The sequence below is a fragment of the Ostrea edulis genome, chromosome 8 (assembly GCF_947568905.1).
Source record: "Ostrea edulis chromosome 8, xbOstEdul1.1, whole genome shotgun sequence".
In the NCBI taxonomy this organism is placed as follows: Eukaryota; Metazoa; Mollusca; class Bivalvia; order Ostreida; family Ostreidae; genus Ostrea; species Ostrea edulis.
Genome location: NC_079171.1, coordinates 13,264,254 through 13,408,432, shown reverse-complemented (window position 1 = coordinate 13,408,432; position 144,179 = coordinate 13,264,254). Strand labels below are relative to the sequence as shown.

The following is a 144,179-nucleotide window of genomic DNA, read 5'->3' as shown; positions in this document are numbered from 1 at the left end:
AATTTGACTATAAATATCATTATGAAGTAGGTAAAGCACTTAGCAAACTGTTGTCTTATGACTTGACTACTTCCGTGCTTGTCTGAATATTGTTTACGTTTCCAAGGTGAGAAAAGGGGGATAACTCCAATGAAAATATTTTGAGGTGCCCCACAGGATATCAACATTACTATAAATGTACTAATCTTTAACAGTTTGGAACAATATTTACTACATGTATTTTCACTCACAGTAATTTACTATGGCATCTAGGAATATTCTTTATAGTATATGAATATATTTTAGGCGGGGGCCCACCACCAAAACCTCTCAGCGCAGTTGCCACAACAGTGTGTGGTGTGGTAGGAGAGGATAATGCTTGCCTCAGTGGGATTGATGGTGGGATTGACTCCTCTCTCTTGCAGATATTAAACATTGGAGAAGGGAGTCAACCAGTGTGAGTAAATACAAGAAAATTTGTCTACATATTCACTTATATTGTATTGTATGTAGTTATCTGTCATAATTCATCATCATCATTAATTATTATATGTACATGAATGCAGTGATTCATGCACTGTAAGGATAGATGAAATTACTTGAAATCTGTCATGATAGAATTGTTCTTTGTATCTTTGTAATTCCATTTATATGAATGGATTATTATTATTATCTTTTTATTAACATCTAAATAATTATAATAAAAAACAATTATTAAAATAATCATTAAATTCATCATATAATCAACCTCAGTCATGTTGTGTATATTCAAATGTTAGAATTTGGGGTAAATTAGCTTCAATTTTTTCAATGACAGAATTGTCTTTTCTGTATTAATTCGATTTGTATAGAATATGAACATCAACATAAAAAAGAATAACATTCATTGTAATAAACATTCAATGCAATCATATAATTTAATAATTCAAAAGAGCTGCAGAAGATATAGAAAGGAGAATACTAAGTAAGCATTTAATTAATCTCTTTTCATCACAGGGGAATCAATGTCTTTGAGGGACCTCCTGGTATGGATCCCCTCATTCTCAACTCTAGCCCTCTAGTCGCCGCATCTGTACAAGAGCCTTCACTACCATTAACATCCATGACTACAAGTTTGCAGGCCTCTGAAAATAGAAGCAGTCAGTCTGATTTGAAAAGGAGAATCGAGGAGCTAATTTGCAGGAAGTTGGAACTGGAAGTCCAGTATATGGAATTAAAGATAAAAAAACTAAAGCAAGAGGAATGAATTTTATTAGCTCACCTGAGCCGAAGGCTCAAGTGAGCTTTTCTGATCAAAATTTGTCCGTTGTATGTCGTCGTCGTAAACTTTTCACATTTTTCATCTTCCTCTCAAGAACCACTGGGCCAATTTCAACCAAACTTGCCACAAAGCATTCTTAGGTGAAGGGCTTTCAGGTTTGTTCAAATGAAGGGCCATGTCCCTTTCCAAGGGGAGACAATCACAAAAATGCAAAAATAGAGTGGGGTCATTTAAAAATCTTCTCAAGAACCATTGGGTCAGAAAAGCTGAAATTTTCATGAAAGCTTCCTGACATAGTGCAGATTTAAGTTTGTTCAAATCATGGCCCCCAGGGATTGGATGGGGCCACAATAAGGGATCAAAGTTTTACATACTAATATGTAGGATAAATCTTTAAAAATCTTCTCAAGAACCACTGAACTAGAAAAGCTGAGATTTACATGAAAGCTTCCTGACATAATGCAATGTGGCCCCTGGGCCTCTTGTTTATATTTAAAAGCATTTTAATTGATGTACTATATGTACATGTTCTTATCTCATCTGAGTGAAAGGTTCAAGTGACCTTTTAAATCTGATCAAACTCTGTCCATTGTCTGTTGGCACACAGTTGGGCCACATGAATAGATCATTTTTTTTATACATGGGAAATATTTTGTAAATCTTTTCAAGAACAACAAGGCCATGGTTAGTAATATTAACAAGCAAGCAATCTATTGTAGTGCAGAATCATATAACAGCTGTAGGACCATCAAGGAACCTGGGTTTAAGGGTGGGCTAGAATCTATGATAAAATTTTACATAGAACATGGATATATTATAAACAAAGAATATTTTTTTTAAATCCTCTCCAGCAAGATCATTAAATTCAGTTGTCACCCTCTGGGGCTATAGGTATAAACTCTAATTTACCATACCATTTGTAATACCATTGATTATTAACTACATGTTTTCTTTCTTTCACATTAAATAGACATGTAAATATGATGCCGTAACTGATAAAACATTTAGATTTCATACTATTATTGTATATGATATCTGAAAGACATAGAAATTCAGTATACTTTACCAGACATTGTTGTGTTTGTCATAATAGATATTAATAATTAATAAGTTAAGTTTTTTATGTTTCATATTTCAACATTAATAAGTAGATACTCAATAGATGAAATTAATGATATGTGTGTTAAAATTTTCACTTTCCATATAAAGTAGTTGTTGGCTTTTAACTTTTCACATTTTCATTTTCCTTACTAGAATGACTAGGCCAATTTCAACCAAAATTGGCACAATACATCCTTGGGCATTTTCCCCCTCAAGAACCCCATAGCTAAATTGCATGGTCAAAATGTAATACATTTGTAAGACAGTGTGGTGTTTTCCTAAGTAGATATATTATTTCATTACTATATGAAACATATTATTATTTAAAAAAGCTGTAATTTAAGTAGCTCATAAAGATTATCACATGCCTTTATTTTTAACCTGCTTTAATTTATGTATAATTTGATAATTTGTACATATCTCTAAGTTATTCATAGATTATAGAATCATTATGGTCATTAATCTCATCTATGTACATGTATATAATGTATTTGCTGAATATTCAGATGGTATGCATTTTGTATGATAGTGGATGACTAAGAGTAATGAAAATTTACATCAGTTTGAATGTACATTTAAAATATGAATTATCATGATAAATTAAAATTTAGTAGTTTAAAAATTTATGTGTGGATTTTGGAGTGTTCGATTAGTATTCAACTACAATGTATTTTCATTTTTTTTTTTTTTTATAATTTCCTTCTGTGGATAAGTGGTCAATATATGGTAATATATGATTATTTGTATATAGATTAATATTTATTAAAGGTTCTGTGTCACACATAGGTATGCTTTGCATTGCATTGATTTGATATTTGTTATTATTTTATGTTTTTTGCATTCTGTTAAGTTTTTGAATATTCATATGAAGTTTATTCAGTCTATGATTTTTAAAGTAATAGTCGAGTAAGATAAATCTATTTATCAATTATATACCATATAATAAATCAGTAGCCAAATTTGAAGTTCATTTATAATCTATCATTTCTAAGCACTGTTAAAGTAAAGATGTTGATTGTAAATTGTGCTTGGCAAATGAGTTTTTGTTGTTGATTTTTTATCTTTTATATATGTATGTATGTATGTATGTATGTATGTGTGTGTGTATGTTTGTTTGTAAATGTTATATATATGTTCAGAGCTGGAAAAAATATAAATTAACTCATGTGTTAAACATTGATTGGTGTTGTTGTTTAATGTATACCACCACAACCCACACAAGCATCATTACATCATTATTTAGATTCAAATTGGTTAAAATGGTATACCCCAAGGTCATAATGAGGTTTAAAAATTTATAGGGAAGTACATGTATATCTCATCATTTTCATTATTTTGTACTTTAATGATCCACTCTTCAACTTCTAGTTACATACATGCAGTCAATACATACACAACTCCCAATGCAACTCAAAAGTGAGTCTCTGCAAACTGTTGTCGGTATCTCAGACCATCATTGCCATTGTTGTTAAATATGTGTGGTACATGTACATTAACTTGTTGATCTTCACCATCATCTTCATGATCTTGTGGGCATGGAATGCATCGATCTTTGCAAATGTTATGCAAAATGGCACAGGACAAAATAACCTGACATGCCTTCTCAGGTGACAAGCGGATTTCACCATGTAGTACATGAAATCGCCTCTTCAGTTGTCCGATACCCCTTTCCACCACAGATCTTGTTTTCTTGTGAGCTCTATAAATCAGTATGGTAAAATCTGATTGGTTTGCTTATTTAAAAAAATTGGTTGTTGTACACATAATAAATCACATGAATACAACAATCAAGTTATATATGTTAATATTGATATCATTATGTGTAGAGAGAGAAGGGGGGGGGGGGCATGTTTTAAGTATGACCAATTGTTATTTGAGAAGCATAATATCTTGGATGCGAATTACAAAAAAAAAACATTCAGAAGACTTCTATAGTAAATCCCCATTGTAGGCATTAATTGTTAATATTAAATTAAACAAAAAAAAAAAAAAAAAAAAAAAAACACTGCCGGGAATGACAAAACTTTCATAAAAGCATGTTTCATATGAATTATTGTAGTAAAAAAAATCTTCCACCCGCCCCAATAGTCAATGCTCATCTATTTTCAAATTGTTAAAAAAGAAGAAGAAAAGAAAAGAAAATTCCCCACATCTCGTTATGCTATATATTTATATGTTTATATCGAAATAATTTCTAAGTTTGAATTTTATGTTTAAAAAAATATTGGTTATCAATATATATTCTGGTACTGTGTTACCTGAGTATGTGATAGTCAGGTGCATGTGACATGTACCACCCTCCCCCTTTTATTTACAAAATAATTAATAATGTACCCTTTATTTACATGTCAGTGAAATAAAACAATCAAAGTAGATATATATTTTATTATTTTATAGATTACATGCAAGAAAAGGAATTTAAATTCTAAGAATTGCAATAATCAAAAAGAGCCAATTAAGCTGAAATTGCACAGTCTAAAGAATTGACAGCTGTTTACATCACATTTATGTGACATTATATTCTGAATTTGACGTTACCTAACTAATATTATCCATATCCATGATGCAGTGTCTGCATTTGATTTCAATTCATGAAAGTGCCAGTATATATATTTTATAATTTATATGTTGAAACACTTTTACATACTTATTTTGTCAATCCCACAAGTCCCCCCCCCCCCCCCCCCCCACATTTTTTAAACAATACATGCAAGAAAGAGGAGAAAATTTACAATAAATGTAAATTGGAATAATAATACTAATACTACTAATAGTAATAAAACCAAATATTGAAGTGGTTTTTATTTAGTTTCATGTTTACACCCCTCCATTTGGAAACTGTTGGATCCACCCGATTGTTTCTCAAATAGGGGGCGCTAAGTTTCGAACTAATTTTACACCAATCAGAATTTGTTTATACCAAGAGGGAAATATGGATGTGAGAAAAGCAAAGACTCGTTTATCATGTTTATTTAGAATATTTAAAGGTGTGCATGTGTCTTGTGTATGAAAGAAGATTTTAAATCTTTACCTGTTGTAATTCAACTGCGATGGTTGGTTTGGTCTCAGAAAAGGAGTCAATAACCAACGTTTGGAGGGATATCCGCTGTCGCCAAGCAAATGTGTGTGAATGGGGATGTGATTATTTTCGAACAGGACTCTCAAACCACTTTCGTTAAGGATTCGGGAATCGTGAGTGGAGCCTGGCCATTTAGCAACAACATCAATGATTCTATACTTTGCATCAAAAACAACTTGTGTGTTAATACTGTGGTAGTTATGTCTATTGACGTATTCATTTTCATATTCGTGTGGTGCAATTATTTGAATGTGGGTACCATCGATGGCGCCTACTATCCCTGGGAAGCCCGCGATTGCGTGAAAAGACTCTTGGTTTCTTCTAATCTCTGCTGCGCTAGATGGAAATTGTACAAACCGACTGATCATAAGAGGGGAGGTAAGGCTTGCCAGTGTTACGGTAATGGCCCGTGAGACAGTTGGCTGAGAAACACCCATGTCATCGCCGTTGCACAGCTGCATTTTGCCCGTAGCTAGAAACCTCAAAGTAAGAAGAACTTTCTGAAGAGAGGATAATGCCATATTACGTCGAGAGCCACTAGATATTTGATCACGAATAAGTGATTCCACAAAAAGGATTCCACCTGAATCAAGCCGAAAACGTTCGATAAGTTCACGATCACTGTACTGCTGTAAACAGTCTTTTCTCTCTCTAAAATTCCTTCTGTGAACTATGTTGGCAGCCATTTTATTTGTGAACTTAAGAAATTCTGAAAACTTAAGTCTGCTACAGACTACACTTACTTTTAAGAATTGTTTAAGAATTTTCTAAGAATTAAGTTGTTTTATGAATAAAACTTAAGATAAATACTCATTCTTAGCGTTACTTAAGTTTTATTTATTGATTTAAGAAATTTCTTATACTTAAGCATAACTTAAACATCTTTATGAATCTCGGCCCAGGTCTCCAGAGAGATGTTCATTCTTATATTGCCGGTTGTGAAGTGTGCACCAAGAGAAAAGCACCAAGACAATCCAACAAAGCGCCGATGCATTTAGTCTTCACGGGGTATTCAATGGAAAGACTGGCAACTGATCTGTTAGAAGAACTACCTATGACATCCAATGGGAATAGATATATCCTTGTGGTGGCAGACTACTTCACGAAGTGGACCGAAAGCTTTGCATTGCCAAACATGGAAGCAGAAACAGTTGCGACAAAGATTGTTGAAGAAGTTGTTTCAAGGTTTGGAGTACCAGCTGTGATACATTCTGACCAGGGTCCACAGTACGAAAGCAAACTTTTCAAAGAAATGTGCAGAGTGTTGGACATACAAAAAACCCACACCACTCCATACCACCCTCAGTCAGATGGAATGGTTGAGCGGTTTAACAGAACGTTAACAACAATGCTTAGTGGTTTTGTTAATGAACATCACACTGACTGGGATGTCCATCTTCCTTTCATAATGATGGCATATCGAAGTTCGGTGCACGAAAAAACAGGAATGACACCGAATATGATGATGTTTGGGCGAGAGGTATCGACACCATTGGATTTGATGTATGAGATGCCTTCGTCAATTAAAGAGGTGCCCAACAATAAATGGGCCTGGTATTTACAAGAACGCCTAGAAAATGCTCATGAATTTGTAAGAACAAGAATGAATCGGGCAATGGTCCGACAAAAACATTACCACGATCGGAAATTGAAATGGCATCATTTTGAAGTGGGTGAAGAGGTTTATGTTTACTTCCCAAAAAGAAAGCCAGGCACATCACCCAAGTTTACAAGTTACTGGCGGGGTCCCTTCAAAGTTGCCAAAAGAATGTCTGACTTGACATATATTGTCAATTGTGGTCCGAGAGGGTCGGATCAGGCTATCCATGTTGATAGAATGCGCAAAAAGCACGCTCAAGTTTTGTCAGGGGAAAACGATGAGCTGTTGACAACATTTGAAACTCCTGAGGACTCTGGTCCTACAATTGGTGATGTTGATTCATATATTAATGATGAACTGCCAGTAACTCATCGCCCTAGTAGAGATCGTAGACCTCCTAGTTGGTTGCATGATTATGAGACGGATTTGTGATTTACTTTGTGGTATACATTTAGAAATTGTAATATGAACCTTATCCTGATTTTATTGTGTTTTTTTTTTCATATAGCGATGGCCAAAACTAAGACAACAGCAAGGAAGGAATATCGGCGGTGTCCAATGTGTTCGGAACCTGCAAAAACAGAGGAACAATTCAAGAAGCACATTCTGGTGTGTGCCATGCGAATGTTTGAGTGCCCAATCTGTGGTTTTACCAGCACAAGGGAAATTAATCTTAAGAGACATGTCAAAAGATGCCATCCTGGTCTAAAGCCTGATGATGAACTCATTAAGCTGGGCACAAAAGACAAAAGTGAGGGTAAAGCAGGTGGTTCACTGCATGAAGAAAAGAAAGATGAGGAAAGCGGAAATGAAGATTGGATGGACCAGGACCCTGGTGATGTTATAGGTGAGGTGTCCTCTACAGACTCGTCAAGTAGTAGTTCAAGTGATGAGAATGAGGAACCTGATATTGATGAGAAAAAGGAGAAACAGAATCCAGAGAAGAAGGAGGACAATCTGTTAGAAGGAAGACTCTTCCGGAAGAAGACCCAACCGTCTTTACCATTTACAAGAAAGAGATTAAGTGTAGAGGAGATCCCTGTTCCAGAGAAGATTGCTCTTGTGGACAGATCCACCCAAGCTGATATGGGGCCAGCAATTCCATCTGTGGAATGCAGTAGAGTCAACGCTGGCACACAGACCTCCCCAAAGAAAAGGGTAGTTGTGACAACAACGGTCAGAAAGTGTAGAGAAGGTGATGCCGATGTAAAAGTCATCAGGAAGGAGAAGATCATTTTTAAATGACTTGTTGATATATTTTTTAAATTGTATTGTTATAAACACTGGTAGTGTACAGCACATATTTGTTGACAGTTGTAAACATTTTTTTTTTGATCATTTTTGTGGATTTTAAGCATAAATCACATTATATATCATTCAACACTTATCATTGGTTAATTACTTTGTTTTCATGCGGGACGCATGACATCGGAGGCGTGGGTAATGTAATATTCCGGAAATTTATCCATTGACCATCCAGGTTCTACATTGTAGTTTTCAATGTAAACATCCGCAATTTAGTCACATGACCTAACACTATAAATACAGCGCGAAACAGTTGTCGTCAGTCAGTTATTGTCGAAGCCCAGAGCGAGAAGACGTGGTGGACAAGATTAAGAGTAAGTTGCAAGCAATAAAGTGATTTACTGAGAAAGCCAGTGTGTTTAATTCCGTGCATTGTAACGGTGTCAGAGTGGAGGCATTGAGGCTGTCCTTTTAATAGGCTGACCTTAGTAGTAAGAGGCCTGCCACTGTCGAGGTCGACCAGATAAAGGCTAGCCACATAATTCGTCTGTCCTGTGTACTGGACTTGACTGACGACCAGGCTGTTGTTCACAGTGTCTGCCTGAATAAGGCTCTACAGTGTGTGCAGCGGTTGAAGGGATGTCACTTGTACTGTGTGTCCTGAATAAGGCTGCAGTACAAGCGTTAGTCCGAGGTCAGCCAGTCGTTCGCTGAGGGTGGTCATACCCATTGTTAAATTGTTTTGATATTATAAATCATTTGGTGAACCCCTGATCTTTGTATGTTGATTGACTTTACTTGATTTCATAGTAATTATTAACCTGGGTAGGGTTAGGCCATATTTGTATATATCTGCAGGCCCAATTTCTAATAACATTCCCAATCTTATTTTATCAATGAAAGTTGCTATTCTAATTACACCTGAACCCTTGAATTGACAAGGCACGGACTTTGATAGTCTTCTTGCGTATAAGGAAATACGTTACACAGGGAAATGTTCCCAGTCTGTAAAACCCGATCCACAGAATTGCCGTTTGACAAAGCAAATTCCCCTATCCTAAGCAAGACATTAAAAGCTAGTGAGAATGATTCTTTAGAAAGAAAGGTATCATACGTGCTAGAACATACAACCTGTAGTTTATTTATGATTAGTTTCAAAATGTCCAATGTGATAGATAAACGTGCATCCGATATTGAATTTGTGCGCTTCATACCCTGCAAACAATTTCTGCACTATGAAATGCTTAGTCGGATCCGCATTCCAGTAGAGTTTGCAATGAAAACTAATGACAGAGATGTATGCTTTAGCTGTGGATTGCTTGCAACCGTGTATGGATAAATATGCAATAAATGTATTGATGTGAGCATTCCGTGGTGGCCATGTGTTAGGTAGTCCCTGAATGCTACGGATATGGTTGAATGCCTGAATACCCACCATATATGCTTGGTTGGTGTTTGCTGACAAGGATGAGTGTAAAAGGCGGCTTATTTCACTTGACAAAGCAACCTGGAACGAAGCTGGATTAGCTGAGGGTTGTGGTCGGCTGTAGGTGTCAGGTCCCTGAACAAGTCCCACTGCTTGCGAGATTTATAATCAGCACTTTTATTGGTTTCCCCAAGGATATGCTGGGCTTTAAACTGAATATTGAAGTGCAAGGATTGAAGGATAAGTGGTCTAACAAACGGCATGACCCGATGTGACTTAGATGACTGTTTAGAATGTGTATTAAGGCCATATTGTCCACACGAAATAGTATCGTTTTGTTTTGCAACCTACTGCCCCATACTGATATTACTAACACAATGGGCAAAAGTTCTAAAAATGTGATGTCTTTCAAGATGGCAGTAACGGCCCAATTATGTGGCCATTGAAAGTAGGTCCACTGACCCTGAAAATAACACCCGAAACCTAAACTAGATCCACCTGCATTGTCCGTAAACAGTTGTAAAATGTTCTGGGTGGCCCACTCCCTCTCTGGGAAATACACTACACCGTTAACCCCCCCCCCCCCCCCCACCAAATCTTATCCATGTATTCATGTCTTCACGCATTGAGTGTTTGATTCTGATATGATGCGATGGCTTAGTGGGACCAATCGTGGCGTTGTAAAATCTACGGTTGAATGCCCTGCTACTGGGTATTGCTTTGCCCAAAAAATTTAACTTGCCCACCAGGCTCTGAAGGGTAGATAATTTTATTTTATTTTTCGAGACCCAGATTAATAATAACAAATTTATTTTGAAAAGCGTAAAATCCATATTACTCTAAACGCCATTTAGATAACATTAAAATAAGTAAAAAAAGTTGTAGGAGTGGGAGATTCATGAGTTCGTCAACCTTTTCTCGGGGTATTTTAATTTGCATTTTGATAGTATCAATCTCCAGACCGAGAAATATTAAACAGGTAGTGGGTTGAACAGATTTATCATAGTTCAAAGGTATTCCCATCTCGACACACATAGACTGAAATGTATGCATAAGGACATGGTAATTGCTTATATGCGCACTGCCTACAAAAATAAAATCATGCAAGTAATTATGAACCGTTTCAATCCCTGATTTTTCAATGACCAACCACTCTAAAATGATGAGAACATTTCAAAAAATTTTCATGAAATAGCGCAACCAAAAAGTAAATACTTATCAATATAAAAACTGCCATTCATATGCAAGCCCAAGTGTTCGAAATCAGCTGGTTGAACCCGAATTGACCTGAACGCACTTTTGATACCGACTTTTGCAATGAATGCCGCATTGCCCAGAAGACTAATGGTTTGGACTCCAGTATCGAACGAGGTATACTTAACAGATGTGTGACGCCAACCGCCATCTGCCTTGGGAACGACACCTACTGGCGAAACATGTAAACTATGCCATGGGGGTGTCAAAAGGACCAGCCATTCGCCCTTCAAGTACCTCTTTATGGATTTTTTCTTGCAACGCCCCTGTGTACTCAGTGGCTGATATAAGATTACCACAAAACATTGACAGTCGAGGACCCGAATACTGCAATCTAAGCCCCTGAATTAGACCATTTTTAATTAAATAGCTGCTGTAGTGTTTTCATATGTGTGGAGATAACTAACTACAATGCTCGTCTTTATTGGCGAATTTGCCAGGGTCCATATATCCAGACTGCCGTCTGGTTTGGCTTGGGATAAAGGATTGTGACTGGTTGCTATTGACCAGAAAGGGTTGATTGTTGCTTGGTCCACCTGGTTTGCCCGACTTGGCTTGGGTTTTAGCACAATCACTTGACGGATGGTTGTCGCCACACTTAAGGCAACGGTGTAAATATCTACACTGATTCTTCTGGCAGGACCCCTTGTAATTATAATCAAAGCACTTGAGGTACTGATTTGATGGTGGCTGATGGGATGGTGTGCTTGAAGGGGTCATGTAAATGAGCCAAAGCTCTGCACCAACCCTGCCCCAGTCCATAGACGGATTAGTTGCCATACGCAAGCGAAACTGCTCGTCATAATTAGGCCAACCCTGTGACTTTTCTGCCCCCAGTCTAACATTGTAGATGTACTTTAATAATTGCTGTGTTTTTTTTCTGGATGAGTAGCAATATATATGCTAGCAAAAAATCCAGTGTTCAATAGTAGTGATTTTGTTTGATTGCTTAGGATGTGCAATGATTTTGCCAAATTTGTTGACTGAGAGAATAGATGCTATGTGAGAATCACTGCTGTCACGTACAAGCACATTAGCTACATTAAAAAATTCACCATTGACTATTTTATGTTTAGTGTGATTATCAACATGGTATGCCAATGGGGCCTGGTTTGAATTGATCATTGTAGGTAACGGTTGTGGACCTTGATTAAATTCATTGTGCAAAATATCATTACCTGTACTCGGCGTTAATTCTGCCCCAGGCTGCACTGGTTGTGGGGGTTGAAAGTGATCGTTGAGCTGGAGTACTGGTATATGTGGCTGGACTACACATGGGTCAGCATCATTGCTCCTCCGTGTCCTACGACTAGACCCTGAGCATGCTGAGACTGGTCCGACGTCGTGAATCTGGATCCCCCTTTTTGATTTGGTTTTCGGCATATTTTAAAGTGATATGTATAGCTTTTTATTTATCCTTCTGTGTTTAGTAAACCAGAATGATAAGATAATTAGATAGGTTACACGAGGAATATGTTTTAGTTATAGCTGACAGAGCTTGTAACAACATTGTCTATGTTTATAAGGATCATTTGTAAACGAATTTAATTCCATGTTTGGTAATCCTATTTGTACTTAACCTACCCCTCTAATAGATGAAATATATGTCTTCAATTGAATCTTAAACTTCACAAACCCCTTTGATACACTGCTGGATCCAGTAAATGTTGTACCAAGTCCATTCTTTGCTTCTTACGAAAATGCTAAAAACTGTGAAGTATCCTTCAAATGTATAGTGTCACAGCAATAGGTTGCCAATACAACCTATCATTGGGTCAAATGTTGTCTGACGTGTTTCATACAGATTGTTAAACCGTTCTTGACACACTGATTTTGACTACGGATAACTCCATTTACTTGATCAAGATATAGGGCTCACGGCGGATGTGACCGGTCAATATGGGATGCTTACTCCTCCTAGGCACCTGATCCCACTTCTGGTGTGTCCAGGGGTCCGTTTTTGCCCAACTATCTATTTTGTATTGCTTATAGGAGTTATGAGATTGATCACTGTTCTTTAGTAGTGTAAATCAAATAGTGATTCTAAATCATTCTAAAGAACTGCTAGTGAATTTGAAATAACAAAGCTGTTATGAAATCAAAACGTATCATTTTTCAACACTTTATATGACAATCTCTAACGATAAGTGAAAGACTAAACCTTTTGACAAGTACCTATAGATATACATGTAGGTGGTGGTTTCCAGACTTTCGTTCATCATATATATAAGCACGTTTGCTTGTAACAGGCAGTTTAAATAATGGTCGTTATTATGCGGCTAGAACATCATTACAGGCTATAGAATCACATATATATAATTCGTTATCATTGAAACCTTAGGAATACCAACTGGGATCGTTCTATTCTACATACCCCTACCTATTCCATGACATTTCTGCCTTCGAATCTGCATGGATCTGGCATTGAGTAAGACATCCACTGTCGTCTTTTAGCAAACTCTAGAGTCAAGGTTGAAACGAATATATTGGACCAACCTATCAATATCGCTAGTGACGTTGTATCCAAATTCTCATAACTAATCCTACGACGATTCAACAACTCATTGTAACAATTGTTTCTTTGAAAAATGGAACAAGGAAACAATCATCGGCAGTGATAAAGTCATTCAAATCGAGGAAAAACTTTGTTAAACACCACCCATAATAAATCTTCAAAAATGGCGACTCATATAGGTATATTGATTGTTTAATAATTTTTCATAGACTGAAGGCAAATAGTTGAAAAATTTAGGCCTATGCTTGGCGCTTATGGCTTTTAAGCAGGGAGGGATCTTTATCGTACCAAACCTCCTTTGACCTTGGTCATTTTGAGTTGACCTTTGACCTTGACCCTGGTTTTTACGGTCTCGTCCGAAGGAGTGCCGCATTGATTTCCCTCCCGTGGGGATCCGGGTTAGAATAGGTCCTTAGTACCCCCTTGCTTGTCGTAAGAGGCTACCAAATGGGGCGGTCTTTCGGATGAGACCGCAAACACCGAGGTCCCTTGTCACAGTAGGTGTGGCACGATAAAGATCCCTCCCTGCTCAATGACCATAAGCGCCAAGCATAGGCCTAGATTTTTCAACTCTTCACTGGCAGTGATGACCTCTCCATTTGAGTGAAATATTGTCGAGTATCCCACAATATTCAATCAATCAATCTTAAGACAAGCAAGAGGTAGTAAGAACTTATTCTAATCCATATCCCGATGGGATTCATATAGATCTAAGAATAAAAATGTATTTCTATGTTTTTGTCGAAATTTCTCCTTATATATCTTCATACATAAGGCTGCAATCTTGACCTACAAGATGTAAAATTAGTAACTTTAAAACCAACAACTATCTTGCATTTAACTATAAAGATTCGTTGTTGTTACTAGGAATGTATAAAGTCTCTCCAGTTCCACTTGATGGGACACCAGTTCACACATCCGTAAAGTAATATGGAATACGCTATAATCACAACAGTGGTACATTTGTCTGTTGGTTTTTGCTTTTCATTTTTCATTAAAATGAATCTAGCAACCACTAACAATAGGTCTGCTAGCAGCTATTACAGAAAATCATCAAAGGACAGAGAGTACCCAGACGAATATTTAAAATCGCAAACAATCAATTTCTGAAATCGATTTATACGTAAATGACTAAATGTAATTGCTAATAATCTATTGAGCATTTTACTTGATCTGAATTGATTAATTCACAGATTTCAATTATGCATTTCAAAGGGTAACATAGATTGATAGTTTCTTAATCTTTGCGGGGTCCAGAAAACGACCCATGCAGTTTTGATCTTCAAGGGTACGACCTGGGTGTTCACTTTTCATATAATTGTTAGTCAGGGGTGGTCGAATGAAGCAAAACCAGTTAAAAGAATGGAAAACAATGCATACTATCACATATAACTCCTAAAAGTGGTCCGAAAGCCTATGGGGACACAATGGAAGTTATTGATTTTTGTAGAGTTGACGAAAGGAGTATAAAGTCAAATTAGGAAATCCCCTGGACTATATGAGTATGAGATTGTAGGTATATAAACCTGCGATACAGTTGTAGGCCCTAAGTTGCTTTAACAATCACATTTGATACTTTCTTTATCAATTACATTAGCAGTAATTAATTTCGATCGACTATTTTCTTATTCTGAGTAGTCTCAGTATTTTGATAATTTTCAACAGTGGATACTTTCTTTCGTGGACTTATTGCCTGCCCGTTCTTTAGCCTAGTTCAGTTTCTCGTGTCAATGACGAGAATATGTGTTTTGGAAGCATATTAAATGTTTTAATAAAACGGTAAGACTTGTTACATAGTGCAATTTTTTCATTGCATGGCGAGTGCCGAGATTGATGGAAATGAAATTTAGAGTCACTTGCGATTTTGCATGTATATGTTATATCCGATTTTCGGTTTGATAATAATATATTATTGATATCATAATTTTTTTAAAACTTGTTTTATGTAGAATTCATAGAACCTTTAAAATCACAACATAATAATGTGTTTGATATAATAAGCAAGACAATAAACTGTTGATATATCTACATAACTTGAGATCGCAACGACGAACCCCAATATTCCTATTTATGACATCATATGGGAAACATCTGGAAATGTTACCAAATATGATTTAATGGCTATTTTGTTTAAATAATTCATTCAATGATATTAATATAAAACATAATTACAGTTAGATGATGCGGAAAATGTTATCATTAATGCCTGTCCATCAGAACATTGGATAGCCTGCACTTAACATCCCCATCCCATTGGCCAAGGATCGATCACGCAAGTCATACGGGTTCAATCACCGGTGGCAAGCTAGCTCAGCTGGTAAAACACCAGACTAGAGATCAAGTGTTGAAATCCCTATTGTTGTCTGCCGCATTATCACAATTTCTGAAAGCTTCAGATTAGTGCGTGCTTTATCTATTCATGTTTTCCTGAAATAAAAAAAGCCGTATTTTCCACGAGTTCACGGCACAGCCTTCGTACATGTTTACAACTCACTTTTGCCATACTTCAGTATGGATTGATTGACTGATTGAATATTGTTTAACGTCCCTCTCGAGAACATTTCACTCAAATGGAGACGTCCCCATTGCCGGTGAAGGGCTGCAAAATTTAGCCCTATGCTCGGTGCTTACGGCCTTTGAACAAGGAGGGATCGTGCCACATCTGCTGTGACACGGGACCTCGGTTTTTGCGGTCCCATCCGAAGGACCGTCCCATTTAGTCACCTTTTACGACAAGCAAGGGGTACTGAGGACCTATTCTAATCGGGATCCCTATAGGATTTTCCATACTTTAGTATGGAAACTAGCAATAGTATAATATATTTCCTTAAATACTGCTGCAATCAAATGTATATAAACTCTTACAGACATGGAAGCAAGATTTGTTTGGCTTTCATAATTTGAAACAAAATACCAAGAAAGACACAATGAGCTGGTGTGTTTTTAAATGCTACAAAAATATTACTATAAAATCAGTATAGTGGTTAGTAACTGTTACATTAATTCAAAATTATAATATTTATACATATCTCTATCATTTTATAGCGGTTTTAACAAAACCTATGATGAACATATTGAAGAGTATGAAGGTCAAAGTTCATCAAGTGCAATATCTGTACTTTATCTACATTTCCATCACTTTTAAACAATATGATGTTCTGCCAGTATGTGCCATTAAACAATTGATATTGCAACAAGACAAATGTCTTTTATCGTTAATAAAATAGTTTCATGTTGTTGGATCGAATATATTTTGATTGCTAAGCAACAACATCATAGCAAATGTTATCAAAAGTACTTCCTGATTTTCCTCTCCGGGTACAATGTACATATATACGAATTTTCAAGTACGTACCTTAAACTACTAAATTTAAATGTACTTGCATCATAATTACATGTAACAAACATGTGTTTTTCATATTCAAACTCTTAAGACCTGTTGAGGTTGATTGTACGAGTCATTTAACATATTGATACAAAAATGTACATGCAATAAAATATTCAAGATAATGAAAATTTATTTTCAAAGATCTACAGAGTTCAAACACAGCTTAATCTTTTTCAACTACTAGGACACAATATTTATAGTCATGTACTCTTTTACTAGAATACTGAATGAAAAATGACGAAAGCACCGTGTATTATTTCGGATTTCAAACTTTCAAACATTTCGGTTGAGCATCACTGAAAAGACATTGTTAATCGAAATGCGCATCTGGTGCAATCAAAATTGGTACCGTATAAGTTTACATTACATGTAAGTATAAGCTACTGACAAACAAGTTGATGGTACAGGGATTTCAACAGTCTCGATTGAAGTCAGCATTTCGCAAATTCTATGGTCGTTATAACGATCTAGTTCGTCAATACGACCTCGCATTGGGTCAAATGCTGTCTGACGTGTTTCATACCGATTGTTAAGCCGTTCTTGGCACACTGATTTTGCCTGCGGATAACCCCGTTTACCTGATCAGGATATGGGGCTCACGGCGGGTGTGACCCGTCAACAGGGGATGCTTACTCCTCCTAGGCACCTGATCCCACCTCTGGTGTGTCCAGGGGCCGTGTTTGCCCAACTATCTATTTTGTATTGCTTGTAGGAGTTATGAGATTGATCCCTGTTCGTTATCTTCACCTTGCATTGAAACACTTATGCAAAGAAAATTTGTAATGCATGAAAAAAGAAAATAAGCACAATTTTGCTGTTTTCAATTCCATGCTATCAAATGATTGGAAGTCATATACTACGATAAACATTTCAGGCATTACACTAGAAATTTAAGCACTGTACCATGGTTGTGCTGTTTATGCATTATCATGAACTTTGAACTTTTCTCTATATATGTATGTGAACATATATATATATGTATTTAATTGTATTCACTTGTGATACATGTACCTTTGTTGTATGTAAACCCAAAACTGTCGTGGTGGTCTAGAGGTGGTGAGCTCGCCCAGCATACGGTTGGGGTTCGAATCCCAGCCGCGACAAACATATCCTAAGTCGTTAAAACAAGTAGTGACAGTTCCATTGCCAAAACGCTTGGCATCAGGTGTGAATGTCACGGAAATGACCTTAAAAATGGATGCCTCATGCCACAGTAGGTGTGGCGTGCTAATGAACCCTCACTGCTGTCCGAGAGCACGGAGCATGGGCCTAACTTTGAAGTCCTTCATCGGTATTGGTGACGTCTTCATATGAGCTGAGAAATTCTCGTGAAGGACGTTAAATAAGATGCAATCAAATAATCAAGAACCGAAAACTTCATTCCAAAACAAACAGGTTTGTCTTTTGTGAACTGAAAAATACTCTCATAGACAATTTGCCAGTAACACATTACATCTTCCCCTCTACGGATTTTTCTACATTATGAATGTTTGAGTATGTCACATCTACGGTGTTACATGTTTGTACAGTGTGTTTTCAGTTACCCTGTAGAGGACCCCTCTAGTCAAACACCCTTCAGAGAACCCCTCGATACCTGTATTTATTCACCTGAGTTTAGGATTTCACTCTCTTCAGACCGTGTTCCATGCAATACAGTAGCACGAGTTCCTGCAAATTCTCTTTTTGTCAAATTCCTAAGTTAAAGTTAGAAATTCGTACAGACACGACTTCTGAGGTCCCGGTGTAATGACTCATGGCACTTGGTGTTCAACGTAAACCGGACCAAATGTGAATATTGTTAGTAACGAATACCTGAGCCAGCAGTGGAGAATGACTATGTACAATATATCTGTAATCTAAAATGAAACGTTTGAAATCTTCTGTGTTTGATTGTCAAACCTGGAAGCCAACCCGGCCAACCTGTAACAGTATAAATAAGATGTTTGAAAACTGTGTATTGTCATCTGCACTATATCAGCAGAATTTCAAGTAAATGTAAAGTTTTCAGACCGGTGGTTCTTGTGAAAATTTTCAAATATTTCCCCAATATCATGTATGTAAAACTTTGAGCCCCTATTAAGGCCCATACTAACCTCGGGGACCATGATCTGACGAAAGTTGAAACTACTTCATTCCAGGAAGCTTTATGTTGAGGCGTTTTCAAGATATAATCAATCGAATTTATCAATAGTTTGCAAATTCCATATGGCCGTTACCGTGTACCATAACCCTTACCAAAGTACTTCATTGTTATTTCGGATTTCAAACCTTTCGGTTGAGCATCACTGAAGAGACATTATTTGTCGAAATGCGCATCTGGTGCATCAAAAGTGGTACCGTATAAGTTTTACATAAGCCCTTTAGCTCACAGTTGCTGCACATTTGCACAACTAGTTGCGGCGCATTCGCCGCAAGTATACTTTTCGTATGCAAATATTTTTTCTGGCACACACTTGTTTCACACTTCTGTCACACAGTGTGCGTCATATTTGTTTCAAGTATATTTGTCGTTTGCAAATTTTTCCTCTGACACACTGTTTGTGGCAAAATTGTGGCATACTCTTGCTGCATACTTCTGGCGACGATTTGGGATGACATTTCGTCCAAAATCGTCACCCGGTATCCCAAATCCTCGCCCTGGCTACTATTTGGGACAAGATTGCAGTATCGTTAGGGGCGATGATTTGGGATGTAGTATAGTACACCCCAAATCGACGCCCATCCTAAATCATCGCCCGTCAATATTTTATTGACGTTTTAGGGTAGATTATAAAGAAGTTATTTTATTGAACCCCCTCTTATATGGGGGCGGGGTACATAGGTTTCTCTGGGTCTATTTATCTGTCTATCCGCATTCAAATCTGTGTCGTTTGTCGATCTATTGGGCTCATATTTTGTATGTAGATTACAAATGACCCTCTGACATGCCTCCCTCAACACGAGAAGACTGGAATGAGAGCTTAAAGCGCCGCAACATCGGCACAATTTTGAGCAAATCTGCAATATTTCTTTTGTTTGTGAACTGATGTAGGTTACATGTGTTCTCAGCATGAGCTTTCCGTAGCATGAAATCTCTTGATCGCGAGCTCAAAGCGTCGCGAGCTGTAATTACAGCGAACTATTTTCCACTGTCACTCTCGTATTGGTAAACCGATCGAGCTGTAATTTTTTATGTAGGTTATATGGGACTCATCATATAGGTTTCATTGACTTGTTTGTTTCCTGATTGAGAGAGAGAGAGAGAGAGAGAGAGAGAGAGAGAGAGAGAGAGAGAGAGAGTTACATGTATGTGTCGCATAAAAAAACCCAAATCGTCGCCCATCCCAAATCTTCACCGGCGACGATTTGGGACGTCATGGTCGACGACTTGGGACGGGCGACGATTTGGGATGGGCGACGATGTAACACCGTCTATTCAAGAATTACAAGAAATGCTTAAAAAGGCTCAGTTCAACTACATGTAAAATGTTTCAAAAATGTCTGATCACTTTCAAAAAAAGTCATGCACATCTTCAATGTGTCCATCACGACTGTACAAAGTTTGAGGAATGTAAAGATAGAGGAGCACGGACAGTTCATCACACAAGAAAGGTACCGTCTATTCAAGAAATGATTACAAATTACTAAGTTCAGCTATATGTAACTTTTATAGAATATGTCTGATCATTTTCAAAACCACTCATACACATCTTCAATGTGTCCATGACAACTGTATAAAGTTTGAGGAGTGTTAAGTTGGGTATAAGAGGGGCTGATTACACAAAATATGTACCGTCTATACAAGAAATTCTTACAAAATGAAGTTCAGCTACATGTAAATGTTTCGAAAAATGTCTGATCTCTTTCAAAAAGGCACATGCACATCTTCAATGTATCCATAACAACTGTACAAAGTTGAGGAACTTACATGGACGTCCGTCCGCCAGTCATTCACCATTTTATAAGTTGTATGCACTTTGTGAAACGTGACCAAAAGTATAGAATATAATAATAAGACGTGAGAGTAAACTTAAAGAAACTACAAACGACTTCCGGTCCACAAATATTGCATTGTGCAATGCTAAAAAGTTCTCGGTGAAGTCCTACCCTGACCATGCGTGTATATTTTATCTGGAAACTGCTGCATAAAAAATTATGTTAAGGTTGCTCCATATTTATATTATTATCTGATAAAGTTTGAATTATTTCTTTATTTCAGTTTATTAGAGTTAAAACTAGTAGACTTTTTAAGATAAGAGGCATACATATCATAAAATCAACGTAAAAATTGCAATATTTCTTCCACAGTATTATCAAAATTTCACAAAAACTGGGTAAAACAATATAATAATTATCGTAATAATTTCATGCAAGTGTTTCGTTACTAAACTATTTAAAATTTTCTCTAAAGAAAAAAGAAAATCTACAGCATAATGGACTAGATAAAGGATTCACTGATTACAGAGTTATTTCCCTTGGATTCAACATTTAGAAACATATTTTTCATTATTTATATACGAGTTAGATTTCATATTCATATTCAACCATACCTTTTATAATACCCATTGGCATAAACTCCAACAAAATTTATGTTCCTATCATGCATAAAGGTAAATAAATCATGGATTTTGTAAAATCGTATGGCATCACAGGAGGGTAGAACTACGTTAAGATCCAAGAGAAGAATATCAACCCACTGTTGCACGTTTCTTGCCTATTTGTATGGTTGTGATTTGAAAAGATTTGTGAATTTTGACTGTTTTAGATCAATCATGTAATATGATTTTTTTTAAAAATCTTATTACATATGATGCTAATACTAGAATTAAGTAGAATTTTGTATACAATTAAGACAAAGGAGTTTACATTATCTAAAGTACATATGTACTTGCATTGGATAGTAGGTCTATCATTTGCATAACATGACAACAGGTTTCAACAACATTTGCAGACACTAATGACATATATTCAAAATTCAAACATGTAAACTATGTACTTTTCCTCAGAAAAATCCGGAGACAATCTACATATATTTTAAAGTCAGTACTGTGAAGGACTGCATATTCTGACAAAGTGATATGCTTTAGGTAGAGTGTTCTGTCTTTGCACAGTCTTTTTATTTCTAGAAAAAAAAATTGAGAAGACTACGTACTTCAGATTGAATTTTATGAATATTTTTAAAGACTGTGACATAGCATCACACTGTTATTTCTTGAAGGTGTCAGAAATACAACATTCGTGAATATTAGTAATTAAAATTAATGGAGGTTTGAAATAGATTTTCAAATTAAAAATATATATATACATTTATCAGGATTAAAATCTCTGTTGTGTAATAAATGCTTACACTGCATTGCAATCTCATCACCAATCATTAGATACCAATATTCAATATTTCATGATTGAGCACATTCTGCAAGATGATGCAATCTTTGAAATAAATTGTTTACAAGAAAAAAAAAGGAATAATTTTTCTTATGAATGAATTAAAATGAAATATTTTGGTCAAAACCACGCACTTTGAAGCTTACAAAGCCTAACAAGCTCACATGAGAAATTCACGAGTGTTTGTCTGACATCACTGTCTTTTTTGGATTGGTCTTTTTTTCTTTCTGTAGTGCCACACTCTCTTCGGATAATAACCACACTACATCGCCTTTAGACTCTGCCTCGGCAAGAGAGACCGAGGAGAGTGCGCAGAGGTCAGCGGGTACTGACCCAGTGACAACCGATAATGTGACCAGGGGTTAGGGGTCAAGTACAGATCAGACTTCTGCTTTAAACACGTTTATTGTTGGGTAAGCTAATGTATGTTTTCATGTATTCGTAATCCACCGAATGAATTATTTTTTTTATATTTACAGCGTTTTCAAAAATTTTGCATGTTTTGTTACATGCATATACATATATAACAAACTGATTTTTGCTTTGGTTTTGTGAGAATGAAATGTCGTACTTGCTGTTTTCTAATTGATTCACCCCAAAGCGTGGATCTGAGATGGGAATACTTACATGTCACATATGTATATATTGACTTGAAAGTTTTGAAATGCGTTCTCGATGAGATGAAAGTAGTCAACTTCCGACTATTTGTACAAAATTGTCCTTGAGTTCGGTTGTGGAAGTGAATTTGTCTATTTTAATTTCGGAAAGTTTAGCTGAATTCTGCAGAAATGGAACATAATACCTAAGTATTTATTTACGTACATTACACAAGATATTATATTCAGGACCCACATGTATCAAGGTGAGGTGAAATTTATCCCTCCATGTTTAAACTTGTTTGAGGTAATACTTTTAATGGGTCATGTGGAGCTGCAGAACTATAGCTCTCTGAGAAAAAATTGGGACAGACCCAATTCCACCCCACCCCCCTTTCCAAGAATTACAGTTAGAGTTCTGCAGCTACATGTAGGTCACATAATGAATATAGATGTAGTCGCATCATAATGAAAGTTAACTATTTAACCGATTTTTTACTCAACTAAAACCAGAAAAGAATATTATTGATAATTAATATTGTAATCAGGATTTAACCACACATATAACTTTGTATGCTGTAGTTTATTTAATACTATAAACAAACTTTTATTCATGTGCGAGAAATTTTTGTGAATATTTCTTGCTGCGAACTAGTCCTTTAATGTCTCTTGTTATTTTAAGATTCTCTCCACCGTGAAAATTAGTTGCCGTAAACCAGTTTATCATATATAGATCATGAACCAGTTTATCATATATAAATCGTGAAATGGAGCCGTCACGAATAAAAGTTGCTGTACAGTATTGAATTAAATGATATTGTCTGAGAAAAGATGTTAGTATGTGGAAGTTTGACTGCAATAATTTACTGTATTATAATTCTGCTCAGGGATAGATAAATATAATAAAAGTGTAATAGAAAAAAATAGTAAAAGCAATTATAGATAGATGAAACATCTAAGCCTATGGATGAGTTTCATTTTGTAATGCATCATTTGTTTTAAATGTTCGGCAATTAAATTTCAGGTCGGACACTGGTCAGTCCATAGAGGGGAATCACACGGTAGTGGCCACGGCCAGAGGCGTGTTTGACCATCAGGGAGGGGTGTTACAATCGCCCGAGACAGGTGATTTATAGTGTACTGTTGGTGTACGATAAGTAAGAAATTACTTCAAGAAAGTTGGTGTTCCTTTTGCATTGTCAGGTAACACTTCACTGTGAACAAGATAGGTGTTCATCTTGTGTTGATAATGTTCACTGTGAACAAGATGGGTGTTCATCTTGTGTTGATAATGTTCACTGTAAACAAGATAGGTGTTCATCTTGTGTTGATAATTTTCTCTGTGAACAAGATAGGAGTTCATCTTGTGTTCACCGTGAACAAATTAGGTGGCTTTTATGTGTTGACAGATTATATGTGTGATGTAACAAGTTATTACATTACAATGTAAGTGTTAGAGGTCTGAAATGAATTGTATAATTTTCTAAATTCAAAGATCTTAGTGCAAATTGATTTTGATTTTTGTCTGTTGAAGGTGATGTACATGTAGACCAAGATGTAAGTGTATATATATATATATACTAGTGTTAACAGGTTATTTTCATTCTGTTATATACTGTATACAGAGTTATTTTCACTCCCTGTTGTTTTCACTTTTCTACACTTGCAGACAGTTTTGCCCCATTTTGAATTCGCCCAGTCACAGTTGTGTTAAAAAAGAACAACGATTTCGCCCAGTCTTAAATTTGCTCACTGACAACAAGGGCAAAGGGGACAAAAATAAAATGGGGGGGGGGCAATATTTCCCTGTATACAGAAATAGTGTTTCAAAGTTATTTTCATTGTCTTCAGGTGTTAGTATAGTCATTCCAAAAGGTGCAATCCCAGACGGTGTAAAACAGGAAATTTACTTCAAAGTCTGCAAGGATAACAACATTCTCCCACCACTGGATAAAGATAAAGGTTTGTTTTTAGAATTCAGTGTTCTATAAGCTATATATTTCAAAAAGGAGAGAGAGAGAGAGGAGAGAGAGAGAGCAAAAGCAAAAATAGAGTGAAATGGCATGTGTTGAGAGAGAGCATGTATGGAGAGGGAGCATGTATGGAGAGAGAATGTGTGTAGAAAGAGAACATGTGTGGAAAGAGCATGTTTAAAGAGAACGCATGTGAGGAGAGAAAAAGCACGTGTGAAGAGAAAGAATGAATGTGTGGAGAGAGCCAACATGTGTGAAGAGAGATAGCATGTGTGGAGAGAGAGAAGCAGCATGTGTGGAGAAAGAAAAGCATGTGGAGAGAGAAACGTGTGGAGAGAGAACATGTGTAGAGAAAGAGAGAAAGGGTATGTGTGGAGAGAACATGTGTGGAGAAAGAGAGGGAGAATGTGTGAGGATAGAAAGCAAGTGTAATGGGGTGGATGTAGTAACCACTAGATTGTCCATCACTCTGGCAGAAGCAGGAGATATTAATTTGGGTTTGTTAGTCTGTTTATCTGAAACACCTTGGTTTCCTTGTGCAGGTCTGAACTACACTGTAGCAATAACACAAACTGTCTTTAAGGAATGATCCCTATTGTTTCTGAAAGTGTTAAGGTCAACAAATGCGTTGTGCGTTCATTTGTTGGTAAATCTTACTTAGAATTCTTACGAATTCTTACGACTTGCCTGAGAAGTATTGTAACTGGCAGTAATTGGTGTGGAATAGGCTGTGCTTTCACTACCATTAAAACCTGTCTGTTTAAGTTTATAAAATGTTTGCAATAGAAGAGGGTACCAAACATCTCACCAATATTTAACCAGCACAAATTATTACGATTTTGCTGTAACTTTTTCTTTCAATGTTAACTAAAATAGAGATTGAGAAAGTATTACATATTTTAGATTTGAATAATCTGATAAATATTGAATTGGCACTGATACAAGGAATTTCCTTGCAGGCGAGACCCTCCTCAGTCCTCTAGTCATGTGTGGTCCCCATGGCCTGAAGTTCCTCCTACCCGTGGAACTGCGACTTCCCCATTGTGCCTCCGTCAATCCAGACAGCTGGTCCTTCGCTCTCAAATCCAGCGACTCACCAACAGGTAATACAATAAATCCAGCAACTCACCAACAGGTAATACAATTAATCCAGTGACTCGCCAACAGGTAATACAATAAATCCGGCGACTTGCCAACAGATAATAACAATAAATCCAGCGACTCACCAACAGGTAATACAATAAATCCGGTGACTCGCCAACAGGTAATACAATAAATCCGGCGACTCACCAACAGGTAATACAATAAATCCAGTGACTCGCCAACAGGTAATACAATAAATCCAACGACTCGCCAACAGGTAATACAATAAATCTAGTGACTCGCCAACAGGTAATAAAATAAATCCATGGACTCGCCAACAGGTAATACAATTAATCCGGCGACTCACCAACAGGTAATACAATAAATCCAGCGACTCGCCAACAGGTAATACAATAAATCCCGTGACTCGCCAACGGGTAATACAATAAATCCATGGACTCGCCAACAGGTAATACATTAAATCCAGCGATTCGCGAACAGGTAATACATTAAGTCAGCGACTCGCCAACAAGTAATACAATTCATTAAATCCAGCGACTCGCCAACAGGTAATACCAATAAATCCAGCGACTCACCAACAGTTAATACCATTAATTTCTCTTTCATTTTCAAGACAACCTTGGACGATTTCTCCTTCATTTAGAGACTAAAATTTTCTTATTGCGATCGTAAAAGAAATATACAGATTTGCAACTTCCAGCTATTCTAATTCAGCTACTTTAAAAAATTTAAGGATAAAGTAAGTTGCAGAAATTCTTTGGCCTTTATTTCTGCAATGTCATGCTGTGAATTTTGGTTATGTATTCTATTTAATCAGAGCCTTTTGCAAAAAGCAGCTAGCACTAAATCAAGTACATCACTAATGTATTTTCATATAGCACATTAGGAAAGTGCTAAATTGAATCTACCCCAACTTGTTGAAAAATCAATTTCCACCAAATATCTTACATGATAAATATAATATACATATATAAAGTAATTGTAAAGGAAAGCAATATAAAACGGAATGACCCGGGGGGGGGGGGGGGGAACTTACAAGTAATTGTGTTCTGTCAAAGATATTTTTTGCAGTAAAGGTTAGACTTTGTAATCAAATTCAAGTAAAACAGCTATACATGTATCATTACTACTGATTGGTGGCTGTTACATCATGTTGACTGATGAATATGTAAATTTCTTGAAATTTGAAGATCCAAGTAAACTTTCAAACCATCATGCAAATGTAAGCGGTGCATAATTACTTTTTGATAACAAAATTTAATGAATGCTATAGGTGTTCCATGGACAATTTTCGATAGTCTTGCATTATTCATTTGTCTGTCCACTTTATGGCTATCATATCATTCAGTGTCTACAGAAGATTTCATTATGTAAATTACCGTCATATATTGTATTAATTCCCATGTTGATATAAGGAGAAAAATAATAAAAACACCATTTTTGTAGGTCATCCAACCCAGTGGCAGAACATGACCTTGGCAGGGATGGATGGGGTAGCCCAAGGTCGAGTGGGCAAAAATAGTGTATCTGTTCTAGTGGACCATTTCTGAGGGGGTGGTACATCAGCCAACAAACAGTCAGCCAGCAAACATAGTCAGCCATCGAAACATAGTCAGCCATGGAAACACAGCAAGGAGATTATATAGTGTCAATCAAGGCTGTTAAAATGCATAGTTAATGTGCATAAAGGAACATGAAGGGATTTATGTAAACACTGAACTCAGACTTGATAGGCATTGGAAGAATGGAATATGCCTGTTGTGTAGGATACATAGAGTTGTACAAGTGAGACGCTAAAATGTTGCTATGGAACCAAATATAGCAATGTGTGCTGTTTTCTGATCACTGGGAAATCAACACTATGTGACTGCCTGACCATTTAAACAATCGGAATGTTTTATATGAATGACAGATTGAAGACCACACAAAATTACAGTGAAAACTCTTCCAATTGAAATGCGAAGATGTTATGTATGGTTGTGAATATATTCAGGATGAGAATGTGTGGATTTTCTCATCATTTGGGAATTCTCATTGCCAGAGAACTCTTATCATTCTCATAATTTTGGAATTCTTGTTGCCTGGGAATTCTTATCACCTGGGAATTCTTGTTGCCTGGGAATTCTTGTTGCCTGGGAATTCCTATCGCCTGGGAATTCTTGTTGTCTGGGAATTCCTATCGCCTGGAAATTCCTATCGCCTGGGAATTCTTGTTGCGATATCATTAGAGATTCATTGGATTCGGCAAACTGATTTTTATGATAAATTGAAACTGTGGCGTCTGATATACATAAAAGGTTGTGCTTGTAAGATTTGACTCTTTGATTCAATGGAAAGGTTGGTGGTTAGACTTGTGATATTTTTATTTTACTTTCCTTTTGTGTACAAGTCATTACTCTATGTTTTATCATGTCTATGGTTGTTAAAGAAAACAATATACAGTTTATTTATAAACAGTTCAAACTAGTAACTGTGTGTTGATCAGATGTGTGATTTTTGTGTGTGGATTTTTTAAACAGGGCCTGAAACACTGCAGATTCTGTTTTTATACAGTGAGGGTACTATTAATTTGTGTCTGATTTCAGAATTATAATTTTGTTGGGTATTTAAATTGCAGTAATTTGTATGCCTTGATAGTCGAGAGGAATAACTGCTGTCTGACAATCTTGCCGTAGATTTTTCGAATCCTGCTGGAGCCTAGCTGTTTTTACGCTTCTAATATGATACAAAGTTTTAAGGACTTGAGTTTTTAAATGATTTTTCCCTTTTGGGTTTTATTGCCACACAATGGCGTGATGAACAACAGGTTGAATGTGGGTTTCCTGCCAAAAAATTATCAACAATCTTGAGTGTGTCAAGCCTCCTCAACTTACGAAAAAATCCGAATACAGGAAAAAATCCAAACTGTATTCGCATATTCTACTGATTAGATAGGTATGATTATTTTTCTTGTTATGTTTAAAGAATATTATTCATAAGAAGTTGATATTGATTTAATCTTGTGAATTTTTAATTATATATATATATATATATATATATATATATATATTATGCAATGAATATACTTACAACAAAGAATATATATAATATCAAACAAGTGCCCCTTCTAAGTCATTTGATTACATCATGCACAAAATGCCATATGTATTTGGGTGATTTTTTGAAACAGTTCAAATTAGTTTTGTATTATGCACATTGAATTTTGCAATATTATATTGATATACTTAGAGTTTTCAAAATCTATCAAAGGTTTTAACCACCGGTAATGCATTCAAATCATATTTCATTGTTAAGACAAGTAAAAAGATTGATATGAATATTTTGAAAACTACACTTTGCAATAATGCATCAATAGAGATTTTTAATTCCATATTATATAATAGAAGCAATGTTCAACTGAACCAAGATTTTAGTTTTCATTATGTGTTATGCAGATGGTAACCATGGTGACAAATCCTATATATAGGTGAAATTCCAATACTGTAGATTCCCTTATTTTACATGAGTACTTGTATCGCAAAATGACTCGTAGATGGTCTGGTGATCAACAGCTCTAGTAAGGTGTGTATTTTAGTAACAGAAAAAAAAAGCCAGTAATTTTATTTACCTAGTGATAATAAATTCCTCATGTATATTTAGGAATCACCCTACAGCATCTCGCATGCAAATGGTAAGCAAGTAGTGAATTTTCTAACATTTAACTTAATTTCGGAGAAAGTTCTATTAATTTGCTAGCCCATTGCTGCGATCTGTGGAAAAGAAGATATACATTGCCGTGTGTATAAATGTCCAGCAGTGCGATTTTTAAAAATTATGTATGTGTGTTTGTTATTTTTCAAGGTTCATGTCTTCATGCTGTTCAAACTACTGACCATGTGAAAAATGCAATACTGACACACCCACCTTTATCATTTACATAGGGGACGTGTTATTTACCTGTATATATATATATATATATAGGTAATGGGAGGAAAACAAATCAATGGTTGTGAACATTTTCACTTAGAGCTCTTTGATTCGTGTCTGATAAACATCATTTTTTTTTATTTTTCTAATGTTGTGTAAAGTCTGCGGTAAATCATCTACATCCCTTCAATGTTTAATGTAACACGTACTCTATATCAAGATGAGTCATGGGGAAAATACAACATTGAATTTAAAGCATTGGAATTTCACCTGTACTTCCAGTAAAATAATTTTGTGGGAAAAAAAATGTCACCATACCAAATGCTTCATGTGGAATTTCACTCAAAAAAAGCAATATAATTTTATCATTTTTAAAAATTTTATTTTGCGCATGTGTTTTATAAGCTGTGAAGGATGAACAATTTGGCATTTTTCATTTTCAAAACCAGTATAAAAAAATATAAAAAAAATAACATCATTCTGAAAAAATACTCAAAAATTAGAGACATTTGTACTATTGTGGGCTATTTTTAGTATCATTTCATTGACTAATGATTGATGGTTTCCAGTAGATTATTTTTGAAAGCAGAAAGTTTATAAAAATAATCTACTGTATCAGATTATATTTACAAAAAAATTGTTCACTGTCAATGTTATTTTCTAGAACATGAAAAGAAGTTTGTAATTTTTTTTTTTTTGGTGAAATATGTGCTTATATAAAGGTCAATATATATTTGCAAATATACAAGAAATATGAATTGTGTATTTTCAATTTTGCTTTGTTATGAGTTTTTAAAGGATGATATTTGTAGTGCCCATTGATTCTTCTTCATCATGAAAATGTCATAAAATACACACATATATTACATGTACATGTATGTACGTATTATTTTTGTTGCATTCATTTGTCATACGAGTTAAATATGCATAGTTTAGTCATTCAACAAATGCCACTTATCATTGATTCATTCATAACCGATACAGTGCATTTAAACTTCGTTAATATTCGTGCAAGTCCGTTGTATATCGTCAGTTCATGTATATTGCACTCTTTTGGTCTTCCATAGAAACCAAGATGCTTCATGAAGGAGAAAACAATAAAAAAATATTGGCATTCCATTTTCTTTATTTGTTGTGGTTTTGTACAGGACGTAATAGACCATGGGCTAGTAAAGGTAATGGTGGACCCCCCTTGGGATTTTTGCATACAAGTATTTTTTTTGAAAGTACATAATCCCTAGATTATTAATCAGGTTGTTCGACATTTCAACGTGGGGGCGTTTACGCGAGTTTTGGGGCAAAAGACATACTCTTCAGATCCGATATAGATGTCATTGACATATGCAAATAAGTATTTTGTGAACGTATGTAACCCTTTGTTTAAATATATAGAGTTGTTTGACATAAATATGTGAGGGCATTTACAAGTTTTTGGACTAAAACATGATTTTTTTTCTTTATAAATCGACGAAAAATAGAAAACCCCTTCAGATCCTATATAGATGACATGGACATTTGAAAACAATTATTTTCTGAAAGTCTGTAACCCTTTAACTATAAATCAGATTGTTAACAATGAGACCTTTTAGATTTTGGGGGTAAAAACCAAAAAATTGTAAAACTAACAGCCGAAAACTGGGAAAAACTTTTCACATCCGATTTAGATGTCATTGACATTTACAAACAAGTATTATGTCAACTTATGTAACCCTTTGATTGACAATATGCTTGACATAAATAATTGGGGATGTTTACGACTTCTGGGGCTAAAACATGATTTATTTTTTGGGGCTTAAAAATCGCCCGAAAAATGGAAAAGTTCTTCAGATCATATATAGATAATATGGACCTTTGAAAACAATTATTTTTTTAAAGTATGTAACCCTTTAATTGTGAATAAGATTGTTTAACATTAATGCAATGGGACCTTTTCAAGTTTTGGGGCAAACTCATGCAATTTGTAATTAAAGTATTGTTTAAAAATGGAAAAACTTCGAGAATCTTACAAACACAATATGGACATTTGCAAAAATGTATTTTGCATTTAAGAACTTGACCCCTTGTTTATATATCAAGTTGTTTGACATTAAGGCGAGGTATATGAGTTACTGAGTTATTTGTAAGAGATATTCTTGCATGCAGTATTAATCCAGAATTTGTAATCACATCACAAATAGTAGTTTCAAACTCTTGAGTCCGAGTAATTTCTACAACCGTATTATGACAGACAGACATAAGTCGTTAAAACAGGTAGTGACAGTTCCATCGCCAAACGCTCGGCATCAGGTGTGAATGTCACGAGTCCTCGGCGAAGACCAAACGGCTGTCTCGTGTCGCAGTAGGTGTGGCACACTAAAGAACCCTCACTGCTCAATGGCCGTAAGCGCCGAATAAAGGCCTAAATATGAGTGAAAAATTTTTCGAGAGGAACGTTAAGCAAGATATAATCAATCTACAGTGACCCAATATGTTAATAGTGTGCTTAATTCAGTAATGCATAGTCATTTTAAACGTGAGGTGCTTAGGTAATATCCATTTGCCATCCATAGCTGAGACACATATGTCCTGAGAGTACGATTTGGCAAACCTTTTTGTCATTGAAAATAAGATGGGCTGTCTGATACGACTTGAGAGAGACATGCAATGAGATATTATATACACATGTATTCAGAGATGATGGAGAGGTGGCTATGGTAAGTTATTGCATGGCAATTTTGTGGCAGTCAGAAATCTGCCTTTTGATTATCATAGCAGATTCTTTTACTAGAAAGAGCTAACGCAAATGCAGACACAACACATGCAGATAATATATAAGTTCACCTTTGGAGTTTTCCGAAATTTAACTTTGCTACCAAATTTTCTTTGTGTTTTTTTATTTAAGTTTCAAGTTTTGTAATCACTGTTATATGAATCGGGATAAATGACAAGTATCTCTTTCTCTGAGCATTGTCATACTCTCAACCACATAATTCTACACATATTTATCTCCATATATGCGGATAAAGTCAAATGCCTTTCCATGTTGCTTAAGAATTATATCAATTTTAGGTTCTGACTTGTTTAGATCATCGGACTTAGTGTACGTTTTTCTACTGGTTGGATAAAACATTCCCCCCTTTAGCAACCAAATCAATATACTGAACTTCACTTATAGTTGTCCCTTGGGTATCTGGGTTAGAAGGGATAGCATAAGCGTAGCTTAGGTTCGAATATTACCGAGGCAGGGGGTCTGGGGGGCGCAGTCCCCCAGAAGCTATCGACATTTTAACAACGTAAAAGGTGGGGTTTTTTGTTTTTTTTAACCGAGGCAGCTGCCTCGGTTGCCTCAATGGAAGCTACTCCACTGGATAGGTCCTCGGTACCTTTTGCTTGTCGTAAGAGGCGAATAATGGAGCAAGAAAACCATTGTCCCGTGGGAATCCAGGTTAGAATAGGTCCTCAATACCCCATTTGCTTATCGTGATAGGCGACTAAACGGGGCGGTCCTTTGGATGAGATCACAAAAACCGAGGTCTCGATCGTTTCACAGCAGGTTTGGCATGATAAAGATCCCTCCCTGCTCAATGACCGTAAGCGCCGAGCATAGGCCTAATTTTTGCAGCCCTTCATCGGCAATGGTGACGCTTCCATATGAGTGAAAAATTCTCGAGCAATATACAATCAACCAACTAATTTATTGTGTTATAGTCACTTTTATTCTATGCAGAGTTTTTTTAATGGCTTCTACTGTTTTTGTCACACACTTTACCAGTTTGTGGTTTTTCCCTTGTACTTGAGTTCCTTTGTTACAGAACAGACGTTTATGGGCGGGGAAAAGTGTTGATAGTGAACACAGATTGAGTGAGCGTCTCTTAGTCTTACAGTTCACTTGACTCGGCGCAACTTCGTCAATGCTCAAGTTTTACTTCTAGTAACTAATTAATATTTGTAAATTATTATAACACCAGCGATAGAAACCATGCAAGGCACCATTTAAAGCTAGTAAACAATCTATGCCTTTATTTTTCTTGGGACTCTGTCTTATGTGCCATCTTTATAAGTAAGCTGAAAATTGAAAAGGTGTTCAATATTACGTATGACAATATATTTATCTATTTTACAATTGTAGATTAATATAATTTATTAATCTAAATTATTCATAAATTAGTTTATTGTTTGCAATGTCATATTCTCAATAGTATTATTTATCAGGGTTTCCCCATTTTTGTATTGTATACTCAAAAGTAATCCATGTGCTTTCTTTTTATTGATTATATACAGTTATGGGCTTCCATACATTAGATATATCGTGGGAGACTTATATATCATATAAAGATAAGGTCTGCGGATTATAATATCTAGGAATGAACCGTTTTTCTTACTGTTTATTTAGTATTGAACATGGTAATAGGTACAGGTTATTTTGGGAATGTAGTATACACTGTATAATTTCGTAAGACATGAATTTGTAGACATTTTAAAATATGCATCACTTTCCATAATACACTGTCTTCTATTTTTTATACGTATTTCTCACAAATGCCCGCTCTGGGAAGTCCGTATCCCGTTGTTTGTGTTTACAATGTGTCGTTTTTAATGCGGTATGGAACACCGTAACAGCTATGTTGAATTTGCCAAAAATTTTATAAATTCAAATGGCCATATCTTGAAAACACTCCAACATAAATTTATCAAACAACCTTCATTTACCTTTATTTTATACGCACTTTCAAAAAATTATAATGTAGAAAAATCCCTAGAGGGGGGGGGGAGGTAATGTGTTACTGGCCCATGGTCAGGTTTCTGTGAACGCGATAAATTGCGTGTATTCAGACACGTGGGGACTCAATGCGTGTCCAATACGGTAGCCACGGGTTTACGATCCGTTCCTCTTTTCTACAGAGTTCATTAATTAAATATGGCATTCTCTAACATTTGGCCACGTATCTTATACACCCCAAATCGTCGCCCGTCCCAATCGTCGCCGGTTTGGGCATAACCTCACACCCCAAATTGTCGTCCCCCTTGCTGCAACTACATGTATTTGGAAACATTGTTTCCATACAAACTGGTCCCGTTTGTTGACTGCATCTTCTCTCCTCCTCCTTTTTCTTCTTTTCTAGTCCATCTATTACCGCAAAAGGTTCTCTGGACCTAATAAGCAAGGCATTCTAATCTTCTACTTCGACTTTTACTTGTTCTGTTGTATATTTAAAAAAAAGAAAGATTTATTATGATCACAGTATTTATTGTTGTTTTGATTGGTAGTTGTGTTGTTAATATTGAAAGAGTTATATTTGTTGTTGGTGGTGGTGATGTCATTGTTTTTTCGTCCAGTCCTCCAGAGAGAGAGAGAGAGAGAGATGTCGACATGCAATGAATCATTTTGCCTTTTGTTGTAGGGTCATTCTGCTGATCACGGGGTTGTTGGTGACATTTGTTAGTGACATCAGATTGTATTAGATATTACATGTAGCTCTCTTTCCAGAATTCTCATTTTTGGGGAGGCATGTCGGAGGGTCACTTGTAATCCACATACAAAAGAAGATGGGTGACTTTTTCGAGCCGAGAACTCGCAGAGGGACAAATATCAAAGTTGAAATTGAAACTCTCCAGAAAAAGAAAAAAAAATTGCATTCTAGTTAAAACAATCATTCCATAGTTTCCAAAAATCCTTTTTCGATATGCCCATTTCAAAGGAACATTGAAAAAATCCAATTTAAAATCACCTATACGCGAAAAACGCACAAAATAACAGTAAATTTGACTTTTCCAAGCAGATTTCCATATGGAGTGGGCCAAGTCTCCACTGTTAACTAAGTAAAATATGTTAGTACATGTTCAGATGTAATATGTTTTGTGAATAAAAGTATGGAGGCGAGACCCACTCTATGAAAAAAAAACTTGCTTCTTGTGTATAATTTTGTCGTATTATCAAGACAATTTCTATGTCCACTGCGGGTGACTTTAGATAGCTTTAAATTCGGAAAATATTCATGAGATGGATAGCCGAGGTGGTATAGCGGCAGTCTCACTGAGCTCTTGGACAAACCCAGATTGCATATCTGTGGTTCGAATGCCAATTTTTCCTACCTATTATTTTCTTATTAATGAATAGACTTCCCATAATTAGTTGTCTCTGACATTTTATCCTAAGTTTATGCAGTCTTAATGTTGATCACAAATAATAGATTCCAACATGCAGCTAGTGAATAAATGTAAACAAGTAAAGAGCCTCCTATGAAGTATGAATGATGTTTATGTAAACGACAACTTAAAGGAAAGTTAAAAGAACAATTTCAACAATGCTTAAGAAGTTAATTGAAGAGATCATCACAAAAGCCAAATATGACTTAGCTGCAATAATGTAGCCCTATCCATTTTTTTTTTAAATTCTGACGTTTTCGGGATAGGGCTACAATTCCATAGGATCTCCGTAATGGTGCAAAATAATTTTATGAATAACCGATAATAAACTCTGTGTATTAGTCCCAAATGTTGTTTACACCAAAAGGAGTACCAACTTTGTGTTCGCGCATGTCTAATAAAGGTGTTTTTCATTAAATATAATGTACAGCATGCAAAATTCTTCGTCTGCTCCGCCATGCTTGTTATCGCGAGATCTCGTAGGTGGATCTAATGAAAAACCTAAACATTGACAATCAGCGCGAAAATGTAGTTACTCGAGCCACTTCGACAAAGAATTGTTGCAGAAAGAATTTACACTCTGCTGTTCGGTTTTTAACTTGATATTAAATTCAAACCTTTTCAATACCGACGAAATAGCTTTCGCCTCCATACTTGTCCATCGATGTAAATACTACCTTATATGGCATATGCAAATGACTTGACAATCGGAAGTTTATACTTCAGTACATCAAACATGGCGCACAAATATGAATGGAGAAATTGGAATTTATCGAAATTGTTGAAAACCGTAAAATAGAGCCTCACAAATCTTAAGTTGCAGGTTGTAAATTTATATATTGACTAAGAAACATAGAATATCATTTTATTTACGTAAAGATAGTCAGGAAATGTTTAGAATGAGCGCAAATGTTGCGGGAGTGAATCACTCCCGCATTTGCACCATTACGGAGATCCCAAGGAGTTGTAGCCCTCTCCCTAAAAAAAAAAAAAAAAAAAAAAAAAAAAATCAGAGAGGGCTACATTATTACAGCTAGTGCAGACTGTCTAAGAGGCAAGTGAACTACAGTTCAGCACAAAAACAAAAGTATGTGTCTGTCCCATTTGTATTTACTGGGAAATCTAACAGCAAATGTGCGTTCTGTAACTGTAAGAGGCGAGAACTGATGCCTTTGTCATATTCGGTATATTAGTACCAGTAGGTTGTAAATGCTGTTCAAAACGCCATTCCACATTTGATTTACAACACAGAACATATATGAGGTTTCTCATTCACATCAGTTAATATGTCAATGGAAATGCGGAGAACATACTGTGGATGTTGCGAGCATATATCATTATGTAATGTCATTTGATACCTTAAGTATTTCAGGTATCAGTGTTATCATGTGTGGTAAAAACCGCTTAATGTCTGATATACGTGATGCTGCCTGTGAAACAAAATCTGATGATGATTTTGATTAAATATCATTCTTTGACGTATAATCTATATATTTGTTTTCTATATATTTTGAACAGCGTTTTAGTACGGTACTGTATCTATTGTAACTACGGGTACCATCAAAGCGGATTTTAAACTCCCGATTCGCGACCGGTGCCCAATCATGAATGGGCTTATTGTTCGCCAGCAGTGGCGTAGCTTCCATTGAGGCAACCGAGGCAGCTGCCTCGGTAAAAAAACCCACCTTTTACGTTGTTAAAATGTCGATAGCCCCAGTCCCCCTGCCTCGGTAATATTCGAACCCAAGCTACGCCTATGGCCAGGTTCACCTATCTTCTTTAGCCCAATACGTCAACAAACACCAAGATATGAGTGAGGACAGACAGAGAAACAGACCAAATGAAACTTATGTACCCCCTCCCCCAACCCCATATAAGAGGGAGTACAATAAAATAACTTCTGTGTAATCTGTCCTAAAAACATCAATAAAATATTGGCGGGCGACGAGTTAGGACGGGCGACGATTTGGGGTGTACTATAGTAGTACACCCCAAATCATCGCCCGTCCTAAATCATCGCCAGCTAATATTTTATTGACGTTTTAAGGACAAATTAATTACACAGAAGTTATTTCATTGTACACCCTATAATATGGGGATACATGGGTTTCACTTGGTCTGTTTGTCTGTCTGTCCGCACCCGTATCTCTGCTGTTTGTCGACCTGCAATTTGTATGTAGATTACATGTACAAGTAACCATCTAACATGCCTCCTCAAAAATGAGAAATCTGGAATGAGAGCCCCTTACTTAACTTACCTGAGGAAAACCCACAGGTTAAAACCTCGGCCTTAAAAGCGCCGCGAGCTGTGCACAAATTTCAGCAACTCTGCAATATCTCTGGTGCTTGTGAGCCACATGAACTCTCTTGATCGCGAGCTCAAAGCACCGCGAGCTGTAATCATAGCGAATTATTTTCGATTGTCGCTCTGGTGTTTGTGAACCGATTGAGCTAAACATTTGTATGTAGGTTATATGGGACTAAGCACATAGGTTTCATTAATGCGTTTGTTCGCTTGTTTGTTCATTTACTTATTTAGAGAGAAGGGGACAGCGTAATGAGTTAAACAAACAAAAAATACCGAGAAATAATGAGGAAGGGTGGGTGTTTCTCGAGGTTTTCACGAGTGTCCAAACGTCGGTTAACAGGCGTATACAAGACGAAGATGGTCTATCAGAGACGGGACTGGCACGACCATCGGAGTCTTGTATTTCTCACATTATCACCAGTGTGAGATCGACTTTACCCATGTGAGACAGCCATGTGAGATTTTTCTGTCTCACACTGCTGCGACGTCATTGGATTGTGACGTCATATATTTTCTATGATTTAAGTTACACGGTGAAGATTTACGTTACACGGTGAAGTAAAAATATTTTACATTGTTATCTTTAAATCTTAATGTATATAGCTTTCTGTTGGACAACCTTGGGGTTTTTAGTTTACACTTACAGTGTAAACCATTTTTGGGTATGATCTTTCTGCCTATCTAATTAGTTTTTGCATCGAAGTTCAAATGAGGATTTTGATAATTCAGAATTTTCTTAAAGCTCCTAAATTTGTGCACTAAACTGTAGATAAAATGTGAGAAAAATAATCCTTCATTATTTACTAGTGTGGGATAGGGAAATTCCACCTCGGGAACAAGATTCGCTGTCTAGGACTCGGCAAAGCCTCGTCCTAGACTGCGAATCTTGTCCCCTCGGTGGAATTTCCCTATCCCATACTCGTACTAATGAAGGATTCTATTAATCTTACTGAAAACATTGTTCTATCTAAAAACAAATGCATTTAAACGCAAATAAAAAAAAATTAAAACACGTATAAAAAAAAAATTGGTATAGACAAATATATTTACACCTTTCGTTTCTGATTTGTTTTTAATATTTAATATATTAGGAATTCATAAACTTTAATGGAACACAAGGTCAACTCTTGTCTTTAATTCACAAAAAACTGTTAGCTCATCATTTCAATTGTCATAATACGATACTCCTCAAACCAGGGTTTTGTTCTTCATGGAAAGCGATTCGAATGCTTCTATTGTCTGAAGACTGCACTCAACAAAACTGGTTTTCTTTTTTGGGGGGTGAATGAGGGTACGTAAAGGGTGTTCGGAAAGAATCTTTTAGATAAAACAAAACATTGGTTTCCCACGTTCCTTTCTGGGAACCCTAATAATATGATACTGACACGTAGGCCTATAACTGGTATAAAAACAGAAGCCGCATCCCTCTTTTAGCATTTAGTCCGGGTGCCTTGAAGAAATGGATTCAGATGATTGAAAAGTGCATGAGTTCGCGGTAAGATTATTCATTATTTCTACAAATTCTCCTAAATATGTATATTAACAATTTTTTGCACATTGTTTATTTTGTTTGTTTCATTTTTGTTGCATACAAATTTCTTTTTAATAATTTGTAGCCCCAGCAGTGGAAAATGCAATGCATTATATCTCGAACCAAAAATCGCTCCTAAGGGGAATATATGGTACGACGACGTCCTAGTCGGGGAACATCAACTGCAACAGATTGTGGCCAATATGTGTAAAGAGGCAGGATTTGATGGTTTTTTTTTTTTTTTTTTTTTTTTTTTTTTTTTTTACAAATCACTCTCTTCGGGCTACTGCCGCTACACGCCTACATGCTGCGGTGTTGACGAGAAACTTATAGCGAGAAAAAAAAACTGGTCACAGGTCATCTGCGATTCGCAACTACAGGCGCACCTCCGAGGAACAATTACAGAGTATAAGTGATTTGATTCAGAAACCGTCCACTGTGTCTTCGCCGGAGCCGAAGAAAGTGAAGCTCAATGAAAGTGTTTCCTTTGGACAACTGTTGGATCGGGAAAAGAAATAAATATCACTGCCGGGGATGTAACAATGAATTTGCGATTTTAATGTGCATGTGTTTAAATAAATAATTGTGACATGGATTTATAACTGTGGTGCCTAAACGATTTCATATACGGTAAAATCGGATTACATGAAACGCTCATTTCGTATAACTTACTGGAATATTTCACGCCTTGAATATTGTATTTGATAAATAATCTCGCACAACGAAGAGTGGTCTTTGTTCCTGGTTTTTACTGTCAGTCCAGTATTTCTCATAATATTGGCCTGCTCTTAATACTGGACTATGTTCAGTACAGTATGAAAAATAAAGTACTGTCAAGACAAAGAACTGACGTCACAACAATGTTTTAACATAATATGAGGTCACTAACAAATCTGCGGTGCACTTGTAAGACCTAACAACCCCATGATCAGCAGAATGACCCTACAACAAAAGGCAAAACGATTTATTGTCGGACATCTCTCTCTCTCTCTCTCTCTGGATGACTGGACGAAAACAATTCATATAGACAACAATGATAACACCACCAACAGCAACAAATGCAACTCTTTCAATAGTAACTAAACCACTACCAACCAAAACAACAATAACATATTAAATACTGTCATCATAATAAATCCTTTTAAAAAAATATGCAACAGAACGCATATAGGACAGAGATTCACAGGATAAAAAGTCACGGATAAAATGACCATGGACAAAAAGTCACAAAAAGAAATTTTATGAAAGTAGGACAAAATGTCATAAGACAAAAAGTATCAGTTTCATAAATTTAAAAAAAAATATATTGATTCTGATATATATTTGAAAACATCTGTTCCTTTTGTAAAGTTTAAGGAAATTTATATGCAAAATTTATATTTTCTATGAAAATCTATATTAATTTTAAACTTTAGATTTTTATAATTATTATGAAATTGTTATTCATTGTAAAATATTAATTAGATTTTTGAGATTTTTTATTGATATGAAATAAAAATTAGCTGTGTGATCATTTGGTTTACTGTACTACATATCAATGATTGTCAAAACAAAATCTGATGACAGAATTATGGTTGGCTTCCTTTCACTCCAGATTATTACCAAAACAAGAAGTAAGTGAACTGTCATATAATAATTGCTATAAAAACCAGTACGAAGTAGAAGATTTAAATGCTTGTAAGGTCCAGAAAACCTTTTTCTGGACCACAGGAGAAGAAGAAGAAGAAGAGAGGAGAAGGAGTTAACAAACAGGACCAGTTTGTATGTAAATGATTCTTCCAAATAGTTGCAGCCAGGGGGACGACAATTTGGGATGTGAGATTATGCCCAACCGGCGACGATTTGGGGTGTAATAGTCCGAACTTCAAAGGGCGGGGGATTGTGAAAATTAACTAGTTAATTAAATCTGCCTTATTTCTTTGTCAGGTTTCCATTTCTTAAATCACAAGAGAGAGAGAGAGAGAGAGAGAGAGAGAGAGAGAGAGAGAGAGAGAGAGAGAGAGAGAGAGAGGATTTATTCAATATAACATTTTTCTTTCCATATGAATGAAAAGAACGGAAAATAATTGTTGTCAATTAAGTGGGCCTCCCTGCCTCCTTTATATTACACTTCGTGTAGTGTACTGTATATTTGCATTCCCCGAGGTTGTGTATGTGTAACCGGAAGCAGTCTGTTTCCATATCTACAGTACGCTCTACCTATACCGAACTCTGCAGGGCCATCACAAACTTATCATATATATATTCATAGACCAATGAATCTAATACAAGCTGATCACACCGCATGTACAAGTAGTATAACTAATACAATTGGTTCAAGATATTTTTCAACCCAGGTTCGTGTATTCTTGAACCATGTCCTTTTAATATGAGATCAGAATTCTTGAATGAAAACAACAGTGTAAGAGTTTACAATTTATGAACAGATCTCAAGTTAATATAATAAACATGTAGGAACAGCTGTCAACTTTAAGAAGAAAATCAAATACAAATATTTACGCATTGATATATTGAAACTGCGATGCTAACATAGGTAATTCAGAGACGAAAAAAGAATATACAAGTTTGAGAAAGGTAAGATAAAGCATCCGAATAATATTAACATATGGCACATATCAAATTGGGCGTATATGTATATGTGTAGCAAATGCTGGAATACATGTACCGGTACTGCAAACGTGAAACTCGTCAAATAATGTTTTTTGAAAGCTATCATTGATTGGCGAGTCCAGGCTCCAAGAGCACAAACTGAGAATAGACTTAAGTCAAAATTTTGATTAGTTATATCTCAAGATTTAACAAGCACAGATGTTTAAAAAGGTGCAGGTTTATCAAAACTTCAAATGCAAACATATACTGAAAATCTTATTTATTTATGAAAATTATTTCAAAAGTTAGCTAGATTTGAAATTTAGACTTAAGAATATTCTCAGTTTATGGTCTTGAGTCCAACTGTCCCTTGGCTTGTCATAGATCACGGTGGGCACACATTTGGCATGAGTACGACGTCATCAATTGCAATATCGCTTAGATGCGAGCTCCCTCTAACGGCCACTATGACAATCTGAAATATTGAAAGTAGATCAAGTTAATATCAATAGGCAGAAAGACGAATATCGCCATTCGGACTCCAAGACCGACCGTGGGGGTTCGGACTTTGAGTATAGATGAACGGTAACGCACCTGTGTATGGATATTAGTCCTGCAGTTTTTTTTAATTTACTTTCAACATCAAAGCAAATTAGCTGTCTTTATTTTGGTGTATGGGATATTGATTACAAAACTGTAATTTACTATCTCAAGGACAGAAATAACAAGGTTTATAAACTTTTGTTATTAATATTTGTGTTAGAAAACCGATGCAGAAGCTCTGAATGAAGCAAAATTACATTATTAAATTCCCGAACAAAAACTTATTTCTTTATAATGCTATATATTCAATAGAACTGAAATCTTTATTTCGATAAAATCTTAAATTTATAGTTTTAATTTAATCAAGTTACATACAAAACTATCATAAATAGCACATTTTTACAAGAAAATAAAATGATCAGATTTATTGAGAATTATTACTTTAACGTTACTGTGACGCGGTGGACTTACGTATGTCTGTTGATCCAAAGGAACATTAAGATCCAGTTTGTGCCAGGAATCTCCTTGAGGCCCGCTCACCGTAAAATGTTGTTGATAATTGGATTTGTAGGTGTAAATAGAAAAAGTTCCCATGTCGCTTCCCTTCATGTGGTAGTACATACTCAAGCAGTGGGTCTTATCTTTAAATATTAATAAAGCAATCGACATCCTTTATCAAATTTACTCCATTTCAGTCTACATGTATCTAATATTTGCTAATGAAAGGTGAAGATAAGGAATACTGATCAATCGCATAACTCCTACAAGCAATACAAAATAAAGCGTTGGACAAACACTGCCCCTGGACACACCAGAGGTGGGATAAGGTGCCTAGGAGGAGTAAGCATCCCCTGTCTATTGGTCACACCCGCCGTGAGCCCTATGTCTTGATCAGGTAAACGGAGTAATCCGTAGTCAAAAATCAGTAATTTGCAACTCTGCTAATTTCAAACAATTTGTTGAAGAAGGCTATTTTGACACTCTTTTGTGAAAAGTATGCATGAAAATGCGACCATAGATACAGTGTGTGTGTGTAACAATTTGATTTCGACTGAATACTTTTTTTTTTTTAAAATTCAAAATAATCGTCATAGACCAATTGAATACGTACTTTCAAACAGAACTCCGTTGTCAAAGAAATAGTAGAATCCTCCAGTGTTGCGACCTGAAGCCTCGAAATAAAAGTAGTACTGCCCCTCATGAGCTGCTGCCGGACCCGTGTTAGAGTCAGGTGTTGGGCCCTAGAAAGAGATAGTTTCTCTCATACTTTCTGAGTATAAGTGTCAGGTTTAATGGAGGGGTAAGCGATTTGGTGAATTTGTTGTTGCTACTAGTAAACTAGGGGTTCATTGTCCATTTCGCTCACTCAAGCTTCTGGATTTCCCCATATAAAATGTTATTTTTCAATTATCACTACTCCTCTTGAAGGCCAGAGACTTGATGTTAGCAAACATCAATATGTAGAATGTGGGAATACTTGCATACAAATCTGAATATTTTTTTTTACAATTGTGGTTAAAGAGGAATTTTTCAAGAACATTTCCTGTAATAACAGAATATTACTACAATATACTCAAATCCCGAACGTGGCCCCGTCTTTGGCTTAAGTGTTACGGTGCGTGCAAATCTGAATATATACTTTATAAGGATGTATTCATGTCGATTCAATAGAATAGGTCCTTTACTTGTTTTTTGAAAAAGAAAAAAAAATTCAAACATGGTAAATGAATATTGCTATGTAAACAATAAACCAAATTGAATCCGTGTGGATTTTGATAAGATGATTTCAAAAGAACTGATTGATTCCATATACCCTTCAGTGATGAACGCTGTTATTGTTACGTTCATGGTTCAGGAAAAGAGTGAACCTTCATTAAATAAAGACTTTTCCTATACTCATGCATGTGTCTTGGCCACGTTATACACAAAGTATACAATGTAAATATTAATTTTCAACACGATACCTAATGAATGATAAACATTTAATAGTGACTGTTCGTACCTGTCTTCGGAACCAAAAGGAAGTGCTATCTTGGGTATCGAGGAAGCAGACTGGATCATTCTCAAGCTCGAATCGACACGAACGGCCTAATAAAAAGACAGAAAATTTTACCAGTGTGGTACAACATGCCATTGTCTATTTACTGGGGGAGATTAATGCTTATAGTCCGAATCATATGACTGAATTGAAGAAAGCTACCGTGATGTCATTCCTATGTAATGTTATTGTTCTCAATCAACCATATCACAAACTTGAATTTCATTATAGAAGGAAGCTAATTTTATACATGTTTGGCTTTATTGGTTCAGTGGTTCTTAAAAAGAGCCTAATTTCATACATGTTTGGCTGTTTCGGTTCAATGGTTCTTCAAAAGAGCCTAATTTCATACACGTTTAACTGTTTTGATTCAGTGGTTCTTAAAAGAGCCTAATTGCATGCACGTTTAGCTGTTTTGGTTCAGTGGTTCTTAAAAAGAGCCTAATTACATGCACGTTTAACTGTTTTGATTCAGTGGTTCTTAAAAAGAGCCTAATTGCATGCACGTTTAGCTGTTTTGGTTCAGTGGTTCTTAAAAAGAGCCTAATTTCATGCACGTTTAGCTGTTTTGATTCAGTGGTTCTTAAAAAGAGCCTAATTTCATGCACGTTTAGCTGTTTTGATTCAATGGTTCTTAAAAAGAGCCTAATTCCATGCACGTTTAGCTGTTTTGGTTCAGTGGTTCTTAAAAAGAGCCTAATTGCATGTACGTTTAGCTGTTTTGGTTCAGTGGTTCTTAAAAAGAGCCTAATTGCATGCAAGTTTAGCTGTTTTGGTTCAGTGGTTCTTAAAAAGAGCCTAATTGCATGCACGTTTAGCTGTTTTGGTTCAATGGTTCTTAAAAAGAGCCTAATTGCATGCACATTTGGCTGTTTTGGTTCAGTGGTTCTTAAAAAGAGCCTAATTTCATGCACGTTTAGCTGTTTTGATTCAATGGTTCTTAAAAAGAGCCTAATTCCATGCACGTTTAGCTGTTTTGGTTCAGTGGTTCTTAAAAAGAGCCTAATTGCATGTACGTTTAGCTGTTTTGGTTCAGTGGTTCTTAAAAAGAGCCTAATTGCATGCAAGTTTAGCTGTTTTGGTTCAGTGGTTCTTAAAAAGAGCCTAATTGCATGCACGTTTAGCTGTTTTGGTTCAATGGTTCTTAAAAAGAGCCTAATTGCATGCACATTTGGCTGTTTTGGTTCAGTGGTTCTTAAAAAGAGCCTAATTGCATGCACGTTTAGCTGTTTTGGTTCAGTGGCTTTTAAAAGGAGCCTAATTGCATGCACGTTTAGCTGTTTTGGTTCAGTGGTTTTTAAAAAGAGCCTAATTTCATGCACGTTTAGCTGTTTTGGTTCAGTGGTTCTTAAAAAGAGTCTAATTTCATACACGCTGTTTTGGTTCATCCACTCCAACGTCCGACATACTACAATCGTCTTAATAATCTCGTCACGGCATTGAGGAATAGTCTTAATTCATACACATAACATGAACCCTGTATGTTTTCCTCAGGAATTCTATGTATAACGAAAGGGGACTGAACAATTTTGAACGATTTAAAGCAAGTAAAAGTGTTTATTGATAAATAATAATGAAAGTGAAATACATCAAATTTACACGACAGGTAAATGATTAGTAGCCGATCAATGTGCACGCGAACCTTTTAGTAAGAGTTATCTACCCTTGATGAAAATAAGAAAAATCTAATTTCCTTAAAATGTCTGTTGTAAATGATTAAGTTTAATTCACATTCATATAAAACGAAATTTTATGCAATTTGTTTTACCAAGAGATTTGCATAAATATTTTATTAGATACTAAATATGATCGTTATACATTGAAATTAGGGTATTCCAAGGTCATGTTCACTAGGTCATGAACCATTTACGAAATTTAAGGCTTTACCACAAGAAATATATACAAATTATAAAAGCCCCTTTATTTTAGGAAACATTGTATAGGTTAGATTTTCTTAAAAGTAGATCAAACTACAGGGTCAAAGGCACAAGGTGACAAGATAAGGTCCTGTCACAATGAATGTCCAGGTAAAATATGAGAGCCCAATCACTCACCATTCAAAATTGATGAGCCCGGTTAAAGTTTCGGTACATTTCATATACACTGTCCCTATCTATAGTCGCGGGGGGGGGGGGGGGGGCAAGATGAATTCACAACTTAGGAACATTTACATTTGGATATGATTTAGTATGGCTCTGTATATTCTCTTGGCACTGCTGTTGTTGAGATGAAGATTTTCGAAAAATGTTTCCCTTTTTATTTCTTGTAAAACTTTGATCCCCTAATGTGATCCCCTCGTACTTCCAAGAACAACAATAAGAACTAACGTAATCTGCACCTTCTAATGATGCTTGCATTTCAACATGACTAATCATGATACCATTGTTCTTGAGAAGAAAATATTTTCCCTATATATTTGCATATAAATTTTTGATCCTCCATTGGGGCCCTACCCTACTCCGGGGGAAGGGGCATGATTTGAACAAACTACTATATGTCAAGTAGAAGAAGCTTTCATGTAAATTTCAAGTTTTCTGGTGGTTCTTGAGAAGGATTTTAAATAACCCCACTCTATCTTACCTTGTTTTGATTATCTCACTTTAAAAATGGGCATGAACCTTCGTTTGAACAGAATTGAACCTCCTTCACCCAAGGATGGTTTATAATAAGTTTACGACGACATCGACAGCAGCAGAGAGCGGAGAGATATCGATCAAAATAGCTCACTTAAGCTTTCCGCTCAAATGAATCAAAATAGGTACGGTATTTGATGACGCTTTTAAAACAGGATATGCAAAGAAAGTCGAGCACGAAATGGTGAATAAACCATAAAAGCTCGAGTCCGTTTGGTTTGAAATAATGCAAGTGCAATGCTGTATTTTCATGAAGTTTTAGAGGTGTATACAATCCTGAAATAGACAACAAACAACATATGTTTTCAAGCATGCAATGTTATTTCCTTCAAATCGATAAATGAAACATTGGTAACCCATTAGAAGTTTTAATAGTAATTGATGAACTAAAATGGGATCTTTGCACTCTTGCCCCTTTAATCATAATCCCGCTTTTATGCTAAGAATGAAATTTCTTTTTAACAAATCTTGAGAAAATAATAGCATTTTTATGCGCTTAAATTTTATCTCAACACAACGAAAATATCGCTAACAACAATCATCGTTGCATAGTATTTAAATTCAATAAATCAAATTGAAAATAGATGTGATACTATTTTATGATGTAACTCCAAATTTTAATCAAAAAAGGAGAAAAAACCATAAAGGGTGCAACCACAGTATTGATATTTGTAATACAGACAGTCATATCGCACTCTATAGATATGTTGTCCTTCAAAAGTGCTTCATTAATAGTGTTTGATTAGCTACTGTTTTAATAAAAAAAATCAGAAATATCTGTCAATTAAAATAAACACCCCCCCCCCCAAAAAAAAAACCCAACCCAGCAATAATGAAAATTATAGCAACAAAGATCCATTACTTCATTCTCAAACAGAGTTATAAAGGAAAGTCCGTGTACGAATAAAATGACAATTTGATGATGCTGTATACCATTTTTATTAATACAGATTTCTTAATGAGACACTTACATCGGCTAAAATCTAAAAGCATGAAAATATTGAGAACATGAAAGTGCAAATTTGACCAAAAACGACAGGAAAAAAAAGGGAGATCTACACAGAAAAGAAGATATAAATTGGGAAAATCAAGACAATAAGAAAATATAAATATTTTATACAATGAAGTACAAAAATGAGAACAAATTTGTCTGCTACATAAATGTTCAAAGATTATTCAAGTGCCATATTGGAAATAAAACTGTCCGCTTCTTGCAATAAATCAATCTGAACATGGGTTTGGCATCAGTTTGACGTCATCTATTGCAATATCACTTCGGAACGTATCCCCTCTAACAGCCATAACCATAATCTAAAAGTAAACATCAATCGATTTCATAAGATAAAAATAAACATTAGTTGAGTAAGTTAATAACCTCTCAAAACTGTAAAACCTTGTTGGCAAAACAGTGTTGGCAAAAATTTCTATACAGCAATTACATGTACATTATCAGAATCTTTACCACCCTAAATTTTTATACAGCAATTACATTATCAGAATCATTACCACCCTAAATCTTTATACAGCAATTGCATTATCAGAATCATTACATCCCTAAATTTTTATACAGCAATTACATTATCAGAATCATTACATCCCTAAATTTTTATACAGCAATTACATTATCAGAATCATTACCAACCTCAATTTAATGATATTCGTCATTTAATCAGAAATGAGAGAATGTTACTTTACCAGAAAGGCGAGACACAATCCATATATATTAGACTGATTTACATATGTTTGTTTACATTAGAGTGACTTACATATGTTTGTTTACGCTAGAGTGACTTACAGATGTTTGTTTACATTAGACTGACATACATATGTTTGTTTACATTAGACTGACTTACAGATGTTTGTTTACATTAGAGTGACTTACAGATGTTTGTTTACATTAGAGTGACTTACAGATGTTTGTTTACATTAGAGTGACTTACATATGTTTGTTCACATTAGAGTGACTTACATATGTTTGTTTACATTAGAGTGACTTACATATGTTCGTTTTACGTTAGAGTGACTTACATATGTTTGTTTACGTTAGAGTGACTTACATATGTTTGTTTACATTAGAGTGACTTACATATGTTTGTTTACATTAGAGTGACTTACATATGTTTGTTTACATTACAGTGACTTACATATGTTTGTTTACATTAGAGTGACTTACATATGTTTGTTCGTCTAGAGGAAGATCCAGTTCCAACTTATGCCATTGGTTTCCTTGGTTACCGCTGATTGAAAAATGTTCCACATAGCTTGTTTTATAGGTATAAATTGCAAAAGTCCCCATGCCGCTTCCTTTCATATGGTAATACAAACTCAGGCAGTGCACCTTATCTGTGAACAAAAAAAAAGCCATCTCCAATGACATAATCAAGCATTTACCAAGTACCATAAAGGAAGCTCTCTTCACTAATATGAATTTCTTTGAACACTCAGAATAACTCATCCTAGTATATAAATGCCATCCATAGCATTTTCATCATAGGGTACCAACCTCCTTTTGACAATATTCTTAAAACGAATACATGACTCGGTCATAGAAAAAAAACAACATTTATAGTTTTTTTTGTCGTAACAGCAAACATAAAGAAGTCTTTCAAATGATAAAGACAATGATCACTATAATGGTTCTGGTTCCGACCTGATACAATTTGGGTTAAGGTCTATCTACTCCTTCTAAATATCTATTTAGTTTTAACCTAGTGTCAATAGCAAAAAAGAAGATACCATTTAAATGTTTTGTCCATTTATACTACATAATACTAAGTTTTGCCCCCACCCTGGAGTCAGAAACTCTACCCAGAGGATCATAAAATTTACAATTTTCGTAGAGGTCTTCTTACTCTATATCAAATGCATTTGAGTTTTCTTACACATGTGCAATTCTAGGGAAGCTTTTTGAAAATCAGTCAATGTTTGGGGGTGCGTGTCCCGCCCCTACGACCCCAGCGGTGCAGGAGTCCTGAAATTGACAATTTATGTCCTTCTTGTTCAAAATATACTTTATACCAAACTTGAAAGGAATTGGAATGTAGCTACATGTATCAAGAAGAAGTTAAAAATGTCTATTGTTCACACATTTAATAACTAACCATTTTGGTCCCACCCTGATACCAAATCCCCTACTTCTAGGTTCATCAACTTTACAATTTTGGGAAGGGACTACCTGCTCTTTCTAAATAATCATTTAGTTTTAATTTAATATCATCAACACTAAAGAACACGTTTTGTAAGTAAAATCTCCTCAGCGTGTACGTTGTATAGTGATTCCATGAAATATGTCTTAAGGATTATTCTGTATCGTTTCATTGGTATATTCCATTTTGAGAACATATTTTTGACATCAATGAAATGTGAAGATAACGGACAGTGATCAATCTCATAACTCTTATAAGCAATACAAAATAGAAAGTTGGGCAAACACGGACCCCTGGATATAACAGAGGTGGGGTCAGGTACCTAGGAGGAGTAAGTATCCCCTGTCGACCGGTCACACCCGCCATGAGCCCTACATCAATAGACGACACGGATGATGTGATAAACTCAAATTATATTAAGATTGTATTGTGCGAAAAAGTCTAGAAAATATGTTTGTTTGTTTTTTAAATTTCCGACATACATAACTAATTTTTGCTAACAATTTTCTGGTGTAATGGATGCATAGAAATTTTTTTCTAAAAATGAAAATGATTTCTCATTACACAAATGTACTTATTTCACAATAAATAAATATTTGAAAAAAGAACGAAAAAAAAAAAAAAAAAGCAACGGCAAACGACAAACGAAATTCACTAAACCGAATGAAAGATAGAGGGAACTGTGATTTATAATAGTCTGAGATTTATCCCCCGTTTTTAACAGCTTACTTTCAAACAAGACTCCGTTGTCAAAGAAATAATATGGATCTCCGGGGGTGCGCTTTGAAGCTTCGAAATAATAGTAATATTGTCCCTCATAAGCCTTTCGTGGACCTGTTCTGCGGGAAGGAGTTCGTCTCTAGGAAGAATATAAAAGCATGTTATATTATGTAATTGTACATAAGATTATCATTTCTATGACCCTTTTACACATAAACAGATGAAATCCAATCTGAGATGACTGATAGTCAAAGCATATGTACTATACAACCATTGATGTGCGCGAAGACATTTCTTGTTTCCGTGGTATGGGCAAATTCATGCAGTAAAATCAGGCATGGACAATTAAAACAGAATTTTCCATCCACGAAATCAAGTTTTCACGGACACACTTATCTTTTTTAATCCTCGAAAAGTTGAAACATAATAGTAGGTGATTTTAAAACAACCAAACGTAACTGAAATGTGATTTTTGAATGATGTTCAAATTCGGATTGTGAATGTAACGAAAGCACAGTTCATTTGTATACAAAATTGAAAAGTTTGACGTTGGAAATATCTAAGCGGATTTTTCGGACAAATGCAACTGCAAATATTAGAGCTTAATATTTTGGCGTAACTTCTTTTAACACGTGTCCCGTTTTAAGTCGATGCATATTCTGGCGTTTTCATGTTTGAACAATTTTCCTAACCCGCCAAACAACTAACATTTCCGGCACGCCAGAATCACGCAATAATGTTAATTTTATTTAGGGTACATTAATGGAAAATATTCTGTACATCAATTAGATATTCTTGTATACCTGTAATGATCACACAATAGATATACATCTAATCGAGTTTCTATACAAAACTTGATGCTTTCATTTGGGATGTGTCGATGAAGAAATATTTTTCACTTGCAATTTGACGTTTTCTGAATATTACTCATTATAATATTTATATGACAACCGCCCTTTGGCCTTTATTACCCGTTTTCTACGCCAGAATGATGTAGAATCCTGGGTGTCTAGGAAGCAGGCAGGATCATTCTTTTTCTCAAACGTACACGATCGGCCTAGAAATGAGAATCAACATATCATAATAGATATAAAACGTGCACAAAATATGAATGTATTCGAAAGAAATAGAAATGCATTGTGAATGTTTGATTGCCCGTGAAAGACATAGACGCAATTGGTGATTTTATTAATGCCTCTAGAAGAACTAGACGTGTCTGATGTAAAATGACCCACCTTCACAGTGACTACCGGGATAGCCTGCTGGGCAGTCACACCTGTAGGGATCCTCCTCCCCAGGGGTCTCCACGCAGCTACCGCCATTCTGACAGGGATTGTTATCACAGGGATTTCCTGTGTCAATATCTGCAAGATTTGGATTTCTATGTAACAACACAAAATAGAAAATGAAAAGGATAAGATGTGCAAGTCGCTTTTAATCTAGAAAACATGATAAAAGTTGGAATTAAAGACCTTTGATGATGACAATGGAAACTGTGGAATTCTTATTTCAAAAGAGAGGAAAGCATATCGCAATGCCCTCAGCTGCTTTCGTAGAGTCGGCCTATACAGTCGGGCACATTCCCGCACACAGATTCAGGCCAAAATGTAAACAATCCAATATTTGTACAGAAGAGATTCACTCAGCATTCATTAACCGATATCAATGTTTTGTTGGCCTATCATAAATTTCAAAAGAGGGTTTCTGGATAACATTTTATAGTTATCTGACTAACCTCATTTTTAGGGACTAGATGAAATGTGTATTATTTGTGACAAATGACAAAACTGGCATACCTTTATAAGAAAACCTACTCCCTGTAAACTATGTGTGATGGATGTGTTTCCAAATAGAACATCAAAAACCGGCACTAATAAAACTACACACATATATAATACTGTATAATCTTACTATCTATTCACTAATAAACTACATACATGTAAAACTTTTACGGTACCAATTTTGATGCACCAGATGTGCATTTTGACAAATAATGTCTCCTCAGTGATGCTCAACCGAAATGTTTGAAATCCGAAATAACGGTAAACTTGCTAGAGCTATTTTGGGGGAAACAGAGTGCCAAAAAGTGGAGTCAAATTCGTCTAAGGATAGGAGCTTTGCATGAGCGAGATAATCCTTAATTATGAAATGAATTTCTAAATTTGATCACAGCAATTAAATATACATCCGTATTTTCAAGCTAGTAACGAAGTACTTAGCTATATAATACTGTATATTCCTACTATTTATTCACGAATAAAATGGTATATTCTTGTATACCAGTTTGAATGTGCAATGATAAATTGAAATTTTATCCGATATCAATCGTGTATTTCATGTGTACCTCTATCCCACAAAACCCAAATCACATCAAAACACGCAATTTATTGATAATTCAGAGTGTAGATGTGTAGATAAGAGTGACCATGAAATTATATTGTAAATTCTCGATAATCCAAGAAAACTGTCGACCACGAATTTAAATGGTCCTCTCATGCCCTTTGGAGAAATAACGAATCCCGTGCATTCTATCTATCTTTGAAATCAGGCATGAGCGGGGAATTTTTTTTAACCTTACACAAATAATCTTACAGAGACAAATACGGTGAGTATTTTATGCCTTATTATTCATATGACTTAAATAACATATTTTAAAAAACCCAAGAGTCTTCTATCATTTGCATATATCCAAAAAGAGTGAGTGTTAATAGTGTTTGCGATTTTCATGTATTCATGGCGAAAAGGAAATGAATAGTATCAGGGGAAGATTAACGACTCTACAACTGCAGATATTGTGCTTACCCTGAAACCTGTCGCCGGTATAACCGGTATCACATCCACACCTGTAGCCGGTGCACTTACCCTGACACTTGTCGCCGGTATAACCGGTATCACATCCACACCTGTAACCGGTGCACTTACCCTGACACTTGTCGCCGGTATAACCGGTATCACATCCACACCTGTAACCGGTGCACTTACCCTGACACTTGTCGCCGGTATAATCGGTATCACATTCACACCTGTAACCGGTGCACTTACCCTAACACTTGTCACCGGTATAACCGGTGCACTTACCCTGACACTTGTCACCGGTATAACCGGTATCACAGTCACACCTATAACCGGTGCACTTACCCTGACACTTGTCGCCGGTATAACCGGTATCACATCCACACCTGTAACCGGTGCACTTACCCTGACACTTGTCGCCGGTATAACCGGTATCACATTCACACCTGTAACCGGTGCACTTACCCTGACACTTGTCGCCGGTATAACCGGTATCACAGTCACACCTGTAACCGCCTGGTTTGGTAGTATCTGCTTGACAGGTAGCACCATTCATACATTCGTTCTGGTCACAGGGATCTGTTATGGGGTCTATGCAAATATACACATTTCTTTTGAGAATTCAAGTGTGTTTCTCAGTAAATGTCATGATGAATGTAAAGATTATATCGTAATTAAGAAAACAAAAGCATGAATTCTTTAAAGTAGTTTTGCCAATTTGTTAGGAGAAAAATCATATTCCTTGTTCAGAAGTGAAATTTGATCGCCGATTTAAGAAAAAATGCATGGATATTATATATTCAAACAAAGATTAAGAATAAAACGCTTTAACACTTTCAGTACAAATCGTTTGAAAATATCATTCAACAATCAATATATTTTTGCCAACAGAACGCCGATTCTTAAAATAATATGTACTGATTTACCCAAAAGTTGGCATGTTGGCCAATAATTAAAAAAAACCTTGACCAATGCCATGTCAACCGCGTACTGTAAAGAGGGGCACATTTGTGCTGTGTAAATATTCGCAAATTTTACGATGACTAACTAATAAGATAAGAGGAGATAACTTTTGAAATAGCTAGAGAAGAAAACGAATCAATCTCCAATCTCATATATATTCATATAAATATTAAGGATACAAAAACATAAGTTTTTTTTTTGTTTATATGTTTACGTCCTTCGTAAGCGGGAGGATCTGAGGTCAAGCCCTACTCATGCCATTGCCGCGTCAAACTGTTCGTTATCGTCATTTTTCATTTCAGACGTAACCATAGGTAATGACTGCTCCTTCGCCAAATGCTCAGTATTCACGAATCTTTCAGATAGGACCGTAACAATGGAGGTCCCGTGTCGCGACGGGCGTTTGCACGTTCAAGAACCCTCATTGCTACGGTCCTGATCGATATGTCTCTCAATATAAGTGAAAAATTCTCGGTAATCATCGATATGAAAATATAAAAATATCACAATTGGCAACTTTTCTTGTTTTCATCCTTATATGCAGATATTCACGCTAAGAATTAGGTATATTTTGACATACCTTTTAACATGTTAGTATATTAGTCCCTGGCGATATATTTTATAGAATAAATTCTCTCTCTCTCTCTCTCTCTCTCTCTCTCTCTCTCTGACACGCATACATCATACACATATAACTGTAGAGAGTAATAATTACTAGAAAGACTACGAAATAACGATATATATATATATATATATATATGATGGTCTACTTACCTTCACACTTGTCGCCGGTATAACCGGTATCACAGTCACACCTGTAACCGTCTGGTTTGGTAGTATCTGCTTGACAGGTAGCACCATTCATACATTGGTGCTGGTCACAGGGATTTGTAGGTATCGGTTCTATACAAATATACAAATTTCTGTACGTGAGGTTTTCATCATACTATTTTCTATGTTTACATAGACCAAATATCACATGTTAATTGCATCGTCGCCTTTGTCAACAATCGCTATGTAGGCGAGAGGGAGGGGCCCAACACATCCAGTGTACAGTGAAACTTCTCTAAACTGGCCAGCTGTCGGACCGAAAAAAAAACGGCTGGTTTAGAGGGGTGGCCGGTATACCGAGAATTTAGCATTTAGAGACATTTCAGTTCAATTTTTATTAGATATTTCATTGACATACCACAAACCATATAATATGGTGTTCAAGGACTATTATTTCACTATTGGAAATAAAACATAATAATTTACTAACATGTTTACTTTCAATTTATAGCACTAAAACTAATCATACATGAATAAACATTCTTACATTGACATGCATAAATAATGGAAAACATTCCGTTTAAATAAAACTGCATTTGATATAGGTATAGAAATCTGTAGACTAGCAGCATTTATGTAGATTTTCGGCTTATCTTTTAGTAAACAAAACAAAGAGTAGGTACTGCTCACTTTGATATGGGGATCTATGATCAATTATTGGTGGAGATCAAAGTAGACCGCTTGTACCTACAGGTAATTATTACCAAAAATAGTCTTGCTGCAATCATCTAATTTTAACTTAAAATTTATAACAGGATACATAAAGAAAACACTGAGGCCTATTATTGGAATTCCTCTTACCTTTAAAAACTCTGTTTACGTCCATTGCTTATATCGTTAACAAATTTGTTTTGACGTTTTTGAAAAGTAGAGGAGTAAAAATATAATTTTAATTGTGATGTTTCTTAGGAATTTTAAGTCTATGGAAACCTCCAAAAAATTATTTATCTATTGAAAATTATCATTAACAGTCATGGGTTTGTTGTTTATTAACTACCGCTTATATCCATGGTGCAACAATATGGCGTATTGATTGTAGTCATTCAATATGTGCATATCTATTTATAACATTATGTACCGAAACTTGAAAGGGTCACTTGGATTAGATAAGCACCAATTAGCACCCTGGACAGCACAGGTAAACTAAAGAACTTATAGAGGCCACTCGTGTTTTTCACACCTCCGGTAGATAATTTCCCACCTGGCCGGTAGGTCAGTCATTTTTCACACCTGACCAGTCTTAATCACCCCTCTGGCCAAAATTTTCTAGTCTTCAAATAGTGGCCGGTATTATAAGGGTAAAGTACACATGTTTGTTAACAATTGTGCTTTAAAAAGTGGCCGATGTCCGGTTTTCAGGGGTGGCCGGTTTTGTGAGACTTTCTTTGTAAGGAAATATTAAGGTTTCTGCCGGGACTTTGAAAATCGGCCGATATTCAGGGAGAACCGGTTTTCTGAGGGGCCGGTTTGGAGAAGTTTCACTGTATATTCATATTTCTACATTTAGAAATAACGTGATACACAGTGTTGAGTACAAAATCACCAGTATCGATACCATTCTATTTATAGAGGTGTACCTTCACAAGTGTCTCCGGTAAATCCAGTACTGTCACATTGACAAGTGAATGTCGTTGAACCGGATGTACACGTTCCACCATTTTTACACGGGGAGTTTGCACAATAGTCAATTTCTAGAAATGAATAAATAACACAATAGTTCAGTAAAAGAAAGAGAGATGAATAGCATGACAGGTGTATTTGGGATGAGAATATATAAATCTTTTAATGAAATATGGACTGTGAATATCCTATAATGTTTTCTACTAACAATGTAATCAATATACCTCCACCCTCATGCACGACATAATTATGCTTTTGCAAAATCATTTATTAAAGAGTTAGATACGTTTGTTATCATAACGAGACCCTGTAAAATACTTTAAAAGCGAAAAATAATTATTCATACAAACCATGGATATATATTAAGTTGATGATCCAAGGTATTTATATACAGAAACATATCGGCGGATATAGGTATCTTGTAATGTTGAGTACTTTTCAAACCTATCCGGAATCCGGAAAATGGACTGTTTTCTTCTCTTTGTCTACCATTTAGGAGAAAATTCGATGTGTCCAAATGCATGGGCCACAAAAAGCAGTAAACTTGAGATAGATTATCTTCGAAAGAAATACTTATGCATGTTTCGTCCTGCCTAATTTTCTTTTTCTCTTTAAATCTAATCAGTCGTCTGATTTTGACGTTTGCAGGCGGATCGCCATAGCAACGAATTGTACGGCGATATAAGATAATTAATCACAGCTTAACGTACTTGTTATTATTTTAGCAACCACAATGATATAATATATTGATAATTATATTATGAAAAATATCAGTTTCTGAACAAATCCAGTTGGAGTCATTGAAATGCAGGCGGTAACCGAACCGAGTCAAATGCAGTAGGCTGGCTTTGATGCACAGTTGAACACCAAATCTTGTCTTAATTTCTATAAATCTGTGTAAATGAAATGTGCATGTCGCTGATAAAATCATAGATATGCAATAATAATGCCAATATAAAGGTATATAAGTTTAACCAACACTTTAATACATATCTACAAATAGTATTGATTGATTGATTGAATATTGTTTTACGTCATTCTAAGAAAATATTTCACTCATATGGAGATGGACTGCAGATGAAGGGCTGCAAAATTTAGGCCTATGCTCGGCGTTTATCGCCGTAGAGCAGGGGGGATTCTTATCGTGCCACACCTGCTGTGATACGGGACCTCGGTGTTTGTGGTCTCATCCGAAGGACCGCTCCATTTAGTCGCCTCTTACGACAAGCAAGGAGGCACCGAGGATCTATTCTAACCCGGATCCACACGGGATCAAATAGTATTGAGCCTTGTTTATATTGACAACGTACAGTACGAACCAAAAATATTTGTCTGCATTTGATATATTTCATATGAGCCATTCCAAGCAAAACAGACGCTTATCTTATCCAATAATGTTTTAAAACGTCATAGTAAGAAAATATGACGTCATGCTTTGCTTACTTTTAAAGAAAGACGTCATGATTACCAATCACAAATAACTATCATATTTGGTTGACTAGCTTAATGATTTGAATAAATTAATAGATTACTTTAAAAAAAGAAATGAATGCATAGAATGTCAAATCTTCTCTCGGGTTAATGAATTATTGTTTCAGCAACGTTTAGGCCTTACATGTACAACTATGTAAAAAAAAAAAAAGCATCTGTATGATTATGCATATATCACTGGAAATTAGCGTAAGAATCAAGAGTTTTAAATCAACTTAAAATAGTACAAATGTATACGTAATGAGTAAACGGATCTATACAGACACGTAACCTCGTGTTTTTAAACCCTCTTCCCAAAATGGGTTTTAAAAAGGGGAGGGGGTGAAAATATATTAATTTTGAATTCATTGATCATACTCCCAATATTATGGGTAAAATGTGTTGATATCAGTAATAAGCGGTGAGTAATACTTTATTGACTGAATTTCACGTAGAGTATCTAACTTCAAACTAGAATCAATAATCCAAGTATTTCAATTTCAAAATATGAAATATGACATAGAGAAAGATTTTCAAGTATCTATCATGAGGATGATAAAGACAGACAGATTCAGGACACACGAACAGAGAAACTGTCGAAATTAAAATCAAAAATGGTCATTTTATTTTAGGTAAATATTCTATTTTGTGTAAATATTTACAAAATTTACGATGACTAATAAGGTAAGAAAAGATTCGCTGTATTCATGATGTTAACACAACATTGTATGAAAGGTGAAGATAACGAACAGTGGTCAATTTCATAACTCCGACAAGCAATACAAAATATATAGTTGGGCAAACACGGACCCCTGGACACACCAGAGGTCGGATCAGGTGCCTAGGAGGAGTACGCACCCCCTATCGACTGGTCACACCCGCCGTGAGCCCTATATCCTGTTCAGGTAAACAGAGCTATCCGCAGTCAAAATCAGTGTGCCAAGAAAGGCTTAACCATGATGTTCACACAACACTTCTATATTTGAAAATATGTATGAGGGGGCCCTGATACCAGAGTTGATGACTGATAGGTACCTTTGAAGCTATTACATTCTATTTAGAAAAATACACTGTTCATTGTTCGTTATCTTCAGCTTTCATCGTATGCAGTGAAAACATATTGTGATCATTAGCAAATTACAGAGTGATATCATGTGATGACGTGAAGTTACATATAATGTGGTTGTGTGTTGTGAACAATTTAATCAAACAACGAAAACGCATTGGGTCAAATGCTGTCTGACGTGTTTCATACCGATTGTTAAGCCGTTCTTGGCACACTGATTTTGACTGCGGATAATCCCGTTTACCTGATCAGGATATGGGGCTCACAGCGGGTGTGACCGGTCAACAGGGGATTCTTACTCCTCCTAGGCACCTGATCCCACCTCTGGTGTGTCCAGGGGTCCGTGTTTGCCCAACTATCTATTTTGTATTGTTTGTAGGAGTTATGAGATTGATCACTGTTCGTTATCTTCACCTTGCATACACGTAAAACATAGGTATATTTTGACATACTTTTTGACATGTTAGTATATTTGTCACTGGCGACATAGTCCTATATGAGACACATTTGATCTCTCTCTCTCTCTCTCTCTCTCTCTCTCTCTCTCTGACACACATATATAAATGTAGAGAGAGAGTTACTAACTGAAAATACCACAGAACAAAGATCTATATCTGATAACCGGTATTAGATTCACACCTGTAACCGTTGCACTTACCATGACACTTGTCGCCGGTATTACCGGTATCACAGTCACACCTGCAACTGATGCACTTACCCTAACACTTGTCACCGGTATAACCGGTATCACATTCACACCTGTAACCGGTGCACTTACCCTGACACTTGTCGCCGGTATAACCGGTATCGCAGTCACACCTGTAACCGTCTGGTTTGGTATTATCTGCTTGACAGGTAGCACCATTCAAACATTGGTGCTGGTCACAGGGATTTGTAGATATGGATTCTATACAAATATACAAATTTCTGTACGTGAGGTTTTCATCATACTATTTTCTATGTTTACGTAGACCAAATATTACATGTTAATTGCATCGTCGCCTTTGTCAACAATCGCTATGTAGGCGAGAGGGAGGGGCCCAACACATCCAGTGTACAGTGAAACTTCTCTAAACTGGCCAGCTGTCGGACCGAAAATAAAAAACCCGGCTGGTTTAGAGGGGTGGCCGGTATATCGAGAATTTAGCATTTAGCGACATTTCAGCTCAATTTCTATTAGATATTTCATTGACATACCACAAACCATATAATATGGTGTTCAAGGACTATTATTTCACTATTGGAAATAAAACAAAATAATTTACTAACATGTTTAGTTTCAATTTATAGCACTAAAACTAATCATACTTGAATAAACATTTTTACATTGACATGCATAAATAATGGAAAACATTCCGTTTAAATAAAACTGCATTTGATATAGGTATAGAAATTTGTAGACTAGCAGCATTTATGTAGAATGTCGGCTTATGTTTTAATAAACAAAACAAAGAGTAGGTAGTGCTCACTTTGATATGGGGATCTATGATCAATTATTGGTGGAGATCAAAGTAGACCGCTTGTACCTACAGGTAATTATTACCAAAAATAGTCTTGCTGCAATCATCTAATTTTAACTTAAAATTTATAACAGGATACATAAAGAAAACACAGAGGCCTATTATTGGAATTCCTCTTACCTTTAAAACTCTGTTTACGTCCATTGCTTATATCGTAACAAATTTGTTTTGACGATTTTGAAAAGTAGAGTAGTAAAAATATAATTTTAATTGTGATGTTTCTTAGGAATTTTAAGTCTATGGAAACCTCCAAAAAATTATTTATCTATTGAAAATTATCATTAACAGTCATGGGTTTGTTGTTTATCAACTACCGCTTATATCCATGGTGCAACAATATGGCGTATTGATTGTAGTCATTCAATATGTGCATACCTATTTATAACATTATGTACCGAAACTTGAAAGGGTCACTTGGATTAGATAAGCACCAATTAGCACCCTGGACAGCACAGGTAAACTAAAGAACTTATAGAGGCCACTCGTGTTTTTCACACCTCTGGTAGATAATTTCCCACCTGGCCGGTAGGTCAGTCATTTTTCACACCTGACCAGTCTTAATCACCCCTCTGGCCAAAATTTTCTAGTCTTCAAATAGTGGCCGGTATTATAAGGGTAAAGTACACATGTTTGTTAACAATTGTACTTTAAAAAGTGGCCGATGTCCGGTTTTCAGGGTCGGCCGGTTTTGTGAGACTTTCTTTGTAAGGAAATATTAAGGTTTCTGCCGGGACTTTGAAAATCGGCCGATATTCAGGGAGAACCGGTTTTCTGAGGGGCCGGTTTGGAGAAGTTTCACTGTATATTCATATTTCTACATTTAGAAATAACGTGATACACAGTGTTGAGTACAAAATCACCAGTATCGATATCATTCTATTTATAGAGGTGTACCTTCACAAGTGTCTCCGGTATATCCAGTACTGTCACATTGACAATTGAATGTCGTTGAACCGGATGTACACGTTCCACCATTTTTACACGGGGAGTTTGCACAATAGTCAATTGCTAGAAATGAATAAATAACACAATAGTTCAGTAAAAGAAAGAGAGAGATGAATAGCATGACAGGTGTATTTGGGATGAGAATATATAAATCTTTTAATGAAATATGGACTGTGAATATCCTATAATGTTTTCTACTAACAATGTAATCAATATACCTCCACCCTCATGCACGACATAATTATGCTTTTGAAAAATCATTTATTAAAGAGTTAGATACGTTTGTTATCATAACTAGACCCTGTAAAATACTTTAAAAGCGAAAAATAATTATTAATACAAACCATGGATATATATTAAGTTGATGATCCAAGGTATTTATATACAGAAACATATCGGCGGATATAGGTATCTTGTAATGTTGAGTACTTTTCAAACCTATCCGGAATCCGGAAAATGGACTGTTTTCTTCTCTTTGTCTACCATTTAGGAGAAAATTCGATGTGTCCAAATGCATGGGCCACAAAAAGCAGTAAACTTGAGATAGATTATCTTCGAAAGAAAAAAATTATGCATGTTTCGTCCTGCCTAATTTTCTTTTTCTCTTTAAATCTAATCAGTCGTCTGATTTTAACGTTTGCAGGCGGATCACCATAGCAACGATTTGTACGATGATATAAGAAAATTAATCACAGCTTAATGTACTTGTTATTATTTTAGCAACCAAAATGATATAATATATTGATAATTATATTATGAAAAATATCAGTTTATGAACAAATCCAGTTGGAGTCATTAAAATGCAGGCGGTAACCGAGCCGAGTCAAATGCAGTAGGCTGGCTTTGATGCACAGTTAAACACCAAATCTTGTCTTAATTTCTATCAATCTGTGTAAATGAAATGTGCATGTCGCTGATAAAATCATAGATATGCAATAATAATGCCAATATAAAGGTATATGAGTTTAACCAACACTTTAATACATATCTACAAATAGTATTGATTGATTGATTGAATATTGTTTTACGTCACTCTAAGAAAATATTTCACTCATATGGAGATGGACTGCAGATGAAGGGCTGCAAAATTTAGGCCTATGCTCGGCGTTTATCGCCGTAGAGCAGGGGGGATTTTTATCGTGCCACACCTGCTGTGATACGGGACCTCGGTTTTGTGGTCTCATCCTAAATGGGGCGTTCCGCCCCATTTAGTCGCCTCTTACGACAAGCAAGGGGGCACCGAGGATCTATTTTAACCCGGATCCACACGGGATCAAATAGTATTGAGCCTTGTTTATATTGACAACGTACAGTACGAACCAAAAATATTTGTCTGCATTTGATATATTTCATATGAGCCATTCCAAGCAAAACAGACGCTTATCTTATCCAATAATGTTTTAAAACGTCATAGTAAGAAAATATGACGTCATGCTTTGCTTACTTTTAAAGAAAGACGTCATGATTACCAATCACAAATAACTATCATATTTGGTTGACTAGCTTAATGATTTGAATAAATTAATAGATTACTTTAAAAAAAGAAATGAATGCATAGAATGTCAAATCTTCTCTCGGGTTAATGAATTATTGTTTCAGCAACGTTTAGGCCTTACATGTACAACTATGTAAAAAAAAAAAAAGCATCTGTATGATTATGCATATATCACTGGAAATTAGCGTAAGAATCAAGAGTTTTAAATCAACTTAAAATAGTACAAATGTATACGTAATGAGTAAACGGATCTATACAGACACGTAACCTCGTGTTTTTAAACCCTCTTCCCAAAATGGGTTTTAAAAAGGGGAGGGGGTGAAAATATATTAATTTTGAATTCATTGATCATACTCCCAATATTATGGGTAAAATGTGTTGATATCAGTAATAAGCGGTGAGTAATACTTTATTGACTGAATTTCACGTAGAGTATCTAACTTCAAACTAGAATCAATAATCCAAGTATTTCAATTTCAAAATATGAAATATGACAGAGAGAAAGATTTTCAAGTATCCATCATGAGGATGATAAAGACAGACAGATTCAGGACACACGAACAGAGAGACTGTCGAAATTAAAATCAAAAATGGTCATTTTATTTTAGGTAAATATTCTATTTTGTGTAAATATTTGCAAAATTTACGATGACTAATAAGGTAAGAAAAGATTCGCTGTATTCATGATGTTAACACAACATTGTATGAAAGGTGAAGATAACGAACAGTGGTCAATTTCATAACTCCTACAAACAATAAAAAATATATAGTTGGGCAAACACGGACCCCTGGACACACCAGAGGTGGGATCAGGTGCCTAGGAGAAGTACGCATCCCCTATCGACTGGTCACACCCGCCATGAGCCCTATATCCTGTTCAGGTAAACAGAGCTATCCGCAGTCAAAATCAGTGTGCCAAGAAAGGCTTAACCATGATGTTCACACAACACTTCTATATTTGAAAATATGTATGAGGGGGCCCTGATACCAGAGTTGATGACTGATAGGTACCTTTGAAGCTATTACATTCTATTTAGAAAAATACACTGTTCATTGTTCGTTATCTTCAGCTTTCATCGTATGCAGTGAAAACATATTGTGATCATTAGCAAATTACAGAGTGATATCATGTGATGACGTGAAGTTACATATAATGTGGTTGTGTGTTGTGAACAATTTAATCAAACGACGAAAACGCATTGGGTCAAATGCTGTCTGACGTGTTTCATACCGATTGTTAAGCCGTTCTTGGCACACTGATTTTGACTGCGGATAATCCCGTTTACCTGATCAGGATATGGGGCTCACAGCGGGTGTGACCGGTCAACAGGGGATTCTTACTCCTCCTAGGCACCTGATCCCACCTCTGGTGTGTCCAGGGGTCCGTGTTTGCCCAACTATCTATTTTGTATTGTTTGTAGGAGTTATGAGATTGATCACTGTTCGTTATCTTCACCTTGCATACACGTAAAACATAGGTATATTTTGACATACTTTTTGACATGTTAGTATATTTGTCACTGGCGACATAGTCCTATATGAGACACATTTGATCTCTCTCTCTCTCTCTCTCTCTCTCTCTCTCTCTCTCTCTCTCTCTGACACACATATATAAATGTAGAGAGAGAGTTACTAACTGAAAATACCACAGAACAAAGATCTATATCTGATAACCGGTATTAGATTCACACCTGTAACCGTTGCACTTACCATGACACTTGTCGCCGGTATTACCGGTATCACAGTCACACCTGCAACTGATGCACTTACCCTAACACTTGTCACCGGTATAACCGGTATCACATTCACACCTGTAACCGGTGCACTTACCCTGACACTTGTCGCCGGTATAACCGGTATCGCAGTCACACCTGTAACCGTCTGGTTTGGTATTATCTGCTTGACAGGTAGCACCATTCAAACATTGGTGCTGGTCACAGGGATTTGTAGATATGGATTCTATACAAATATACAAATTTCTGTACGTGAGGTTTTCATCATACTATTTTTTATGTTTACGTAGACCAAATATTACATGTTAATTGCATCGTCGCCTTTGTCAACAATCGCTATGTAGGCGAGAGGGAGGGGCCCAACACATCCAGTGTACAGTGAAACTTCTCTAAACTGGCCAGCTGTCGGACCGAAAATAAAAAACCCGGCTGGTTTAGAGGGGTGGCCGGTATATCGAGAATTTAGCATTTAGCGACATTTCAGCTCAATTTCTATTAGATATTTCATTGACATACCACAAACCATATAATATGGTGTTCAAGGACTATTATTTCACTATTGGAAATAAAACAAAATAATTTACTAACATGTTTAGTTTCAATTTATAGCACTAAAACTAATCATACTTGAATAAACATTTTTACATTGACATGCATAAATAATGGAAAACATTCCGTTTAAATAAAACTGCATTTGATATAGGTATAGAAATTTGTAGACTAGCAGCATTTATGTAGAATGTCGGCTTATGTTTTAATAAACAAAACAAAGAGTAGGTAGTGCTCACTTTGATATGGGGATCTATGATCAATTATTGGTGGAGATCAAAGTAGACCGCTTGTACCTACAGGTAATTATTACCAAAAATAGTCTTGCTGCAATCATCTAATTTTAACTTAAAATTTATAACAGGATACATAAAGAAAACACAGAGGCCTATTATTGGAATTCCTCTTACCTTTAAAACTCTGTTTACGTCCATTGCTTATATCGTAACAAATTTGTTTTGACGATTTTGAAAAGTAGAGTAGTAAAAATATAATTTTAATTGTGATGTTTCTTAGGAATTTTAAGTCTATGGAAACCTCCAAAAAATTATTTATCTATTGAAAATTATCATTAACAGTCATGGGTTTGTTGTTTATCAACTACCGCTTATATCCATGGTGCAACAATATGGCGTATTGATTGTAGTCATTCAATATGTGCATATCTATTTATAACATTATGTACCAAAGCTTGAAAGGGTCACTTGGATTAGATAAGCACCAATTAGCACCCTGGACAGCACAGGTAAACTAAAGAACTTATAGAGGCCACTCGTGTTTTTCACACCTCTGGTAGATAATTTCCCACCTGGCCGGTAGGTCAGTCATTTTTCACACCTGACCAGTCTTAATCACCCCTCTGGCCAAAATTTTCTAGTCTTCAAATAGTGGCCGGTATTATAAGGGTAAAGTACACATGTTTGTTAACAATTGTACTTTAAAAAGTGGCCGATGTCCGGTTTTCAGGGTCGGCCGGTTTTGTGAGACTTTCTTTGTAAGGAAATATTAAGGTTTCTGCCGGGACTTTGAAAATCGGCCGATATTCAGGGAGAACCGGTTTTTTGAGGGGCCGGTTTGGAGAAGTTTCACTGTATATTCATATTTCTACATTTAGAAATAACGTGATACACAGTGTTGAGTACAAAATCACCAGTATCGATATCATTCTATTTATAGAGGTGTACCTTCACAAGTGTCTCCGGTATATCCAGTACTGTCACATTGACAAGTGAATGTCGTTGAACCGGATGTACACGTTCCACCATTTTTACACGGGGAGTTTGCACAATAGTCAATTGCTAGAAATGAATAAATAACACAATAGTTCAGTAAAAGAAAGAGAGAGATGAATAGCATGACAGGTGTATTTGGGATGAGAATATATAAATCTTTTAATGAAATATGGACTGTGAATATCCTATAATGTTTTCTACTAACAATGTAATCAATATACCTCCACCCTCATGCACGACATAATTATGCTTTTGAAAAATCATTTATTAAAGAGTTAGATACGTTTGTTATCATAACTAGACCCTGTAAAATACTTTAAAAGCGAAAAATAATTATTAATACAAACCATGGATATATATTAAGTTGATGATCCAAGGTATTTATATACAGAAACATATCGGCGGATATAGGTATCTTGTAATGTTGAGTACTTTTCAAACCTATCCGGAATCCGGAAAATGGACTGTTTTCTTCTCTTTGTCTACCATTTAGGAGAAAATTCGATGTGTCCAAATGCATGGGCCACAAAAAGCAGTAAACTTGAGATAGATTATCTTCGAAAGAAAAAAATTATGCATGTTTCGTCCTGCCTAATTTTCTTTTTCTCTTTAAATCTAATCAGTCGTCTGATTTTAACGTTTGCAGGCGGATCACCATAGCAACGATTTGTACGATGATATAAGAAAATTAATCACAGCTTAATGTACTTGTTATTATTTTAGCAACCAAAATGATATAATATATTGATAATTATATTATGAAAAATATCAGTTTATGAACAAATCCAGTTGGAGTCATTAAAATGCAGGCGGTAACCGAGCCGAGTCAAATGCAGTAGGCTGGCTTTGATGCACAGTTAAACACCAAATCTTGTCTTAATTTCTATCAATCTGTGTAAATGAAATGTGCATGTCGCTGATAAAGTCATAGATATGCAATAATAATGCCAATATAAAGGTATATGAGTTTAACCAACACTTTAATACATATCTACAAATAGTATTGATTGATTGATTGAATATTGTTTTACGTCACTCTAAGAAAATATTTCACTCATATGGAGATGGACTGCAGATGAAGGGCTGCAAAATTTAGGCCTATGCTCGGCGTTTATCGCCGTAGAGCAGGGGGGATTTTTATCGTGCCACACCTGCTGTGATACGGGACCTCGGTTTTGTGGTCTCATCCTAAATGGGGCGTTCCGCCCCATTTAGTCGCCTCTTACGACAAGCAAGGGGGCACCGAGGATCTATTTTAACCCGGATCCACACGGGATCAAATAGTATTGAGCCTTGTTTATATTGACAACGTACAGTACGAACCAAAAATATTTGTCTGCATTTGATATATTTCATATGAGCCATTCCAAGCAAAACAGACGCTTATCTTATCCAATAATGTTTTAAAACGTCATAGTAAGAAAATATGACGTCATGCTTTGCTTACTTTTAAAGAAAGACGTCATGATTACCAATCACAAATAACTATCATATTTGGTTGACTAGCTTAATGATTTGAATAAATTAATAGATTACTTTAAAAAAAGAAATGAATGCATAGAATGTCAAATCTTCTCTCGGGTTAATGAATTATTGTTTCAGCAACGTTTAGGCCTTACATGTACAACTATGTAAAAAAAAAAAAAGCATCTGTATGATTATGCATATATCACTGGAAATTAGCGTAAGAATCAAGAGTTTTAAATCAACTTAAAATAGTACAAATGTATACGTAATGAGTAAACGGATCTATACAGACACGTAACCTCGTGTTTTTAAACCCTCTTCCCAAAATGGGTTTTAAAAAGGGGAGGGGGTGAAAATATATTAATTTTGAATTCATTGATCATACTCCCAATATTATGGGTAAAATGTGTTGATATCAGTAATAAGCGGTGAGTAATACTTTATTGACTGAATTTCACGTAGAGTATCTAACTTCAAACTAGAATCAATAATCCAAGTATTTCAATTTCAAAATATGAAATATGACAGAGAGAAAGATTTTCAAGTATCCATCATGAGGATGATAAAGACAGACAGATTCAGGACACACGAACAGAGAGACTGTCGAAATTAAAATCAAAAATGGTCATTTTATTTTAGGTAAATATTCTATTTTGTGTAAATATTTGCAAAATTTACGATGACTAATAAGGTAAGAAAAGATTCGCTGTATTCATGATGTTAACACAACATTGTATGAAAGGTGAAGATAACGAACAGTGGTCAATTTCATAACTCCTACAAGCAATAAAAAATATATAGTTGGGCAAACACGGACCCCTGGACACACCAGAGGTGGGATCAGGTGCCTAGGAGGAGTACGCATCCCCTATCGACTGGTCACACCCGCCATGAGCCCTATATCCTGTTCAGGTAAACAGAGCTATCCGCAGTCAAAATCAGTGTGCCAAGAAAGGCTTAACCATGATGTTCACACAACACTTCTATATTTGAAAATATGTATGAGGGGGCCCTGATACCAGAGTTGATGACTGATAGGTACCTTTGAAGCTATTACATTCTATTTAGAAAAACACACTGTTCATTGTTCGTTATCTTAACCTTTCATCGTATGCAGTGAAAACATATTGTGATCATTAGCAAATTACAGAGTGATATCATGTGATGACGTGAAGTTACATATAATGTGGTTGTGTGTTGTGAACAATTTAATCAAACAACGAAAACGCATTGGGTCAAATGCTGTCTGACGTGTTTCATACCGATTGTTAAGCCGTTCTTGGCACACTGATTTTGACTGCGGATAATCCCGTTTACCTGATCAGGATATGGGGCTCACAGCGGGTGTGACCGGTCAACAGGGGATTCTTACTCCTCCTAGGCACCTGATCCCACCTCTGGTGTGTCCAGGGGTCCGTGTTTGCCCAACTATCTATTTTGTATTGTTTGTAGGAGTTATGAGATTGATCACTGTTCGTTATCTTCACCTTGCATACACGTAAAACATAGGTATATTTTGACATACTTTTTGACATGTTAGTATATTTGTCACTGGCGACATAGTCCTATATGAGACACATTTGATCTCTCTCTCTCTCTCTCTCTCTCTCTCTCTCTCTCTCTCTCTCTCTCTCTGACACACATATATAAATGTAGAGAGAGAGTTACTAACTGAAAATACCACAGAACAAAGATCTATATCTGATAACCGGTATTAGATTCACACCTGTAACCGTTGCACTTACCATGACACTTGTCGCCGGTATTACCGGTATCACAGTCACACCTGCAACTGATGCACTTACCCTAACACTTGTCACCGGTATAACCGGTATCACATTCACACCTGTAACCGGTGCACTTACCCTGACACTTGTCGCCGGTATAACCGGTATCGCAGTCACACCTGTAACCGTCTGGTTTGGTATTATCTGCTTGACAGGTAGCACCATTCAAACATTGGTGCTGGTCACAGGGATTTGTAGATATGGATTCTATACAAATATACAAATTTCTGTACGTGAGGTTTTCATCATACTATTTTTTATGTTTACGTAGACCAAATATTACATGTTAATTGCATCGTCGCCTTTGTCAACAATCGCTATGTAGGCGAGAGGGAGGGGCCCAACACATCCAGTGTACAGTGAAACTTCTCTAAACTGGCCAGCTGTCGGACCGAAAATAAAAAACCCGGCTGGTTTAGAGGGGTGGCCGGTATATCGAGAATTTAGCATTTAGCGACATTTCAGCTCAATTTCTATTAGATATTTCATTGACATACCACAAACCATATAATATGGTGTTCAAGGACTATTATTTCACTATTGGAAATAAAACAAAATAATTTACTAACATGTTTAGTTTCAATTTATAGCACTAAAACTAATCATACTTGAATAAACATTTTTACATTGACATGCATAAATAATGGAAAACATTCCGTTTAAATAAAACTGCATTTGATATAGGTATAGAAATTTGTAGACTAGCAGCATTTATGTAGAATGTCGGCTTATGTTTTAATAAACAAAACAAAGAGTAGGTAGTGCTCACTTTGATATGGGGATCTATGATCAATTATTGGTGGAGATCAAAGTAGACCGCTTGTACCTACAGGTAATTATTACCAAAAATAGTCTTGCTGCAATCATCTAATTTTAACTTAAAATTTATAACAGGATACATAAAGAAAACACAGAGGCCTATTATTGGAATTCCTCTTACCTTTAAAACTCTGTTTACGTCCATTGCTTATATCGTAACAAATTTGTTTTGACGATTTTGAAAAGTAGAGTAGTAAAAATATAATTTTAATTGTGATGTTTCTTAGGAATTTTAAGTCTATGGAAACCTCCAAAAAATTATTTATCTATTGAAAATTATCATTAACAGTCATGGGTTTGTTGTTTATCAACTACCGCTTATATCCATGGTGCAACAATATGGCGTATTGATTGTAGTCATTCAATATGTGCATATCTATTTATAACATTATGTACCAAAGCTTGAAAGGGTCACTTGGATTAGATAAGCACCAATTAGCACCCTGGACAGCACAGGTAAACTAAAGAACTTATAGAGGCCACTCGTGTTTTTCACACCTCTGGTAGATAATTTCCCACCTGGCCGGTAGGTCAGTCATTTTTCACACCTGACCAGTCTTAATCACCCCTCTGGCCAAAATTTTCTAGTCTTCAAATAGTGGCCGGTATTATAAGGGTAAAGTACACATGTTTGTTAACAATTGTACTTTAAAAAGTGGCCGATGTCCGGTTTTCAGGGTCGGCCGGTTTTGTGAGACTTTCTTTGTAAGGAAATATTAAGGTTTCTGCCGGGACTTTGAAAATCGGCCGATATTCAGGGAGAACCGGTTTTTTGAGGGGCCGGTTTGGAGAAGTTTCACTGTATATTCATATTTCTACATTTAGAAATAACGTGATACACAGTGTTGAGTACAAAATCACCAGTATCGATATCATTCTATTTATAGAGGTGTACCTTCACAAGTGTCTCCGGTATATCCAGTACTGTCACATTGACAAGTGAATGTCGTTGAACCGGATGTACACGTTCCACCATTTTTACACGGGGAGTTTGCACAATAGTCAATTGCTAGAAATGAATAAATAACACAATAGTTCAGTAAAAGAAAGAGAGAGATGAATAGCATGACAGGTGTATTTGGGATGAGAATATATAAATCTTTTAATGAAATATGGACTGTGAATATCCTATAATGTTTTCTACTAACAATGTAATCAATATACCTCCACCCTCATGCACGACATAATTATGCTTTTGAAAAATCATTTATTAAAGAGTTAGATACGTTTGTTATCATAACTAGACCCTGTAAAATACTTTAAAAGCGAAAAATAATTATTAATACAAACCATGGATATATATTAAGTTGATGATCCAAGGTATTTATATACAGAAACATATCGGCGGATATAGGTATCTTGTAATGTTGAGTACTTTTCAAACCTATCCGGAATCCGGAAAATGGACTGTTTTCTTCTCTTTGTCTACCATTTAGGAGAAAATTCGATGTGTCCAAATGCATGGGCCACAAAAAGCAGTAAACTTGAGATAGATTATCTTCGAAAGAAAAAAATTATGCATGTTTCGTCCTGCCTAATTTTCTTTTTCTCTTTAAATCTAATCAGTCGTCTGATTTTAACGTTTGCAGGCGGATCACCATAGCAACGATTTGTACGATGATATAAGAAAATTAATCACAGCTTAATGTACTTGTTATTATTTTAGCAACCAAAATGATATAATATATTGATAATTATATTATGAAAAATATCAGTTTATGAACAAATCCAGTTGGAGTCATTAAAATGCAGGCGGTAACCGAGCCGAGTCAAATGCAGTAGGCTGGCTTTGATGCACAGTTAAACACCAAATCTTGTCTTAATTTCTATCAATCTGTGTAAATGAAATGTGCATGTCGCTGATAAAGTCATAGATATGCAATAATAATGCCAATATAAAGGTATATGAGTTTAACCAACACTTTAATACATATCTACAAATAGTATTGATTGATTGATTGAATATTGTTTTACGTCACTCTAAGAAAATATTTCACTCATATGGAGATGGACTGCAGATGAAGGGCTGCAAAATTTAGGCCTATGCTCGGCGTTTATCGCCGTAGAGCAGGGGGGATTTTTATCGTGCCACACCTGCTGTGATACGGGACCTCGGTTTTGTGGTCTCATCCTAAATGGGGCGTTCCGCCCCATTTAGTCGCCTCTTACGACAAGCAAGGGGGCACCGAGGATCTATTTTAACCCGGATCCACACGGGATCAAATAGTATTGAGCCTTGTTTATATTGACAACGTACAGTACGAACCAAAAATATTTGTCTGCATTTGATATATTTCATATGAGCCATTCCAAGCAAAACAGACGCTTATCTTATCCAATAATGTTTTAAAACGTCATAGTAAGAAAATATGACGTCATGCTTTGCTTACTTTTAAAGAAAGACGTCATGATTACCAATCACAAATAACTATCATATTTGGTTGACTAGCTTAATGATTTGAATAAATTAATAGATTACTTTAAAAAAAGAAATGAATGCATAGAATGTCAAATCTTCTCTCGGGTTAATGAATTATTGTTTCAGCAACGTTTAGGCCTTACATGTACAACTATGTAAAAAAAAAAAAAAGCATCTGTATGATTATGCATATATCACTGGAAATTAGCGTAAGAATCAAGAGTTTTAAATCAACTTAAAATAGTACAAATGTATACGTAATGAGTAAACGGATCTATACAGACACGTAACCTCGTGTTTTTAAACCCTCTTCCCAAAATGGGTTTTAAAAAGGGGAGGGGGTGAAAATATATTAATTTTGAATTCATTGATCATACTCCCAATATTATGGGTAAAATGTGTTGATATCAGTAATAAGCGGTGAGTAATACTTTATTGACTGAATTTCACGTAGAGTATCTAACTTCAAACTAGAATCAATAATCCAAGTATTTCAATTTCAAAATATGAAATATGACAGAGAGAAAGATTTTCAAGTATCCATCATGAGGATGATAAAGACAGACAGATTCAGGACACACGAACAGAGAGACTGTCGAAATTAAAATCAAAAATGGTCATTTTATTTTAGGTAAATATTCTATTTTGTGTAAATATTTGCAAAATTTACGATGACTAATAAGGTAAGAAAAGATTCGCTGTATTCATGATGTTAACACAACATTGTATGAAAGGTGAAGATAACGAACAGTGGTCAATTTCATAACTCCTACAAGCAATAAAAAATATATAGTTGGGCAAACACGGACCCCTGGACACACCAGAGGTGGGATCAGGTGCCTAGGAGGAGTACGCATCCCCTATCGACTGGTCACACCCGCCATGAGCCCTATATCCTGTTCAGGTAAACAGAGCTATCCGCAGTCAAAATCAGTGTGCCAAGAAAGGCTTAACCATGATGTTCACACAACACTTCTATATTTGAAAATATGTATGAGGGGGCCCTGATACCAGAGTTGATGACTGATAGGTACCTTTGAAGCTATTACATTCTATTTAGAAAAACACACTGTTCATTGTTCGTTATCTTCAGCTTTCATCGTATGCAGTGAAAACATATTGTGATCATTAGCAAATTACAGAGTGATATCATGTGATGACGTGAAGTTACATATAATGTGGTTGTGTGTTGTGAACAATTTAATCAAACAACGAAAACGCATTGGGTCAAATGCTGTCTGACGTGTTTCATACCGATTGTTAAGCCGTTCTTGGCACACTGATTTTGACTGCGGATAATCCCGTTTACCTGATCAGGATATGGGGCTCACAGCGGGTGTGACCGGTCAACAGGGGATTCTTACTCCTCCTAGGCACCTGATCCCACCTCTGGTGTGTCCAGGGGTCCGTGTTTGCCCAACTATCTATTTTGTATTGTTTGTAGGAGTTATGAGATTGATCACTGTTCGTTATCTTCACCTTGCATACACGTAAAACATAGGTATATTTTGACATACTTTTTGACATGTTAGTATATTTGTCACTGGCGACATAGTCCTATATGAGACACATTTGATCTCTCTCTCTCTCTCTCTCTCTCTCTCTCTCTCTCTCTCTCTCTCTGACACACATATATAAATGTAGAGAGAGAGTTACTAACTGAAAATACCACAGAACAAAGATCTATATCTGATAACCGGTATTAGATTCACACCTGTAACCGTTGCACTTACCATGACACTTGTCGCCGGTATTACCGGTATCACAGTCACACCTGCAACTGATGCACTTACCCTAACACTTGTCACCGGTATAACCGGTATCACATTCACACCTGTAACCGGTGCACTTACCCTGACACTTGTCGCCGGTATAACCGGTATCGCAGTCACACCTGTAACCGTCTGGTTTGGTATTATCTGCTTGACAGGTAGCACCATTCAAACATTGGTGCTGGTCACAGGGATTTGTAGATATGGATTCTATACAAATATACAAATTTCTGTACGTGAGGTTTTCATCATACTATTTTCTATGTTTACGTAGACCAAATATTACATGTTAATTGCATCGTCGCCTTTGTCAACAATCGCTATGTAGGCGAGAGGGAGGGGCCCAACACATCCAGTGTACAGTGAAACTTCTCTAAACTGGCCAGCTGTCGGACCGAAAATAAAAAACCCGGCTGGTTTAGAGGGGTGGCCGGTATATCGAGAATTTAGCATTTAGCGACATTTCAGCTCAATTTCTATTAGATATTTCATTGACATACCACAAACCATATAATATGGTGTTCAAGGACTATTATTTCACTATTGGAAATAAAACAAAATAATTTACTAACATGTTTAGTTTCAATTTATAGCACTAAAACTAATCATACTTGAATAAACATTTTTACATTGACATGCATAAATAATGGAAAACATTCCGTTTAAATAAAACTGCATTTGATATAGGTATAGAAATTTGTAGACTAGCAGCATTTATGTAGAATGTCGGCTTATGTTTTAATAAACAAAACAAAGAGTAGGTAGTGCTCACTTTGATATGGGGATCTATGATCAATTATTGGTGGAGATCAAAGTAGACCGCTTGTACCTACAGGTAATTATTACCAAAAATAGTCTTGCTGCAATCATCTAATTTTAACTTAAAATTTATAACAGGATACATAAAGAAAACACAGAGGCCTATTATTGGAATTCCTCTTACCTTTAAAACTCTGTTTACGTCCATTGCTTATATCGTAACAAATTTGTTTTGACGATTTTGAAAAGTAGAGTAGTAAAAATATAATTTTAATTGTGATGTTTCTTAGGAATTTTAAGTCTATGGAAACCTCCAAAAAATTATTTATCTATTGAAAATTATCATTAACAGTCATGGGTTTGTTGTTTATCAACTACCGCTTATATCCATGGTGCAACAATATGGCGTATTGATTGTAGTCATTCAATATGTGCATATCTATTTATAACATTATGTACCAAAGCTTGAAAGGGTCACTTGGATTAGATAAGCACCAATTAGCACCCTGGACAGCACAGGTAAACTAAAGAACTTATAGAGGCCACTCGTGTTTTTCACACCTCTGGTAGATAATTTCCCACCTGGCCGGTAGGTCAGTCATTTTTCACACCTGACCAGTCTTAATCACCCCTCTGGCCAAAATTTTCTAGTCTTCAAATAGTGGCCGGTATTATAAGGGTAAAGTACACATGTTTGTTAACAATTGTACTTTAAAAAGTGGCCGATGTCCGGTTTTCAGGGGTGGCCGGTTTTGTGAGACTTTCTTTGTAAGGAAATATTAAGGTTTCTGCCGGGACTTTGAAAATCGGCCGATATTCAGGGAGAACCGGTTTTCTGAGGGGCCGGTTTGGAGAAGTTTCACTGTATATTCATATTTCTACATTTAGAAATAACGTGATACACAGTGTTGAGTACAAAATCACCAGTATCGATATCATTCTATTTATAGAGGTGTACCTTCACAAGTGTCTCCGGTATATCCAGTACCGTCACATTGACAAGTGAATGTCGTTGAACCGGATGTACACGTTCCACCATTTTTGCATGGGGAGTTTGCACAGTGGTCAGTTTGTGAAACTAAATAATGAAACAATAGCTGAATCAAAAACAGACATGAATAACAGGATGGAATGGATTGATAATGAAATATATGAAACTGATAAACGTAATTAAGTCCACCCACCATGTGACGTCATACATGTTTGCAATTTTTTTTATTAAACTGCGTGGAGGATAGATATATATCTTTGGAAGGGATTTTAATGATAGGGTATGAAAATAAATGTTAATAGATGTTAAAAGAGGAATATTAGTAAAACTGATGGATGGTTCCTCAACTTTATCTCACAAATGAACTACTTCATACGATGAATGACTCCCTCAATGATCAATAACTAGTTTAAATGAAGGTTCCTTTTGATGGTCTATTTTCTGTGTGATCCTGACCTTTACAAAATGATTCTATGTAATCTTTGTCTAAAACCATTTGTCTATTCGTCATTTGTATGATAAATGAAGAATAGTTGTTCAATAACTGTTGAAATAAGTAATTATTTCCGTATATAAAACTTTTGACCAAACATCATTCGCACAATATACATTTGTATATTCGTATATATAGATTCAGCGAAAAATCAATACTAGGTGTTTTTGTTAGTATATTATGTGAATATCATTCAGAAGGGAAAATAGTATGATTAAATATTAGGCTCGTGTATGTATAGGACGCAAAGCGATAATCATCACACAGGTAGTTCTTCTGCATCGAATAATTTAACGAACACAACACGTCTGTGTCATCATCTACACAGGCAAATGTGCCTCACGTGAATTTCACGTGAAATGCTGTTCACGTGAAATTCACATGAACCTTTCACGTGAAATTCACGTAAATTTCATGTGAATTTCACGTGAAAAGTGATTCACGTGAAATTAACGTTAATATGTCCACATGAATTTCACGTGAATCACTTTTCACGTGAAATTCACGTTAAAATATTCACATGAATTTCACGTGAACAGCAATTCACATGAAATTCACGTTAAATTTTTCACATGAATTTCACGTGAAAAGCATTATATCACTTTTCACATTATTTAGTTCCTTGCGAAAATTTTAATGTGATTTGATTTTCGCAAGGAAATAATGTGAACGTTGGAAAATTACTATTTTACAGTAAAATCAGAAAGAACTATGGATTAAAACTAATAAGACCATTTGAAATTTCCATTTGTGAGAGTAGTACGTTTTAAATAGCTAAGAATATTTGCCCACCCTTTAGAAATTAAAACTGGTGGATATTCAAAACCATGCATTCCAAAAGATTGTTGTTTTTGTCAGTTTTGTAAAACTGCTGAAGATGAGTTAATTTTTTTTTTTATCTCGCTGCGTTATGATGTTGGTAACAGGCTACTTGTCGGAGTGCACTTGGGCTGTTTACATACATGTGATTTGAGGATGGTATTGTGAAGGTGGGAAAAAATGCCATGATATTGTTTTCCGCTGTCGGTAGTTTGGCATCAATTTTAATTAATCTTATTAGATACATCGAGAATAATTACCGGTGTGATACCTTGGAAGCTGGTGTATGCATAAAGTTAGACTTATTGGAAATTGCTGATACACGCATGTAGAAATGAAAATTTTCTATCAGCCGAATTTGTAGATCGTCAATCAAAAGGAAAACACAGATTTCTAGCACTCGGAAGAAAGCGAAAAACATGAACAATCCTTAACAATACTGTCCATGTATATTTAGATAACTTTTAAAAAATATATATAAAGCTTTACACTGTAACAGTCAGATTCCGGTAATAGTTACAAGACTGTGACGTCACACTCGAGTAAGCCGTCTGACGTATGCAAGACAGCGAATGTGAAAGTACATAGAAACTCTACAGGTAAGATGAGATTGAGCATTGTAATATATAAATGTTCAGTGTAAATTCAAGCCATTAGGCTTATTACATTTATGTGATCTAAAGTTCCTAATGCAACCGCTTATTTCAGACTGATGAGAATTACTTTAGACGGGGTACGTCAACGAATAGGCACGACAGCGAAAAAACGGAAGTCACTTCGGGGACGTGTCGCAGAATCGCATAACTCTACACGGTTTGTTAATCTTTCCTTATTCATCAGAGAACATGGTAATCGTAATTCAGAACATAATTTTTATAATTTAATCGATATAGATATTGATTAGGGGTGCTAAGTAACGTTCTATATTACCTTCACAGAGGCATCATCGAGATCAGGCACGTTGAAAGGGGGGGTGGGGGGGGGGGGTGGTGGTGGTGATGTGTAACAATGTCCATCGATTGTTATATATATCGTAATGCCAATAAAATGTATATATATTGGTTGCTCCCCCCCCTTTAACAATAGTTTTAAATGAGAAGAATGTAAGCTTGAAAGTTCTATCAATGTCAATCGTTTCATTTTAAGCAATGCATTTATATAGATTTCATCTAGATAATGAGGAATGCAAAGTCATTTTCACATCGCCTCTGGACTAGAACATGACAATTTGAAAACATATTCCATGACTTCCTTCTGTATCTTGTATAATAATTCTATTCTATTCTGTATGATGATATATAAAAGGTTATGTTTCTTTCAAACACAAATTATTGACAATTTTGCAACTTTTTTTTCTTCGTTTCTGCTACATCTACATGCAATTTCATTCATAGTACAGTATGTGTACATAAGGCTTAAGATGACTCCTTCTGTATATTGAACAGTCCCTTTAATACATAAATATTTCTTTTTCAGAGATTAAAAGAAAGAGAAAAAAAAGACAATGAAGACAACCATGTAAAAACAAATTAAATCAATTAAATTATCAGCAGCTCGAAAGCAGATTTGTACTCCTTTTTGTGTTCATCTGAACCCGAGATTCAGGGTATCAAAATATCCATGTAGGATTTAACGTTATAAAGTTTATGTGAAATTCACGTGAATTTTATGTGAAATTCATTTTATAGATTTCACGTGAAATCCACGTGAATTTTATGTGAATTTCACGTGATTGTTTTTCGTGTGAATTCACATTTGATGCTCTTTTAACGTGAATTTCACATAGAAATTTTCAGGTGAAATTCATGTGAATTTCACGTGAAATTCACGTGAGGCACATTTGCCTGTGTAGCCATAAGAAGAAATTAAAATCAAAATTAGTATGGGTAAACAATAGACCCTCCACCAATCACCATATTTTTGCAATGAGCGGTAACTCGGGTGGTGTATTTTTCCCTTAAAAAATCAGCCATATTGAAATCCAGAGGCGAATAATGTAAAGAGTGAAAACGATAACAAGCTTGTATTGTGTTTGGAATGTTTATGTGTAATGTCTTGCTTTCCTTTTATGTGGTGTATTTATATTCTACTTTGATGAAAACACCGAACGTCCTTCCTATTTTACATATTAGGTGGAGATACGTTTATGTTATTGAAATAATGTTTAGAGCCCTAAAATGAAAATGAAATCCCGGTATGATATCCTGTACAAAGGCTACATTAGAAAAAACCGCTGACGTTCACTTATTATGTATGGCATTTAGCGGAGGACCAGTCACTACCAAGCAGGGTACAACATTTACTCGTAGAGGTAGGAAATATCAAATACAGGAACAAGCTATGTACCAAACTGACTCGTAGCAAAAGGACAAGCTAATTTACGAAATGTAGTAGTGGTGCAAGGACAAGCAATGTACAAAATTTAATAGTAATGCAAGGACAAGCAATGTACAAAATTTAATAGTAATGCAAGGACAAGCAATGTACAAAATTTAATAGTAGTGCAAGGACAAGCAATGTACAAAATTTAATAGTAATGCAAGGACAAGCAATGTACAAAATTTAATAGTAATGCAAGGACAAGCAATGTACAAAATTTAATAGTAATGCAAGGACAAGCAATGTACAAAATTTACTCATACATATATAGTACAAGGACACTGACCAGTAGTAAAAGGACAAGCTAGATGCTAGCTTTCTTGCTTTTTAGATTTTTTTCTTGATGTACATCGAATATTCAAATGATCAGGAATAGTATATCATTACTTTGTAGGTTCCTTACAGATAGGTTCCTTACAGATTGCCTACGGAAATGCGTAGGGTTGTTCAGGTCCATAGAGGGCAATGTCTTTAAAAAACCCGTCATATGTCCGTTGACAGTCAATAACAAACCCAAAAAGCATTTTAACTTGTCAAGGATTAAAGTTTTTTAATTTGATAGATGTGTACGAAAAAGAAATGCGATGTATTCAACATTAAAAAAAGACCTTGTTGACGTCTTGGTGCCGTATGGATGTTGCTTACCTTCACACCTGTCACCAGAAAATCCCGAGGTACACGAGCACACGTATTTCGTTCCTTCCGGTGGGTTGGATTCGTCACAGGTCCCGGAGTTTTGACATGGATTCGGGTTGCAAGGGGTATTTGTACCTGTCATAACAAATGTTACTTTAAGAAAACAAACAATACTTTAGAATGTTTTTAGATTTAAGCTACATGATGCATATTTCCATCTCGGTAAGTGTGGTGGTATTTGCTTGTGTGTAAATACTTTGCGGTGAAAACAAAACTGATATCTGCTGTTTATTTAAAGGATTTATTTAGGATGGATGTCACGTAAATATTTCAGATCCATTGGTCACTAAAGGATATTCAGCGGCTTGTGGGTGTTTTAAAAATGGTTGCTTGCTGGGGTTTTTTTTTCATCAGAAAAGTGATAATTGAATTAGATTTTGAACAATTTTTTTTACAATGTAGCTTTTTAAGGTTTTTTTACATTGATACTTATGAAATAATCTCTTGTGAAGCAAGTTTCCAATCAGTAAAATATCATTTTACAGCAACGTTGTGGTGTCGTTGTCGAGTTACCACTAGACACCCATTGCCTATATGCTTCAACATCGCCGCTGAAAATGTGCCCTAAAACTAGTAACATCCTCCTCAAGATTAGGCTTTGATTTATTCCACTGCACTGCGGAACAAAGTACTTAAAAGCAGTGGGTTCCTGGTGGTATTTTAGGGGTCGTGAACTCTAATAAATGATCTTGGTTGACGGTCATGACAAGCCATGAATCACAAACAACCACAGGATCAAGTACAAGATCTCTGAGTGTTTTATTTTTAAGAAGGTTTCTGAAATTAGGTCTCGTTTTAAAAAAAAATAATAAAATACAACCATGCTGTAACGCGGGTACTTCTAGCAGGTTCATATTTGGGGATGGACCTAAAGCTAAGTAAACTATTTTGATCTGTTAAGTTTGCGTATCCATTGGTAATAAAAAATGAAATTTGATTACTCACATAAGCCCGGACGAAGGGAAATATTGTCCACACCAATCAGCTGGGGCCCAATCACGCCCTCTATCGTGATCTATCAAATGAATGTTACTATCTTTAGAAACATTTAGAGTCACAAGTAATAAATTTAATGACTTTGTCATGCCTTATCTGAAGAAATTGGATTTAGATACACTATATGACTACAAACCGTCATCATAGTCGAGTAATATCATATCACGGGATTTAGGGAGATGATTATCATAACAACACTTATATGAAAGGTGAAAATAACGAACAGTGATCAATTTCATAACTCCTATAAGAAATAAAAAACAGATAGTTGGGCAAACAAATACCCCCGGACCCACCAGAGGTGGGATCAGGTGCCTAGGAGGAGTAAGCATTCCATGTCGACTGGTCACACCCGCCGAGAGCCCTATATCCCGATCAGGTAAGCGGAGTTATCCGCAGTCAAAATCAGTGTGCCAAGAAAGGCCTAGCAATCGATATGAAACACGTCAGACAGCATTTGACCCAATAATAGGTGGTATTGACGAACTAGATCGTTATAACGACCATATAATTTGCGAAATGCTGACTTCAATCGAGACTCTTGAAACCCCTGTACCATCAACTTGTTTGTCAGTAGCTTGCCTCGATTTATATATTGACTATACGCAGAACAAGCTCTTGCGTATAGAATCAGTTGAGATATATAAACACCTTATGCAGGTGATAATGGAATATTGCTACATAAATATGGGAAGTAGACGATGGAGAAGCTGAAATCATCCCGTTTATCATACAGTTGAGCTGTAAGTTTGCAGTTAATGTCCACTTTCAATAAAATATCTAAGTATGAAGCAGAAGTGGACGACTTCATACTTTATGAATATGATAGAGATTCGGCATCTTTGATTTAATTGAAAATTCTTGTAATAATCACTGAGTGTTACATACTGTGTATGTGATTTACCAACAGCAACTAAAACCGTTAGAGGGCACAAAGTGTTTTCGTTTCGTTAAATGTCGACATAGTAAACATTATACTCCGTTGTCGATTTCCATGCAAACTGATCTTTTAAAATTAAGAATTATTCAGTTTGTATAGAAAAAAATACATTCGTTTTTCCTCAATATCCCTTGCTTGTCATAAAAGGTGATTAAATGGGACGGTCCTTTGGATGAGACCACAGAAACCAAGGTCCCATGTCACATCCGGTGTGACACGATAAATATATCTCCCTGCTCAATGGTCATAAGCGCCGAGCATAGGCCTAAACTCTGCAGCCCTTCACCGTCAACGGTGACCTCTTCATGTTGGGGAAAATTCTCGAAAGGGACATTAAGGTATTCAATGTATAATGACCATATTTCATATATAGTAAATGGATATTTGTAATTATGGTATCATTTTGAAGGGTTCATCAAATAAAACCAATCCACTATAGGAATTTTCAAAATTTTGTTTACAACTTGGTTTATTTCACTTAGAATTTAAAATTCAAGTCTATGGGAAGAGCATGCCTTATTAAAAATGTTTTTTTAAAGATTTTATATTTTCAAAAAAATGTTTTGGTAGAAAGTTACGCAAACTTTCTCTTTATGTAAATATGAACTAAAATTAATCATTCAATGAACAAAATTTCTAAAAATTGAATTTTTCTTATTTCTACAAAGGGCAAATAACAGTTCAAAACGTCTCACATGCAAAGACGTCAGCATCTCATCATTTATTAGTCTTGTGATTGTCATCTACTTCACTTTCATCATTAGTTAACAATAAACATTTATATTGAATTAAATCCTTCAAAATTGTTCATTATCCTTTCGTTATACATTGAATACCTTAAACAAAATAAAATCAATCACTCTTCCTAGCAAATCCGAATTTTACTAAGATTTTGACACCGCTCCGAGGTTACAGTAGGCATTGTGACGGTCACTTGGACTTTCCATTGCAACGGTTACGTGATGACAGGAACAGTGGGACGGAACGAGTTTAATGGTTCATAGAAATAAGTAGATTATAATCAGAATCATCCTCACAAGTGACGGTTGTGTGATTACGTACTCTCCACACAAACCCTTGACGAATGTATCTATTAAAATTTCAGTTTCAAGCTTTGTTATACCTACATGTAATCTGCTAAAAATAAACTGTCCAATGAAAAAGCTTTTTCAAAACAAATTTCGAATTGAGCATAAAGATGACTGATCTTCATCGTCTAGAGAAAGAAATCGGCGGTATTTGTTTATGTTAATATCATTGCATATGCGGGAAGAAGTTGAAAATTTTGAAGAACTACCATCTTATGTGCACAGCCATATTGTTTACGTCTATCACGTGTTTAGAATGAGAACCGCATTCTGATTGGCTCCAGTGTACGAATTGCACCCAATAAATAGCTGACTCCTGAGCCAGAAATTTAGATAGCTACATTCGTCAAAGGTTTGCGTGGAGGGTACGCAATCATAAAAGCTTGATTTGTGAGGATGAATCGGTTAGATATTATGATAATTTGTAGATAATAAATAAGGGGGTATCCTTACCACCATGTTCGCGACAGCTTCAATGGAAACCGAATCAGTCTGCCAGGCATAATTCGTAGTTGTTTGAATATTTTTAATGTTGGTTTTCGCTTTTCCAGTTCCTTCCACATACACGTTGAGTTTTGTGAGCCAATCTCCTTGGACATAATTACCAATGGCGTATTCGAAAGACAAACAGCGATCGACAGCTGGAAAGAAATATAAACAACTTTGAAATTGGTGCTCATCAAATTTTTAGGATAATTTTACATGAATGGTATCAGTTATTTCTCAATTCCATGTGGGGATCCAAAGCTATTCTGACAGACTTCCGTTTTATCATCAGATATTGAAGACCAACACGGAGCACGCGATAGAATATACACTACTATATACCAAATAATCGTAATCAAAGTACAAAACTTACTCTTGGGAGTAGGACTTTTATGATATCACAATAAATTCCGCTGTTTTTCTTTTTCAAAATTTGATATTGAGTTTTGTCACTACATTTGCACAGTTGAAATTGGTTCAACAAACCTCTAAATTATACCGTTACATATCCCTTTACATGGAAGATGATTTATGTTAACATGCAAAATAATTATGTTGACATGCAGGTTACCAACCAATCTTTTTAAAAAAAAAAAATATTACATGTATTTCGATATTGGTAAATTTACTTACTAATGCCGGAATCTGTTATCATATTTGATAAAAATATATAAAACACTCAGACGATCAGGAAAACGACTGATAATATTTCATGGGAAAGGAGTTTTTCCGATATTAAATCGCAAAACCCAATCGGTACTATTCACCACCATCTATATTTCCCGTTATTTTTACATGTCAAGTTCGATTAATCTGCTACATGTAGTTACCTCCCTGTTTTAATCTGCTACATGTAGTTACCTCCCTGTACTTTGAGAGTAATACGTCAGTTTGAACTGATCGATTCATTCATGAACAACAAACCCCCATTCTTCCCCACCCCTACCTTCGATTAAGGATTTTGAGATTTGGAGTTGAAACATCCGTTCTACATTGTTTCTTCATAACAGAAAAAAATTCAGATCATTCTTAAGTTAACTTCATCTCTGACTGCCTACTTCAAAACGATGTTATGTGCATGAGTCAGATAATTAAAAAAACCCACATTTAATCACTTTCAGTTAGGTTTAATTGTATACAAATAAGGCTGACTAGGCATCGGTTTGTAGACTTGAAATACAAATCAACTTCGTCCTCCGGTAAATATTGTACTTGTCAAGTAAGTAAAGCATCTTATTCTCCTAAAAATGTCAATTATTGTGTAATACCATTTATTGGAATTGTAATTCTACTACATTTCGACAGGTGAAGACAACGAATTGTGATCAATCTCATAACTCCTTTTGGGAATGCAAAATAGAGAGTTGGCTAAACACTGACCCCTGGACACCCCACAGGTGGGATAAACACGGACCCCTGGGTATACCAGAGGTGGGATCAGGTGTATAGGAGGAGTAAGCATCCCCTATCGACCAGTCATACCCACCACGAGGTAAAAAGAGTCATCCGTAGTCAAAATCAGTGTGCCGAAAACGGCCTAACAATTGGTATGAAACATGTGAGAGAGCTGGGTTGTATCAATTGACAAACTAAATGAAAAATTGCCTTTGGAATTGAAAACATACAAATTATTTATTTACCTGTAAATGTGGCGGATGTCGTTATGAGGGCCTTTGACCCATAGTTCCATTGGACGCTGTCGTAATACGGAGTCAGGGTAAGAAATTGGTAGCCCGTACCGCGAGTTAACACCCCGTTGTCGCAACCTCGCCAGTCACACAATTTCTAAGTTATGAAGAAAATAACAAGATTTGCTACGCACAAAAGAAACACAGTGAAGGATATTAAACCACTAAGATAAAGATCGAATTCAAAAGTTCATTGTCTGACAAAAGCTACATCCCCCCCCCCTTTTTAAAACTAAATATGATGAATTTTGAAACTAATCGATTAACAAGTAAAAACATGCGATTATAAATAACAATCTGTATACCTTTTCTACTATTTATTCACAAACGAATGTGCACATCAAAAATAATAAATTTTCATTAAAATGTAATATTATCATGTGGTTTTTAACATTCGCTGGTCTTTTTTTCTTTTTCCGCTAAATCATAATCGATGTTTGATGACAAAAGCTTATGGGAGATTTTATCCTCCCCCTACCTATTTGAATTTAGATTTTTATCCGACATCGATCTTTTGATCTCGCCCCTAGTTACATCACATGCCAAGTTTAAACACGCATATACTTGTGAGTGGTGGTATTTTTGTCAATGCAAATAAACAGAATTTAGTTCCCGATGAAACAATCTATATTTACAGGAAATGCTATATATATATATATATATATATATATATATATATATATATATATATATATATATATATATATACTTAATGTAGCATAACATTTGGAGCAACATTGTAATCAAATAAATTCAATGCGGTTTAAGAGCGCGGGATTTTGGTTTCTTAAAGTTTGATCCTAGGGATCCGTACTCTAAATCCTAGGCTGTCCAGCACTTGTTGAGGTAATATTAGGGCTACTTTTAGGAATAAAATTCAGAAATCTTTGGGCTATAATTAGGAATTGTATGACTAAATTAGGACAGTTTTAGACATTTGAATACTGTAAGTACGGGGAGGGCATCTTCCAGGGTTTCATTGTTCCAGCTGTTATTGGCTATAACTTTAATAGTACATCTTTGTCAAAGTCACAACCAATAAATAAGCTTGATACATGGATCCACTGGTCAACTGCCTTTCACTACATTATCTGAATAAGATCTGTAATCTACGTTAATGTACATTTAATATGAATCCTTTTTCAAAATTGCTTGAGTAGCAATATAAAAAATAAGGAATTGACATGAAAATTTTTATTTTATTTAGGATTTCCCTCCTGAATTCGACATAATTTAAGGAATTTTTGAAAAACTAAAAAAAAAGAAAAGGATTCTTAAAAGTCTTTTAGGGCCCCTAGACAGCCTGATATCTGAGATGAAAACTGAATGAATGCATATCCAATAGTGAATGGAAGCACAATGCTTATAAAGGTGAGGAAGGATCATTATTACTTTTTGTTATACAAGTATTTCATCATCACCAAGCCACACAACCCAAAATAAATAAAGAATTCAAATATAGAAAAGACATATGTTAAAAACATTTCAAAAAGACTAAAAATTGCAAATACAGCTTTATTATGCTGTAAATAAATATGACTATTTAATTCCTCTACATTTTGGCAAAACAACTCTGAGCGTTGTAATCAATAACTGTATTCGCATTTACACTACTAAATGTACATGATAAAGTTATACTTACTGTGTTGAAGCTCCAAATTATGTCCCCTGAATTATCCTGATCAAACAAACATGTACCATAATCATCTTCAGTGTCGCATAAATTGTATGAGGGAGCTGAAAAAGGGCTGACAATAATTCACTGTAATCACCTTTTATTAGCACGATCTTTCTATATTACTCTTTCGTGAAAATAGGATTTTGGTAATTATCGCAACATATACAATCCAAATAGTTTTCTATAGTGATTAACATTTTGAGTAGCATTGAGTTTCTCAATTCATCTTGAAAAGCTATATCATACTTTTAATTCACCTCGAAGTGTTATATTATACTGAAGAACAAGTTTCCTATTTCTTAGTAGGAGCATGAAATCTACATCGTTTTCTGTAGATTGTGAGACAATCCACTGTTCTGAAGACTAAATAGGATACAGAGGACTGTATTAAACCTTAGAAACAGGCCGGAATTACAATCAGGGATTGTGCTTAATCAAGAAGATGGACATAATCTTGTAATTTGATTTTGTTGTGACTAGGAAAAATATATTGGTTTGTCACCTTGTTAATGCAAAGTGAAGATAACGAACAGTGATCAATCTCATAACTCTTACAAGCAATACAAAATAGATAGTTGGGCAAACACGGACCCCTGGACACACCAAAAGTGGGATCAGGTGCCTAGGAGGAGTAAGCATCCCCTGTTAATATATCGGATAGTTGTGAACTGTTTGTTGTGATTTACGTTGAAATTTTACCACAGATGCAGACATGAGCTTAGGACTCAGTACTGTAGCGTGGAGGGGGTATTTATCATAACAATATCTGCCACGATACAGGACCTAGGTTTTAAAGGTCTCATCCAAAAGACCCATGATTCTCACTTCTGTATGCAGAACGGTGGCTGAAGGGTAAGCAACTTCCTATCTTTGAACTCGAACACACGACACCCCGGTCACGAAACACCGTAACCACTGACTCACCGTGATAAGTTGGAAATTGCATATGTATTGTGTTAAAAGTAAAAGTTGTCAGGTTTGTCAATACGCAATTTCCGAGATATCGACTCATCTGTGATGGAGTTACGTTCAGTATTGTACTGAACACTTGGGGTGGTACAGGATTTATATGAATATAATATTCTACTTTCGACTATAAAAGCGTGAATTTTGTTTACAACAAACCGTAATATACATTAGAATATCAAGTATAATTTGTTCAAATTAGGCCATTATATTAAATGAATATGTCTTTATCTTTATTTCGGTTTGGTATAGTTGATCACTTCACAAAGAAATTTGGTGGATTTCGTTTTTAGAACTATCTTATTTTCAAATACTGAAAATTTTACTAAACATTTGTTTTCCTGTAGTTTGGGCATTTGCAGACCACCTAGTAGAAGTTAAAATTTAAGCTTGAATGCAACCACCTTTTGTGCACAATTATAAATGTTGCGTCTCATCGTACACAAGAGCTCCAGAATGGGAAAAAAAACCCATTGAATAACTTTGAAACTGCGTATTGAAATCATCAACAGGAAATTATAATCATTACCTACTTGCTGCACCCATACTTGAATTACCTCTGAATTCGTCACAGTTTGTGCCCGACATGCCGTTGGTGCAGGCACACGTGTAAGCTCCACCCCCGCCATTTTCCGAGCACAGGGACCCCGTCTTACAGGGAGAACTCATACAACCTATAAAAGAGAAAACATTGTTATATGTGTGCTTCACGAACAAAGTGATGATAACTTCAATCATCGGATTTTAATTTTAAACAGTATTTTCTTTTTACTATATTGCAAGTTTCACTTATTTAAATGTTATAAAAATCCCAATACAGTCTCATTAGTTCAATTATGACGTAATAGATTTATAGAATTACATGTTTTCTATTGTTACTTATATGTAGTTGTATTGTATTTTAAAGGTATACATGTAAATACATCCCTTCAATATATCAGTTCAATTTTGAACGTGTTTTGTCGTTGATTATTCTACAAATTGCAATGATAGCCATTTCTGAATCTTGATGAATATAGTACATCTATTTTAACGGTAGGAATTTTGATAAAAATCAAAGTAAAACGTAAATATAAAAAAATGAATATCCTTTTTGTAAATACACGAGAGGATGAATTGCAACGTTTCACGTCTGCATACTTCAACAGTTCTTTAAACGAGATGGTGTGATCATTATACATCTATAATTTCCACTCTCAAAAACCTTTTGAAGACGTTGGCATCTGAAATTTGGAGTTATGTCAATTTTTGGGGAAGTGTAATTTTGATTTCTACATTGAAGGAGAATTAGGATATTAAAACAAAAACTGGGGTCACAATGCTTGTTATTGAGCTACAGTGTTCTAAACATGACCTTTTTGCACTTAAAACTGACTCAGGATCTATTCAATTAAACTTGATTTGTCTGTTAGTGTCGATACAACGTAAGTAAAACAAATCAATCATTACATAAAATAGATACATAATCACGGCTTCTAACAATACAGATTTTAAAAAAAACCCAGTTTGATACAAGTAATGGAAATAAATAATGACATTTTTGCACTTGATATAAGAAAGAATTCATGATATCAAATTTGAGAGTTTAAAAGGACATATTAGGAGTAATGTCAAATTTCTAAAATTTCACATTTTCAACATCTTCCCTTAAAATTTCGAATGGAATTAAAACAAAAAGGGAAGGGGTGTTGAGATCAAATTTTTTAAATAATTGTCAAAAATTCTGAATTTTAAAACAAAATTTCGAGTAAATTAATCTAAACTTTTTTTTAAGAATCGGTGTTCTTTGGGAAATAATATCAACCAAATTTAATAAATGACAACATAAATCACATATTGTCCGGGTTCTCCATTATCTTCCATTTGAATATGTAGGAAAATTTGGAATGGAAATCTTGGCCGGTTAAGAGATGAAACTTTGGTGACATCGTGAATTAGGTTTTAAAATCTCTTATTTGTAAACAAAACACCTTTTCATCATTCCGAAAAAATAAAAACCAACAACAAAATCCATACAAAATCAAGGGCGAGATCAAAAGGTCGATGTCGGATAAAAATTCAAATAGTTAGGGGGAGGGGGATAAAATCTCCCGTAAGTTTCTCTCTCCCGTAAATTTCTATCATTCACTTTACACTACACTTTAGAGGAAAAAAGAAAACAATACAAGCGACTTGTAGAAACCGCATAATAATGCTACATCTAAAAGAACATTCAATATTTTGGATGTACACTTTCATTCGTGAATAAACAACAGATAAAGTATATATAGTGTTTATGTATAATTGTATGCTTTTACCTGTCAATCCATTGGTTTCAACATTCATCTTATCTAGTTTCAAATGGGGATGGAGGGGTCTTGGTGAAGCCTATGTGAAATTTGTTTTTTTGTCAGACATTGAACTTTTCATCTCGCCCTTAAAAGAGAGCTTCTATCACTCTTTCAATGGTGAAATCATACTTATTGACCTCGTATGAAGCATAAGTTCTCAAGTCTCTCATAGAGGTCATAAATTAAATTTTTGTGTAATGCACCACTTTAAACTCTTCCAATTACGGTCACATTCCATATCAAACGTACTGAAGAACTGTCTTTAATGACAATCACCGGAAGTGTTATCATATGAAGGCGGATGTTTGCTATAGCTCAGTTAAATCAGAAAAGAGATAGATGATGACCAGAGAAATTGTTAATATTTGCGTAAAAAGTTGTTTTTTTTACTTCTGCATTTAAAACCATCTTGGAGAATATAATATGCTGCAATTTTGTGTTTATGATAGACATAACTACGATATATCATTCAACAGAGTATTATATAATCATTGTAACATGGGGGGTTATCGGATAAAGGTTAGGAAATAAGATTACAAGCAGCAACTGGAGGACAATTTACTTTCGTGCGCAGATATTCTCGGTTTGTTTAAAAAAAATGTATATGTGCTAGTTTGAATTTTTCCAAAAAATCTCAAACTTATGTTTGAGGTTTCTTTTATAATTAGCAGTTAAAATGTGAATAAAATCTCAGAATTACGTTCATGATTCAAGAAATCGAGGTCAGGTCTTCATTTGACAATGGATAGTTGCTAATATTCCTGGCACTGTATGTTTCCGTTGGAGTATTCAAAGATTGATATATGCTAATAGATGGAAAACGATACATCAAATCCTCCAAATTTGTTTTACTGTTACGTAGAAAAATAAAACAGAATAGTTTTACCTGATTGAATGGCTTCCACTTTAATGGTAAAACCTGTTCCCGGCGTGAAGGCATTTTTGCTGTTGAATCTAATCATGAAGGGAGAATACTCGCCGATGTTGGTCTGTGTATATGTTTTGGGAACTGTAGATTGTCCACACAATCTTAATTAAAAAAAAGATTGAAATTAATTAAACTGATTCTTGACTCCGAATACTTCCATCCATTTCATGAGAAAAAAAATCAATAACGTGTGTTCGCTCACTATGACATACTATGCCTGTAGCTTGCACTGCGACGGCCCTGAGCGCTAAGCATAGGTCTGAATTTGTGTTACTTCACCAACAGTTGTTTAAGTCACTATGAGTGAAAAATGCTCGACGTGACTAAAACAAACACACCAACACATAACTTTTAGAACCCCACTGTTTAATGATTTTGTTTGTTTTCTTTCTATATTGTTTTACGTCACATCGAGACTTTTTTTTAATTATAGACGTCACCAGTTGTAGGTGAAGCGCAAATTTTGACCTATATCTGACGCTTCAAACTCTTCATCGTGCCAAGGACAATTGTCAGACGGAAACTCCGTTTTTAAGGTCATATCCAAAAAGTCCCGTGATTGAAAATTTCATTTCAAATGGCGGACGCCTGGAGAAGAAACGGCAATTTCTCTGCTTTAAACGTCTTAATTTTGATGCAGCGCTAAGATCAATACCACGAGCGCAATGTCACCACTACCTACCGCGAGCGCGATGTCACCACTACCTACCGCGAGCGCGATGTCACCACTACCTACCGCGAGTGTGATGTCACCACTACCTACCGGGAGTGTGATGTCACCACTACCTACCGCGAGCGCGATGTCACCACTACCTACCGCGAGTGTGATGTCACCACTACCTACCGGGAGTGTGATGTCACCACTACCTACCGCGAGTGTGATGTCACCACTACCTACCGCGAGTGTGATGTCACCACTACCTACCGCGAGTGTGATGTCACCACTACCTACCGCGAGTGTGATGTCACCACTACCTACCGGGAGTGCTCCTCTTACAGAAAATATCATCACTGTGTGGGTATACGATTCTGGAATGGGGTGTAAACTATCAAAATATCAAATTATCAAATTCAATATTTTTTGTTTCAAATGTATGCTTAAATACCTTGTAGTCAGTACACGAATACTTCGATATTTTATTTCCAGCTAGAAGAAATTTTGATAAAAATAGCTTTGTCATCATACTCTTTTCCGTCATTGCCGATGAGGTAATCACGGAATTCCAACCAATGATGACAGTCGTTATTTGAGTCGAAGGGGAGATCAACCGATGTAACTGTGGCCGTCATGATGGAGTTGGGTTCACCCTAAAAATAACACATGGAGAATATATGATGTAATATTTCGATATTATCATTTCGGAAAACAGTTCCAAGTTTTTGTTTATCCAGAACTGCCAATAACCTGAATTTTTATTGGTGAAAATGTAGATAACGAACAGTGATCTCATAATCCCCATAAAGAATACAAAAATAAGAGTAAACACAGAGCCCTATATCTTTATCAGGTTAACGGAAAAATCCGTAGTCAAAATTAGTGTTCAAAGAACGACATTGGGCTTACCGGTAAAACACACCAGGCAGCAGTCGACCTAACGACAGGCTGTATTTGCAAATTAGATCCCATATAAAACGCCACACGGATATCCGAGTTGATATCTGATTGGATACTGAGTATCAGATTTGATACCGAGTTGATATCTGATTGGATGTTTTTTAATTCTTTTATGTAATAAAGTATATTGTAGATATGATTTACATGAACAAAAGAAGAACATTTAATTAGTTATTGGAAGCTGACATGAAAACATATATCTTTGCACTTAAATTCTGCTGCTTGAAATCGCTAGAACGATCCTCTATTTCATTTTCTATCGGAAACATGATACTCAGCCCGAAGCTTAATTCTGTGCCGACGGCCGTTTGTTCTAACTGTTCAATATTTGAAATTGAGAATTAGCATAAAGTATAGTCCATTACAATGCGCTTCATACACTTTTTTATTTGTGAATTCATGTACTAAGAGATATATCAAATTTTACCCATCAGAGATGTCTAATAGGTTTGTATGAAATTGTTCTATGAACCTCTCAAAAGGCACAGTTTAGCATAAGTTATAAACATGAGATTTGTACTATTTTAAAACTCCACTACCAAATATATCAACAACAAATAAGATAACTACATCAACAATAACAAGAAAACAACAACAACAACAAACAACAACAAACAATAACAACAGCGCTCATGAGTTATTACCTTTACGAGCCATGTGCACTCTTTTCCAGTTGTGTATGACGTCATCTTGATTTCGTCGGACCCGCCATTTGATAAATTGATGATACCACCACAATCTAAAAATAACCCGTTGAGTGACCATAAATGTAATCTTCTAAAAATATACGACATAAGCAAGTGTAACGGAAAAAATCTAGAATTAACTCGATGAGTAAGGATGGAAAAGGAAGGAAAATCTCAAAATAACCCAATGAGTAAATATAAAGGGAAATATCTAAAAATAACTTGATGAGTAAGTATGGAGGAAAAATACAGTTTGGGGTGTTAATGGTTTAAACTTCAGCTACCATCATAAAAGTTTCCATAAAGATATAGATGCCATTTATCGATGAAACGATGAAGCCAACCAAACTGATAATCAGTTCTACTGTATACTCATTCTTTGACATAAAGCTGTGAATTGTATTTACTGTCATCAGGTGAATGGTATTTACTGTCATCATGCGAATTGTATTTACTGCCATCATGTGAATTGTATTTACTGCCATCATGTGAATTGTATTTACTGTCAGCATGTGAATTGTATTTACTGTCATCATGCGAATTGTATTTACTGCCATCATGTGAATTGTATTTACTGCCATCATGTGAATTATATTTACTGTCAGCATGTGAATTGTATTTACTGCCATCAAGTGAATTGTATTTACTGTCATCAAGTGAATTACATTTACTGTCATCAGGTGAATTGTATTTACTGTCATCAGGTGCATTGTATTTACTTTCATCAGGTGAATTGCAATTTGAGTTGAAATTTTATCACCTGTAAAGTGTTACAGTTTCTTAATAAACAAGCAAAGATCCACAGTTACTACGTGACTGATGACTAATTTAAATGCTATTGGTATATCCATAAAATGGGCGAGATGGGATACAGTAAACATTTACATTGACTTAGTTATATATTTATATACAGAGAGAGAGAGAGAGAGAGAGAGAGAGAGAGAGAGAGAGAGAGAGAGAGAGGCAATTGCTTACCAGGATCGGTGTCCAGTTCTTCACAGGTTACCCCTTTAAGTCCCGTGGGACAGTGACAGCTACAGGCCGCCTGGGCCAATGGTCTCTTTCTGAACCCGCCATACTTACAGTCTAAAGTACAGGCCGCTACAAAATAAAGATAAAATACCATGCAGTGACGGATCCACATAATGTTTAAATGGGAGATCCATATAATGTTTAAATGGGAGATCCAGATAATGTTTAAACGAGAGATCCAGATAATGTTTAAATGGGAGATCCAGAAAATGTTTAAATGGGAGATTGCAATCCAAGCTTGCAACTTTTTCGCTCAAGAAAGGGAAGTGTTATAAGACCCCCCAATAAAAGCAAACAAATGACTGGCCTTTTTTACACATCCAACCAAAGGGGACTGTGATCCCTGAAACTCGCCTTAAGATCCGCCACTGTTTAATACCGAGATGAATGAGTATTCCCCCCACAGATGTATACATTATCACAGGCAGGTAAAATTCTTTAATTGTTACAACTGTAAGTTCCCCGAATCCCTCAAGACAACACTGATTTCTTTATCTAGTACAACACATTTATTTCTGTTTAGAATTTAAAAGAAACAAGAAATCATTGGGATCTTCAATCAAATGTCACCCAAAGTTCGTTCTCGGACTAAACGGTAATGGTTTGCAAAATGTGACACCTAGCGAAGGAACAGTCCTGCTTATATTAAAAGTCTTACGTTGGACTCGGTACCAGAAACAAGAATCGAACCAGCGAGTTCTCGGTAGAGGGAGTCTTAGCCACAAGACTATCGCGACTAATAGTGTTATTACTGTAATAGACACGGTATTAATGATACGGACTTAAACAGTATTCGTTTCGTCTAAACAGTATACATGCAATAATGTCTACAATAATACAACGTCATAACAATAGTACGTTCATCAATGTGATTGTGACGTTGACACACTCTTAGTTGGTGACAAAATCACGTAAACTATTGCAAATTTTAAAATGGACGAATAAGGAATGCATGTTTGGAAAGAAATATTCTGGAAAGGGATTTTTCTTGCAGGGTGATTTTTTTGTAATTATATTTTGTAACTCATAATAAAGTTCAAAAGCTATTTTTCGAATTACTAGATGACTTGAAATTCCTCATGGAAATATTGTACTTCCTTTGGGAGAAATATAAGATTATTCTACCTAAACACCAATTCAGTTACGTGTGCATGCTTCAGGTATGTTTAGCGGATTTGTTTTTTCAAATAAGTTGCTTGAAGTTTGGCGCAATATTCAATTTACAAGCATATCATTTTCCTGCGCTAAAACAGCGAACATTTTCAACGTACCAAAATTACCCGACATCCGATATCATACATTGAATTGAAAATAATCAATGCACTCCAATCAATTCACCCGTGGGCAAGTTATACAGAAATTAACCAATCAACCCACCTGTAGGGCAGCTGTACAGAAATTAACCAATCAACTCACCTGTGGAGCAGCTGTACAGAAATTAACCAATCAACTCACCTGTTGGGCAGTTGTACACTTTGTTGATCTCCGCCAAGTCGTAGTACGACAAAACGTATTTGCTGTTGGTAATCAGATACGTTAGATCGGGATCAGGGATAGTCATGGTGACCTTTCCATTTGAAGTGAATGCCTTCAATAAAATAAGAATTTTTCAAGATGCACATACTCCTATGAATTTTCATATATATATATATATATATATATATATATATATATATATATATATATATATATAATATATATATATATATATATATATATATATATATATGTGTGTGTGTGTGTGTGTGTGTGTGTGTGTGTGTGTGTGTGTGTGTGTGTGTGTGTGTGTGTGTGTGTGTGTGTGTGTGTGTGTGTGTGTGTGTGTGTGTGTGTGTGAAACCTGCATAATCCGCCAATAACATGCATTAGAAAACGGTGGGTTTTTTCTAAGAGTTAGACGTGATGTCGGGTTGTAAAGTGAGAATGAATTAAGCTACAGAGACTGATGATGAATTACTATCTAAGGGAGTTGATGCACCTGTCTCTTTAGGTGTATTTCTGATTTAGTTCAGAGGAGTTATAGGTACAGTGCACACAATTAATTGGATAAAACAATTGGAAATTTGTTAAAATATTTTCTTCATCTTTTTTATAATATCAAGCTTTAATTTTGTCATTTTATAACCAGAAATCGGGACCAAATATCTAAAGCTGAAAAGGGAATATTATATAAGGACATATAACAAACATTTAAGAAAAAAAGAAATGTTTGTAAAACATATATGCCCCCATGGTGCAAAATTGAAAAGGGTTATATGCATGCATCATTTAATTGATATTAGTGCCAAACCAATTCAAAATATTGAGCAGACAGTATCTTCCTATGTCCAGAGTGGATTGACCATGTGACCTAAAAATAAAGGCCCTCTTCTCGTTATGCTGTACCAGTGTACTAAGTTGGGTGTCAATCAAGCAAATAATTCTTAAAATATAGGAGACAATATATCACTATGCCCAGTTTAACCCTTGACCATATGAACCCAATTTCTATAAGGATCATATTCTCCTTAGGATGCACCAGTGTACCAAGTTTGTTGTCTGTCAAGCAAAAGTTTCTAAAGATATTGAATGGACAGAATATCCATATGTCCAGTTTGACCTTTGACTATGCGACCTCAAAATCAATAGCGGTCATCTACACCTTAGGATTTACCAATGTACTAATTTTAATATATGTCAAGCAAAGGGTTCTCAAGATATTGAGTGGACAGGATCTCCCTATGTTCAGTTTGTCCTTTGACATTTCACCACGTGACCTCAAAATCAATAGGGGTCATCTTCTCTTGAAGATGTACCAATGTACTAGGTTTGATGTCTGTCAAGTAAAGGCCTCCATAAACATTGAGGGGATCTTACATTTTTATGTCCAGTTTAACCACAGACCTTTGACCATGTGATCTCTAAATCAATATGGGTCATCTACTCTTCACTATATACCAGTGTACCAAGTTTAATGTCTGTCAAGAAAAGATTTCTCAAGATATTGAGCGGACAGTATCTTCCTATGTCCAGAGTGGATTGACCATTGACTTTTAACTTTTTGAGCTGAAATTCAATAGGGTCCCTTTCTACGCATAGCTAAACCACATATGAAATATCATAACGATTAAGTAAATGGTTCTCAAGATATTGAGCAGACAACACGTGGTCTACCGACCAACGTACCGACCAACAGGTGTAAAGCAATATGCCCCTCTTATTTGCAGGAGGGGGAGCATAAAACATTTCTCGACATAAATTGATAATTAGATTGCATCTTCAAAATACCACAGCTTTATTTATTATACAGGTAGCAAACCAACGTTTGATTTATACTTTATTTTATCGGAATAAAGATATCAGTATCACAAACACCATTGATACGCACATATTTCTTTTTCTGAGTTTAAGTACGAAATAAATTCCTGTTTTGACGATACACAAGGGCATGGGCTGCGACACCTTATCCTACCATTCTTCATGCTATCATCTTTTACATGGGCTGCGATACCTTACCCTACCATTCTTCATGCTATCATCTTTTACATGGGCTGCGACACCTTATCCTACCATTATTCATGCTATCATCTATTAGAATCAAATTTAAATGCCATGATCTACTAGAGTGATTTCTACTAGAGTTTTTAGTGTAGACTCTGATTTACTCAAGTCAATTTATAATGCTAGAATTTAGTATAATCAAACTTTAATGCTATGATATAACACTCATAATTTAATAATATGATTTACTATATATAGTAAAGCTTTAACACTATAATTTACTAAGCTCAAACTTTGAAATAACGATTTACTATGTTCAAAATTCAATTTTATGATTTTATTGATTTACTAAAGTAAAAGTTTAATTCTATGATTTACTGTAGTTATACTTTAATACTAAGTTTATTATATTCCAAATGTAATACTATACTCAAACTTGAATAATACGATCTACTAAAGACAAACTTAAATACTATGGTTTACTACAATCTATCTTTAGTATTATGGTTTAACTTTGTTTTCTTCGAGTCAGAGTTTAGTGTGGATATAGTTCCTTATAGAGATCAATGTAGATAGAGTTCCTTATAGAGATCAATGTGGATAGAGTTCCTTATAGAGATCATTGTGGATATAGTTCCTTATAGAGATCATTGTGGATAGAGTTCCTTATAGAGATCAATGTGGATAGAGTTCCTTATAGACATCAATGTGGATAGAGTTCCTTATAGAGATCAATGTGGATAGAGTTCCTTATAGAGATCAAGGTGGATAGAGTTCCTTATAGAGATCAATGTGGATAGAGTTCCTTATAGAGATCAATGTGGATAGAGTTCCTTATAGACATCAATGTGGATAGAGTTCCTTATAGAGATCAATGTGGATAGAGTTCCTTATAGACATCAATGTGGATAGAGTTCCTTATAGAGATCAATGTGGATAGAGTTCCTTATAGACATCAATGTGGATAGAGTTCCTTATAGAGATCAATGTGGATAGGCTACCTTATAGTGATCATTGTGGATAGAGTACCTTATAAAGATCAGTGTGGATAGGGTACCTTATAGACATCAATGTGGATGGGGTACTTTAGTGATCAGTCTTATATCAAAAGATTAAGTACGAAATAACAAGCATACACATGTTATCTTTATTTAATGACTTGCCGCTAAATGATACTGGTATGTAATCGTAAGGCTTGCCGCTAAATGATACTGGAGTATAGATCTGTAATCGTAAGGTTCGTTGTTGATTGTATGTTGACTTACCGTTAAATGATACTGCAGTATAGATCTGTAATCGTAAGGTTCGTTGTTGATTGTATGTTGACTTACCGTTAAATGATACTGCAGTATAGATCTGTAATCGTAAGGTTCGTTGTTGATTGTATGTTGACTTACCGTTAAATGATACTGCAGTATAGATCTGTAATCGTAAGGTTCGTTGTTGATGGTATGTTGACTGAGGGCGTATTGATTGTTGTAATCAGGCCGGATGTTTTCCCAGTTGATCTTCACAAAGTACTTCCTCCTGTCTCTCTGTTGTTCGTGGATCCCTCCCATGGCGTGCTGCATCTCGTGCAAGATGATGTATCCCTTAGGAAGGATCAAAATGTCAACATGACAAATGTCGACCACTAGGGAATCAGCATTGTTCGTGAGGGGCACAATGTTTGCTGATTTCGTCGATACATTTCACCCACGAATTTAAGTCCCCATGAACCAGTGATTCTACGCAATAATTTCTATAGGAATATGGTTAATATTTTTGAAATGGCGTTGATCCACGAAATTCCAACCAATCAAACTAAAAAACAGTTAGCTATCCACGAACATTGCCCCCCTTCTTATCTCCACGAACCTGAATTATTCCAAAATAAGTGCTGAGACAATAACCAATCTGTTTATGGTTGATACAAGTTTATTTGTAAATTGTTGTAGGGTGGCAAGATGTTTGTAAGTGTTTTGTCTTATCGCGAACGTGCTTAAAACTGAATTTCAGAGGGCAATCGAAGAGTATTAATAAATGTACTTTAAGAAGTTATTAAATTACATTTGTGAAAATCATGTATGAAATCAAGTGCAAAACCTGGCAAAGTAATTCAAATTATTTAATTCACCTAATCAACTTCATCCAAAATCTACATTTCTACTCTTAACAAATTTTCCCGTTAGAGTGCAAATTGAAAATCATAATATGAAGGCCCCAAGTGAATGTCATGAGAAGCTTATAATCCTAACACAGCGAAAAGGGGAATGAATTGCAAAACGTTGCCAGTCCGCGTAGGAACACTATCAAATTGCCATGTGAAACCACTTCACACGTTCAGAGACAGAGGATAAGGATCTAACGGCATGCATCCAGATAGGGATCGAAAGTTCGTCATCGCCAAGGTTATAATCACATTGAAGGGCGTAAGCACAGTTTTAGGGTGTGTTTTTTTTCTCTAGCTCCCTTTCACACATTCACTGATAATCGAGGATCTTCATTACGTGATGGTCCATGACATCCTTGTCACCATCGTGTACAAACCGTATATACATCAGGCGTCGTCCGGGTCCATCCGGCTTGGTCAAGCCAAACCGGGAAAACAATTAACATGTAAGACCGTGTTGACACCGGCATGTCGATGTCAAAGAACACAAAGAACCCGGATTATCCCGAATGAACAGAATTTTACATCCGGCGTTGACCGGCTCCTCATCCGTGAATGTGTGAAAAGGGCTTAATTTTTTTTTGCACGCGAATAAAGAAGAAAAAACATTTACAGATAAACATCCACTTCCGAGACCAAGAGGTTGTCCACCATCGCGTCTGATGTTTCCAACATAGGACCAACACCTGTGGAAGAAGGCAACATTGGGTTAAGTCAGGTATGATAAATGTAACTGCTGTGGAATCCATGGGCGCTCAATTTTTGGTGGGTATCAATGTCCTAAAAATTTCAAACAACGAAATACACATTTCATATAAAGTTTCATATCCACCAAAAATTGCGCAAAATCTCAAAAATCCACGAAAAGTGGCCTCTATAATTCAAATGTATATTATTTTCTTTATCTTTTTCATGATTGAAGTTAGTAACCATTTTCAGTAATATGCTCAACGGTGGAGAATTTAAAAGTAATGTTTATGTCAATATTTTCACACTGGTATAGAATAAAACCACTGTTCGTAGCAAAGGGGTCCCTGTGAGGACTTTGATTAAATTAAGCAGGGCAATCATACATATATATAAACCCACCCGGACGTGTCACCAGTGAAGCGAACAAAATATTGATCATCAACTGTTTTCAGTCTCCATCTCACGCAGGTTGTTGCGGAGATGTTCGATGCAGTGGCCTGAATGCGATCCACAGCGGTAGATAATCTACTCCCTAAAACGGAAACGAGGCAATGTGATATTATTTCTATTAATATCTCTTTGTTACATTCAATCACGTAGTTTTGTTTTTTAAAATAGGCGTAGGGGGCGGAGGAAAACTTGACTTATTTGAGATTCATGACAAGCATTGAAACCCGTTCACAATAAAACATTCAATTATGTAGGCGTATCAGACGGAATTTCCAAACAATTCTTTTCTGGGTTTTTTTTTCTAACTATGGGTATCAAGTTCGAGAGGGTCATTAGCTGTTATTTTGTTATAAAATTTGAATTGAACATTACTCTATATACTTTATATCGATGACGTTTTGTCTATTAACAATGATAGCTTTCATTCATATGTCGATTTGATATATCCCTGTGAGCTCGAAATAAAGGACACCACAGAGTCGTCCACTTCTGCTTCATACTTAGATATTTTATTGAAAGTAGACATTAACGGCAAACTGACAACTCGACTGTATGACAAACGGGATGATTTTAGCTTCTCCATCGTCAACTTCCCATATCTGTGTAGCAATATTCCATTATCACCTGCATATGGTGTTTATATATCTCAACTGATTCGATATGCAAGAGCTTGTTCTGCGTATAGTCAGTTTTTAAATCGAGGTAAGCTACTGACAAGCAGGTTGATGGTACAGGAATTTCAACAGTCTCGATTGAAGTCAGCATTTCGCAAATTCTTGGTCTTTATAACGATCTACTTCGTCAGTACAACCTCGCAATGGGTCAAATGCTGGCTGACGTGTTTCATACCGATTGTTAAGCCGTTCTTGGCACACTGATTTTGACTGCGGATAACTCCGTTTACCTGATCAGGATATAGGGCTCACGGCGGGTGTGACCGGTCAACAGGGGGTGCTTACTCGTCCTTGGCACCTGATCCCACCTCTGGTGTGTCCAGGGGTCCGTGTTTGCCCAACTATCTATTTTGTATTGCTTATAGGAGTTATGAGATTGTTCACTGTTCGTTATCTTCACCTTGCATATATCAGTAAGTGCTGTATCAAACGGGCGTGTGATAAAGGTAATGCTTTATCTCACTTGCAATATACACCACACGTATGATATATATTTCTTTACACTAACAGCGGTTATCTAAAGTGCCTTTGTTGGGTTTCTCTTGTTTTTGCACAAAACGAATGTTTTATCAGTCATTATAGCGGGTTCGCTGGCGCAAAGGTATGCTAACGATTTTCTGCGGCATAACTTTTGGCGGACAAAACAGTTTTTTCTCTTGCAAATACTGAAGTTACAATTCGGTTCATATTTGGCGAGGGAAATTTTGGCGGAAAACTGCCTAACCTCTGAAATAAGCCAAATTTATCACCCGCAAAAAAATCCCCGCTATACGGTACATTCCTATGCCATTAAGAGGAATTTAAGAACTAAATGGTTGCCATCACCTTTACAGCTAATGTCCCTTTAAACCAGTTATTTTATATTTATTTCGATATTGTATAAATCTCTAATGTCATATATGTACATGTACATATATTTTCACATACAATGTACTAAAATCACCAAGGCCACGGAATAATTAGGTTGTCAAATTTTCTAGACGATCTGTCCCTTCCTCAGCTCAAACTAAGAGGTTTACATCAGAAGAAGAACTAGCACTGAACTACACTAAATCTACAAACGTATTTTAACGGCAAATCACATGTTTATTGATACCCTAAGGTAATTTTGATACTATGTCGTGACCTTTAAATCATCCATCGACCTCTTCTGAGGTACAACATACATATTTTTAAAATACGTGTGATATTTCTGAAATAACTTTCTCTGTCTTAAGAGTGAAAATATTTTTGAAAAAAGGCATTTCTTTCCCCAACAATTCCAGCGCATTCAATTGATATTCATACAAAGCTCAATATACCAAATATAGTACAAATACTTCACGTTTTTCGAATATAAGAAACATAGAAACACAACTAAAAGATCTTTTTACCAAAAGAAGTTTCATCGATTTCGTATGGAATGACCCCGCCTGGCCAAAGCGAACTCGGAGAGATCCCAAAATTTCTAGTTTCAATTCCACTTTCCTGATAAAAAATAAATAGTTGAATCAGTAAACAAAACGTTGATAAGTCATTGACAAAGATTTAAATATATATATATATATATATATATGATAACCTGGTACCTATGTATATGATACACTGGTCAGTAGATCTCTATATATATGATAACCTGGTCAGTAGATCTCTATATATATGATAACCTGGTCAGTAGATCTCTATATATATGATAACCTGGTCAGTAGATCTCTATATATATGATAACCTGGTCAGTAGATCTCTATATATATGATAACCTGGTCAGTAGCTCTCTATATACATGATAAACTGATCAGTAGATCTCTATATATATGATAACCTGGTCAGTAGATCTCTATATATATGATAACCTGGTCAGTAGATCTCTATATATATGATAACCTGGTCAGTAGATCTCTATATATATGATAACCTGGTCAGTAGCTCTCTATATACATGATAAACTGATCAGTAGATCTCTATATATATGATAACTTGGTCAGTAGATCTCTATATATATGATAACCTGGTCAGTGGATCTCTGTATATATGATCACCTGGTCAGTAGATCTCTATATATATGATAACCTGGTCAGTGGATCTCTGTATATATGATCACCTGGTCAGTAGATCTCTATATATATGATCACCTGGTCAGTAGATCTCTCTATATATATGATAAACTGGTCAGTAGATCTCTATATATATGATAACCTGGTCAGTAGATCTCTATATATATGATAACCTGGTCAGTAGCTCTCTATATACATGATAAACTGATCAGTAGATCTCTATATATATGATCACCTGGTCAGTAGATCTCTATATATATGATAACCTGGTCAGTGGATCTCTGTATATATGATCACCTGGTCAGTAGATCTCTATATATATGATAACCTGGTCAGTGGATCTCTGTATATATGATCACCTGGTCAGTAGATCTCTATATATATGATCACCTGGTCAGTAGATCTCTATATATATATGATAAACTGGTCAGTAGATCTCTATATATATGATAACCTGGTCAGTAGATCTCTATATATATGATAAACTGGTCAGTGGATCTCTATATATATGATAACCTGGTCAGTAGATCTCTATATATATGATAACCTGGTCAGTAGATCTCTATATATATGACCACCTGGTCAGTAGATCTCTATATATATATGATAACCTGGTCAGTAGATCTCTATATATATGATAACCTGGTCAGTAGATCTCTATATATATGATAAACTGGTCAGTGGATCTCTATATATCATATACCTAGTAGTTTATCAGCCCTGATACACCTATCTTGGCTAGGATGAGTCAGCTGCAAGTAGGTAGGGCTGTCTCGCACTAAGGGCCGAGATATCTCTGTCTCGGCCCGTTGTCAAGGGGCTGTCTCGCCCTCAAATTTCAAATGGCTATTTCTTCTTTAATATTTTGAAATCTAACTTAACTACATGAAAAAATGATGTTAGACACATTTTTTTTCAAATATAATACTTTCTTCCACGACAAAATTTAATTTAAGCAGAAAAATTAAATAAAAACGTTTTCAAAAACAGCGCTAAATTGTAGCGAGTATCTAAGCAAGGGGGGGGGGGGGGGGGTAACCCAAGTAACAATTGTTTATTTAGAACATTAACACGTTTAACTTCATTTAAAAACAATCAACGTTCTAGGAGACAGAAAACAGTAGGAGGATTATGGAGGGTGATATTAAAGCATTATTAGAAATTCCCGGTCCTAATGGAGATCAAAATGTTAATTTACGGTAATTTTGATGTAGAAAACTGCTTTAAAACGATTTCTGAAATCTAAAATCCCTAGGACTTGGCAATAAAACGAGAACAGCAGAACCAATATCTTCCGACGTTTTTCAACGATATAGATGCTAAACAGATGGGAAACGGTTAAAAAAAACTTACTTCAGTATAAGGTAACATTCCCTAAGCAAATAAATAGCAGCATCAGATCTGTAAACATTCCCGTTCATACGATGACGCCACGTAAACAAAGTTCTACAACTCTTACAAATTATATGAAATAATGAAAACGGGCGAGTTTGGTAAATCCGAATAAAGAAATAAAAATGCTTCACTTATTTCCAATTTTAGTATTTATTAGCAAGCCCCTAGGAGCTGCTTAATAGTATATACATGTACATGAACAGCACAGCGATAGATATGCCAAGCAGTTCAGTTAATTGAAACGTCCAGATTCTAGACCACATGAGGGGATGTTCATGATTAATCATCCAATTATTGTGACCAGCAGTGGAATAAAGCTACAAAACATAGACTTTAGCATGTTTCACAATGCCAATAGTACTGGAAATATAACCATTAAAGTAAACTCACTGAAGGAATAAAATAGTCAAATATCGTTGTACAGTATACCATGTATTTATGTTTGGGTTAATACCCCCTCCCCCATTTAAAAAAAATGTTTATCAACTTGTTGTGTTTTAGGTATATGATATAAACAATATCACACTCTAATGTTGATCTCGGATCTGGGATTGCCCCTCGAGTGATCTCGGGGCCAATCCCAGGTCCGAGATCAACATTAGAGTGTGATATTCTATATATATACATGTATGATCACCTGGTCAATAGATCTCTATATATATGATAACCTGGTCAGTAGATCTCTATATATATGATAACCTGGTCAGTAGATCTCTATATATATGATAACCTGGTCAGTAGATCTCTATATATATGTACATGCATTTGACGAAATGGTTCCTATTCATCTAAAAAACTTGTCCTAATACATGAACAATGAGTTCTTTCCAAACTATTTTAATAAATCATATAGTTTGGGATTTTTGGTTCTTCTTTGACCGATAGTATTTATAACTCTTGTCATATCATTTCATGTAAATCAGTGTTCCATCGGTTAGGAACGACACAGTTACACAATCACTTTCCAGCCATTGCGATTTTTTTTATCGACAAATCGTTCAATCTGGTGTCGTGCAAATGACATATAAAATGCAAACTTTCTTTATACATGAATATATATATATATATATATATATATATTAAAATTACGTAAAATCTGTGTGATAAAATTGAAAAAGGAATAAAAAAGTGATTTTTACTCTTTTCAAACGATTTAATTGAAGTTTGCACAGTATGCACTTCGCGGTTGAAATTAGTTTCACAGCTGGTCATTCTCTACCCAGAGTTCCGTGCGCTCCTCGCACTACACCTCTGTCGCCGGCTTTTTACAGAAATCTTGTAAAAGTTTCTATTATCCAACATTTATGTTTTGGACTAAATATATGGTCACATTATGATATGTTTTTGGTGCGATTAAATTAGTACTTACTGTAAATTGTTTAAAATCGCCGTTTTCTGATCATAAATTTGGAACTACTTCGTAATATGCGTATGAATGTAGGACATATACGTGGTGGATATTTAAATGGAAACATGGAATCAAAAGTAAGAAAGGCTGTAAAAATACGATAAAGCTTGTAAAATAAGAGACAAACAGCTAAATGGTAATAATGTGCTTATTAAATTGCCAGTGGGCTATGAAAAGAGCCTGATGTATCACCTGTTACCAGAACTTTTAAAGGGAAAGGAAACCGAGAATGATTGTTTATATCATATGATTATATTGTCACGCGATTCCAAGCGTTGACAGAGGTGTATGTGAAGCTTGCATAACGCGCCCTCTGGTGAGAGAATGATATCTTGTATGTATCTGCATTACTTTCACTTCTTGTATGTAACTGATAATACTTATAGTATATGTAAATGAAATTACTTTCACACCATGCATATTCACATCTTGCATGTAACTGAAAAGCCATAATCAAAGTTAAATATTAACTTTTAATTTTAGATTCTCATTACATATTGCAATAGAATTATAACAATTCTAAAAAAAAAAATTAAATCAATATTTATAATAACCAAACTTTGCTACTTGTTAGGAATGACAAGAAATGGTTTCTGTTGCCAAAAAAAAAATATCAAAATCGATTTTCATTTTAAATTCCTTCTTATACATTTAGGTGTTTCAATCTATTCCTAAATAAAATCGAACAAGAAAACATTCTCGAGAAAATATTGAATTATATAGAACCAATGCACTGTTCCAAACATCACGTCGTGTGTTTCCTTACCCCTCGTTTGTTGACGGGCGGTGGGGGTGGGGCTAAAGGATGTCTGTCGTGGTTGTCCGCTTGTTGCTGCTTCTTATTGACGTGGATGTTTTTTGGCTTTAAAATAAAAACAATATAACAATTAGGAACAAATATGCTCTGGGAAGTTAGGTAGATGATGCATGATAATGAACAAGTGGACATAGTGAACAATATACGATTTCAGAAATCCTATGCAGAATACAACATTGAAAGAATGTTAAACACGGACCCCAGCCACAGCAGAGGTGGGATCAGATTTCTAGGAAGATTAAGCATCCAATGTTGAGTGGTTGCACCCACTGTTCACCTGTTATCTTTATTAGGTAAACGTAGTACTTCGTAGTCAAAATCAGGAAAGAACGGCCTAACGCTTGGTATGAAACACGTCATAAATCATTCGACCAAATGGCAGGTTATACTTGCAAATTACATCGTTACAATGACCATAGATTTCGAGAAATATTGACTTTAAACAAAACTTTTGAAACCCCTCTAGGATTAACTTATTTACCAGTAGCCTGCCATACAATGAAATATTGCTACATAAAATAGGAAGTTTATCTTAATTTGAACGTATTCTATTTTGTAATTGATATATATGGGAAGTAGACGATGGAAAAGCTGAATTCATTTTGCTTGTCATAAATTGAGTGGTTATTTTCCGTAGTCCATGTTCAAAGAAAATCCAAACATGGAGGAGGCAGGAAGACTGCATACTGTTTTTAACTTCGGGCCCTCTAGGATAAAGCAAATCATTATTTTAACGAAAATGTTCACCGCAAATAGCAAAAAAAGTCGTCCATGCATCTAGATGCCAAGCTTAAAGCCACAGACCCTGTCCTCTGATATAGAAGCCCCTGAATAATAACTCTGACCATAAGAACACAAAAACAGATCAACCAACAAAGGGGCACAATTCGTATCCATGGAATATTGACCTTAGAGTATCCGTGCGCAGAATCTGAATGACGTCCGAAAATGTAAACCTTTGGATAAATCATCACAAGACGATGTATACTAGTAACATAATTTGCATATAAAGCATTGTGACTTTATTATCGTTGATCCTTTTGTTTAAAATACATTATAAAAGCATACACGAAAGCGTGTTTATCAAATGATTAATTGAATTAGAGGCATATAAATCAATAGTAAAGCGTGATAAAATGACTTGGTGTGAATTGTTTCTTTTTTTATAAACATCTACAGCGGAACTAGGATAAGTATAGAAGTTAGTTCAAGATTTCTTAAAAATTGTCTCTATATGTTAAAAATTAAAACTGAAAGTCAAACTTCACATCTAAAGGTCACCTAGTTGAATTTAAAGGGGGCGGGGCAAATTTGGATGGCTGTTGGATATAGCTTTGTGACCGTAAACACTGTTACACTGAGCACACGTCATCACACTACAGGTACATAGGAAACATCGAGACGCTTGAAAATTGTGTTTATGTTCAAATGCAAGAATGTTCAACTCGGTATGATACTTTGCTTGTTAAGTCCTAGAACTAACTCTCTCCCAAGAAATCGTCCATGTTGAAATACAGGAGAAATTCTGACATACCTTGACGTCCGTGCCGTTTGTGTGAACTGTCTGTCTCTCCTTGTTGTCCTCGCTCACCTACAAGACAAAGATTTTCAACCTTTTTTGAATACTTATTTCTTGCATACAGGATATGATATTTTGTTCGACACCATTGATCGCTTAAAGAATAGACAGTACTTGAGAACATACGATAGGCAATCACGTGAAATTTTTATCCAATGATTACGAACAATGATTTTTATCTGATCAATCCTGCAGCGAATACCAAAATCGTAAGTAGGGCAAAGACGTACCCGTGAAAACACCAGAGTTGGGAACATATGCTTACGAGGAACACGCATTCCCTACTGACCGGTCACACAAGCTGTGAACTCGATATCTTAAACAGTGATATGTAGTTAAAATCAGTATAAGAACGATCTAGGTATGAAACACGTAAGACGACACTCTACTTAGTGACAGGTTTTTATTTCCAAGTATAAAATGACCATAACCATAGAATTTGAGAAACGCTGAATTTGAACGAGACTGTTAACAGCACTGCAACATCTGTTAACAGCCTGTCGTGAAAATTGATCATACGCATAATATGCTCTCATATATCGAATTATTTGAGAAATATAAACATCATACGCAGGTCACCGCAGGTGAATACCGCTACGTAAATAAGGATTTCTACATTTCTCTCCATTAAAAACGACGTTTTAGGACTACAGTGTTTGCATAACACGTGTGCTTCTCACGTGATTGGTCTTACCTCGTTACCTGGGTTCTGACCTCTTTTATCAACAAACTCATCCAGTAGATCCAGGAGTCTGCGCAGTTTCAAATCTGGAAAAAAAATCAGAATGGTCATACTGGTGGATATTTTCATTGAATTCATGAGAATGTCATTGATATGAACTATTTAGTCGCCATAATTGTAACTTATGGAAATTAGAATAATTTCAGTTGGAGCAAAACTTTATTAAAATCATCAAACGCCAGATTTTTGTTAGCTGATTAAAGACACAGATAATATGTAAAGGTACCGCGACTGAGCTACCCATAGGCCGATCATATAGGTAGGAGTAGAATGTTGACTACCTGTACCTACTACTGATGTTTTATCTACATGTATCTAGTACTGATGTTTATCTACATGTCTCTACTACTGATGTTTTATCTACATACTACTGATGTTTTATCTACATACTACTGATGTTTTATCTACATACTACTGATGTTTTATCTACATGTCTCTACTACTGATGTTTTATCTACATGTATCTAGTACTGATGTTTTATCTACATGTATCTAGTACTGATGCTTTATCTACATACTACTGATGTTTTATCTACATACTACTGATGTTTTATCTACATACTACTGATGTTTTATCTACATGTCTCTACTACTGATGTTTTATCTACATGCAACACTGTAGGTCAAGTGAGGAACACCATCGCGCATCCTCTGCCATATCCTCATTCAGATTGAATCACGGGTCTATCACTTTTTCATACTTTATTAATATTCACCCCACAGTGACAGATATAACATCTAAGTTTTCCACGTTACCCAAATAGCCCAGTTAAACTGTTGTTATTCGTGACATTGTCAAATGTTCCGGGCTAAAACATTTTTGCGTCGCATGTATATTTTTTTCAGGTCCTTGAGATACCGCACGTCATTTAACTAATTTTATAGACCCCATTATTACTTACGATTAGCTTTCATATCTAAACGAATAGCATATGTCAAACTCGGTCAAACATCTTAATTGAGTGAGAAAGAGATATTTGCACATTGACGGATAAAAGGACTGCTGAATCGTACAGGGTTTTATTTATTATAGATTGAAAGACCCCAACAATGGCTCGGGGCATAAAAACTGTAAAAAAGAGCAAATTATATATGGATGACGAGACGGTATCTCTTCTTTCCTTTAGAACTTTTTTTATGTATTTAAAATTGCAATTGAAAAAACCATTTCATTACTTTTAGTGCACTTTACATGAATTTTATTTGTACATTAAGATTTCTGATTTTTATGCCCTTGATTAAATGTTGTTACACAAGCGATTTAAAGAAATGCTTATCTAGTCTGAACTGGGTCATTATTTAAGTCATCACGTGATTACATTTATCACTGGGGAGGGTGTAAAAAGTAATATCTGGATCTACGTCACAATTTTAAATTGATTACGCAGGAAAACATGTTTTCATCCTTCATCAGCATGTTTATATCCACTATCACCATGGTAACGTTATTTAATATTGGTTTTACACTAAGATAATGTCAAGTTTTTTCCTTGTTGAAGTTGATTTTATTATTTTCACTAGTGACATACCGCATGTTTGGCTAATTTCCTCTGCAAATACGTTTCAAATTTTAAAGTGCGCTTTAGTACATTGTTTACGTATTTATCTTAATCAATCTTTGTTCATGCTATCATTGAATTTTCTTTGTTTACTCACAGATCATCATGATCTGATTTTCGATATTTTTTTCCGTTTTATCGATCGTATATTTGTCCATAGTTTGGCTCCTCCTAGTTGATGCCATATGGACTGCCCTGCGAGAACATAAATTCGAACGACCACATTGCGATCTATGGATAACTTCTGAAGGTAAAATTGCAGCATTCTAAAATTCCAGTGGTTTCTAATAATATTCATTGATTTATAAACTTTATTTTCTTTCCCTCTAAATTAGCAGAATTACACTTGACATCGATATAATTCTTCACTTATCTATTATTGACCCATCAAAGCTGCAAAGAAAGGGAAGAGGAATAAAAAAAATCATACTGTTTAGAAACATCCTTCCCCACATCACCCCCAAATACCACAACGATACCCTGACGTCAAATCCCAGCCGATGAGATACAATTATAAGTTATAAAATAGTTAGTTTATCACCGGAGAAAGAAATAAAGTTTAGATTTTGCTATCTTTTTAGACTGACGATGACTTTGTGTCAACACATCTGAGAAATCGACATAATTATCTGACAAGTCGATATACTTATCTGGCAAGTCGACATAAATATCTGACGAGATATGGCAGAAATGGGGCACCATAAAAATCAGTGACTAATGAACGACTTAATAATTAGACAGTATTTGACCCAATGACCCATTTGACTGCACAATCGAATATCCTTGTACACTATTACTAAATAGATTGGTTTCATTAGAAACATCGACATTCGGCAAACTTTGTATCCTTATCAGTCTATAGCAAAAGTAACGGACGGAGTTAGAGAAAAAAATCATTACAAGAATACGATACGGATCTCTCTGAGGTGAAGGAGATCCATACGGTGTTCAGAAGATGAAATTAACATATTTGACGAGCCTGTAACTTCTTTGATGGAATTACCTGAATAGGTAATTAATGTGGGTATAATAATGAAACTTATTATATACTTTCAATTTCATCACTTCTTTTTTCTTTAAAAGTTTGCGGGCATATATCGGAAACATTCCGGCCCGTCACAATCACATTTCTACGCCGTTAATTTTCAAATTCTTCGTGTTTTCATCTTTTACTCAGTTAAACCGATAAAGTTATTGTTAAAAATAAAATTATTGTTAGTTTCTAAATGAAATTGAAAGTATATAATAAAAAGGTTATAGACTTTGTATGGGAAAGACACAAGCTCGGTCCGTCTACGCGCCAAAAAACTCGGTCGTCATATTTTCCCATACAAAGTCTATAACCTATAACTATATATATATATAATTAATGTGGGTATAATAATGAAACCTATTTCAATGGTAAACTGGAGGTACCCACCCCTGTTGAACAGGAAATATCAGGTTAAAATTGTTATTCTATAATTGTATACAGACGGATGTATCAAATGTCAACCTGCCCCCAAATTGTCTCTGTGAATATTAAATTCTACATACGTATAATTAAATTGGTCTTATCATCTCTTTCGAGAGACTTTTAATGGATTTAAATTGCTTGTTAGGTAACAATTTCTTAATTTTTAATGTGTGTTCAAGTGCGTACACCGGTACTTAATGTATGAGAATTACAGGATTTCTTTTGATGTTTCGTGTGGATAATTTTACCACGTAATGAAATTAGATTTAAGTCACTTTCACATATGTTGTTATTTACAGAACAAATTCAGAACGTAACACTAAGGAGGCGCACATGTACAAATAAAAACTTGTTTATTTCACGTAATGTCAAGAAAGTATTGGTGCAAATCGGAGCAGCGAAGGTAATGAAACCATTGCCTCGTTTTGCGTGCTAGCGATTGAGGGTGACCACTGTTGGTATTCATACGCGATGTTCGGGGAATATATCCATAATTTTACCCGTTACACCGCACTATACTTTGTGATCTGTAAAGAACTTAAAATGAGGAGTTTGCAGCATTTTGGAATTTCTATGTTTTTCAACAGTATTCACATTACTTTGCAAATATTTTCTTCGCTTATTTCATTTTTTCCTGACGTTTTCCCAAAACTATGGCATGCGTCTTTTGTACCAGCTCCCCCCCCCCCGTCTTTTGTACCAGCTCCCCCCCACCCCCTCCCACCCACAAACACACCTCCGGTAAAATCAAATAAAAACATTCTAAAAATTGTTGGTTCCTGAAATCAGCATTTCTTCCTGTCAAGGAAAAGAGTAAAGAGTTTCTAAAACCAATTTCTCGGGGAGAATACATTAAATGTAAGGCGAAAAAGGGAATATTTGCAAACCCGATTCTGTCACAAAGGCCAAGATGACTGACCTAACCGAACATCACGAACTTTACTTTTATTTTGTCTTACATCTCTGGAAAAAAAATATTTTGGTGTAATCTCGGTCTCCATTAACAGCAGTGACGGGGTAACAAATAATACACACTCACAATATTGTGGGATTGCTCAGAATTCTTATTATCTGTAATATATATGCAAGAAATACTGCACTTTCCATGAATTTTATCAACTTTTTAAAAAAGAATTTTATCAACTTTTTAAAAAAGAATTTTATCAACTTTTTAAAATATAAATGCTTGGTGAGCGGTGGTTCAGCGGTTAGTTACGCCCAGGCCGCACCTTGTGTATACCGTGGCCACATCTAAGCTGTGACGTGTTCGGAAGGGACTACACCTCCTCTGTACACTTTGATGGATTCTAACGAAATACAATATCACATTAAAAAAATAATAAGCTCCTTGTCACCAATCTATCATTCCTTCATGTAGCAATTCATAACGTTTCAAGTTCAAAGGGTTTCACTCCATTCAAAATTTCCATTTGCTATTCAGATATATTTTTACATTCTTATGAATTACATTAGTTATAATCACATAGTGCATCTCCGAGATGAATTGCAGCGCCATCAAAATTAGATATAACTTTAACGTTCCCTTCATCGCCACCATGTACCAATTCAGAGTATGAAATTTTTAGTTTTAAAGTAGTTGAATGATATGTGAAGTGTATATCAAATATATCTCGAATTCATTTGAAATATTGATGTCTATTTCCATGTGTAATGGTGTCTGTTTTCACATTTACTGAATCCATCAAACGTCAGGACATAATGACAATTAATTGATTTTTTTCACGCGATTTACGTTTAATTTATCGATGCTGTGTAAAATGGATTTGTATCGAACTTACATGTAGACTGAGGGGGAAAGTTACAAATGAGCTATACATGTACATGTAAATAGTTATAGATTATCAGAATTTCTGGATATAATCTAATTACTAGTACTTAGAACATTTAGATCTCTTGAATATGGGGGGGGGGGGGTAGTTTAGTTTTGGGGTTTTTTTTCTCTGTCATTTAACGTTTGTTGTATGTATAATAGAGCATGGAGCCACGCACGACGAATAGACTGGGAGGAAATCGATATACATGTATGAGCACAGCAAGAGAGTGAATTCAAAGCAAATTAAATACTATTGTACAACGCAGTGAAGTTTAATTCTGTTTTAATGTTTTCGAACGGAAACACTGCAGATAAAATCCCCCTTTTTTAAATAACATTTTTGCCAGAAATTCATTTTTTAAAGAAAGGATTTTGAGCTATATTCGGTATTCACACTACACATAATATACACATGTATCGTGATTTAGGACTTTATCAGCAATTTAAAGCTCGCTACAGATTAAATTCGTTCTCCTTAAGTTTACAGAAAATAACAAATTGTACATGTCAGCTACAGTGTAAGCATCAGGCTAAATTTCAATACTGCACCCTTTACGAACAATAACATAGAATCTCCCCGTTTCACACACAATGATATATTCAATTTCAGTCTACAGCTGACATGCATGTTTCTGAACATTGTAACAACGAAAATACTATTCTACAAAACATATTTTTAAAATCACCTTTATATATATATATATATATATATATATATATATATATATATATATATATGTATATATATATATATATATATATATATATATATATATTCTACATTTAATATATAGAAATCCTGAGATTATTTTTTTTTAAACCGCATTTCCTTGTTTTGATAAAGTAAACTTTAAGAGAAGAATTTTGGCAGAGAAGTTTTTTTACCTGAATCTATTCCTACTTTTCCTCTTAATGATCATCTTATGTATGACCAAAGTCTTTACAGCGGTTTCGATAGAAAAAGGTAAGCCCAACACGCGTTATCGTTGGTTTTAATTTTCAACAAAACGAAATCAAGTACCAGTTTAAGTTTCATATAATTACGTTTTCCCTTTCAATTTTGGTTTATGTAAATTTTTCTGGATATCGAGATCTAAATCTGAAAATAAGGGGAGCGACATTATTGTTTCAGCAATACCGGGATGTGTATCAATCTATAATCAAAGAAAAGACGTGTTTGAAGTTTTAGTTCACAAAGGGGAAGAAGGTCATGCAGAAGGGTTCACTGAAAAATTCACCTAAGCGACCACGGATATTTACTAATTATTTGTTTATTTAAATTAGCGGCCTCTGCATAGCAGGTTTGTTACCACGGAGTAGGCCCTAAGCGAAGGTTGAGGCAAATGTTGTTTGAGTACCAACAAAAAAAATAAATAATAAATTAAAGAAAAATTAAAGTATTGTGATGTAGATCGATCTCCTTCACTGTCACTAGGGAATAAATTCCTTTCGTCTTGGATATCTCTGGACAGACACAGAGATTAGAGAGCTATCTCATTAATCCTATAAAGAATGCAAAACTGAGAGTAGTACAGCGGAATACGAAATAATTCGCACGAAAGGACTCTTTGAATCTTAGAAGAAATTGAGAATCGTTTTACGGGTAGACTTAACGAAATTCTATAACACGACGCCGTTCAATAACCAGGGTGCGTTCAGTCCCCTTCCAACACATTTGGACTGTTACAGCCAGTTAAATCTGTTGCGCCTTCATCCATATCACCAAATTTTATATATAGCTCAAAGGGAACTTCCACCTTTTCACGACGCCCCCTTCCACCCCACCCCTTCCCCCAAAATAGTAAAACACAGCAAAAGTATGTGAGTTGACATGATACAGACAAACAAGTGCATAAAGTTAAACAAATAGATTATTTATTTTTTAATAATTGATTTTATTATGCATAAAGTATAGCTAGAATAATTAATAAAAGTAACCTAAAATGCTTCAAAACCGTTCGCGACCACCCCAACCCCAAATAGTAAATTAGCAAAAGTATGCATTTATCATGCATAAAGTATAGCTAGAATAACCCATAAAAGTAACTTAATAAGCCTAATAAGCCTAAAAACATTGGAGTCCCAGACTATTGGGCCCACGCCTTAACGAATCCTGGATCCGCCACTAAGCACAACCATGAATCAGCGATTGCATGTAATAGACCTGCTGTACATAATACACACCACTACTCCGTCCCATGCTAACGACGTCCAGCGAATTGACAGATATTTTCAATAAGGTTTAAAATGCGTAAGTGCGGTATACTCGGAATTTAGCATTTGAATTTACAATAAAGCAAGAATTCAACTGCAGGAGCATCAAGTTGAATATTGGGATCTCATGCGTGAATCTGCTGTTTGCAAGCATAATCAGCAGTATAGATAATGAAATTATATTGTTTAAGTTTTACAAACATAATCAGCAGTGTAGATTATGAAATTGTATTGTTTTACAAGCATAATCAATGGACAGATAAAGATATTCTTCGGCTACATGCAAGCCCCTGACCCCCCCCCCCCCTCCTATAGTCGCCACTGATCATGCAAATACTTCGGATAATGAAGTTCTGATTCCGTTCTGATTAAATGTTTATAGCATCATACGTACGACAGCAGATTGTATGGACGAACGGATGAACAGACGGACACACAGATATATCAAAGAGAATTTTTGTGTTAGTACCAATATTTGCCCCCAAAAATTAAACTGGAGAATGGTGAATTTTACCGACAATGCAAAACCTATGTTTGTCATTAAAACTGCGATTTCGAAGTTTGTAATAAAAACGAAGTGCGAGATATATTAGATTTTTTTTATGACAAGCGTGTCATATAGTTTTTCATAGAAGTTCCTACCTTTAGGATGCGGCTTCTTCGTTGGCTTTGATGCCACGATACTCAGTCCCAGGACCAGGACTAGCCCGATTTTTAGTGTCTTCATCTTTCTTCAGGCACTTCTACTACCTGTCAGGCTCTGATTTTTTTTGTTATTTATAGGGTGGTATTTAAAATGGAGGTGGTCCAAATTTGTCACAGCGAGGTGTGTTACATAAAATAATAATAAGTAGGTCTTTGACGTCTGCCACCCAAAGTAAGGTCACGTGATGAAATTTACATCCGTTTGGAAAAGTCATAAAAAATGATTGAAAGGATACATACGAAATATAAATGTATATTAAAATCAAACAGGTTAATAGTTAGTGTCAAAACAATGGTGTAGGAAGCACTTATTTAGCAAATCAAGTCATCTGTGTTCACAGATGTTCTGGATCGACAATCACCTCTGCTACATTCGCTTTTAGTTCGGGTATATTGTTTTTTACATTTGCACCATGGTCTGTCCGTCACACTTTCTTCTTCTTCCTCGAACTCCTTTTTTATTTTGAGCAGTCACCAATTAATCTTCTGAATATTTTTAATTTTACCCTGGAGGTAATATTAGGGTAAATAATAAAACTGATGCCTTTTCTACAAAATAAATAAATAAAAATAAAAAACTTCTCAAAAAGAACTTATCGTACGTTTTACGAAATAGGCACACCATCTTTTTGAAGATGATTATTGGTATCCTGTAGATGTGTATTAAGGTTTCAGAATTTTCATTTTTACCCTGGGGGACAAATGGGGTAAAAACGATGTTTTTCTACAAAAACGTAGTTCCCAAACCGCAGTAGCCAAATCATTTTTAACATTATGATTGGTGTTATCATGTAGATGTACAATAATGTTTCGATATTTTCATTTTCATTCTTGGGCCAAATGGGGGTAAAAATACGTTTTTTCCACAAACATTTAAAGGAGTAGTAAAATTAACTTTTCAACACAGCTTGGTGGGTCCTATAGATGTGCAGTAAGGTTTCTGAATTTACATTTTCATCCTGGCGATCAGTTGAGGTTGATATACGACATTTTTCTATAGAAGTTCTATTACATTTTCTTCTGTAGCAAAATAATCTTTTGGGAGATAATGTCCTTTAGATGTGTATTAACAAAAACCTGGTGCTCAGTGCAATGCGTCATGTGTAGCAAGGCTATATTCGCTTTAAGGGTTGGAATATTGACCATTTAAAAGATATTTGAGGAAAATATGTATGTGGGGGAGACCCCGAGACACTTGCCCATCAAAACACTCAATGTAACTTCACATACGTAACAGGCATATAACATAGAGTATAACAGGTATATAACATAGAATATAACATAGAGTATAACATAGAGTATAACATAGAGTATAACAGGTATATAACATAGAGTATAACAGGTATATAACATATAGTATAACATAGAGTATAACATAGAGTATAACAGGTATATAACATAGAATATAACATAGAGTATAACATAGAGTATAACAGGTATATAACATAGAGTATAACATAGAGTATAACATGTATATAACATAGAGTATAACATAGAGTATAACAGGTATATAACATAGAATATAACATAGAATATAACATAGAGTATAACATGTATATAACATAGAGTATAACAGGTATATAACATAGAATATAACATAGAGTATAACATAGAATATAACATAGAGTATAACAGGAATATAACATAGAGTATAACATAGAGTATAACAGGTATATACCATAGAGTATAACAGGTATATAACATAGAGTATAACATAGAGTATAACATGTATATAACATAGAGTATAACATAGAGTATAACAGGTATATAACATAGAGTATAACATGTATATAACATAGAGTGTAACATAGAGTATAACAGGTATATAACATAGAGTATGTTATATGATAACCGTTGTGGACTTTGCTGCTTACACAACTACTAAGGCATCTTCCCAAGGCAAGGGTTTCTAATCCGCTCCGCTTCATATAAAACCTTGACTGAATAGGCAGAGTAAGACGGATTAAAAAATACGGTTCTTTAATTGGCCTCATTAGAAGACGCATGATCCAATCAGAAATATTGTTTTATTATACCGGGAATTCATTCAAACAGCAGAATGCGGTTTTGTCAACTTTTTGACTGCGTTTGCTGTCGGGGATTAAGCGTCCCTTACCAAAACGAAATGTTTGCCGCAAATTTGCGGCAAATAGATTTGTTTGCCATAACTATTCATCAAAACATTGCAGGAGTTTGTCAGTGGTGGCAAACAGTTCTGGCAAAGTTCTGGTAAACATTTGGGACTTTTAAAAGGATTTACCACTAGTGGCAAACAGTTGCCGCAATTTTCTGGCAAACATTACAGATTAATATGCGTAATGTCCTGCTAAATGACGTCACATCGCATCGATTGACATGTGGATTGCGATCTGTGAATTGCAGTTGTATTCTACTATGTCGGATTGAATTGGTGACAATTCTCATGCTTTAGTAAGTTATACCATAGTTTGATAAAACTTTAATGAAATAAGAAGTCGTAAGTTATTGTGCATTTTCTGTTACATGGCGTATTTTGTGTGATGTCTGTCTAAGCGACTCAAAAGTCAGATCTTGCGCTGCGAAGTAAACAATAGGCCTACATTATAAATGTATAGAGAATTGCTCAGTGTAGTTTTATCATTTTGCTTTCAACGAACGAAGATAATAAACTTTAACCAATATTAATACTTAATGCAGAATATCGCAGGCGGATCCAGGCGGATCCAGGAATTTTTCAAAGGGAGGGGGGTCTACCATTGATTTTGGTTTTCAACGGGGGGGGGGGGGGGGGGGGGGGGACTACCCTCAAAATGCGTTATTTATACCCCTTTTAAAGCAAAATTTTCCGACCCACGGAACCCTCCCTCTAGATTCGCCACTGAATTCTTCGCGGATTTTAAAAGTAAGGTTATATCGCAGAAAGTAGGTCAAAAGTATCTTCATTCCTTAAATAAACTGAATTATACAAGCTGAATGCATGTTAAGTGAACATTTTAAAATGAATCTAGATGAAAGATAAATTGGACAGTGCTTTATGAGAAACGATTACACATTTACCCCACATTATATAAATGAACATTTAATAGTTTTAATGTACACTTTTATTTGTGAACAAACAGTAGAAAAGGTACTCAGAGAGGGACGTTAAAAAAGATACAATCAATCAATAGTTTCAAGATTTATCATACATTTATTTAATTTTAAGTGAATTTTTGGTGAAAACTGTGAATTTAGTTTTTTGTCAAACATTGAACTTTTAATCTCGCTCCTTTAAAGTCGTCAGTTAGTTGGATAAATTACATTAGTTTTATCATTGGGTAGAGGGGGGTATGTACATAAGATCTTTATATACACGCTATCCCACGCCTCAGATGCCTGTGGTTTTTACAAAATTTGGAGATCACAAATCAATATTTGAAATAAAAACTGACCGCTCTTGGATTTGACAAGTCAATGAACTATGATTTTAATTTTACATTAATTAGACAATTTTTTAAAAGAAGAGATACTTGGACATGCCGTGTCATTATCAATGACAATGAAAAAAATCATATCGCTACTCCGAAATACTTTTGTCATGATTCAACCAAATACTTCATTTTAAGTATATTTCCCAAAATTGTTTGCCACAAACTTGCTAGAACTGTTTGCTGCAAATTTGCCAGAACCAGATTGTGATCAATATGCATGCCAGAAATGTTTGCCAGAATCGTTTGCCGCAAATTTGCCAGAACTATTTGCCACAAAGTTCATTTGCATGGCAATTATGAATTTGCAGCAAACTTGCAGCAGACATTTGCCAGAGGTTTGCTGCAAACTTGCAGCAAATTTACCACAACTGTTTGCCAGAAGCTTTGTATTTCTGTAAGTGGTATACTTCGTATTTGAATAGCTTTCGCTGAATCTGAATATATGAAGCTGAATGTTGCAGATGCATTATTATTTAAACCAATGTAGTTCCTAGGTGGCCATTTGGTCTCGCTATCCTTGTTTAATACGCGCTCTCTGATTAGTCAATAGCATAGGTCAATAAAGTTCAAAATGTACAATGTCACTAGATGGCGCACCCGCAAACTCGTCTTACTCTGTCTATTCGGTCAAGAGTTTATAAGAAGCGGAGCGGATTAGAAACCCTTGACTCGGGAAGATTACTTAAATGCTTAACTTGTCGTACAGTACTGCGACAGCATCGGCAAGTTTTCTAGTTCGGCAATGCACCAACATGTTCTGAGTGAAATTGCTTACAGAAAGCTGCACACATCGAGTAGATATATGAATGAAAAATCATTTTGTTTGTTATTTTAACAATGAATCACAGTAATAGAAAAACTTCACTACCCAACCACTGAGTTTTACAAGCATGCATGACAAGGGACAAATTCTACCATCTTAAAGGATTTGATGCATGCATGAGTTTGTAACTCAATATCAGTAGTGTTGTTAAAATCGCACTCTCAGATTCTAAATAATATCCCCCCTCTCATAAAGAAAAAAAAAAACCAAGAAGAAAACACCTAACAAAGAAACACGCCACTGATATGTTAGTCGGGGGTTAAGATGTTTACATGACTGTGCAGTATTTAGTAAGCCACATCGGTAGAGGTTACGGTTGTCGTGATTTTACACATAAGAGACTGTCACTGGCTGTAGCCAGGTGAAAAATAGATAAATAAATAAATTGGATCTGATAGTCTTCGAATTTTGTTTCAGATAGGCGAGAAAACATTGCTAACATCTGTTTACCCCTGTTCACTCAATACTTCACTCTCCCTGTAATTTAAATATCTTTGTTTGTGCTGGGTGGATATCTAATTTATTTTTTGACAGAATATTTCTATACACATTCAGCTCTAGAGTTTCAAGTCGTTACATGTAAGTGTATGAGTAGAGAGAAGCTCACAAAATCTGCCAGTAAAGCAATTCGTACATACATGTATGTAGCAGCAGAGACACCTTTGATGTAAAATTATTCATTAATTACGTTTTTAAAAAGTTATAAAAATTGATACGCGACAGCAGTGTTAAATGTTAGTAAAGTCAAAAAAATATTAATGCGCCTACATATTTAAGAAATGTATTTTTTCCTTCAAAATATACGAGGTTATGAACTAGGGCGCTACTTCACAAAGCGTGTTTTTAAAACTGAGCTTTCATTTCGCGTGCATGTGTTTGTTAGTGAAATCAATGCAATTTGTAGAGATGCATGTATAAAAGCCTTGACATTGAAAATGGAAATAAACATTTCAGTGAATATTTCATTTAATCCTGAAGATGTCTAATTAACGACACTTTCTGCGGTAAAGTTTTACAGTTCATCTTTCAAAAAATTATTTAGCCAAGTCACTTTACTTTCTAAAACCGTTTCTTTCATTCTGTTATGATAAAACTTCCCGTAACTCTAATCAATTTTAAAGAACGGTATTCAAGCAGAAAGTTGCTTAACTTTAAACAATTCATTTAATTCAGAAAGTTATTTATTTTGTGTAAAATGTCTTGGTGACCCTTTTACTACGACAAAGTTATCCAAATATAAAACATCGAGTTGAATGTCATTCTTACAGCTAAGTGTCAAATTATGGGTTAATAAACTGGAAACATTCTTTAAAAATATCCACATTCTCCGCGATTACGTTAAAAATATCCACACTCTCCGTGATTATGTTAAAAATATACTTCGGATGGCTGCCGAAAATTATTTATAATAATTGACTTTAAATCGCATTAGGACCACTGCCATGTGAAATGCAATAAAGAAATTATGATTTTTACTTTCACTAACTTTTTGTGGTAATAAACATTAGGTGTTTAGTCATTTTGACGCGCAATAGATCTTTCAACACGATAAAGCTAATGATTATTAAAAGTTTTACCACAAAAGTATAAAATATGAGTAATAGACTTCTAAGTTGTTTGATGCCGGGGCCATGAGAACTTAATCGACTTGAACAATTATACACTTTACCTCAGGCTTTATGTTTAAAGGCGGATCCAGAAGACTTTCAGAGGAAGGCAAACAAAGTTTGTACCTTTCGGCAAAAGCTGAGGGGATAAAGGTCCCAACATGGCAAACATTGACCATATCTTTAATAATGTTCAACCAAAGGGGGTGGGGGGGCGGCGTTGTAAAGTCCTTAACCTCACCCCTCCCAATATACACCACTGTTGTGTCCATTACAACTTATAAATTACCCACTTTTCTGTGTATCGGAGCAACATCTAATAAATTCAGCTGGATACGAGCTTTTCTGTGAATCTTAATCTCAGTTTGCTAGGTTACATATTGGATTTTCTACTTTTCTCACGCATGTTGTATCTTATGAAGGTTTCAGTAACTGGGGTGTTCTATAGTTTTGGAGTTTGACACACACAGCGTCAATATAGGCTTACTGTATATTGTATAATGACACGGAATTAGCGTGAAGCAGTGTCTCTATAACATTTATTGAGCGTCCATCACTTTCCATCCCCCTTAGCCTAACTTCTCTTCCTCATGAATAGCAAATAAACATGTACACCAAAGTTTTTCTTCTTCTTTGACCTATTCTTTGGTATTTTCAATGATAACTACTAAAATAATGACATAAAAAATGTGAAACTTAAATACAATGGGAAATTGACAGGGTTTGTCAATTGTATCTGTGATGGAATAGAAAAACGACCACCTTCCTACTACTGGTTGGCTGTTGATTACCGTTATGCAGTCGTCTTCATGCTGAGTTGTATACAATGTTGTGGCGGGTCTGGAGGGGGGGGGGGGCTCCCAGGGTTCACAATTACTTTATGATGAACACATTTTAACAGAATGTTTTACGTCATTCTGTGGTATATAATACCCCCTTCTGATGTGCTAATCAGAAGGTCGCAACCACTCCCCTTAAATACGTGTTTGGATCGGCCCCTGCAAGGCCTTTCACCAGAGTTTCTAAGTGCACCGTTTCATTGGTTGGTGTCATTAATTAACATCAGATCCGCCCCTTTATCGATCTCCTTTATACCACCTGACGTTAACTATCAGTCTATAGCAAGTTGTAACAATTTTCTCTCACTATTTTCTAAAACAAAATTTAATTTTGGGGAAAAACACCACCACACCCCAATAACTGATAATTTGAAAAGCACTTGACACACAAAACATAACACTGACTCTGTTCATCAAAACCAAAAATATAGCAATGACCCTGTTCCTCCCAACCTCAAACATAGCATTGACCCTGTTCCTCCCAACCTCAAACATAGCATTGACCCTGTTCCTCCCAACCTCAAACATAGCATTGACCCTGTTCCTCCCAACCTCAAACATAGCATTGACCCTGTTCCTCCCAACCTCAAACATAGCATTGACCCTGTTCCTCCCAACCTCAAACATAACACTGAACCTGTTCCTCCCAACATCCATGATCACAACAACGGCACTGAGCATTGCATACATTTGATAGAGATTTCTATCATCAAAACCATGATGGAAAGTATTGTTCTTTTGTACGACAGTCGGTTGGTGCCAAATGAGGAAGAAAAATATATTATCTGGTGGCCGCCACATTTATTCTGACGACTACCATTTAAGAAATAATTTTAAGATTTTAAAATATATGAGGGTATGAACTGCGACACTTCAGTGTTTACATCGTTCTAACATTTACATTCAATTGCTACTGCCTACTGCGAATGTTTTCGGTACGAGCTAGCCTAATCAATTTCTGCAATACCGGAAGTGACCGGCACGTATCAAGACAGCAAGGGTGAGTACTTTAACCACCCTCGGATCGATTTACAATTTTATCAGTCCTCCCTTGCCCAGCAAACAAGCTGTCACAATCTACTGGGGGACGCATCTCCAGCAAACTCAAATTCAAAATCTGGGAGGGAGGACCAATTTATTGACCTCTTACTGCTGCTCAAATCTCCCGCGGATATAATCAATTTTCAGTCCTAAGACGACTTGTAAGTTCGCAATGGCAAATTGTGCATTACCCTGTCTAAACCCAACACGTTCTTGCCAATCGAAAAGTGGACATCCTTTTATTAAAAAAGCATGCCTCCAAGGTTCAAGAATTGTTTAAGTAAATTAGGAATATTTGCCTTACAGCCATCAGATCTCAAACCTGGTACAAGTATGACGAAAATGATCGCTTACACAAGGCCCTCGCACCTCATACTTCATGGGGAGAGATCAATACTGAGTATTGGTTATTGTATATGTCGGCTAATACAGCACACACACCCTTCCACCCCCTTTGGTAATTTCCCACCTGGTTCTTAACTCACTTGTCAGATTCGGTAATCAAAATTTTACTTAACAATTTTCAGGAAGCCTTACAAGCTTTTATTACAAACAAGGGGTCACATCCCCACCTACACTCACCGGTAACTAACCTTTCATATTGTGTCTCTGAGCAAGGTGGTACAAAGAAAAAAGAAAAAAAAAGTTGCATCCATTTTAATACCATTTTAATAGCTGTTCATTTCTATGCATGTTTACTGGCGTATAAATATACATAAAACTTGCACCCCCCAACCACCCCGGTTTCACCAATTCTTACATTTTGTAGGCATGTATATAAGGATCAGTTCTCTCGTTTTGTGACCGGTTTTAAGTTTACTATGTCCTGGATCAACCTTTGCTACTTATGCACCAAATAGTGCTTATTGTGTGCTGGACTAACTCTTTAGTCCCTGTCAATGCTCAGACATATATATCACTATACAAACGTTATATTAGTACTTATGACATACACAATTTGTGTGTGTGTGTGTGTGTGGGGGGGGGGCATTATAAATAATGTCTGCATGGTAGAACTGGGGAGTGCGTTGCGGCAGATTATGACTTTTCTGCCCCAAAACCCGTTGTCTCCTCCCATCTGCCATTAAGGCAGGGGATGTGTATCATATACAGTGTTTTGTATTGTTAAAAGTCAATAAGTAGTGTAAATTGTTTTTACAAGAGGGGTCCACAACTTCACAATCGTTGGGGCCACATCGACTTCCCAATCAAAGGTTTCTCCTCCCACCATAGAACGTGGTGACCCGTTCAGGTCTGGGTATCTATGTTCACATAGGCCCATGTGGATCCTCTACGTGGGTAGTTAAATTGGGCTCACTGGTCGGCTCCCCAGTCCCCCCACCCCCACCCCCACCCACAAAAAAATTATTTGCAGCTTTACCACCATATAGTATTATATTAGTATTTTGTGTTTTTATGACTCAATGAAGTATAAACCTTACATTTGTGTTGTCAATCATAGTACCAGAAGGCGAATTGTTTCCAAGGGTGGCATTAATGCTTGCCTGAATTACCATGGCTTGTGTACTTCTATTTCAATAATCGATAGCAAATCAAACAATTCATGTGGCCAGACTACTTGAAATCAATACATTTTCCAGTTTAACCGACACATGCATTTTCCCTTAAGCGAAGGAATTGAATTTTTAAAATTTGGTAAGAAGAAATGATATATTTTTTAACAAATTATATTCATAAATTATTTAGTGCATGAAACCCGGATTATTTTCTCACCCCACCCCCAGCTGTACCTGTCACGTTATTTAAAGCATGAGAAATCATTTTCTAAACTTTTACGAGGGTTGAATGAACGACGTCACTAAAATTATCTTAAATCCATCCGTGCATGCATGGGTTAGTGTTTCAAGTAATTGTGAAGACTGCAAGCAAATCTAGTTGTATAAATATTTCTTAAATTTAAAATTTAAGGTACATTTGTATTCCAAATGACGTAAAGCAGATTTTCAAAATCGGTCAAAGTGTGTTAAAATTACATAGGCAAATGAGATAGTTTGAAGCAACCTGTATATAGCATAAAAATTCATATACATATTATGATTTTGGGATTTTTATCTTTCCCATTAAAGGAGCATGGACACGATTTGAGCTTAACATTTTCAAATTTAATTTTTACGTTTTTAATGTTTAGAATTTTCTGATGGTCAGCAAAAATTTGAATGTGATTTATCGAGGTATGTGGGAGATGCAGAGCCCTTATTTCTTTGTTTTATAAACAAGGGTCTTGTCCTGTACTTGTGTACATAAGTACGCTAATAAAAGTTTCGTTTAATGCAGATTTTCACTTAAAAGGTTAATTCTGAACACATTTATATAGTTTCTTCTGTTTGGCACATCTGAGTTTGGTTTAAACATGCTATTTTCTATTTAGTAATCTACAGTGAAACTTCTCTAAACCGGTTCCACAGAAAACCGGTTCTCCCTGAATATCGACCGATTTTCAAAGTCCCAGCAGAAATCTTAACATTTCCTTACAAAGCAAGTCTTACAAAACCAGCCACCCCCGAAAACCGGACATCGGTCACTTTTTAAAGCACACTTGTTAACAAACATGTGTAATTTACCCTTATAAGATCGGCCACTTTTTGAAGACGAGAAAAGTTTGGCCAGAGGGTGATCAAGATCGGCCAGTTGTGAAACTTAATTGACCGACCGGCCAGGTGGGAAGTTATCGACCGGAGGTATCGTGCAACAATATGGCGTTTGATACTGTATTCATTCAATATGTTCCTGATTATATATTTTGTACAGAATTTGGAAGGGTCACTTGGATTAGCATCTCACTTGTACGGTGGCTGGTTTAGGACAGGTGGAAAAGATTTTTTGTTTTGTTTTTGAAAATTCGTTCCCACGAGATAAAATTCGTTCCCATGAAATAAAACGACTCCAATTGTAGACAATCGAGAGGTTTGAATTAAACTAAAACTTCAATTTGTTATGGAGAAAACTGTTGGAAATAAGAAAAACCTATTTCAATTATATTTTAAAACAGAAATATATACATTGTAGCAAAGAATATAGTTTACTAAGAGCAGAGAAGTACATGTTCACAAACTATGTACTAAGGTTTATTTTCCTAACATTCGTGCGACTGGATCCAGATACAGCGGATATAGATGATATGTCCTATGATGCTTCAAAGGTTGATTAACATAGGTCTATAATGAAGCAAAAATAAAGTTTCAGTTTTTACTTTTTATTTCGACTAGTGATCATATGTTATGGACTTATTCACATGCTTAGTAGTCTTTTGACAAGTAGATATTGAGAATACCCTATTTCATGGGAACGAATTTTATTTTGTGGGAACGAAATTTATTTCGTGGGAACGAATTCTACTTCCTGGGAACGAATTTTTACTTCGTGGGAGCGAATTTTTAATTCATGGGAACGAATTTGATTTCGCAGTAACGAAGTTTATTTCGTGGGAACGAATTCTTTTTAAAAAATTCTTCCACCTGTTCTAAATCAGCCGTCGTACACTTGTAACTCAACGACTGATGTTCAAGTTTTGGTTGACCAATAGAAATACTTTAGTTAAGCATTATAAAGAATAAGAATGGAAAAAAAATAAAATTTGAAAATTTTCAACTCAAATCGTGTCCATGCCCCTTTAATGAAACCATTAGATGTGTACTAAACACCACGGTGGTTCCTTTATAAAAAGGTCTTAGTAGTAATTCACTATTCAATGATGATGATTTGCCTATCTTTTGCCTCTTCACTAATCCATTAGAGAAACAGACCAGAACATTAAATTTCATTCACTGGGAATATCACAGTCGTGGTTAGTTAGATGGGATTGCGTTTTACCATTTGTGAATTTCAATCTCTGATTTGACTGGTCTCACCACAGCGGGAGAAGGCAGCGTAATGTTAATGTAGAAATACGCGGTTACATGGGGTTTATAAATTTTGTAACCAATTATGAGGGTGGATTTTTCCTGCGTCGTGAATGTAGGTACATCTGCACATGTATCAGTCACTGGTACTCACGCTCTATCCTGCAGTTAACAGACAAATACAGGGGACAATAATTGTGAGCTAACAGATTAAGGTGGTTATGTGCTAAATCTTTCAAATTATATATGTTAAAATTTATTTAAATGAATTCAATTTCCGAAACAATATTTATAAACAAATTGTTTTTAACTAGAACGGTAAGTTTGCTTCATCAAATATCTTTTTTGGTAATGGAGTGTCTGAAAAAAAAGAAGACTTTTCATAGTTGATATCACAACTACTATCTGATTTAGGAATAAACAATATTATATACATGTATATTTCTTTATTTCATCCAATCATGTTTCATCACACTGTGTCTAGCTTTTTATTCAACACGTTTGGTCCACATATTTGATAGGAAGAGAAGACCAATGCTACCGGTTCTGAAATCTCTGAACTCTGGGGGGGCTGATGTCTGATCTTTGATCATAAATATTGGCCTTATTTGAACACAGACGACGGTACATATCAGGGGTGAATCCAGGAATTGCGTTTACGGGGGGCGCCAATTTATGAGACAGGGGATCTGGGGGCCGCCTTGAGGTTCCCAGTGGGTCCAGGGTGAAGCCCGCTGGGGGGGGGGGGGGGGGGGGGGGGGGGGGGCAAGGGGGTACTGAAGACCTATTCTAACCCGGATCCCCACGGGAGCGCATTTTGATGAAGACCCTCAACTATTTTATACATGCATAAAATATTATTATGTTCACCTTCCGTCAGCATTTAGATTTTCTTTTAAAACCCCTTGACGTACATGTCCTAGTCTTTGAAGATATCCTAATTATAAATATCTTTATCATTTTCTGCTGCACGTTTAATGGGACATACAAACAGTGATATACAAAATTCTGATTTGAAGAAATAACATGTTTTTGATCATATTTCTTTATTAAAAATGTAATATTTAGATTAATCAATCTTCACCATTTATGCTATTGTACTCCATAAAAATTGTGAATTAAATTGCATTCTGATAACGGACAAATAATTGCATTAAACTTTGAAAATGTTATGTTCTGCACCCCTTGTTCACTGAAATCCGCCAGTGCCCCGCCAAACCGTTTACCATAGGTAGTAACTGTTCTTTCGCCAAGCGCCTAACATTAAACGTGAAAGTTAAGAGGCTTTGGAGGCCCCGCGTCAAGGTAGGCGTTTGCACGACAGCGAACCCTCATTGGTAGAGTGTACTGCCCTGGGCACCATGCATAGGTCAGATCTTGTACAACTTCACCTGAAGATGGAAGTAAAAAATTCTTTCAAGTGGGACGTTTTGTTTTTGTTTGTTTGTTTGTTCCTTCGAGAAATATGTCACTTATATTGAGCCGCCACCAGCTGTAGTTGAAGTACCAACAATGGGTCACGCTCCGGGGCGATAACAGTGATGGTTCTTCAACGTGGCACGCGACACGGGACCCCCTTTTCGTCTTTTTAAAGAGACTGATTCACGATTTTCCCCATGTTTACTTTAATGATCAAAATCTATTGTCTGATGTGTTTAAAAGATTTGACTTAAAGATTACGGTTCTACATTATTACAGAAGCTTATATTTTAGAGAGTTTATCATTTGTTTTGTAAACAAAATTTGTGGTATGTTATTGTCTACGAAATTTTCAAAAGAAATGGATATCGATCCAAGTTTATTATATCTTTCACATTTCAAGCATTCTTTGGGTAAAATGTGTCATCTAAAAGTTAAAATTTGTGAGTATGCAAAGTTAAGATGCTTCATATTACAAAATTATTATTTCACTAGTTTGTTTGTATACATAAAAAGACTCGAGTTTTTGTTTACAGAACACCGATTAAAGCTAAAATATTGCTTTTATTCTTGCATTTAGGTCGAAATTTTGGCTGTCAACATTAATGAGTTCTATTCTTAATGTTTAACATCAAAAATGAAAAATATTAAATAAGAAAAAAAAAAAAAAAAAAGAAAGAAAGAACAAAAAAAAAAAAAAAACACCAAAAAAACAAAAACAAAACAACAACAAACAAACCGTGGACCAGTCCTTTAAGGTAAAGTCAAAAGACTCGTGATTCTCTTTTCCAGATACAGAACGTTAGGGGAGGAAACAGAGTACTCTCTATGTTTACGTTCTGACACAGCTATGACACAAACAAGGTTCGAACTCACGACCTCCCAATCACGAAGCGAACACAAATGGGACGTATTCTATAAAAAAAAAAACGATTTGTAAACGCTTGCAGATTTCTCTCTATTCTTAAGTTCTCTGCCTTCTCGTTGCGAAATAACATGCCAAAACGTATAAGACATTGAACCTGTCCGTATTGCGTATCATACACTGTAGTAAAAATCATAATAGACGCAATTTTATTTTAGTATGATGTTACAAATTTCGGGGGATCAAAAAGATTTTTTACAAAGATTGTGATGTGATTTCCAATACCTTAAATGGCTTTTAATTTGTTTGTTTGCCAAATAATTTCTGAGCCCAAAGACCGACGTCATGTCGGTAACAAAAAATATAGAACAGTGGAGTACGCACACAAATACATTAACATCCGGAATTCCTTTTTGATGAGTAGCCTTCAATTAAGAATATTCAATAAAGAGGCAATCATAATTCTTAAAGATCTATCGAATTTATGGGAAGAGATGAATCAGCTTATATGGAATCGACTATTAAAAAACAGAAATGGTATAGGGTCTCAAATGAATTTCATTTTCCTATAATTCTAAATAAGCTAATAATTTGGTTGTTTATCCTGTTGTATATCAAATTGATCTAAAATCATTTGTTGTTTATCAATTTGCTGTTTGTTAATTTGTTGTTTATCATTTTGTTGTTTATGAGTTTGATGTTCATCAATTTATTGTTTACCATTTTGTTATTTCATAATTTTGTTGTTTTATATTATTAATTTGTTCTTTATTAGTTTTCTGTTTATCAATTTATTCGTCGTCGTTTTGTTTTTTATCCATTTGTATTCTTATCATATTTTCTTTATCATTTTGTTGTCTTGCATTTATAAAGATGTTAGTTACATTTTTTTCTTTCAGGAAAAGTAGATAGGTAGAAAGTTGATACAGAGGAAATTGCAATCAAGCAGCCACTGCCCCGGGACTTGGATTGACGTTACGCACAATTAGAAATATTCCTCCTTCAACAGCTACTGCCAGAAAAAGAATGACTGACAATGCTGATAATTGAATTTTTATTTCACTACTACCTTCCGTTTCCATGTTTTATCAGTTTTTCATTTAAATGCCAATGAATTGATGTGAAGTAATTAATTTTGTATGTAAAATATCTAGTATTTTATTATTGCATACATACACGCAAGTATTTATTTTTATGATTTTTGCATGCTCATGCTTAATATAATATATTTTTTTTTTAGTCTTTCATATAATGCTATTATTCTCTTTTATATAAGTATTTACACGACAACTGTCATTATCTGCTGTCCCAGAAACTGATGTGTGAAGCAGTTGGGTTATTTTATTTATCATGTTGTTAATTTAAATCTTGTCTGTAATCAGTATTTCATATATAATTATATAGATATGTGCAGTGCAGAAGTGTGAACTCTGTCAGTATTACCGGTAGTACTTCTAAATGATTGTTATTTATTTTCATTGTTATAATTAATTGCCTGTTAACATGTACATGCCCCCCGAGGGCCCTTGATTGGTGAATAAACTATATACATATAATAAAACACATAATGAAGATGAACATCTATCTGTACACAGTTCTTGTAGTTAGATTGTAAGAAGGTATTGATTGTTTCCCTTTTCCTTTCAAGTGCAGCACAAGCTGATAAATAACTATATACTCAGAGACAATGATTGCACAAATAAATGCTGGAGTCTCTCCCCCCCCCCCCCCCCCCCCCCCCGACATGAACTGTTTTCAGGTTTTTTTCTGGAGGGGTACTTGGACACCACATGCAGATACAATGTTATTTTCTGATTCTCCCAGATCATTCACACATAAACGATTCATGTACTCTACTCACACTGCAATGTTTTGAAATTAGCTGTTAATGTACGTAAAATTATAATAGTAGTATATAGGAAGTATGTACAGTTTAACAAAAAAATTAAATAGTCTTTTAATGGCGAGGAAATTGAAGTTGTTACATGTAATCAATTCACCTATCTTGGTCTCAAACTTTCATGTACTGGTAATGTTTCTAAATCACAGATACAGTTGGCTTCCCAAGGGAGAAAAAGTTAGGTTTAATAAACTTTTGAAATCGATGAAAGATGTGTATTTTAATTGTGTCACCCGTTTATCTTTATTTGATACTTATGTAAAAAGTGCATTGAATTATGCTAGTGAAATATGAGGATTTCATAAAGGTAATGCTGTAGAGAAAAAATATTTTATAATATCTCAAAACTATGTTGAAAGTTAGAAAAAAATACCTCGACATTGGTGGTCTCTAATGAAATTGGTCGTTTGCCACTTTCCATTCAATGCGCATTATAAAAATGGTTGAAATTGCTAGAATCAGGGAACTATTATAATGAATGATATTTCCCAAGATATGCTTGAAAGAATTGGAATTTTAACATACCATTGTACAAAATATAATAGGTAATTTTTTTTTGGGGGGGGGGGGGGTTAAAATGAACTACTTTCATGGGGGATTGGAGAAGGTTGGTACCGGTACTGTCAAAATATTATAAATTAAAAAACACTGCTCTTAAACATTTGCAAATAAAAAATAACTGATTGTTTTCAACAAGAGTGCGATGCCTTTCTTCATCATTTCCAAAGTGTTTTCTACTTAGATTTTTAACAAATAAATTGTGTTTACAATCTTACTTAATGGAACTAATCCCAGTCAAGAATATTCAGTTCATTGCAATATATAGACTTGGTGCACATCTATTAATGATTGGGAAGGGGAGATTCACTCGTCCTCCTAGAGAGCATAGATTATGTAATTTTTGTCATTTGGAGATTGAAGATGAGTACCACTTTATTTAGAAATGTTCACTTTATGATGTGTATACGAAATTACATATCAAAAAGTATTACTAGAATAGTCCATGTATGTATAAGTTTCTACAATTATTGTCTACAGAAAATGAATTTAGTAATTTAGGGAAATTCCTACAGAAAGCTACAGAAAGGAACTTTCGGTATGTGCCGGAACGACCGTTTAGACTTGACGTTATTTAGGGTCACATGATCGATACAAATGGTGTTTCGCTAGCAGACGGGTAAAGAGCTATGCGCAGTCCTACGATGACGATCCAATTCACTACTGGTGCTAAGTAACTGAGTGTAAATTAGATTGAAGGGAAAAGGTGCATTTAGACACGTATCATTGGATGCAAGGCGTGAAGTTTTACCGATATCCTCAAAACATTCCCTAGATTTATTTCCCTTGCCAACTCGTACGATTTGATCAGATGCATTTTCCTGTAAAATGGTTATTGTGATTCCTTTCTTTTAAAGATAAAACAATTGAAGTATCCTTTGCATATTTACTTAAGTTGTTATTGTAATCCGGAAGTGACATGCCCTACAAATTACGTTCAAAGCGCGATAAAAGTCAGAGTGGATACGTATCTTGAAAGTCCCGCATTAGAGACTCGCTTACTATTAACTAAGGTCTTTATTGATTGTATCGGTAAATATTGTTTTAGTATATACATGTAATTCATTCTTGTCATTATATGCTATGAACTAACAAAGGGATGCGGAATTGTGTCCATGTATTACTATACAGTCTTATTAATGTAATTTTCCCCCACGTTTCAGTAAACGTGACTTCTTATGACTGTATATATGGATATAGCTTGTGTATATACAAGCCACTGAATGGAAAATGTTCGAATTATAATATGATTACCATTGCACTGCTATATTGTGTGCGCTAAATATTGTGCGTAGAATTTTGTATTTATACCGTGTAACAGATGGGTGTATTGCTCACAGTAATAAAGAACCAAAACGAAAAAGACGGCAAACATTGATTGCATGTAAATTAGAATGGCAACTGAAAGAAAAACAAGCGAAAATCATGTGAACAAAATGCATATTTATATATCACAGATTAATATCAACATTTGTTTTCCATCCGTGCATTTAATTAACAACATCGTATACTAAACAAATGTACAAATGTCAGTAATAATTCTACGTTAAATTTGATATATTTTCATTCTAATGTTTATAGAACAGGACCATATTTTACGGAAGAACTTACATATACGACCAAAATATTCCTTTGTTATTAATGTTTGTAATTCTCTACATTGTATAGATTGTCATTTGAATGTGAATAAAAACAATTTAGTCATGTAATTTCTTATACAAAATTAATCAAGCTGACGGATTTTCAGAAGTGTGTTACCTTTTTAGATTTAGTCATAAGTTCTTTAGTAAAACAGGGCCCAGGTCTGTAGGATTGATTTTGAAGGGGGGGGGGGGGGATTCTAACAAACACATATCTGTATGAAATAGACGTCCACTCACTCCTGTTTGTGTCGCACGTTATTCACCCGTTCAAAATTCCATATACTGGGCACATGTTAAACATGGATTTTTCACCTTGCGTTAATCATGTTTGATTGATTGATTGATGGTATCTTGCTTAACGTCTCACTCGAGAATTTTTCACTCATATGGAGACGTCACCAAGACCGGTGAAGGGCTTCAAACTCGGCGCTTACGGCCATTGGGCAGTGAGGGTTCTTTAGCGTGCCACACCAGCTCTGACACGGGTCATCCGTTTTTAAGGTCATCTCCGAGGACCCGTGACATTCACATCTGATGTTGAGCGTTTGGCGATGGAACTGTCACTACCTGTTTTAACGACTTAGGTGTGTCGCGGCCGGGATTCATGTTTGAAGTTTGCAGTATGGTCAATACATGTTTCAAATATATGCTAAGCATACTCGTATTTTCACCATATGATGATGAAATGTTAAACATTCAGGGCGGTAAATTAACCTTCAATTTGGAGGAGGCAGGAAATTAGGCGGGGTCTGGTGGCCGCCCAGGCCCCCAGACGCTGAGCACATTTTGTGCACACTGAACACGTTTCGTGCAAAATCCTTGATTCTAGGGCCTTCTAAGATGTTACTTGACTAACTCATTCTAAAAGAAAGATTTGGAATGCTTTTTAAGGGAGGTATCATGTTCTTAGTTATTGGAAACAACATAAATTCTAATGAACTTTAAATTTTAATTTTTTTTTTGGCTCAAAAGTTGGAGGAGGCAGCTGCCTCCTCCGCCTCCATGTAATTTACGGCCCTGAACATATTATGGATAAATGAATATCTATTCATATGTTAAACATGTGTCGTAATTTTTTCTGTGCATGTAGATTATAAAGGCGTATCCAAAACAGCTGGTAGAAGAGGTTATGACCTTATATGGTACCGTTTCGTTCATGTGCATATTGCAAAATAAGGCTTGACAATGTATGTTGTAAGATAAATATTCTGCCGCCATATACATGTATTCAAAGGTGTTGAACTGTGTAAGAAAAGACGTAACATGTAGCCCATTTGGAGGACTGTTTATTTTCATCTCGTGTAAACAATTTTGTTTTCTAGAACAATTCACACGAGGGTATTAGCCTTGTAAGGCGACAGGTACCATTAAATGATGATCTCTGGAAACATGTAAATAATTCGTGTGGGATCGTTGTACCTCATGTTGCATTTCTTCTTTTATGATTTCAAATTAAAATCCATAAAAGAGAGATGAATGCTTTCAGCAATATTTGTTTATCCAAAATATTGATATATTAAGCGTAAAATGTTAATCAGGGGTGTAAAAACACGAGAAACGTGTCATGTGGCATAAATCATATCGATAAAGAAAACATCTCCTATTGTTACCTAAGGTATCCTTATAAACAGAAGTTTTTACCTTTTTCTGATCTCGAAAAGATTAGAGTTATATTGTACGGTACCATTTCGGAAAAAAAAACATTAATTAAATGTTTTAAGAAAACGGGTGAATATATGGAATAGTGATCAATCTCATTAATTCATCAAATAGTTAGGTAAACAACTCCGGGGGGACGTACTATCGCTTCGGTATAGTAAACATTCCCTACTGATAGAGAAAGCATACATTATCAATTTAAATGTAGTGCATGCATCAATATTGTAGCGAAATGAATGTCATATTAATTTTTTCACAATCTATGTCTAGGAAAAGGTACATAGAATATATTTGTGTACAAAACCTGTACGTTGCGTAAATATTTTCTTCTTTTGAACAAAGAGAGATAACTTATCATTGTAACTTCTATTACTAGGTAAAGGAGAAAGGCCTCAAATTGTCCATTCTGTGAGAGAAAGAACTAATCGAGCGCCGTGGGTCCGAGATTAGTTCTTTCTCTCACATAATGGACAGTTTGAGGCCTTTCTCCTACTTTAAAACATGATTGTGACGTAAACCTTTTGTTTGAATTGTCCATTCTATAGGGTTATTATTGTGCTAACTCCATAAACAGTCCATTAAGTTACCTGTAAGTGTATATTCGTTTTGAATAACTGTCCATATTTTTTCCCAATCAGAATGGACAGTTACAACAAACAGAATGGACAGTGCCAGGTAAAGATTGGAATGTACCCAAGGGGAAAAAACAACAAATACATTAAATGCAACTTTAAATTTACGTGTCTTCAAAACTTGAACTCGAAGGAAACATTGCCAGATTTGATTTTGATTTCACTAGTGGTATTTCCAGTCCCTGGTACTTTCACTTGTTTCTCTTCATCTGCATTTTGAGTGTCACTACTTTTATCATTCCCATGAATACCGTAATTTTGCTGATGTCTCGCTCATCATTCATTTTCAAAATATCTTTTTGTGATGTAAATCCAAATGAATTTGCCCCAAGATATTTTTTTCCTGTTTTGCTGCGAAGTTTCAAACAATGATATAACCCACCTCACCTTTCCTTATGTTTTCTTTGATAATCCTTTCTTCAGTAACTCGTCTAATTCCTCTTGATTCAGCGGTTTAAGAAAGCGCTCAATATTTTCAATATCCTGACCAACATTTGCAAGTTCCTCATCAGAAATGTCTGAAAATGAAACCACTTTCAGGCCGAAGTTTGCCTTATTTTGAATTTTACTATTTTCCGTTTCTACGTCCCAAATTTCACTTAATATACCATCAGTATTTTGCGTGTCCTCAGTTTCGTTGAATTTTGACTGTTAAAAAAAACCCACTTTCTCCATCGGAGGAAGACATGCTTATCTTACATAGGAGAACTTTCTATTGATTCAGAAACATCACATACCTGTCTAAATATTTACCAAATCCCACCTGTAAGTGTCCATAGACAACGGCTTTTGTTATGTAGCATAATGTAACACAATAGTCATTAAACAAAATGCTGAGCACCTTTAACTTACCTGTGACTGTGTATTCTGTAAACAATGAACTTACTATTGCATGTATGCTACATGGAACAATTCATTTTGAATAAAATACAAGTTCTATACATGTTGTTTATTTGATTCCACCCAAAAAAAGAAAACCATGTTTTATGGCAGTGTGTATTAGAAATTTCCAAATTTTAGGATTCGATGAAATCAATGAAACTCTGATATTTAAAAGTACGTATAGTACGCATGATATCAAATCCACAGAAAAATGAACGGAAACAGATCTGAAATAGATTTGTAAGTACATGTATTTCAAATTTACATTCACTCCGTTTCTTATTCCAGAAACTGAAGGTTAATTTTTAATATAAATTCTAAACTTAAGCACCTTTGAGCGTACATAGTGTATGAAAAGGGTGCTATATAAATATGGTATTATATTTTTTTTAGTTTAGCATTGCATCATTGATCATTAATAAAACGTTGAACATCTTTACACAAAGAGACAGCTGATGTTCATGAAAAGGAAAGGGATATCGATAATGGTACCTTCACATTCACGGATTTTTCTTACCGATCCTTACGTATTCCACAAATCCGTAAAAGTACACGAATTGTTACGAATTAGACACGAATACCGACGAGTGATTTACGAATGCTTGCGATTGACTACGAGTCGGAGATCCGTAATGACTCGTAAGAAAAATCCGTGAGTGTGAAGGTGGTATTAATCGTAAAGTATGTACTCGTAAAGTAATCGTGTCTATACGTAATGCGCTCGTAATGACTCTGAACAATCCGTAAAGTGATTGTAAACCGACGTGAATGAAATCGTAAATACCACTTAGGCATTCGTAATAATCCGTAAACAACTCGTAAACTATTCGTAACATATCGTAAACCAACCTTAAAGATTCGTAAAAAAAAAAACAACAACTTTTTACGAGTGTTTTACGGATTCTTACGAGCAGTTTACGTGTTCTTGTGATCAGTTTACAATACTTGCGGATTGTTACAAGTTATTTACGGAAAATGAAATCCGTGGACAATCGTAAATTTTTTTTGACATGTCAAAAAATTTGCCCCTACTTTCACAGATCCTTACGAGTGTGTGCGAATTGTGACGAGTTATTAACGGATTCTGACGAGTGATTTACAAATGCTTGCGAATAATAATTCAGTGCTCCCACTGGACCAATATTCCCCTTCGCCACTTTTTCGGGGTGCGGCGCAGTGCAAATAATCTCATGCTTTACAATTATTTCCTTCATATTATTTTATTCATTACACTGATTTTAGCATTATGAATCAGTTACATTACTCTATCATATCCAGCTACCATACCTAAACACTTCTTTCTATAATGATAAGAAGTTGATTTGTTTGATAAATTCTATTATGGAAATCAAAAATCAGATAATAAATCATATAAATATAAACTTCATGATGCTACCCCCCTCAGTGAAAACAGTGTGTACATTGCCCGAAATACAGATGTCACAAAACATCAAGCCCAATTTAGAGTCGTATCTATTAAATTTCCGTTTTGGTATGGAAGATTTTGCACTTTGGACAGAATCAGATGTTTGAGCAGGTGGGGTTGATAATAAAGCCAAACATAGATACTTTTTGAATTTTAGACTGACTAGAGTCAGAAGCTACAAGTTTAGTGTCAAAATAGAATGGGGTGCATAGTCTTATGAGATTAACATTTTTATACTGTTCCGCACTGAACTTCAAAGAAAATTATTTATTAAAATTGCTATGTCCATATCAATGGTGACCGACCGCATTGTTTATGAAATATTCGAACTAAAATCAAACACATCAAAATCAAAATCTTGTAATCAACGAGCTTGGCCGCAAAAACAAACAATTGATGTATATACATTATACACAATAATACGACCAATTTAATTACCGGTCGGTTCTGTGGTTAAGAATTGACATTAATGTGGAGATGATAACACAATAATGAATAAGACTTTAAACGTTAAACAATTGACCACAGCAAGGTACACAACTGTCCGATGCACTTTATTACATAATCACCCACTTTTTTGCAGCCATACATTACCTGAGGCTATTATCTGGCCTTCGTGACCAGCTCTGTGTGCACTGAAGCGACGCGAGATTTTTCGGTCGCACGCGTTGACTGAATAAACAAATTTTCACTGCATAAACAAACAGGCGATAATGTGTCACTGACAAAGGAAAACACAAGACAGATTTTAAAATACAATTTATTGCAAAAAGGGATTTTCGCCACTTTAATTTTTTTTCCCCGCCAATTTTGAAAAAAAAAATTGTCATTTGCGAAAATGGCGAATCCCACCTCGAGCACTGCTTGCAATTGACTACGAGTCTGAGATCCGTAAGGACTCGTAAGAAAAATCCGTGAGTGTGAAGGTGGTATAATGTTATCAACAGGCACGTAACATCGTTTTTCAAAGTGGGGTGGGGGTAGGCAGAGGAGATAACTTGTCTAAAATTTAATAGCAACCCCCTCCCCTCACTCTAAAAATCACATGTTATTTTCACAAAACTATCAGTCCAGTCCAGGGATCGAAATTAGCATGAATTACTCGCAAAATGCGAGTAAATTTGAAATATTGCGAGGGAAAACAGGGAACACTTGAAAATCGTAGCGAGTGGTGATTTACAAACCATGGTCGTCTCATATCCGTTTTTACAATCCAACGGAACATTTAGGGTGTTAACTATGCGAAGACTAGGTTGTTGATTTTTCACCGCTTCGGCAGCGGACAAGGCGAGTTCATTACTAAAGGATACATGCCATTGTCTGATGAAATCTATTACTGCACGGAAGGAAGACATAATAAGGGTTAAGCTACATGTAACGACACGGTTAGTGTATGCCTTGCAGTTTTTGCATGTACACCTTCGACCAATTTGAGAATCCCGCTCAAAAAGACAAGAAAAGAAAACATCACTCGATTTGCGTCGAAATCTTACAATCAAAAAGTTATTTCCAAACAACCAATGGTCATAAACTTTACAAATGTTACGAAAACATATGTTCTTCATCATCCGAGGTTGAAAATACGTTCAGTTAAGACTAAATCTTCAACATTAGATTAATGTCCTGTTCCCCAATGGGTGAATACTCTGGTTTTGTTGGCATGTACATCATCGATTCATCGTAAAGCAGTATTAGAAATGTCACGTTTAATGTTCGTGACCATGTACAGATAATAATTGACATACTACGTGTACATATTTGGGTGAAACTGTTTTCAACACATATTGAAAATTACATTTCACAACACACCTGATTTTTTACTTGATCGAATATCTTATTAAGGAATCGTGCATTTGCAGACTTATTGAAAATAAAAATAAAAATCCTAGCCGTTCAAGGTTAAACTCCAGAC

The 144,179-nt window shown here is 35.4% G+C and overlaps 3 protein-coding genes and 1 long non-coding RNA gene across 5 annotated transcripts in view; 2 read left to right on the top strand and 2 right to left on the bottom strand.

Moving 5' to 3' along the window:
* LOC125655853 (uncharacterized) overlaps positions 1-3,519 on the top strand; it is a 4,207-nt gene extending 688 nt beyond the window's left edge. Inside the window, exons 2-3 of the mRNA XM_048886385.2 lie at positions 286-436; positions 976-3,519. Of these exons, the coding sequence (XP_048742342.2) occupies positions 286-436; positions 976-1,225 (401 nt within the window). The 3' untranslated portion in view covers positions 1,226-3,519. The remainder of the gene's footprint in view (positions 1-285; positions 437-975) is intronic.
* On the bottom strand, positions 847-6,299 carry LOC125655852 (putative nuclease HARBI1). 2 transcript variants are annotated; one of them, XM_056146925.1, is made up of 3 exons: positions 5,373-6,299; positions 3,735-4,040; positions 847-1,103 (listed from the first exon to the last, which is right to left on the bottom strand). In XM_056146925.1, the coding sequence occupies exons 1-2, from the start codon at positions 6,104-6,106 to the stop codon at positions 3,752-3,754; spliced, it is 1,023 nt and encodes a 340-aa protein (XP_056002900.1). In that variant the 5' UTR covers positions 6,107-6,299; the 3' UTR covers positions 847-1,103; positions 3,735-3,751. The 2 variants fall into 2 exon arrangements, with proteins under 2 accessions (XP_056002900.1, XP_056002899.1); XM_056146924.1 differs by lacking the exon at positions 847-1,103 and having other exon boundaries at positions 3,045-4,040.
* A 42,183-nt stretch (positions 6,300-48,482) lies between these two features.
* Positions 48,483-119,711, bottom strand: LOC125662628 (fibropellin-1-like). Its single transcript, XM_048894909.2, has 35 exons — positions 119,602-119,711; positions 111,849-111,922; positions 111,110-111,166; positions 109,525-109,620; positions 105,296-105,389; positions 103,198-103,330; positions 102,722-102,794; positions 101,354-101,548; positions 97,932-98,064; positions 96,420-96,545; positions 95,403-95,497; positions 94,330-94,451; positions 93,102-93,244; positions 90,443-90,559; positions 88,884-88,978; positions 87,194-87,338; positions 85,521-85,708; positions 82,989-83,058; positions 81,993-82,118; positions 77,624-77,743; positions 75,988-76,116; positions 72,611-72,724; positions 70,975-71,103; positions 67,595-67,708; positions 65,959-66,087; positions 62,583-62,696; positions 60,947-61,075; positions 57,590-57,703; positions 55,956-56,084; positions 54,684-54,809; positions 52,661-52,789; positions 52,397-52,482; positions 51,435-51,564; positions 49,733-49,902; positions 48,483-48,870 (listed from the first exon to the last, which is right to left on the bottom strand). Exons 1-35 carry the CDS (start codon positions 119,684-119,686, stop codon positions 48,781-48,783), a joined length of 4,119 nt encoding a protein of 1,372 aa, XP_048750866.2. The 5' UTR covers positions 119,687-119,711; the 3' UTR covers positions 48,483-48,780.
* Positions 79,485-80,568, top strand: LOC125662629 (uncharacterized). Its single transcript, XR_007365460.2, has 3 exons — positions 79,485-79,567; positions 79,677-79,781; positions 80,445-80,568. It is a non-coding gene; the product is annotated as an uncharacterized LOC125662629 (long non-coding RNA).
* Positions 119,712-144,179: the final 24,468 nt, after the last annotated feature.

What these genes read in the sequence shown, in the direction of transcription:
- LOC125662628 (XM_048894909.2), bottom strand. Translation starts at nt 119,686, where the DNA reads ATGAAGACACTAAAAATCGGGCTAGTCCTGGTCCTGGGACTGAGTATC. An exon ending in TTCTGGTGACAGGTGTGAAG is followed by an intron (nt 77,744 to 81,992) that starts GTAAGCAACATC and finishes TTCATTATTTAG; the next exon opens with TTTCACAAACTGACCACTGT. An exon ending in TACCGGCGACAAGTGTCAGG is followed by an intron (nt 57,704 to 60,946) that starts GTAAGTGCACCG and finishes ATTCATTTCTAG; the next exon opens with AAATTGACTATTGTGCAAAC.
- LOC125655852 (XM_056146925.1), bottom strand. Translation starts at nt 6,106, where the DNA reads ATGGCTGCCAACATAGTTCACAGAAGGAATTTTAGAGAGAGAAAAGAC. An exon ending in TCGCAGTTGAATTACAACAG is followed by an intron (nt 4,041 to 5,372) that starts GTAAAGATTTAA and finishes ACTGATTTATAG; the next exon opens with AGCTCACAAGAAAACAAGAT.